The 143310-nt window shown below is 31.9% G+C and overlaps 16 protein-coding genes, 1 long non-coding RNA gene, 1 other non-coding gene and 1 pseudogene across 22 annotated transcripts in view; 6 read left to right on the top strand and 13 right to left on the bottom strand.

Annotated features, from left to right (window-relative positions):
* Positions 1817-3383, bottom strand: LOC105168408 (annotated as a pseudogene).
* Positions 13585-15890, bottom strand: LOC105168407 (flavonoid 3',5'-methyltransferase-like). Of its 2 annotated transcripts, XM_011088474.2 has the most exons (5): positions 15688-15849; positions 15240-15325; positions 15013-15157; positions 14739-14870; positions 13585-14024 (listed from the first exon to the last, which is right to left on the bottom strand). In XM_011088474.2, exons 1-5 carry the CDS (start codon positions 15736-15738, stop codon positions 13734-13736), a joined length of 705 nt encoding a protein of 234 aa, XP_011086776.1. In that variant the 5' UTR covers positions 15739-15849; the 3' UTR covers positions 13585-13733. The 2 variants fall into 2 exon arrangements, with proteins under 2 accessions (XP_011086776.1, XP_020551838.1); XM_020696179.1 differs by lacking the exon at positions 14739-14870 and having other exon boundaries at positions 15688-15890.
* Positions 24351-26647, bottom strand: LOC105168406 (flavonoid 3',5'-methyltransferase-like). The gene is made up of 5 exons (XM_011088473.2): positions 26489-26647; positions 26043-26128; positions 25812-25956; positions 25535-25666; positions 24351-24813 (listed from the first exon to the last, which is right to left on the bottom strand). The coding sequence occupies exons 1-5, from the start codon at positions 26537-26539 to the stop codon at positions 24523-24525; spliced, it is 705 nt and encodes a 234-aa protein (XP_011086775.1). The 5' UTR covers positions 26540-26647; the 3' UTR covers positions 24351-24522.
* LOC105168404 (flavonoid 3',5'-methyltransferase-like) lies at positions 36972-39975 on the bottom strand. The gene is made up of 5 exons (XM_011088471.2): positions 39825-39975; positions 39192-39277; positions 38966-39110; positions 38455-38586; positions 36972-37463 (listed from the first exon to the last, which is right to left on the bottom strand). Exons 1-5 carry the CDS (start codon positions 39873-39875, stop codon positions 37164-37166), a joined length of 714 nt encoding a protein of 237 aa, XP_011086773.1. The 5' UTR covers positions 39876-39975; the 3' UTR covers positions 36972-37163.
* LOC105168403 (probable arabinosyltransferase ARAD1) lies at positions 46870-52172 on the bottom strand. The gene is made up of 4 exons (XM_011088470.2): positions 51495-52172; positions 48033-48326; positions 47858-47953; positions 46870-47403 (listed from the first exon to the last, which is right to left on the bottom strand). Exons 1-4 carry the CDS (start codon positions 51981-51983, stop codon positions 46987-46989), a joined length of 1296 nt encoding a protein of 431 aa, XP_011086772.1. The 5' UTR covers positions 51984-52172; the 3' UTR covers positions 46870-46986.
* LOC105168402 (protein YLS3-like) lies at positions 57774-60131 on the top strand. Its single transcript, XM_011088469.2, has 2 exons — positions 57774-58180; positions 59680-60131. The coding sequence occupies exons 1-2, from the start codon at positions 57838-57840 to the stop codon at positions 59928-59930; spliced, it is 594 nt and encodes a 197-aa protein (XP_011086771.1). The 5' UTR covers positions 57774-57837; the 3' UTR covers positions 59931-60131.
* Positions 62265-65458, top strand: LOC105168400 (60S ribosomal protein L17-2-like). The gene is made up of 7 exons (XM_011088468.2): positions 62265-62399; positions 62496-62532; positions 62648-62688; positions 64539-64769; positions 64857-64959; positions 65050-65117; positions 65209-65458. Exons 1-7 carry the CDS (start codon positions 62397-62399, stop codon positions 65248-65250), a joined length of 525 nt encoding a protein of 174 aa, XP_011086770.1. The 5' UTR covers positions 62265-62396; the 3' UTR covers positions 65251-65458.
* Positions 67458-69634, top strand: LOC105168399 (probable signal peptidase complex subunit 1). 3 transcript variants are annotated; one of them, XM_011088465.2, is made up of 2 exons: positions 67458-67591; positions 68971-69634. In XM_011088465.2, the coding sequence occupies exon 2, from the start codon at positions 69011-69013 to the stop codon at positions 69293-69295; it is 285 nt and encodes a 94-aa protein (XP_011086767.1). In that variant the 5' UTR covers positions 67458-67591; positions 68971-69010; the 3' UTR covers positions 69296-69634. The 3 variants fall into 3 exon arrangements, with proteins under 3 accessions (XP_011086767.1, XP_011086768.1, XP_011086769.1); XM_011088466.2 differs by having other exon boundaries at positions 67512-67591; positions 68974-69634; XM_011088467.2 differs by lacking the exon at positions 67458-67591 and adding an exon at positions 67630-67726.
* LOC105168398 (F-box/kelch-repeat protein At1g67480-like) lies at positions 79116-83473 on the top strand. Its single transcript, XM_011088462.2, has 4 exons — positions 79116-79342; positions 80456-80521; positions 80621-81529; positions 82507-83473. Exons 3-4 carry the CDS (start codon positions 80967-80969, stop codon positions 83132-83134), a joined length of 1191 nt encoding a protein of 396 aa, XP_011086764.1. The 5' UTR covers positions 79116-79342; positions 80456-80521; positions 80621-80966; the 3' UTR covers positions 83135-83473.
* LOC105168397 (nuclear pore complex protein NUP54) lies at positions 85381-89556 on the top strand. Its single transcript, XM_011088461.2, has 9 exons — positions 85381-85838; positions 85932-85985; positions 86716-86775; positions 86888-86998; positions 87962-88027; positions 88159-88245; positions 88646-88747; positions 88821-88967; positions 89237-89556. The coding sequence occupies exons 1-9, from the start codon at positions 85491-85493 to the stop codon at positions 89345-89347; spliced, it is 1086 nt and encodes a 361-aa protein (XP_011086763.1). The 5' UTR covers positions 85381-85490; the 3' UTR covers positions 89348-89556.
* LOC105168395 (alpha-glucosidase 2) lies at positions 90830-101363 on the bottom strand. Its single transcript, XM_011088460.2, has 22 exons — positions 100916-101363; positions 100731-100804; positions 100027-100278; positions 99239-99407; positions 98808-98894; positions 98596-98664; positions 98399-98495; positions 97226-97308; positions 96226-96333; positions 95433-95554; positions 95163-95270; positions 95005-95078; positions 94131-94256; positions 93863-93930; positions 92927-93073; positions 92800-92850; positions 92558-92614; positions 91961-92110; positions 91755-91846; positions 91543-91652; positions 91402-91465; positions 90830-91312 (listed from the first exon to the last, which is right to left on the bottom strand). Exons 1-22 carry the CDS (start codon positions 101204-101206, stop codon positions 91168-91170), a joined length of 2544 nt encoding a protein of 847 aa, XP_011086762.1. The 5' UTR covers positions 101207-101363; the 3' UTR covers positions 90830-91167.
* On the bottom strand, positions 106446-107032 carry LOC110012470. Its single transcript, XR_002287697.1, has 2 exons — positions 106887-107032; positions 106446-106724 (listed from the first exon to the last, which is right to left on the bottom strand). It is a non-coding gene; the product is annotated as an uncharacterized LOC110012470 (long non-coding RNA).
* LOC105168675 (40S ribosomal protein SA-like) lies at positions 107076-109170 on the bottom strand. The gene is made up of 4 exons (XM_020696037.1): positions 108977-109170; positions 107535-107797; positions 107192-107429; positions 107076-107089 (listed from the first exon to the last, which is right to left on the bottom strand). The coding sequence occupies exons 1-4, from the start codon at positions 109107-109109 to the stop codon at positions 107076-107078; spliced, it is 648 nt and encodes a 215-aa protein (XP_020551696.1). The 5' UTR covers positions 109110-109170.
* LOC105168394 (40S ribosomal protein SA-like) lies at positions 113806-117150 on the bottom strand. Its single transcript, XM_011088459.2, has 5 exons — positions 116949-117150; positions 115215-115477; positions 114905-115102; positions 114402-114603; positions 113806-114238 (listed from the first exon to the last, which is right to left on the bottom strand). Exons 1-5 carry the CDS (start codon positions 117079-117081, stop codon positions 114135-114137), a joined length of 900 nt encoding a protein of 299 aa, XP_011086761.1. The 5' UTR covers positions 117082-117150; the 3' UTR covers positions 113806-114134.
* TRNAL-UAA lies at positions 118997-119079 on the bottom strand. Its single transcript has one exon. It is a non-coding gene; the product is annotated as a tRNA-Leu (tRNA).
* On the top strand, positions 131050-137046 carry LOC105168393 (U-box domain-containing protein 45). Its single transcript, XM_011088458.2, has 6 exons — positions 131050-131254; positions 131959-132055; positions 132458-132643; positions 133045-133152; positions 133292-134469; positions 135429-137046. Exons 2-6 carry the CDS (start codon positions 132005-132007, stop codon positions 136213-136215), a joined length of 2310 nt encoding a protein of 769 aa, XP_011086760.1. The 5' UTR covers positions 131050-131254; positions 131959-132004; the 3' UTR covers positions 136216-137046.
* Positions 137140-138859, bottom strand: LOC105168674 (AAA-ATPase At3g50940-like). Its single transcript, XM_020695959.1, has 2 exons — positions 137684-138859; positions 137140-137611 (listed from the first exon to the last, which is right to left on the bottom strand). The coding sequence occupies exons 1-2, from the start codon at positions 138701-138703 to the stop codon at positions 137162-137164; spliced, it is 1470 nt and encodes a 489-aa protein (XP_020551618.1). The 5' UTR covers positions 138704-138859; the 3' UTR covers positions 137140-137161.
* On the bottom strand, positions 139121-141032 carry LOC105168392. Its single transcript, XM_011088457.2, has 2 exons — positions 140806-141032; positions 139121-140505 (listed from the first exon to the last, which is right to left on the bottom strand). Exons 1-2 carry the CDS (start codon positions 140875-140877, stop codon positions 139486-139488), a joined length of 1092 nt encoding a protein of 363 aa, XP_011086759.1. The 5' UTR covers positions 140878-141032; the 3' UTR covers positions 139121-139485.
* Positions 141528-143310, bottom strand: part of LOC105168391 — a 5585-nt gene continuing 3802 nt past the window's right edge. For both annotated transcript variants that reach the window (XM_011088456.2, XM_011088455.2), the window contains exons 5-9: positions 143198-143310; positions 142864-143037; positions 142393-142575; positions 142173-142286; positions 141528-142055 (exon numbers count right to left, since the gene is read on the bottom strand). The exon at positions 143198-143310 is cut by the window's right edge and continues 112 nt beyond it. In XM_011088456.2, coding sequence (XP_011086758.1) covers positions 141726-142055; positions 142173-142286; positions 142393-142575; positions 142864-143037; positions 143198-143310 — 914 coding nt within the window. In that variant the 3' untranslated portion in view covers positions 141528-141725. The remainder of the gene's footprint in view (positions 142056-142172; positions 142287-142392; positions 142576-142863; positions 143038-143197) is intronic.

The raw sequence follows: 143310 nt of genomic DNA, 5'->3' as shown, positions 1-143310 counted from the left end.
CATTGAATCCGTGGATACTAAATTTAAAAGTGATTTGTATCCAATAAATCCGTATAAAAGATTTATAACCCTTGGATCGCAGTTTGAAAACAAGAATCATAGAATATAGTCTTTATTTAGAAACTGTAACATTTTAATCAAAATTCGTAGAAAATTATTTGTCTATATTTTCCACTCTCATAATTATTTTTTACAAACTCGAAATTTGTATTCACATTATTTCTAATAATTAACATTTTAATTTATTAATATAATATGCTACTAACATTTTACGTTTGTTTTAAATCAATGTATAAAGCGAATTTTTGTTTATTTAATTAGTTTTTCATGTGGATAATATTTAGATTAAAATACACTTTGCCCTATGAACTATTCCCATGTAACATTTATCCTCTTAAATTAATAAATGTAACATTTACCACCATAATTGGACAAAAAATGCCCACCGTGCTTTAAATACTTATATTATTTTTAATATATATTTTAGTATTTTGCATATTAAATTATTACCAAAGTATTTTCTAATAAGGGAAGAATTTAAATTACACGTGGAGTATAAATTATATTATAATTAAAAGATACTTTTTTTCCAATTGAGAAAATTTTAATTAAACTTAAACTACTAAATTATTAGAAAAAGAAATTCTTTGAAATATATATATATATATATATATATATATATATATATATATATATATATATATATATATATATATATATATATATATATATATATATATATATATATATATATATATATATATATATATATATATATTTCAAAGATATAAATATCATAAATCCCTATTAATTTTTTAAATGAAGTATTTAAATTATATTATATCGTATTTGAATCAATAGATTTTAAAATTAATTTCAAAATTCATCAAATATGTTTGGGTCTATTCCTCTAGCAGGGACCCCTACCCTTTCCTGTTTCTGAAAGAGCATATGATGCCGCCTTTTCAACCAGGAAAGCCAATCATTTTGAAATATGTTTCATATAAATTTCCAGTCCATTTAATTAATATGAAGTTATTTTCCAAATTCAAATCCTTCCATCCAAATCATGTATTTAAAGACGGTATGAATATTTATTTATTTTTATATGAATTATTATACTTTATTTAAAGTATAATATTAATTTATTAATTAAAACAATATAACGTTAAAAAATTAAAAAGACATGTACTTGAGCTAGGAGTAGTTCATATTTTCCCCCAACAGAAGTTGAAAAAAGTGATATTTTTCTTATTAGCCTTTATTGAAACAGAAAACCCTAAAATCCTTTTTTTGACATTCACAAAAATATGTGCTTAATTATAAATATGTGATTATCAAAATCTATTTTGAATTAATATCTTTAATAAAGTAGGCATTTATTGATTTATGATAAATTAAATAAATAATAAATAAAATAAAATAAGATAATTGAAAATAAAAATAAACAAATAAGATGTTAGTGGATAGATGAGAATGAAAAGAAAGAGAGAGAGGGAGAAAACTAATTCGGTGTTATGTTTTTAAATAAGGATAATTTTATTCATATTTATATTTATATTATATATAAAGGGAGAGCATCTTTTTTATGTTTTTCTTTTCTTGGCATGCTTTTATATATTTATTTATTTATTTTTAATTTTCATCTAGCTTTCCACACCCATTATCTTTTGATAATTATTTTTTTTTAATTTTCTTTCATCTCTTTTATGTTACCATTTATTTACAAATTTAGTATTAACTTGTTGTTTTGTATATAGTTTATTAAATGATAAATATTTTATTTTAAAAAATATTTATAAAATTTACACACACATAGAATTTGCCACAAATTATTAGCATTGAAAAGACACCACTAGGCCGTGGAGCTTTAGCATTATTATGTTGAAAAGAGTGATGTCTCATTTGAGACGCTTGCACAAAGTGAGTCCGTCTCCAATGGAGAGATGAGCTAATTCGATGCGACCATCATTTGCCAGAAACGAGTTCAACTTCATGATATGCCCTCTGCACTCCTTCAAGTAGTCTTGCATCTCATCATCTTCAGACGCTGCCACTGTGCCGAACCACAGGGTGTTGTCGTAGGCTATGATTCCTCCGACCTTAACGAGCTTCAACAACAACTCATGGTAGTTGATGTAGTTCTCCTTATCAGCATCCACAAATGCAACGTCGAATGTTCCTTCCTCTCCCTAATCATTTCATCATCGAACAATCAACATGCCTCATTACAATGTCTAATTACAAAAATACCCCTTAAATATCTGGCAATGTTACAAAAAAAAGAATTCTAGAATATAAATACAAATCCATGCACCAACAACACTACTCATAATATGATCATATAGAATATATTTAGAATTTGGATTAAGAAATACAGCCGGACCTTTTTTTTTTAATTTCTTTTTTTTATTATGTATGTATGTATGTATACCTTGGCGAGGAAATCGTTCATGACTTTCATTGCATCGGATTGAATGAACTGAATTTTGTGAGCCATGTTTGCCTTTTGGATGAATGGCAGACCAGTCTCGTATGCTTCCCTATCTGGATCAATTCCTATTATCTGAAAATTCATATAATAAAATCATAAAATTTTGAATTCATAAAGCATAAACATACATTGCATATTTCGTTATGATTTTCATTTTATTACAATTATGTTCTATATATATATATATATATTGAAAAAGGAGTATTGGTTACGTACTTTGCCATCATCAGGGAGAGCAAGAGCAGTGCAGAGAAGTGAGTAACCCGTAAACACTCCGACTTCAATTGTCTTCTTTGCGTTCATAATTTTCAAGAGCATAGACAAAAATTGACCCTCGCTGGCACAGATATCAAGCTCCTGATTATCAATTCAAAACATTAATTCGAAGAGAGAGAGAGAGAGAGAGATAGTAGATCATAAATTCATATCATGGTACCAAAATTGATACTTGTCTACAGTAGCATTCCGGAGTTCTTTGAGTTGTTCGTGCTCTCTCGGATAAACACTTGTCTCCAACAAGTACTGCAATACACACACCCAAAAAATAAAAAAAAAATAATTCCGTATGTCCTAACTGTAATTGAAGTAAAAGTCAACCTCTAACCCAATTCTGTAAATTCTACATCCATTTATGGAAACATATGAAGTTGTAATTAGAAATTAGTTCCTAAATTCCAATTTGAATCTCCGCATAATTACATGATGAGAATGAGAATCAAAGCAGAGAAATGAACCTTAGCGAGAGCATCGCTCTGAAGGATGGTGCCGTAGAACTTGTCTTTCATTGTGGACGTAAGGGAACCAAATGAAAAAGGGAATTAAATCAGAGTATTTGATGATTTGAAGGAACAAACAAAGCAAAGTGTGGATGATTTTTGAATATGCGAATGTGAGCAATTTATAAGGGTACGTTACGGCTATACGGCAGCAACGCGTGAAAGCTGCAACCTGGGAAACGTCACACGACTCACCAACCCTCCATTTCATTAATTCCTTACTTACATTTATTTTTATTTTTGTTTTATTTCTTTTTGGAGAATTTTTATTTTAGTTTGAGGGTGTTTGGCAATTCTTTTTTAAACAATACAACTTTTAAAATTTAAAAATAAAATATTAAACGCCTATAAACTCTTTTAAAAATAATGAGGAGTTCTCGAGTTATTTAAAAAATCTCAACAAGTTAGTTCAACTTTTTTGAGCTAATTACAAATTTGTTATAATTAATAACATATTATTATGTTTGTAATTTTATAACATTTACTATGAAATAAAATCTAATATTTTATATAATGATAGAACTTATATGATTTTATAAATATACGATTTTTTTAAATAAATTTTACAAATTATCTTGTTTGGCGCGATATTTTCACGGGAAAAATAGTTTATTAGCTTTGATTTTTTCTTCCGTTGAAAAATTTTCTTAGCACTTCCGAGCGGCCGTCACAATGACTATAGCTAAAATGGTTTTAAAAAAAAATCGTCCTAAAATCTGTTGCTAAAGGGCTGTTTCTTTTGCAGCATTGTACCAAAGATGTGGGTATATATATATTTTAAATAAAATGAAAAATAATTTACTTAAGGTGGCTGATAAAAATTGTAAATGTCCCATCAATCTGATTTTTGTACCTTCACGAAATTGCCTTTCTGTAAGTTTCGCCTCAAGATTTGGTTTGTTCATGATTTTACCTATGATCGATGTAAAACTCTCGAGTTCAAGAGAGCAAATAACATCTCCATTGTAAACCTTTCATAAAAGTCGACAAAAAGTAGAGGAAAACACAGGCCCATATATACAAAGCCTAAGGAAGAGAATATGCTAACAAACCATATTTAAAACTAAGTGAAAGTATAATAAACTGTGCAACTGACTCAATGGCATAACTAACCCAACTGTACAAAAATGATAAATAGAAAACACGTGTGAACAGTGATCGCTAGCGAACTCCAAGACGGCGATCTGCATATGCGACCCGACCAAGCCTCTGCGCTGGTTGTGCAGAAGCGACCTCACTGGGCAGACGCGATGCAACCTTGCTCTGTTCACATATTGATCAAAGTTTTTAATTATAATAAATATTTTGATCAAGTTCATAAAAATAATAGTTAATAGTCGTTCCATAATTCTGATTAATTAATATTTACCATGTTTTTTTGCTTTTAATCATGATAGTCATACAAAATAGTTATATTGCTTTACTGATCAAAGATATACGAAAACCCTACATACCAACTACTTGATATGTGTCTTTTTGTGTGTATATATTTCTCTTGTTATGTCCCGAGGGACGGAGCCGGCTAGGTTAGCAGAAAGATGGTTATCGGTTCAAGAACGTAAGGTGCCCCTGCTTTTTCAGGGTAAGAAGGGGTAGAGAAAATGCCTCGAGCCAATGTTCAAGCACCAGGCGCTAAAAAGATATGATTTTAATACATATATTCAACATCTATTATTATTATATTTTTTACAAGTCATAAAATAAATAATAAATCAAAAGGATGTCAAGTCAAACCCATGACTTAAGCGCAAGTGAAATAAATTTTCAGAAAATAATATAACATACATGTATTATTTTTCTTAGTAAGAGTCAGAAATTTACAAAAACATACATACGAAAATACTCCCTTTTTTTCACTCTTTTTCACCAGAAATTAGTAAACAACTTCTTCTCTAACTTGAACTCATCAATAGCGACGAGTAACAACATATGAAAATGCATGTGTGTAACTCTTCAACAAATAGAGACGGATAGACACTTAGGATCTTTCAAAGTTTGGTGGGGCAAATATGAACGTGTTTTATTGGTGATGTCATGTCTAACCAATTCAAAAGGTCACTTCAGGCAGAACAGATCACTTGGGGAAGAAGCAGTTTTATGATTTTACGTTTTTATTAGTTTTACTCATTAATTACTACTTTTTCGTTTTAGCGTTTTCTTCTTCGTACTTATAGAAACGTGTCAGCTTCAGAATTTGAGCTCCAGCAGTTATTGGGTTAAAGATTAATTAGGCTTATTTCAAAATTTTGTTTTGAATGATTGTTCGGCCTACCTAGAGCTTTATAAATAGTGTTGTAGCTCCCATTTGTAAAATTGATTTTTGAGCAATACGATTCTCAAGTTTTTTAACTCTCTGATTCTGCAAATGGCAATCTTTTCTCTTGCTTCCGTTTCTTTGCATGGACTACATTCAATTTACATATGTAGATAGTGTAGTTATTTACTTACTGACTTGCAGGTCACTCTCTGCTAATATTTTTCCGGTATAGATCTCTACCCACCGATAATTAGGTCCAAACATTGCATTTCAATCAGATAGGGTCAGTATGCAGTTTTTCCTTAACCCATCAATAAAAATAAAAATTACCTTATAGAGTTGTGTATATATGTACTCATTGAGGATTGGGTTATGTGCTTGTTTATATGTTAAAAAAGAATTTACTTTTAAGTGTGATATTGTTTTTCGTGATTTTCTTGTCTCCTTTTTGTTGAGTGAAAAGTGAACAGAGAAAAGGAGAATGAAAGGTGAGAGTGTGGGTGGTGGGGCTTTCAATTATGGAGTTGGTAAAATGGTGGGAAAAGGAGGAAGGGGACAAGGGGATCCGAGAGGTTGGTACTCTTAACCAAGCTCTCATGTGCAAAAGACTCTGTGAGGTGATTCGATGTGACAGGACCTCTATATGGGTGGATTGGTTATTCCATCGGTGACTCCGAGAGGATTCTATTTGGACGTTACCGGAGCATAGAGGGCCATGGGGATGGAGAAAACTTTTATGCCTATGATCGTGGATTCGATCAATGGTGGAGTATCGTATTGGTGATGGTAGAGGGTTTTACTTATGGAAGGATTCGTGGCACCACCTAGGCCCACTTATGGACAGATTCCCACGCGGACCTATTAGTTTGGGATTGGATGCACCAATCATGCTGACCTCCATTATTCATGAGGGACAATGGCATTGGCCATTGATTACGGATATGGAGTACATGGAGATTATACATACCTTGCAAAGGATTTACGGGGGTGACGACCGCATTGTATGGAGGTGTACTAGTGGGAAGCCCACGACCCACGATATTTATCGACTTATGAGCCCACCGGGACCGAAAGTAGGCTGGACTTCACTACTTTCGGGTTCTCTGTAGATACCGCAGCATATGTTTATATTGTGGCTTGCAATTCTAGAGAAATTATCCACTACGGATAAACCTTGGTTATCCCACCTTGGGAATTGTGTGTTCTGTCATGAAAATATGATGGAATCACACAACCACCTATTCTTCGGGTGTAGGTATAGTAGAGATTGCCTTTTTTTTGTACGGCAAATGGTTCGGTTCCCTTGGCCTAATAGCGATTGGACAAGGGATATTGACTGGGGTGCGAGGAAGTGGCGTGGGAAGCACATCATCAACATATCCTATCGTGCATTACTTGGAGCGTGCGTTTATCATTTATGGAGGAAGCGAAATTTGAGGAGATTTGAACACGAGGAAAGACACCCGAGGATTGTGGCTGACTTAATTGTGGAGGATGTCCAAATACGTATACTAAATGTTAAGTTAACTAGTTCGGTCAGTACATGCGCATTGTATAGACTTTGATATATCCCTTAGCCTGTTGAGGACATCATATGATAGGGATATCTGTTGTACTATATATTTTCTTTTATTAATGAAAATTATATTTTTTCCAAAAAAAGAAAAATGGTGGAAGAAGACGGTGTGTTTGAGGATTTTCAGGGGTTGCATGAGGGTTTTCGCTTTCTTTGATTTTTCTAATGGTAGATTTTCTTACGTCATGACACGTCGTTCTTATGTGCATATAGTAAATAATATTTTATACTTTAAAATATATTATGAATAAATATATATATATATATATACACATAACCAATACATCATAATTCTAAAAAAGAAAAAAAAGAAAGCAACAAAGAGAAAAAAAAGAATTGATGTAGTGGTTATAAAATGACACGAAGTTACTTTTGTAAAAAAATATATAATTATGATTAATTTTTTAAATAATATAGTTAGGGGTATAATTCATATTTAAAAATCGGTGTTTACGGTATTACTAATCGTCGTTTGTGAGTATAGAGGATCTTTACTTTATGAGAATTTTAAAAACGTAATATGAATACTTTATTTAACTAGAGTTTTAATTTGATCTCAAATTGAAAAAAATTGAAATATTTATCTTATTTCCCTATTCCACCCACCGGTATTGTTATTGACATTACACAAGTATCGCAGTATTCATGATTGGCACATACTTTAGACATTTACCTTAACACTTTCGTTTGAAGTAGGGCCACCTTATTGTCCTGCAGATATTGTCGTCTCTTGCTTCTCTATTCAAACATGAGAAAGATACGTGTCGGCACCAACAAATTGGGATGGAAAATACAGTTGAAGAACACAGCTTGATAGAAAATAGGAATTAGACGTAGCAGAAAACACTGAGATGGAATGGTTGTTTGTTGTTGGTGTTGGGTGTTCGATTTCTTTGGGAGCAGATTTACTTCTACATTATTTACTCTTTTGATGTGTCCTTTTTTCTTCATACGTTTCAACAAACTGAGCTAATTCATATTTAATTTTTCCACCAAACAAAAGTTGATTTTTTTGTTATTTACCTTATAAAATCCTAAAATTCTTTTTGACATTTGAAGAACCTTTAGGGTTAAATATACTTTGCACTAGGGGTGGGCATTCGGGTCGGGTTAATCGAGTCCCGACCCGATCGGGTTCGGGTAGAATAAGGCGGGTTGTTCGGATTTTTACGGCGGGTTCGGATAATCCGAAACCCGCCTATTGTTAGTCAGATCGGGTTCGGATTTTAAAACCCAACCCGATTACCCGATCGGGTACCCGACGTCAAAAGGGGGGAAATTAATAGGGTTTCTGTCTTCTGCATTTCGGTTCATTTCTTCCTCTCTCAGCTCCTGCGTTTCATTTCTTCCTCTCTGCTCCAGCGTTTCATTTTATTTCTTCTTCTCTCTCACCGTCGTCGTCGCCGTCGCAACTCGCACGAGCCTCTCTCTCACTGTCGCCGTCGCCTATCCTGTTGCCGTCGGCCCACCCTTTCAATTGCTTCTCTGTAATCTGTATGTACAATTGCTTCTTTGTAATTGCTTCGCCGTCGCCGTCGCAACTCGCACGAGACTCTCTCTCACCGTCGCCGTCGCCACCGCCTGTCCTATTGCCGTCGGCCCACCCTTTCAATTGCTTCTCTGTAATCTGTATGTACAATTGCTTCTCTGTAATTGCTTCTCTGTAAATTTGTAATTGCTTCTCTGTAATTGCTTCTCTGTATATGTACAATTGCTTCTCTTTCAATTGCTTCTACACGTGTTAACTAATTCTGATAGGAGTTTCTTATATTTAACTGCAACGAGCTGATATGAATATGTTTGGTGTGGGGGTTGAGTGAGCAGCTGCTGCGTTGTTGAGGAAAAAAATAGGAGATTGAGGTGTCTAGATTGAGGAAAGACAACACATTTGTTGGGGGTGACTGTATAAGTGGAATGCTTTCTTATAAGCAGTTTATCCACTAGTGTGGATGGTGTTATGACACGAGCTTGCTATTTTTTCAACTCCACTGTTGATGCCCATTCTTGCGATTTAAATACGGCTTAACTGGCATATACTTGACGATAGACTCTGACATTTAATCACATTAAATTTAATCACATTTAATAAACATGAGCTCTCACATTTAATCACATCAAATTTAATCACATTTAATAAACATGAGCTCTCACATTTAATCACATCAAATTTCCCTTCATATAAGCTTTTCGCCCTAAAAATTTGTTTCATAATTTGAACAATGAAAACTCATGCATAATCAATGTGCTTCATATTAAAATTGATTCTCATGAATTGTTAGGGTTAATGTCCTCAATTTGTTTTTTATTATTTTTTGTCCTCAATTTGTTTTCTATTTTTAATGATTATGTAAATGTATTTTAATTTGAAATATTACCTTAATATTATTATTGTTGTGGATGTTTTACCTTAAATATTACCTTAATATACTTTTCGTCCATTGATTACGGGATCTTATGTAACTTATATGTGGATGTTTTAATCTTGCAGATGTCAAATTCTCAATCTCAATCTTCACCTACTGTAGACTTATCAGATGCTCAAGATCAAGGCATAAATATGAACATGGTTCATAATCAGGTCAGTGGTGATCATGTTGACTTTGATGTTGATAAGGGTATGGATATGTCAGAGGATGAGGACGATATTCCACTTGATTCTAAGAAAAGAAAAAAGAGGGTAGTGACTTCTAGATCACCTTGGTGGGACCATTTTCATAAATTTTACTGTGAAAAAGATAAAGTGCAAAAGGCTAGATGCAAATATTGTACTAGGGAAATCAAAGCCGATCCAAAAGTACATGGAACTAGGCCTCTAAAGAACCACTTTGAATCTTGCAAGAATAAACCTCATGATGTTTCCACCAATCAGACGAGATTGTCTTTTCAATAATTCGTTTAGGCGAAAAAGAGGCCCCTCTTGTCAATTGAAGATTTGATCAAGAGAAAATTAGAGAGGCTTTGTCATATATGGGTTGTAGATGAGCTCCCATTTAAAACAGTTGAGAATTCTGGATTTAGACATTTCATATCGGTGGCTTGTCCAATGTTTGCTATTCCATCAAGAAGGACAATAACAAAAGACATTTTCCATATGTATGTCAATGAAAGAGCAAAATTGAAGTCATTTATTAAGAATCATGCTCAAAGGGTTTGCATTACAACAGACACTTGGACATCTATTCAGAAAGTCAATTACATGTGTCTCACTGCTCATTTTATTGATGATGATTGGAACTTACATAAGAGAATTTTAAATTTTTGTCCAATTATCGGACACAAAAGTGAAGAAGTTAGTAGAGGTGTTGAGAAATGTTTGCTTGAATGGGGTATTGATAAGATTTTTACAATTACTGTTGATAATGCATCTTCTAATGATGGAGCTATGGTTTATTTGAAAAAGAAACTTGAAAACTGGGGTCAAAATATTTTAGGTGGAAAATATGTGCACATGAGGTGTATAGCACATATAATCAACCTTGTGGTTCAGGATGGTTTGAAAGGGAAGGATGAGCATGAGGCAATATCTCGTATTAGAGGGGCAGTTAGGTACGTGAAAAACTCTCCGGCTAGGTACAAAAAATTTCAAGAATGCGCTGAATTTATTGAAACAAAGAAGTTATTGTCTCTTGATGTACCTACCAGATGGAATTCCACCTATTTGATGTTAGAAGCTGCGACATGTCTTAAAAGGGCATTTGATGCTTATGAAGATATTGATCTTGCTTATAAGAATGATCTTTCAAAGAAACCATTTGATGGGGTTCCTATTGAATCTGATTCGGATAGGGCAAAGATGCTATTGAAGTTTTTGAAGCATTTTTACAATCTCACATTGTGCATTTTCGGTTCTTCATATGTCACATCTAATATTGTGTTTTATGAAGTATGTGAAGTTGATTTGCTTCTCCGACGATGGTTGCATAGTGATGATATTGAATTAAGTGATATGGCAAGAAAAATAAAAGAAAAATTTGACAAATATTGGGGATCAATTGAAAAGATGAATATGGTTTTGTATTATGGTGTGATACTTGATCCACGTCACAAATTGGGGTTTGTAGAATTTTCCTTTGATAAATTATATGGTGGTATTGGACAAAGTGATGTAATGAAAGAGAGGGTACGAGATGGTCTTCATGAGTTGTTCAATGATTACAAGTTAAGATATGGACACGCTCTTCAAGGAACTTTAGAAAGCCCGGGTTCATCGTCTAGTCGTGTTTCTTCATCTTCTTCCTCATCAAAAGAAATGTTTATGCATGATGAAGAGAGCGAGACTCGCAGGTTTTCTTCTTTACAAGAGTACATGATGTACATGACAGGAGGAAAAGATCACGTGAAATCAGAGTTAGAGAAGTATCTCGGTGAGGATGTTGAAGAGTATAGGGAAAAGTTTGATATATTAAAATGGTGGAAAGTGAACACTCAGAGGTTTTCGATTCTTTCAAAGATGGCTCGAGATATATTGGCAGTTCCTGTTTCGACTGTTGCTTCAGAGGCCGCATTTAGCACCGGTGAACATGTTCTTGATGCATTTAGGAGCTCACTATCTCCTAAAATTGTTCAAGCTATTATTTGTGCTCAAGATTGGATCCGTAAAGATTCCAAGCCAATAAGCATAGAAGAAGATTTAAGTGAAATTGAAATGTTTGAGCAAGGTACTTTTTATTTTCTCTTTTGCTTTGTTTTATATTAAATTCTATATATTTTTATTTATATTAATCTCAATTCTTTTTTTTTTTTATTTTCTTGTAGAGTTGACAAAATTGGGAGTCGCTTCGACCATAATTGATATTTGACTGGACTACTTTGGACTTTGGAATATTTTGGATGTGGTACTTCACAATTCACATTATTGTAAATTGATTATTAGAATGTAATGACTTGATGGATTATTTTGTTCATGTTGATATTTGCAAAAATTGAATGTCTCTTGTGACTCTTTTCCATTGCAATTTATTTTATGAATAAAATTTGATTACTTCATAATAATAAAAAAAAAAATTAAACTCGGGCAAAACTACCCGAACCCGACTGTCGGGTACCCGACTAGCCGGGTACCCGCCCTACTCGGGTTCGGCCGACGTGTCGGGTACCCGACCCGACGCCCACCCCTACTTTGCACCCCTGAATTATGCGTGTAGTCGCATTTACAGTCTGACAACATAATTTGACATTGTTAGAACAAAAATGCACATCTCACTTACCCGCTATACTTTTTATTTTACTCTCTAAAATATGTTTTATTAAAAAATCTCCTCCAAAACAACTTATAGTGATTCGAAATTTTACTCAAATTTTTTATATTAAAAATAATATTTAAAGTTTATAACTCTTTTATAAATTGTGTATACAAAAAAACAAAAAGAAATATAAGCTTAATATATGCAACTATACTTGACAAAGTATATAATTTATGTTTAAAAGTACATGCATGCAAATATGTGTAAATAGATAATGCATATAATATTATATAAAAAGCATGTGATATTCAATTAGGTTTATTCAATTACATGTTTACATAATAAAAATATATTGTATCATTACTAAAAAATTAAAGAATATTATATATTGATTATATTATAGGGTTGCATATTTTACAATGCATGTCTTCATATATGTTTGGTGTAATATTTCAAAATTGTATTAATAACTTCTTTTTTAAAAAAAAGAATATATCAACACAAGTTAAAATTATATAAATATTTTACTAGTTATATGATAAATATAAGGATTGTAAATTTATAAAATTTATACAAATCCTATACTCTATATAAAAATCATAAATTTAGATAGTGTTTATTTTTAAAAAATATAACAATTCAGATAATATTTAGGAGAATTGATTGTAATAAACATATTCGGGGATATAAATGCTAAGGGCATTTTCATCATAAAAAATTAATTCATATTATGACGGGCTATTTTGTTACATTTTATAATTTAAAAGTGTAAATACACTTTATGCATAGTTCAACGGTGAAAAATATATTTAACCCAAACCTTTATAACAAATTGTCAAAAGTTAGATTCCAGAAAAGGTGTACCACATCAAGTTTAGAAATACCAAAAAAGGAATACATTTTGAAGGAAAAAGTATTATTTTAGTCCGCTAAGTATGTCTAATTTTAATTTTAGTCCGATAATTATGTCCATTTTTATTTAGATCCAGTAACTTATGAAATTGATTACTTTTAGTCTTTTGTCAAATTTTCAGACAATTTTACCCCTATGAAACTTTTTAAAGGCAGTTTTAGTTCATATACACTCATAGGGGTAAAATTGTCCAAAAATCTGCCAGAGAACTAAAAGTAAGCAATTTCGTAAGTTACTGGACCTAAACGAAAAAAGACATAGTTATCGGACTAAAATTAAAATTAGATATACTTAGCGAACTAAAATAATATTTTTTCCTATTTTAAAATAATCAACAAAAACTAAGGGGCGTTTAAATGAAATGAGTTAACAATTGACATAATAGTGTAGGAAATAGAGTTTGAGATAAAATAAGGTGATTGAGTTGCACGTAAAAACACAAATACCAGGAATGATATTTTTAGTACAATTTGAAGTAGTTTGCTCTGAATCAAACGTCTAAAGTTGGATAACATATATAGATTAAAATTTGGGTCATTTGAGACGCTTGCACAAAGTAAGTCCATCTCCAATAGAGAGATGAGCTAACTCGATGCGACCATCATTTGCCAGAAAGGAGTTCAACTTCATGATATGCCCTCTGCACCCCTTCAAGTAGTCTTGCATCTCATCATCTTCAGACGCTGCCACTGTGCCCGACCACAGGGTGTTGTCGTAGGCTATGATCCCTCCCACTTTAACCAGCTTCAACAACAACTCATGATAGTTGATGTAGTTCTCCTTATCAGCATCCACAAATGCAAAATCGAATGTTCCTTCCTCTCCCTAATCATTTCATCATCAAACAATCAACATCCCTCATTACAATGTTTAATCATAAAAATAATATTCGCACATTTACAAATTACACCAATACCTCATGCAATCATATTTTAAATACTTATATACCCTTTTGGCCGTCTCAAGAGGAGATTTATAATGTGAAACATAATTGCTGTAAACTGCATGCTGTAAAGTATAATTCTTTAAAATTGAGGAAATAAATTTATTTTAATTATACACCATATATATATATATATGAACAATTATAAATTAAGGAATTAAATAAACAAAGTGTTTCTTCAATGCTTTTCCAATATAGATTGGTTTATAGAAGACAAGACTAAAGTTTAGCAATGATTGAACTAAGGAAAAAGCAAAAGCCATAATATTAAACATGACTACGTGCATAGAATATATATATATATATAGAAGCCCACCAACCCCACCACCTTCCAAAAAATTGACTAATCCCTAAGGGCATAGATATAATTTTTCCATAATTGTATATTATTAATTAAGCTTTCTGCATGACTAATAATACCACATGTTCCTAGGAAAAAGAGTTGCAATAAATGGCCAACCACTAATTAAGGCATATATAGTGCTCATCCACTCATAATCTTGATTATATAGAATATTACAATATGGGATTAATATATATTTGATCCATAATATATATTATTATTATTATATATGTGTTTATGTATATATGTATACCTTGGCGAGGAAATCATTCATGACTTTCATAGCATCGGATTGAATGAACTGAATTTTATGGGTCATGTTTGCTTTCTGGATAAATGGCAGTCCAGTCTCGTATGCTTCCCTATCTGGATCAATTGCTATTATCTGAAAATTCATATAATAAAATTATAAAATTTTGAATTCTTAAAACATATATATATATATATATTGCATAATTCATTATGATTTTCATTTAATTACAATTATGTTCTATATATATGTTGAAAGAAGAGTATTAATTACGTACTTTGCCATCATCAGGGAGAGCAAGAGCCGTAGAGAGAAGTGAGTAACCCGTAAACACTCCAACTTCAATCGTCTTCTTCGCGTTCATAATTTTCAAGAGCATAGACAGAAATTGGCCCTCGTCAGCTGGCACATTCATCAAGCTCCTGATCATCAATGCAAAAACATTAATCAGAAGAGAGAGAGAGAGAGAGAGAGAGAGATGAGAGCATAAGTTGAAGATAGTACCAAAATTGATATTTGTCGACAGTTGCATTTCTGAGTTCTTTGAGTTGTTCATGCTCTCTCGGATAAGCACTTGTCTCCAACAAGTACTGCAATACACAAAAAAAAAAAAAAAAAAGAAAAAAAATTAATTCCATATGTCCTGACCTTGATAAAGGTCAAAGTCAGCCTCCAACCTCTAGTTATGATACCTAATCTATGTAAATTCTATATGCATTATTTACAGAAACATATGAAGTTGTAATAATCCAAATTACTTCCACAAAAACAAAAAGTAAAAACGACCCCTACCTACATTTCAAAATTTTTCGACAAAATCTGAATCTCTGTAGAATCGAAAATACAATTGTATGTACGAGTACATATATACATAACTCACTGAATCAAATATCTTTTTTGGTTTTAATTTTTAAAATATTAAATCCGATCAAAAGTGGAGCAGAGAATGGACCTTAGCGAGAGCATCGCTCTGAAGAATGGTGCCGCAGAACTTGTCTTTCATTGTGGACTTAATGGAACCAAATGAAAGAAGGAATTAAATCAGAGTATTTGATGAGTTGAAGGAACAAACAAAGCAAAGTGTGGATGATTTTTGAATATGTGAATGTGAGCAATTTATAAGGGTACGTTACGGCTAAGGCGGCAGCAACGCGTGAAAGCTGCAACTTGGGAAATGTCACACGACTCACCAACCCTCCATTTCATTAATTCCTTACTTATATATTTTTTTTATTTCTTTTTGGGAATTTTTATTTTAGTTGGAGGGTGTTTGGCGATTCTTTTTTAACAATTCAACTTATAAAATCTAAAAATAAAATATTACAGGTCTATAAACTCTTTTAAAAAATAGCGAGGAGTTCTCGAGTTATTTAAAAAATCTTAACAAGTTAGTTCAATTTTTTTGAGCTAATTACAAATTTGCTATAATTAATAACTTATTATTATGTCTGTAATTTTATAACTTTTACTATGAAACAAAATCTAATATCTTATAAACAAATATTTTATATAATGATAGAACTTATATGATTTTATAAATATACGATTTTTTAAATAAACTTTACAAATTATCTTGTCGGGCACTATATTTTCATGGAAAAAATAGTTTATTAGCTTTGATTTTTTCTTTCATTGGAAAATTTTCTTAGCACTTCCGAGCGGCCGTCACAATGACTATAGCTAAAATGGATTTTTAAAAACAAATCGTCGTAAAATCTGTTGCTAAAGGGTTGTTTCTTTTGCAGCATTCTACCAAAGATGTGGGTATATATTTTTTTAAAAATAAAATGAAAAATGATTCACTTAAGGTGGCTGATAAAAATTGTAAATGTCCCATCAATCTGATTTTTGTACCTTCATGAATCTGCCTTTTTGTAAGTTCCCTCTCAAGCATTGGTTCGATCATGATTTTATCTATGATCGAAATATTGATTAAATTTTTTAATTATAATAAATATTTTGAGCAAGTTCATAAAAATAATAATAAATAGTCGTTTCATAATTTTGATTAATTAATATTTACCGTATTTTTTTACTTTTAGTCATGGTAGTCAAACAAAAAAATTATATTTCTTTTAGTGATAAAAAATATACAGAAACCCTACGTACCAACTATTTGATATGTATCTTTTTGTGTGTATATATTTTAAAAAGATATGATTTTAATACATATATTCAACATATATTATTATTATTATCTTTTCTAGAAGTCATAAAATAAATAATAAATCAAAAAGATGTCAAGTCAAACCCATGACTTATGCACAAGTTGAAATAAATTTTCAGAAAATAATCTAACATACATGTATTATTATTCTTATATAGTAAGAGTCACAAATTTATAAAAACACACGTAAGAAAATACTCCCTTTTTTTTTCACCAGAAATTAGTAAACAATTTCTTCTCTAACTCGATTATGATTAATGATGAAATCATCAATAGCGACGAGTAACAACATATGAAAATGTATGTGTATAAACTCTTCAACAAATAGAGACGAATATTTACTGTCGTCATTACCATATATCATATGCGATAGCAACCAATAACAACATATGAAAATGCTTATGTATACCCTTCAACAAACAGAGACGGACACTTACCATATATCAAATGTCATAATAATTAAATAATTCTGAATATTAAAAAAAAAAACACGCAAGTTTGGCGAAGGGGTTAATTGCATTACATCCACCTGTCGGGGCAGTACGTACTATTAATTACAAAACTTCCCAAAAAATAAAAAAAAACATAACAACACGGTTACATAGTCCTCGAACTCTGTTTCTGAAAAAAGAAATCTTACAGTCTCCCACATAAGGAGCCGAGTTGTCCTATTTTTAAAAATTCAAGGGGTTCGCATTGCATTGGTTTTTGGTTTTTTTTTTCAAGAGAATTTAATATTTATTAATTTTTTTGGAGGAGGATATGTTGCATTTAATTCAGACGATGTGTATAATAATTAAAAAGCACAGAGTTGACAGGTAATGAGAAATCGGGCTATGTTAAGGGCAGAGATAGTTGAAGTTTTTGAATGGGGAATCGATGCGATTTGTTCAAAGTTTGGTGCGAAGTCGCAGTACAGTGCTTGAGGAAAATGTCAACATGCTTTTATTGGTGAAGTCAATGTCTGAAGAATTCAAAATTTAGTTCTGAATGCATATTACTGATTGAGGTTGGTAGTCAGTACAATACAAGAATAAAGTAGTATTTTTTTTATTTTATTATTTAGGTATTATACAGTTATTTTTTATTATGATAGAGGTTTATAATTTTTTAAATAACGAGAAAGTATTTATAATTATATCAAATCTTAAAAAGGTAGTTATAATTCATCTTCCCCTCCCCCACATGAAGTCAAAGGTCAAAATGCAGAATAATGAGGTTGGTCGTCAGTACAATAAAACGATTATATTATCTTGGCCTTTAATTTTTAATAGTGTTTCTTTAAATATTTTACTTTTATTTTTATAATTTTTTAACTTCTTAAGCTCATAACTCTCTCTCTCTCTCTCTCATGCTTTTTAATTTACTTGAAATATGGAGCTTGATGAATGTGCCAGCAGACGGGGGCCAATTTGTGTCTATGCTCTTGAAGATTATGAATGCGAAAAAGACAATTGAAATTGGAGTTTTTACCAGTTATCTGTTCATAATAATTAATTTTTATTTTTTAAATTTATTTTGCACACTCATATGAGTAAGCCGCCACACTCTAGTTTACATAACTGTTCTGTTTAGAAAAACAATGGTTAAGACTGTGGTTGCGTATCACGATCGCTGGTGTGTTTTTTTTTAAAAAAAAAAAAATTCCTTATCAGAATGCTTTTGTACCCAACCCGCATATAAGAAATAATATCATTATGGCTCATGAATTATTACACACTATGAAATAAAAAGTATTCAAAAAGAGCTATACGACAATAAATTTAGACTTAGAAAAAGCTTATGATAAAACGGGGTGGTGATTAAATTCAATTTCCCCACCATTTGGATTAATAGAATAATGAAGTGAATCTCTACGGTCTCTTATAGCCTTAATGTAAACGGACTCATTTCGAGAAATTGGTGAACCAATAGGTTTGTGCACAGACATACTTATTCATAAATTGGAGTGATCTTGGCATTAGGAATCTTAATAAAACTCAAGTGGACTGCTCCTCTGCTTCAAGATTGATGTTGGGGGAGTGCAATAGAATGTGAGACCTTTTGGCACAAAATGCAGCAACTAATGATATCAATCAAATTTATCATACTACTCCACCCCTTTCCACTCATCTTAGAAAATGATATGCATTTTTGAAACTTCTAGAACAATCTATAGTCCTTTTATTAACTCTATTTTATGTTTTTTATATAATCCGATAAGTAAAAACGTATTTTCTTTTTATATAAAATAGATAAAAAGGAGAAATTAATTATCTAAATGAATCAAGACACAAGTGAAAAAAAGCCCCAGCAAATAAATATTCTACCACTTTCTTTTTTCTTTTCTTCTTCAACCCAATTTTCTCTTCTTCATCTTTGTTTCCTTCTTTCCCTTCACTTTTTTCTCCATTAGCCGTCATACCACATCATACTTGTCTACATATAATAAATAATATTTCATATTTTGAAATATATTATGAATAGAAAAAAAATATGTGACAAATTACATATGAAAAAAACAACTTAAGGAATTATTAACACAAAAGGAAAAGGAATTGATGTGGTGGTTATAAAATGACGCGGAGCTACTTTTGTAAAAAGAAAATATAATTATAATTAGTTTTTTAAATAATATAATTAGGAGTATAATTTTTATATTTAAAAACTAGTACTACGATATCACTAATCATCGTTTGTAAATTAGAGGGACTTTGCTTTACGGCAGTCTTACTTTGGTCCTAAATGAAGAAAACTCAAAACATTTATCTTATTTTCCTATTCCACCCCTAGGTGTTGTTATTTGGGTTGTTGTGGCTTTCTGGTTTCCCTGCATTCCATTACATAAGCATCACATATTCATGCATGTTCATAATTGGCACATAATTTGGAAATTTACCTTAACACTTTTGTTTGAAGTAGGGCCACCTTATTGTCCACCAGATCACTACAAAAAAATAGGGTATCAGAGACGAAAATTTCCATCTCTGAAAGTAGGATTTCCGTCTCTAAAGCAAATTAGCGAAGGAAAAATCCATCGCCGAAGTCCGTGGCTGAAAGCCCCGTAGCTAAATTATTAGCGACGGAAATATTCCGTCTCTAATTCTGAGACGGAACATTCCGTCGCTAATTCTATCGACAAACAAGAAGAATGTTTAAGTGTAATCCGTCTCTGATTTCCGTAGGCAATCCGTCTCTGATTCCGTCGATAAATAAAAGAACTTCCATCTCTAATCCGTCTCTAAAGGTAAAGTATTTTTTTGTTAATTTCCGTTTCTGAAATGCAGAAAATGTTCCGTCTCTGATTCGGCCTCTAAACTTTCAAAATTTTCTGTCTCTAATTTTGTTTCGTTTTTTTTGGGCAGATTTTTTAATTTCTGTACCCAAATTAATATTCTGGTCATTATACCATCAAATACATTCCATCAATACCAAAATCTGAATTTTTCAAACAAGAACAACAAATATTAACAAAAAAAAATACTCATAATACAACAACACTAATATAATTGATGTCATCATCCAGATACTACCAAATAATATCAACGTCTGCACTCCCAAGTTAACAAACATAAGTCAAAGTACAACCCAAATCAACATACACTAAGTCATAAACAACCAACAGAAAAAATAAACTAATTATCTTTCCTGGAATGTTATTGCTCCTGCTGTCCAGACCCATCAGCAAATTGATGGTTTGTATATCCCACATCTTGAAGCAATTTTCAAACTAATTCTTGTAGGTCTGCCTCTCTCTTCCGAGCCTCTTCCTCCGTCTTTCGAGCTTCTTCAATAGCAATTTTCTATTTTCTTGTTCTCGTCTTGAAAATTCTTCTTCCATCTTTGTAGCATTAGAGCGCATGTCCTCCACAGCTTTTGTTAACTCATTAATCTTCTCGTCAGATGCTTTAAGAGTAGAACTGAAGTTAAAAATATTTAACCATAAAAGAACTATAATGCAGAAATCTCACCTGCAGATGTTTTTAAGAACTTACCTGCAAGCACCGAATAAATCGTTTGGGATATCCTAAGTCATCACCAATGGTAATTCCATATGTCTTGCAAGTTGATTTCAGCCGACACAAACCTGCCTAAGGGAAATTTGCCGAAAGTCATGAAACTGATCTTAAGTCTTTATTAAAAAAATTGCAGCCTTGAACCCAGATATTTTAAGTTCAACATATATATTTCCAAAAAAGTGTAATATCAATAGTTAATTCATGTGTACATCATATGGTAGCGCAAACGGCAACAATTTTATATTTACCAAGGAATCTAGTCAACTGACTGCATGCATAATAACCTTTTCAATACAACTGCAACCCAAAAATCTATCTTCATATTATTTAAAGTTAGTCAACTTTCATCTATACTACTAACAAAGCATGAGAGACTGTATGGTTTTCTTATATTGTTTTACTGAAAATACATTCTCAGCTTACTTGTAGAGTTACTACATGTAGTATTGCACCATAAATAGGAGCGACCAAGGCATGATGGTTTGATATCTTAGCTGCCACTTAATATTCTATAATAAATGTAACATCGTCACTTTTAATCAATATTTAATAAATTCACAGTTAAAATTTAAAAAATATATTATTAGATTTTAAATGTTCACAGCTATATAATTATAGTAAGCATAAGTGTCCTAACTTGCAAGTATTTACAGACCTCCAAGTAAGTACTTCGTCCTCAATGGGAAATAATATTGCTGGGCTGAAAGGGCATCTAAAACAAGGAAAATGCTTACATATCACTTTTTTTTTTCTGAAAATCTCTGGTGAGACACTAGAAGATGCACCATTCCGAATATCATTTTGATATTTCTGGGCTGCTTGAACCAATTGATTAACCTGCAAGTAGAAGAATTTCATTAGTGATGTTGTTTGGTATAGAATCCACATACTTTACACTATCTACAAACAATATAGTTTAAATATATTAGTTTCTTTATATAATTTAAATATAAATATGTAACATATAATATAATATATATATATAACATATAATCAGTGAGTTTGTAATAAAAAAAATCATACTAAACAGTTTAAAGTTATATAAAATATCAATTATTTAAAATAATGCAATTGAAATATATAAAAATATTTTATAGCTGAGATTAATATATGTTCACAATCTATAGTAAATTTATACATTTATAAATGTTAGTATTATATTGATGTAACTATCATCTTACAGAATTGAACAACATAGGTTAATCGGACCATCAAACTTCAAATCAGACCGTTAGATATGATCATAGTTACAGATTAATACACTTGGTAAAGTTTTAAACTTATTGGTTATACGGATGTCAAGATATCGTACTCAAAACATAAGAATAATCATTCAAGACGGTGTATCGTAGAATCAGGCCATGTGATTTTAAATCAAACCGTCCGATATGATCTAATGGACGTGGTCTTCTATATTTAAATTTGGTGTGAATCGAGTAACCAGATTTTAAGATATCATAATTATTGATTAAATTTTTGATCTCATTATATATAATAAAATAATAATTAAAATTATTCAACCATCACTATTATTATCCAAAATAAAATATATGATATTGATTAGTAATTATAATATATGGTCAATTTTTTATTATAAAATTGATCAAATATTAAATATAAAATGAAATATATAAAAAATTCAAAAATAAAAATATATATAAAAATTAATAAAAAATTTACTTTTAGTTTTATTGTAATTAATTAAAATTAAATAATACATTATAATTATACAAATATATATAGATATTATCATGTCATATAATTACAACTTAATTATTATTTTCATAAATAAAAAAATTCCTATTTACACCATCAGAGACGGAAATTTTCGTGGTTAAATTAATGAAAAAATTAGCTACAGAAATAGAGACGGAAATGACCAAGTCTCAACCATCTCGATTTCTAAGCAATCATTTAATAGTATCAGAGATGGAAATAGAGTCGGAATTTAGCGAAATTATATATCCGTCTCTGAATCCGTCTCTAAAATAAAAATTATTAATAGTTTATCATAAAAAAGAGTTCCATCTCTAAATCCGTCTTTGATAAAGACGGATTTTATTCCGTCTCTAAATTTTGATCTCTGATACCCTGTTTTCTTGTAGTGAGATCTTGTTTCTTGCTTTTCTATTCAATGAAGGTAAACATGTTATAAATTAAAGAAAAAAGAAATACTGTAAAATCAATTGAGAGTGCAGTCAAAAGAATGCCATCCATCTACTCCCAGATTGAAATTCTATCCTAAGAGCATTAAAGCAAACATAATATCTATGTAACATTTTCTATGCACCCGTATCAACATTTGATGTGTGTCCTTTTTTGTTCATATATACATTTCAACAAACTGAGCTAATTAAGTAACTTAAGTTAATTTGGACTACTTCACATTTAATTTTTCCACCAAACAAAAGTTGAAACATGTGATATTTTCTATGCGCCCTTAAACTATGCATGTAATCGCATTTACACCACTATAGTATGAAAGGTAACAAAAATACCCCTGACAACGTAGCTTTTCATTGTTAGGATAAAAATGCGCTTCTCACTTACCCGCTATACTTTTTATTTTACTCTCTAAAATATATTTTATTAAAAAATATCCTCCAAAACAACTTATAGTGATTAAATTTTTACTCAAACTTTTTATTTTAAAAATAATTCTTAAAGTTTATAACTTTTTTATAAATCATGTACACAAAAAAGAAAAAAAATATAAGCTTAATATATGCAAATATATTTGACAAAGTATATAATTTATGTTTAAAAGTACATCCAAATGTGTAAATACATAATGCATATAATATTATAGAAAAAGCATGTGATATAAATAATAAATTTTTATTCAATTACATATTTACATAATAAAAGTATATCATATCATTACTCAAAATTAAAGAATATTATATATTGATTTATTATAGGGTTGCATATTTTATAGTGCATGTCTATATATATGTTTGGTGTAATATTTTAAAATTGTACAATAACTTATTTTAAAAAAAAAGTTCAATATATAACAACACAAGTTAAAATTATATAAATATTTTACCAATTATGTAAAAAAAATATAAGGATTGTAAATTTATAAAAAATTTAAACAGATTCTATACTCTATATAAAAATCATAAATTTATATAGTGTTTATTTAAAAAAATATAACAATTCAGATTATATTTAGGGGAACGATTGTAATAAACATATTTCAAGGATGTAAATGCTAAGGGCATTTTGTCATAAAAAAATAATAAAATAAAATAAAATTGATCCATATCATGAGGGGCCGTTTTTTTATGTTTTATAGCTTAGGGGGTAAATACACTTTATCCATAATTGAAAGGTACAAAATGTATTTAACCCAAAACTTTATAACAAATGGTCAAAAGTTAGATTCCCAAAAAAGGTGTACCACATCAAGTTTAGGAGTACCAAAAATAGAAATATATTTTAAAATAATCAACAAAAACTAACGGGCGTTTAAATGAAATGAGTTGACAGTGTAGGAAATACAGTTGCATGTAAAAATACAAATACCAGGAATGATATATATAGTACAATTTGAAGTAGTTTGCTTTTGAATACAATGTCTAAAGTTGGATAACATATATATAGATTAAAACTTGGGTCATTTGAGACGCTTGCACAAAGTGAGTCCGTCTCCAATGGAGAGATGAGCTAATTCGATGCGACCATCATTTGCCAGAAAGGAGTTCAACTTCATGATATGCCCTCTGCACCCCTTCAAGTAGTCTTGCATCTCATCATCTTCAGACGCTGCCACTGTGCCCGACCACAGGGTGTTGTCGTAAGCTATGATTCCTCCAACCTTAACCAGTTTCAACAACAACTCATGGTAGTTGATGTAGTTCTCCTTGTCAGCATCCACAAATGCAAAGTCGAATGTTCCTTCCTCTCCCTAATCATTTCATCATCAAACAATCAACATCTCTCGTTACAATGTCTAATTACAAAAATACCCCTTAAATATCTAGCAATATTACGAAAATATTCTCACATTTACAAATTACAACGATACCTCATGCGATCATATTTTAAATACTTATATACCCTTTTGACCGTCTCAAGAGGAGATTTATAATGTGAAACATAATTTTTGCAGACTGCATGCAATAAAGTATAATTCTTTAGTATTTTGGAAATAAATTTATATTAATTTTACACCATATTATAAATAAAGGAATTAAATAAAAAATTGTTTCTTCAATGCTTTTCCAATATAGATTGGTTTATAGAAGACAAGACTAAAGTTTAGCAATGACTGAACTAAGGAAAAAGCAAAAGCCATAATATTAAACATGACTACGTGCATAGAATATATACATATATAGAAGCCCACCAACCCCACCACCTTCCAAAATATTGACTAATCCCTAAGGGCATATATATAATTTTTCCATAATTGTATTTTAATAATTAAGCTTTTTGCATGACTAATAATACCACATGTTCCTAGGAAAAAGAGTTGCAATAAATGGCCAACCACTAATTAAGGCATATATAGTGCTCATCCACTCATAATCTTGATTATATAGAATATTACAATATGGGATTAATATATATTTGATCCATAATATATATTATTATTATTATATATGTGTTTATGTATATATGTATACCTTGGCGAGGAAATCATTCATGACTTTCATAGCATCGGATTGAATGAACTGAATTTTATGGGTCATGTTTGCTTTCTGGATAAATGGCAGTCCAGTCTCGTATGCTTCCCTATCTGGATCAATTGCTATTATCTGAAAATTCATACAATAAAATTATAAAATTTTGAATTCTTAAAACATATATATATATATTATATATTGCATAAATCGTTATGATTTTCATTTAATTACAATTATGTTCCATATATATGTTGAAAGAGGAGTATTAATTACATACTTTGCCATCATCAGGGAGAGCAAGAGCAGTAGAGAGAAGTGAGTAACCCGTAAACACTCCAACTTCAATCGTCTTCTTCGCGTTCATAATTTTCAAGAGCATAGAAAGAAATTGGCCCTCGTCGGCTGGCACATTCATCAAGCTCCTGATCATCAATGCAAAAACATTAATTAGAAGAGAGAGAGAACTCTAGAGAGAGAGAGAGATGAGATCATAAGTTGAAGATGGTACCAATATTGATACTTGTCGACAGTAGCATTTCTGAGTTCTTTGAGTTGTTCGTGCTCTCTCGGATAAGCACTTGTCTCCAACAAGTACTGTAATATACCAAAAAGAAAAAAAAAGTAAAAGAATTAATTTCATACGTCCTGACCTTGAGTAAGGTCAAAGTCAGCCTCCAACCTCTAGTTATGATACCTAATTTATGTAAATTCTATATCCATTATTTACAGAAACATACGAAATTGTAATAATCCAAATTACTTCCACAAAAACAAAAAGTAAAAACGACCCCTACCTACATTTCAAAAATTTTCGACAAAATCTGAATCTCGATAAAATCGAAAACACAATTGTATGTACGAGTACGTATATACATAACTCACTCAATTAAATATCTTTTTTCGTTTTAATTTTTAAAATATTAAATCCGATCAAAAGTGGAGCAGAGAATGAACCTTAGCGAGAGCATCGCTCTGAAGAATGGTGCCGTAGAACTTGTCTTTCATTGTTGGGACGTAATGGAACCAAATGAAGAGGGAATTAAATTAGACTATTTGATGAGTTGAAGGAACAAACGAAGCAAAGTGTGGATGATGTTTGAATATGCGAATGTGAGCAATTTATAAGGGTACGTTACGGCTAAGGCAAGGGCAACAACGCGTCGTAGGTGGTGAGAAACAACAATTTGGAAAAAGTCACACCCAACTAACCAACCCCCTAATTCTTATTAATTCTTCATTTAATTAACTTTTATTTAAAAAGTACACTGGTGAGATTTGTTAGTTAGTGGGGAGGTTGTCGTCGTAGGCCGGGTTTGTGTTCGGGTTCGAATTTGGGTTTGGATTCTATACCAGAAATGCATATCCAACTTATTTATCATACACTAGTACTCTCGAATATTAATTATTGTTTCCATGATTCCTACACTCTATTGGTCCTAACTAAATAATTCAATTAAAACATTTGTTATATATGATAAATTTTGACGAATTTAAAAAATATCAAGAACTAAGATTGATGAGATCGGAACATGAGTTCATAACTAATTTAGTGTTTATAGTAGAAATGAAAATGAAAATTTTCCCGTTACATCTCCTCAATTAAAAATAACGAAGAAGTCAAAGATGTATGATTCAATTGGCGAAATTAAGACCTCATGATTTTAAAGGTTATGGGTTTGAACACCATCTTATATGTGGGATATTATATTTACTGAATAGCAGGGATTGTTTCTATTGTAATTGTGATTATTTTACCTACTTTGTTTTCAATATAAAAAAAAAATAGATAGGTAAGTTTCTTCTCCTGGACTACGACTAATGACGGAATCATCAACCGACGTGACGAGCATTTTATGGATGTCGTGTCATAAGATGCTTAAGATGTCTATTACCGTATAACATGTCATATAACAATTAAAATAAACCTGGAACAATTATTCAAGAATCAAATATTTGTTTTACCACCAAACTACGCTTTCTCTGATGAATGGGATAATAATTAAAAAAAAAAAAAGGTAAATTATAGGTATTATCCATGAGATTTATCATAATTATAAATATTTTTTTGTTATTTAAAAAATTACAAATAGCTCCTTAAAAAAATAATAATTATGTAGCCCTTAGACGGTGAGGCCAGAATTACTATTTTACGCTTATTGAATTTTTTTTTTGAAAAAAGTTTGAGAAATGTAAGGAAAAAAATGAAAGTGTGTAAAGTAAATAATCAATAGAGCATATTAGTCCGAAAAAGTATTTCAAATCATAATCAAAAAGGGCATTTTGGTCAGTTCATTATAAAAATTAAATGAAGCCTATCGAAAACTAATGAAATGGATTGATTGTCAAACGACCGTTAAAATTAAAAAGTATTATAACTTTTTAAATAATGAATAAATTAATATTTATAATTATATCAAAACGTGAAAAAAGTTACTGTAATTTACTTTAATAAGAAAAAAAAAGCATAGAAATGACAGCTAATGATAAATGGAGGGATGTACAGAGTAGATATAGTTGAACTACATTTTGTGATGATTAAGGGAGACATGCGATTTGTTCAAAATTATTATTCAAAGTTTGGGGCGTTGTCGCAGTGCAGTGGAGGAAAAGGTCAACACGATTTTGTTTAGCGGAGAAGTCAATGTCGCATGTCCCTTCATTTTCTCTTTTCTGACAAATTCAACATTCACTTGTAAATGCATATATATAAATGCCAAGGTTGGTGGAGTTAATAAACCATGATATTGTTGTCCAAAACTGAAGGTTTTGTCAAAAATATATATATATATATATAATTTTTATAATTATAATTATCGTTTGTTGTTATTTGTAAAATTATAAATATTCTCATGAAATTGTTTGTTATTTAACAAATACACCCTCTTGGCAGCCCTTTATAGAGTGATATTTGTCAGACGTCCATTAATTTCAAAAAACTATTTATAATTTTTAAATAACAAGAAAGTATTTGTAATTATGATAAACCTTAGGAGAGTCTTTGTGATTTTACCTATATCAATTATCAATACAAAAAATATATAACTAACTAACAATTACTAACAAAGTAGATCAATACTCACATATTGATAAAATGAAGATGAAATTTATGTAAAAAAACATCCCATATAACAGTAATATATATATATATATATATAAATACGTAATTTTACTTCAGTTAAAAAAAGACATCACACATTGATTTTGTAAAGCAGCAGATGGCGGATCGGATTCATTTTATTTTAAATCAATATTGCATATATAGAATATTTCGTAACAAATGATGTTATTTTTATATACATGCTATGTACATATTAAATGAAGTAAAAAATATAATATGGTTTAGAATAAAAAAAAAGTCCACTTCAAACAGACGGGGCACCTAAATTGAATCAGACAGAGTACATATATCCTTTTTTTTTTTATTTCAATTTCAGAGAAATAATTGGGTGACTAATATATAAAGAGAAGTGAGAAATTACTTGTTAACAAGAGCAAAAAATATTTATTTTTATTTTTATCATTATTATTATTAGTAGTATTGAATAAATTAGTTGTATCATAATTTTTAATCATAATAATTCTAATAATCAGTATAATAATTATCGATTAGTCTAATAGATAAATGACTATTATTAAAATAAATAAAAATCCATATATTAATTTTTTTTTTAGAAAAACTCACAGTTTTGCAGTTATGACATCTCATTTTTGGCACCAAATCAGGGTTCCTTTGCTTAAGAAAAGAGTTTATCAGTGGAAATAGAAGATACATGCATTTTTATTTTTTTTAATATACACGTTATGTGTATAAAAAATGTTCTTAAGTAAATTAAATTACGTAATTTTTATACCCACAGGCCGTATATATATTTTAATAAATAGAAAACATAATATGATTTTAGATAGAAAATACAACTGCCAAAATACTTTTAACTATACATAATTCTTTCATATCCATATATTTCTATTAATTGATCATTTTCTATTCATACACCTTTATAGTTAATTCATTTAAATAATTTTGACCAGTTATATATTTATCTATTTCTTAAAAATTTAATTAAATTAATATAATAAAAATTACGATAATTCACATGCATCAAGTGTGCTTCAGTTGCTAGTTTTATATTATTTTTTTACTTAATGATATTAATCATTCAATATGAATTAACAACTCCTTTGTAATTATTAATGATTTATATTCATAATATAATGGTTTGCATAAATGATTTACTTAAAGGATAAATTTTAAAAAAAAATCAAGTTATGTTTGACAAATTGGGACACCATAGAATTTTTGAGTTCGAATTTTATTGAATATATTTAGATATTTATCGATTTTAAATTAGTGATGTTGAATTGGTATATATAATTTATTAATTCATAATTAATGTTGATTTCTTGTTAATTAGTTTATATGTGATGTGACATTGGCCGTTTACTTCCTAAAAGAACAAGAAGAAAGGGGAGATTCCTTTTCTATAATTTAATTAATATTTGATAATTGTTTATTAAGAACGAAAAAAAGTATCCAACCTCCACGATGAAATTTATCCTACATAGGTAATTAGAAAATCGCTTTACTTTTGGCTCGATTCTGCACTAAACAAAATAATTTTTTCGTACATTATAAATTATTTACTACTTAAAAATTTATGCTAAATTAATATTATTATCATGATCGAGTAAAATTAATATAAAATTTTAAATTCTGATCATGATTAATTAATATTTATCCTAATTTTAATTATGACCAAAATATTTCCCAAAATTTTAATTTGGGTGATAATTTGGTCTTGCTTGCGGAAACAACACCTAGCAGATGTTTCGCAAGCATGATTAATTAGTATTCACTATGATTTTTTTTTCTTGACTATGATAATTACCCACAATAAAAAAATTATATTTCTTATATTGTCGATGAAATTAATACGGAGAAGATTTATTAATGCATAAATGTATACATAGGAGATGGTTTTTTTTTATATAGATTTTCTTAAAATATTAATAGTTATAAAATTTATATTCTAAGCATTGAAGTCTCTTTCTTTTTTCTTAAATCCATCTGTTTTTTATTGCGTTCAATGACAGAACGTGTATAGCTAACTTCTATACAATTATCACTTACATTAAATTAATTTTTTTTTTTAAATTCGGCATAACAGTTAGTGGAGCTCAGAAGAAAGAATTAGCTGAATATTTTATGAAATTTTATTATTAAAAAAAAAGCAGAATAATTAGGTTTTAATTAACATGTTAATTAGTTTAAGAGCAAGTGGGCTTCACCAACTCCCTAATAATTGCTACTAATGATTCTGAACACGTCATCTCTACATACTCTTCATTGACTACCATCATCTCTTTGAAAAACGCGTTTTCCAAATAAGACATCCGGCAGCGACCGAAGTCGGGTTTCAGCCGTACCAATAGATAAAAGCAAACTGCTAATGTTGAGAACTTTGAAATCGTACAATGTATATACGCATACGCGTTGATTTAATCTACGAACTGCTTAATTGTCCTTTATTTACAAAAATACTTAAGGATGTTTTGGTTTGATTTTTTTTTTATAGTCGACTTTACATCCAAAACTAAATAAACAAGGTTATTGTCGACTTCATATGAAAGTAACGTTATTGAAAATTGTAGAAACTTTTGTCACAATTCATTCCATATTCTACTTTATTTAGTATACACAACTTCACGTGTATTGAAGCTTTTTTAAATAAAGTGCATGATGTCATCTTTATATACGTTCTGTGTGTATATTAAAGAGTAGAAGATGGAATAGGATTTACAATAAACCAAATTCGATCCAATCAAAAAGAATTGTGGATCTTGTAGAGATCAAACGACCGCATTTAATCATAACATCACTGGATGAGTTCAAATCGGACCAATTTGCCCAAAACCCGACAAGAATTTTGGGGATCCTGTAGTGTTTAGTGATTTTTCAATTATAGGAGGGTATTTTTATAATTTTATCAGATACAATGCGGGATCCAGATCACACACATACGTATATATATATATATATATATATATATATATATACGTATTGTATTTTTTGTACGTATGTATACATACATATTTATTTGACTTTTTTTTATCTTATTAAATATATTAATTACACATCCAAAATTATTATAAGACAAAAAATGATTAAAATTAAGTTGTTACAAGACAAAAAAAAATTAAAATTCAGTTGAGATTTCATGCTGTCCAGTAGTGGCCAATGACTCCAACTTCAAACCTTAGACATATTCCTACCTATGTTGAAATTGACACTCATTTAAATAAATCCCCGACCTAACTCCAAATTAAATAAATATAATGATAAACTAAAGTATTTAGGCATGGGGTGGTGGGGTCAAATCAATTCTTGTCCCAACTCACTTGCCAAGAAATTCACATGGTTCCACATTTCATGATAGGGGCCCCCCTCTCCTAGTAAGTGATGCTTTACGTCATGGGCTACATAGTTGTAATTAGGTGAAAAATCTCTAATTTAATATTTAGAGTTTGGCAAAAGTTTTATTTAAATAAAATTAGTAATCATGACACAATTAATTAAATGTTATTTATTCTCGTTCATAAATAGTGTTTGAAAATGTTTGGTGAAAATTACATTCGTGATATGATGGAATTCAGGCGGCGTTTGTATTCATGGTTAGAATTAGTTGCATTTATTGTCCCAAATTTTGCAAAAATAGTCTTATATTTTTTTTAAAATAGTTACTATATTTTATATTTTAAATGTTTGTTGAAATTCGGATGAAAACGTGCAAATCACATGGCCGTCTGTTCGAGGGGAAAAAATGATCAATGAGGTTTTGGAGGAAAAAACATCACGAAAACTACAATAAACATTTAACATACCACGTCAAAAATAATTATTTCAATGTGTGGTAGTATTTTTGCAGAACGTCCTAAAATATGAGATTAAAAATACAATTAACTCTTCATGTTAGATGTGATTGTTGTGGAGTAGACCAAGAGAATCATAATAAAAAAATATATATATTTGGTAAATTAGCCGAAGGGGGTAATTTTAGTTTCATATAGGGTGAATAGCAATTTATCCCCCTGTGATATTAAAAATGAGCACATTACACCCCTATGAAAAAAATATAGCAATTTACCTCCCTATACTTTTTAAAATGAAGCAATTTACCTCCTTATATAGAGAGGTAGATTGCTTCATTTTAAAAATCATAGGGGGGTAAATTGTTGTATTTTAAAAAATATAGGGAGGTAAATCGCTATTTATTTTTTCACAAGGGGATAATTTGCTCATTTGCGATATCATAAGGGAGTGGGTTGCATTTTTCCCGTTTCATATATATGATTAATTTTTCTAACTATATAACTTTAATACTTAGGGATTAACTTTGAAGTTGAGTGGTAGTGCACAACTAACTTTCAAGGTGGCTTAATTTTAGAATAATTATTTGAATCACATTTAAGTAATTATATGCATTGATTTGTGTAATAATATTTTTTTAATAGAAAAGCTGAAAATGCACGATTTTAATTAACAAATGTAAGTGCTCTAATTTAAAATTGCTTTAAATACATTTTAGATTCTTGTACTAGGCATGTAATCGCATTTATCTCTTTTAAAATATGAAAGGTAACAAAAAATTTCACTGACAAAATAATTTGGTATTAGCAGTGCCCAAAAGTACCATTTTCACTTACCTCTTATATTTTTCATTTTAATCCTTAGAGTATCTTTTATTTAAGAAAAAATCCCCAAAAGTACATTTAGTGATTTAAAATTTTATTTAAAAAATAATATTTAAAATTTATAGTTGCTTTAATAAATTATGTAATACAAAATATATTTACAAGCTCAATATATGCAAATATCTATTTTTTTTATGTTAAAAATACATGTAAATATGTGTAAAATGCGTAATGCATATAATTTTATCAAAAAGGTATGAAATATAACTTATAAATTTTGATTCAACTACATGTACACATAATTAAGATATATCATCATATCATTACTCAAAAAATTATAGAATACTATATATTTGCATATTTTTACAGTATATATATTCGATGTAATATTTTAAAATTGTATTCATAATTTATTTTCAAAAATAAAGTAAAAAATATTTAGCCCTATAAAATTAGATAGGTGGAGTTAATGCACAAAAATGAATTCATACTTATCCTTATCCCTTTAGATAGTTCAATAAATATATTAAATTTTTTCCTAGTATTTCAAACTTATGAACGTCACAATGTCAGTAGGTCTGATCAGCACTTGAAATATTTCTTTCGTACCTAACTTTTGACTTCATTTATTGGTTTAAAACCTAAGTGCCACAATGTTCATCAGATCAAAATAAATTTAAATAAATAATACTTAGATCAAAGTGGGAAAAAAATTTGAGTGGGGAAGAAAATAAAATGACCACTTTCTAATGTTTGGATAAGACTTAGCATGCAAGACAAAAGAGTTGCTGAAAGAAAGGTGCAAAAGTGTAACTAAAATTGTTTGGTGGCCAAATTGTCAATAATTATAATAATAAATGATTGATTTTTTTTAAAAAAATTGTATGTGGCTTTTCTTGTTGGAAAAGCATTGCCAAATTAAGACCCACCATATGTACACTTTGGTGGATAATGATCAGTTTATGAGGAAAAGGTTTTGAAATTATTCAAAAACCCTAACTTGATAAGATGAACTCTAGATGAGTAGGTGATTGATGTGGTCTGCAATGTAATTGATATTCTTGTGTGTGGTATTTGTTTATTTTGAATTATGAGTTAGATGAATTTATTTTTGAAAATGGATCTTTTTTAGGGAGACGAGAGTGAAAATCGTATTTTTGGTCTCATAAGTTTCGTCTAGTATATATCTTTTAGTTAATTACTTACGATATTTTTTAAAATAGTCTTATAATTTGCAAAAAGTCTTTTTTCAGCTTTCTTGTCAAATCCCATTAGGAGATTGAAGGAAAAAACCACATTGCAAATCACATTGTTGTTGTGTATAGTACTTAAGTCATGAAACAAAAAAAAAAAGAAATTTTTTCGATCAAAGAAGAGGCTTTAAGATTTGTAAATCACTTAAACTCGTTGTTTAAATTAACATGGGACATATGTCATATTGATTATGGAGAATAAATAGTAATGATCAACATGTCAATGTGGCTTGACTTTAGTGGAAATTAGGTGTGCCTTAAATTTTAGGAATATAATGACATTGGATCTGATACCTATAGCTTTAATTTACTTATTTTATTTAAAGTTTAGTCTAATTAAATGGGACATCCATTTTTAATAAATTAGTAATTTGGTTAAAGCCTTATCCCCCCCCCCCACCACACCCCTCCATTCCTCTTTTCAAGAAAAATTCGTCCTAGTATAGATATCTGAAAATTGATTAATTTAACCTCATACCGGAAAAGATAATTTAATATCTATATTTTTATATTAGTAAGTGAGGGCAAAACAGATATTACAAATGTCACGAATCACCATCAGTTGCATTCTTTGCTACTGACGCGGAATTTTAATTATTTTATTCAAGAAGATTTTGTGTCTATTAATATTTTTATAAGATACGATCACGTTTAATCTTTTTTGTTATAGGTAAGAACACAAAGAGAATAAGTTTTCGAATATTTTTATTATAAAATTATAATCATAAAAAGAAAAAAGTGAATTCCATTAAAAGATCTGTAGAAATGATGAGATTCCGCAATCTTTATAAATAATTATTTATTAACCCGACATGTTATGTATATATTACATGATATAAAGTAAATATATTTAGGACCCTACACCACTTATCACTCTTTGATCATTATAATAAAAACCTTATCACATAAAAGATATTCTGCTTTGAAATTGAACTTATATATTAATTAATGCTTATCTTCACACGACAAGTGCCCGTATTAGTGTTAAACACACTACAAATATTGAAAATATAGAATGAGAATGAAAATAAATAAGATTAAATTTCAGATTAAACAGCTTTTCCATTGCGTTATTGGATCAAAAGATATGAATTTTAGGGAATGATTTCAAAAAAAAAAAAAAAAAGATTTCAAATGATTTTGTATTAAATGAATTTAAGAATAAATTTTGCACAGTACGTGCCACGAAAATTAAAATTCAGAATAAGAACTTAAGGGTTTGAAATTCTTTTTAATATGAAAATTTTCAGATAAGTTCAGAAGATTTATTATTATGTATTTGAAATCCATTAGAAAAAAATATAATTTTTCGTATAGTTAATTATTATAGTCAAAAAAATATAAATTATGGCAAATACAAACTAATCACGATTTTGTTACACCCATTAGTCGTTGTTTCAGCAAGTGTAGTCAAAGCATCAGTCATGGCTAAAACCGTGATAGATGTTTTGGCTATGACTAAAAACCATGACGAATATTGATTAATCGTTAAAAATTTAAATTTTTGCTTTGATTTTATCTAATTATGGTTAATAATATTGATTTATCATGATTTTTAAGTCGTAATCATTTATCAAATGATTACTGATACTATTTTTTTTAACTTTCACATCCATCAATTTAAATACAACTTTAAGAGTTTCGGTAGGTTCAGATAAAAAATTGATGTATAAATAAATTAAAAATAAAACGAGATGTATAAGAAAAAAATTATGTTTAGCTAGAAAGAATAAATAAAAAAATCGTAAAACTGAATATATATATATATAACCTCTTCAGAATTCAATTTTATTTTATTCTTTTGCATTTGCAATTGGATGAAAAAAGTGAAATATAAAGCTGAAAGACAAAAGTCCACCCATTTATTTTATTTACTATATTATCTACAAACATAATTCCCTTTTTTTTTCTTCTCCCACTAATTAATGATTTCATTTTTGTCTTGTTTGATGCCTATTTAATAAATAAGTATTTATGTTTAATTAGTTTTTATATTTTTTTAGGTAATTCAAAAAATTATTTTATTATAACTTGTTCGTTTTCAAGTACAAAACGAAGAGAAAGGGATAGTCTGCACCTTCCCGCTTCGTTACCATCCTACCAAATAAGGAAACGGAATGTCGTAATCAAGATTTACTTTTCTTTACATTATATCAAACAGCTTCACAAAAAAATGATTATTTTTCAACCCGTGTACAGTAATTTAGTCTCTATAAACATCCATAATAAATATATAGGTATCTGAGATTAACAAAATTCTATTTAATATTTAAATCGATGAAAATTTAAAATTATAGAGAAACATTTATATATTTTAATTCTGGCCTTGCCCTAGCCCATATATTTTGTTGTTTACTTATTTTATACATGCTACTCTTTCTCGTATGTTTTTTATTTCGTATCCAGGTCCAATCAAAATATGAAATATTTGAAATAATTAAAATGCCCTTAAGTAAATTCTATTAATTTGAATTAATATATAGTGATATGAAATATTACAAGATAAATCGATCGAAATTAACCCGCAGAATTAAAACAGTCGTACAACATACGAGCATAAATCCTGAACTTACAATAATATGTGGCAGAAAAAAAAAAAAAAAAGAAAAAGACCATAACTAGTGCCCATAAAGCGCACTTATTTAGCAACATATTTTAGAGTTAAAAAATATTCAACGGCTGTGATTCTATTTGAGGCGCCTGCAGAGTGAGAGTCCATCTCCGACGGAGAGATGAGCCAGTTCAATGCGAGAATCGGCGGCCAAAAATGTATTCAAATTCCTGAGAAATATCCGATTTACCCCTATTCGGTCCTGCCACTCCTGGCTCAAGTTCTCATCATCCAATGCCACCGTACCGGACCAGAGGGTGTTGTCGTAGGCTATGATTCCTCCGACCTTAACCAGCTTCAACAACAATTCATGGTAGTTGATGTAGTTCTCCTTATCAGCATCCACAAATGCAAAATCGAATGTTCCTTCCTCTCCCTAATCATTTCATCATCAAACAATCAACATCCCTCATTACAATGTCTAATTACAAAAATACCCCTTAAATATCTGGCAACAAAAAGGAAAAAAAATCTCGAATTTGCAAATTATATTGATATCTCCTACGAACATATTTTAAATGTTAAAAGAAAAAAAAATAGAAAAGAACAATGCGACATCTAAACTTTTACAGAAAAGGAAAACACGACTTGTTTGATGCAAGAGGAGGTATATATAGTGAGCTATTAGTATTTCCGCGTGGAGGTAAAATAAAATTAACCACAATTTAGTAAATGTATATTCGAATTACATAATTACAAATTACAGAAAGAAAAGATAGTCTTCAAATATTTGGCATAATTATAAATATCACATTGTTATTTGAGAAATTATAAATATTCTTATCAAATAAAAAATAATTATACAACCTGTAGACGTTAAGGTGAAAATTACTACTTTACACTAACTAATTTCTTTTGTTTAAAAAAAAAGTTTGAGAAAATGTAAAGAAAAGAAATTGAGGGTGGATAAATAATCCATAAGCCATATATAGTCCATAAAAACATTTAAAATTATAATTCACAATTCAAAAGGAAATTTTAATCAGTTCAACACAAAAATTGAATAAAAATCAAATGAAAACTAATGAAATTGACTCATTATTATTACAGGGGTACTTATAATTTTTTAAATAATCATGACATACTTGTGATTATATTAAACCCCAACACTGGTGGCTGTAATTTAATCTATTTTTTAAAGGAGATGCGAATTTAAGGCCAAAATTTTTAAATTCGTTGAAATTTTTTTTTTGGGGGGGCACGCTATGGTGACGTGGCTGCAACCACTGGCTAGTGATATAAGTCATGACTAGTCCAAAGTCGTCGGAACAATAATTATGAATCTCTTAATTAAATCATAAAAGTACAAGCACGACTTTAAGTATAGGTAATTAATAAATGTAAGTAACTAAGGGAATTGAACTCACGTTTTCAAGAAACTCCTTCATAGCCGTCATAGCATCCGAACCAATGAACTGGATTTTATGTGCCACGCCTGCTTTTTCAATGTATGGCAGCCCAGTTTCGTACGCTTCTCTGTCTGGATCAATTGCGATTACCTAAGGAAAAAAAGAAAAAATAGATTATTTTTCTATTCTGTAATTCATTATAGCTAAAGAATCAACGTAAATTAATAAAATCTACTATTGTTAAATAAAATTGATGCAAAATTTTAAGTTTTGACCATAATTAATTAACATTGGTCATGATTTTAAATCATGGACAAAAACATATGTCATAGTCTTTAGTCGTAACTAATATTTTGATCTCATTTGCGGAAACAACGACTAATAACCGTTGTGCAACTATACATAATTAATTTGTATTTGCTATAATTTTTTATTTTTAACTGTGATAACTATATAATCATTATGCAAAGTCACGTTCCTGGTGGTGAAAGTGCATTTTTTTATATGTATATTAGAACAACGCACATACTTTGCCATCATTAGGGAGAGCAAGGGCGGTGGCAAGAAGTGAGTAGCCGGTAAACACTCCAACTTCAATTGTTTTCTTGGCGTTCATGAGTTTCAATATCATGGACAGAAGCTGGGCTTCGTCGGCTGGGACATTCATGGCGCTCCTGAATTAAATAAATGTTTTTCATATATAATAAGTAGGTAAAGTGAATAATTGTAATATTGCATTTTGTGTAGGTACGTACCAGTGTTGGTATTTCTCAACACTAGCCTTCCTCAGTTCTTTCAGCTGTTCATGCTCTCTTGGATACGCACTTGTTTCCAGAAGATACTGCAATTTTTCATCATCCTCATCAATATATAATAATGGGAAACTCTACTGTATAAACCATTTATTAAAAATGTAGAGAGAGAGAGAGAGGAGAGAGAAGAAGAAGAAACTGCGGAAGTGATTTTCTTCCGTTCCTCCTTCGATCCCAGCATCATGGCGTTTTGGGTGATTTATAACCCAAATGACCAAACCAAATTAAAAAGAAAAGTGTCCGTTTATGGACCAAAATGTAGACGATGACTGTTTAAGGATTGAAATCAATAAATAGTATTATTTCTTGCAAAATAAGTAACTCTTGTAATATTCCCGGATCAGTACTCTTGCATCTTTCCTCTATATATTGACAAATAACCCCTCACTCTGTGTGTGTGTGTGTGTGTGATATATAGATACACAATATACGCACATTCTGATCAGCCCACATGCTCCCCCCACCACCACCTTCCGGCGCGGCTGTCTCCGCCGCATCCCACCACCGTAATAATAAGAATAAATTTGTTAAATGAAAAGGAAAGTATATATGGGAGGAGTTGGAGAAATGAAGAACCTGAGTGAGGGCTTCGCTTTGGAGAATGGTGCATGAGTATTTCTCTTTCATCTTCCCAATTAATCTGATCAACTCAAAATAAGCTCTTCTTTAATATTAGATCAGATGATGAATATTGTATATTCTTAGCTTCAGCTTAAAGCTTATTTATAGCAGCTTATTCATGCCAGTACTGCCGGCCCTTTTTTTTTTTTTTTTTTTGTTAAATTGCAGAATATTTGCATGCGTAGGTGGGTGGATGGGTTGGTGGGTGGGTGGGGTTGTCTCCTTCTCCCGTCACCACCACAGAACGTCCACCAAAGTTCAATTTTTATGGACCTACTTCACTTTTTATTTTATATTCATTTTTAGCTTCTAAACTGAGATGGATTTTTTCTTTCTTACACCAATGAGGTAGCTGCAATTAAGGTCTTCTTTGCACTTCTGGTTTACGTGGAATTTAATTTTCTATTTTAATTCGTCTTTCATATTTTATTTTTATTTAATATATACATATTATGTGTGTAAAAAAAGTTTTTCAAAAAAAATATATAGTATAATTTTTATGTACGTAATGTATATATAGTAATTAAAGTATAAGATATATGTAACAAAATTTGAAAAAGAAAATTCCAATTGGGGGTTGGTGAGGGTTTTTTCTTTTTCTTCTCTTTTTTGGTAGAAAAGTAGGGAAGTCGTCCAACACTATCGTGAACTGCCGGTTTAAGTCATAGCTGCTATTCTAAAAGTGTGTGTGTTATCAACTTATGAAAGTTCCATTCAGTAGTGGACTAGAATCAATCTTTATGATCAAGTTATGAGTTTTTTGTTATGTAGCGGTTGGCGAGAATTTTTTTTTTTTAGTTAATTAAAATATATATATAGACGGCAACCTTGTCTTGAGTATGACATCACGCCAGAGTCCTCCATCACTGTGATATGTTCAGCTTATACAAGTCACAGCTAATGTTTTGAAAGTAAATCTATTACCACAACTCGATCTATTTAAATGCAAAGTGGACTGAAACCAATCCTAAATATAATCAAGTTATGAGTTTTATTACATGATATGGGATCGGCAAGAGGGTTTCTTTTTCCCCCAATTAAAATGTACATATAAAAGGACAACCTTGTTTTGAGTGCGACCATAGAAATCTTCTTTCACTGTTTCGGTTATATATAACTATTGGAACTGTCTCAAAAGTGAATCTATTATATATTACAGATCAGTCTATTTAAGTGGAAAGTAGACCAAAACCCTATAATCAAGTTATAATTTTACTATTTATTACACCTAAGTTTATATTTAATTCGGTTCAATTTACAACCTAAGGTATAACTCTTTTAACTTAGCATACAATTCCAATGGTGAACTGGTGAGGATGATCACTTGCATATATTGTTTTTTCCCCCTTCAAATTATATATATATATATATGATGAGATATATACAATATTAATTAATTATAAATGTAAGATCCTTTTCTCCAATGTTTGCTTCGTTCACTTTTTCTTTCAATTTTTTTTGTGATGGGGGTATTAAAGAATGGATCCAATTAGTTATTACAAATATATATAGTCGAAGTGTCGAGAAATATATACAGTGCCAACTTTATGCAATCTCTTTATTACGAATTTTAATTGCTAGTGATACTTTTTGTATAATAATTGTCATTAAAAATTTGTGAAATCAATGATAAAACAATTTTTTGTACTTTACATATTTATATTATGTGCATCTTTTTTGTTTATTGCTAATACTCTTTTTTTTTTTCTAGTGACTAATTAATGGTTGCGAACAAAACTAGAACATATTGAAATAAGCTTCAAATGTGTGTCAATAATTATTATGATCCTTCACATTTATTTTACTAGTTTATAATATTTCATACATTAAAACTTCATAAAGTAAAATATTTCCTTCAATCAAATTCATAATCCAAATGAACTGAAGTTTATTTATTTCAATTTGCATACGGCATGCAATTTGATTAGTGTCTCATTTTACAAGGTGCTATCCAGTTTGCCTTCAGTAGCAAGAAAAAAACACACGATTTTATCTTATTAAGAAGTCTAGGTAGCAAAATGAGGCTTTGGGGTTTATTAGCTGCTCAAACTCCTTGTCTGCCACCGATGTAGAATGTTTGCCTATATCCAGTACCTAACAGGCTATGGGCTTGAGACTGGCACATGACCCCCCGTTCCCACAAACGATGTCAAATGATGCAACACGCGAGTCGATCTACTCGAGGTATTATCCACTAAGACCTCCTCAACTTATGAGGCATCTTTTCAAGACAAAACCGTGAGGGTTTAGACAAAGTTAGAGCAGATAATGTCTTACTCAATGAGACACTAATCGAATTCGCACGCGACATCAAATTTAGTTATAATTCCAAACAAGTAATAAAATCTGTAACATATATAAGTCAAAAGGTATCCATGCATTGGGAATGTAGCTCAAATTGTAGTGCGCTCGCTTTGCATGTGAGAGGCACAGGGTTTGATGCCTCGCATCTCCAATCAAATTTAACTAATTCCTTTTATTTACATTTATCGAAAAAAAAAGTTAAAAGATATCCGTGTATTATCATTATATATTATTTTTCTTTCGTAAAACTTAAGTTCACAGATACTACCTCAACTGAGTTTCTTCAACTAGTTTCATATATGAATTCTTTCTCCAGAATCTCCGAACTTTCCTGTCTGTTTCACACTAATCCAACATATATTAATTACACTCTGTTTATTATTACATTAATATTATATGTATAATTAAACATTTGTCATCACTTAATTTATTTTATTAAAATACTTCTTCCCTCCCCAAAAAAAAAACAATATACAAATTGGGTGCATTTTAACATTAATTCATGGCGAATTAATTATTATTTGCTGACCATGTTCAAGAATTCTTATTTTTATTTATTTATTCTTGCAAGATGGCAAAGAAAAGACCAATTCTTCCACTACTCTCTCTATCTATCTATATATATATGATCTAAAATTATTTAACTTTAGTATTTATTGAGCAGGTGTGAGTTGTAAATTAAATTCAGAGATTGATAACTATAAAAAAAAATGAAAAAACAATCACATGGAATTTTTTTTAATTTTCTTTCTTAATCACCACACCCTAAGTTCTAGATGAATGATTAGGTGATCAATAAGTCTTAAACAATTCAAAATTATAGAAGTAAGTCAATGTGAAAAGTCAAGAAGTAAAGATGTGTTTGGTGCATGTATTCCCAAATAATCAACACAATTAGGTAATTTCTCAAATCTGAAAATGTGAAGTTTGATCAGATTAATCACAAAGCGGTTGGATCTTATATATATCAACATCCAATCGAAGATTCGTGATACAACTGCTTGAATAATTTTAATTTTAGTCTCCTAAATTAATCACTAAATTAGTTTCGGCATCTTATATACGTTCCGATCTCACCAATTTTAGTTTGCAATTTTTTTTAAAATGATCAAAGTCAGTCCCCGTTGTTAGTTGATCGTCTAAACTCATCGAGAGACCACATATGACATAAACAAAAAGGTTACCAAAAATGATTTAGTAACTAATTTAGGAGACCAAAATTGAAATTATCCATATCAATAATGACTTTTTATTCTGCTTTTACCGTCATCTTTTCCCTCTATAATTGGATTTATTCGAAAAGGGAAACACATTGGAGGCAAAATTAATTGACATTAAAAAAAAAAAAAACACACAGTTCTATCAAAATCCATAGGATAGATATTCAACGAAGGACTCAGACAACTATATATTAGCTACAATTCTTTCAGCATCCACGGGAAAATTCTTAGGCAGATTAACTAGGTTAAGGCACATAAATGACATTTAGCCGCTCAGAAACTCACAACAATCACATAATTATAAATAACAAAAAGAAGTACATACCATATAAATGGCCTAAATAAGACCAAATCCGAGCAAACTGAAATTTCTCTATCCTTGTATTGCAAAAATGATTAAGAAGAAGTTTCCTTACACCCCTTGTGAATCCACTTGAAAAACTTCCACAATCAATGAGGACATACTTTAACAAGTACCACTTTTTCCTCACTATTTACATACAACATTTCCAATGTGCTCATACCGCAGGCCGCCCTTAATGCACCTTCTCCCACTTTTACAGTACTTCACACTACATTTTTGTCATACTCAATTTTTCTTCAAGGTAGAAAAATTTATTATTGAAAATGTCCGACAATGGATACTTAGTGTTGATTTACTTTCTTCTATTAGTATTTATGCACCTTTTCACTTATGGCGGATCCATTGGCCTGTCGAGGTAACTGCCTAACCTTTGATGTTGTATTGTATTGATATACTATCATTTATTTAATGAAATTTTTACATTTATCGAAAAAAAAATTTCGATACAATAAACTATTGGACGAAAAATTATATTCCGTTGGCCTCCTTCAATAAAAAAGAATAAAAAAAAAAATTGGAATTTTCTACTAAACATGCACATTCATTGAATTCCGTAGAAAGTACATATGTGGAATCTTTGACAATGACTAGAAAGAAAGAGATCATAGTGCACTTCACAAGTGGATCATAATATTAATATTTTTACATTGTTTTTACGAATTCTTCAAATGATGTTGTACATGTGTTTACTTTTTGCGTGTTAGATTCCACTTATTTCAAAAGGTTGGGCCAACAAATCAACCCACTTGACAACTTTTAATAATACTATGAAAAAAATTTCATAAACTACTCGTGAAAAGTATTACTTATTCTTACAAGATTAGCACCACCCCAACATCGATTCTTGCATTTTAATTATTGTTACACCTCAACAAACATTTTGCATGAGTTGTCTACCTAAGTTCATAGTTACCTATTACCCACCAATGAAATTGCAGTCGACGTTTTTAGATATGAATTAGTGGAAGATATGTTTTCAGGTCATGAGATATTTCTATACTTTTACTTTCATCATAACTTAATCTGCAACATGACCTCAGATAAGATGGATAACAAGGGCTAACTTAAATAGCTGAATTCAACGTGTTAAATTGTGTAATTATATGAGTTTGAATTTAAATTTTAATACATGTGTGTGTGTGCGTGTACAAATGTAAATAACTAGACGGCTTTGTTACTTTTGAGCCAAACTTTTAAATTGAAAGTCAGCTTTGATACGCTATTTAGGTGAAGTTTGCTCGTCAATTAACTATTGTTAATGTTTGTGCTTTACATGTAATAATAATAATAATAATTGATTGTTCATCAAAAAAAATAATGCTAACATGGAGTGTGGAATACTCAATCAACAAAGTTACAATCTTAATTATTACATAATAAATTATACGCAATTGTTCTAATTATAATAATAATAAGTTATATGTAATATTAAGGAATTAAAACAAAGAAAAAGTCATAAAGAAAAAAAATATTTGAAAAAGAAACAGACGTGAAGCAATTATTTAGACGCTCTCGTGATTTGGTTGTCACTAATTATTTTCAACGATTGCTTAATTTCAAATGTTAAATAACACTATGTGTGTATGTTGTGTGTGTTTGTATATATGTGTGTGTGTGTAAAGCAATATAGTTTTGTCTTGTTAAGTGTGTAGCATGTAAAGCAATATAGTTTTGTTACATATAATTTGGTCAATATACAAATAATAATGTTAATTTTTTAAGTTTGTTCGAATTAAATTATAATAAAGTTTAACTGAAATTGCGTCCGAACCTAACTATTTTGATTATAAAACGACTTCAACTCAAACAACTCTACTCAAACACAAATTGGATTAATATGCTTTGATATGAATATATAAATTTCAAAATATATCAATTAAGACAATGTAGTTATGTTTAATTTGTTACGAGTAATGACTTAAAATTTATAATAACATGATTATATACAGTATTGTTTGTAAGCTTCTGGAGTTTACCTCTGCCTTAATCAGACATAGTATATTCTAATATTAGTATATTCTGGTGATTTCGGACAGGTAGATATCAATATTGTTAACCAACTCCTATCTTTGTTCACTATTTATGAAACTTGAGATTCAATTGTTTGGTGAAATATTTTATTTTATTTTCCTGATTAATATACTGATTTGATAAATTTCTACTAGTTTCGCACTTGTGGGTGGTTTGTTTAGATACTGCTTTTTCAAATTCGACTTGATAATTATAAACTAATAATGGAGCTTTAGATTACAAGTATATAATTCAATCATCGTTCGATATTATCTTTTTTGACAAGAAGGTAATAACTGAATTATTGAATAACTTATAATAATTCATTTTTGTTTTGGAACTGTGATATTGTGTAACAAATCGTGAAGTTGGTCTGATTGATCGATCGGTCCAACTCAAATCGCATCTTAATTGAGTAATTAGTTGATTGATGGATCATGGACTGGCCTAAGGAGCTACAACAGAAACCAAGGGTGATATGAAGCCCAGAAGAAAGGTGAAGACTTTGCTGCCTTTTCACTGTACTTCAAAATCTTGCTGCTTCAGTTTCCACTTCAAAGCTGTAATAACATTAGCAGTTAACCTTCCTTTAGGCGAGTCCGCGACGAAAATACACAGGCTAAACATAAACATGGCCACTGTTCTCGTATCAAGCTCGCTTATTGCAAGTTAACACTAGTAAAATCAACAAGTTTCAAATACAAAAATTCATGGCTAAAACAGGACACTGCTCGTAGCAAAGGACAGGAGAAGATCCCAGAACTTGATATCTTAGTATCACAACATTCTAGTTTAATGTTATTGTGTTACAAACAGATAGAAATTTACCTGAAAATTTGTACATCCCGCGGTTTAAAAGCTTTACATTCTCTTATCTGCTTGTCTTCAGGAAATTGCAGTTCTCCACGTGTATCCTGAGAAGCACAAGTGTAGATATTCACCAGTGTACATCGGTCGTCTGCTTGAGTATGAACACAAACTCACCAATCCGTGTACTAGAAGTAGACAGATTTCTTGCTGGGATCAAGTTACCAACTATACAACTCATTTGCTAGCAACATTCTGGCTGACACCATATGAACCGAGAAAAGTATATATGCTGTTGACTGTGTAAGTCTTCCTGTTTACTCATGATGATGTATTACATCTTATTATGTTCCAACGGCTGCTCCAAAGAATGAATATGAATGTATAAAATTACAAAAAAGGCCCCAGAAGATTATCTCCACCAATCTGGTATTTTCAGCCTCCTACTCCGGTGTACAGCAAGCTTAACTGCAGGAACTTTCTGCCTCACCTGCCTCCAAATCATATTAACTGCATCTTCGTTCTTTGGAGGATACTGGAATTCAAAGTGGTGAGAAATGCTTTTAATTCGCTCCCACATCTTAACCCATTTCTCTTTTGGAAACCCTCTGAGCAGACTGACCAAGTAGCCTGGTTTCAGTGCCTCGTGAACTGAGAAGAAAATGGAGAACTCCTTGTAGTCTATTTCACTTTCAAAGGGTAGCTCAATTCTGTCACTCACAATAACGGGAACACAGTGGCTGACAATAGCATCAAATAGACGGCAAGATGATGGAGTATCACCCGCCGGATGGAGACAAAACTTTGACGAACGCATTTGTTCAGCAGACTAGTACAAGCAAAAGAAAGATGAAGTGTAAGATGGAAAATTTAGTTTAGCATGGTTGCAAAATATTCACAATATATGCAAGCTGAAGAAACTCTATGGACAGATGTCCTTGAATGCAGCAATGTCAAACATTTCTCTATTTGTTTGTCATGATTTCACAGAATCTCAATCTAAATAGCCACCATAAAGTTTCTCTATTAAGGAGCAAAGATAATATAAAGCAAAAGTGAGATATAGCTTAGATCACTGATAACAATGTGCAAATAAAACTAAAATCGAAAATGGACTTGAAAATGGTTATGTCTCACACTGAAGAAGAAAAAATCTAGAGTCTAGTTGCACAATTATCATATTGTTATTAAATACAAACTGCACCTTCATGTCCTCTTTCACTAATAACAGAATTGTCCTGTCACAAACTTTGTTGCGGCAAAGTAAATGCCAAAAGACTTACCGCTTTGAAGCCTTCTTCTGAAGCATAAGCCTCCTCATATATGACATCCTTCGTTCCATTTAACATCTTATGTAGTTGTGCACGAATTTTTCCCTCCTGCCATATTAGCATGTCAGAAACATGTGTTTCACAATACTAAACATAAGGACATGAATGTTCTTTTTGATCTGCATACATCTTTCCTCTTAGTCCTCCCACGGAAGAAGAGAAGTGTATCACGCGACTCATATGGATCTTCAGGTTCACCACTGATATATGATTCTACCATGTGAACATAAGGGGCAACGACATCCTTTGCCAGTCTAGAAATGTTCATTATGCGGCCAAAATCAGCAACAATGAATATAGAAGCATTAATTTCATCACGATAATGTCTGAAAGCATTTGGATGATGCACGGGGATTACATGGTCTCTTCCGCCAGACCTTTTCCAATAAGCTGAGGCTTTTAATATATTTACCATCTCGAGCTACAGTTTAAAAAAAAAAAATGGTTATCAGCAGGATGAGAAGGCTCAAGGTTTGAACCATTAAGATAATAATTTTACCCCTAGTTCTATCCCTCGGTCAGTAATCAAATGAAACGCAGATGAGAGAGGGGCTGAAGCAACAAGAAGTCAGGAATTACTAATAGATGCACTTCAATTAGCCAGGAGCTACTTAATCATTCATGGACTCCATGCCCAGTTCCAGTTTTACCAATCTCACAGCAGAGACAAAGAAACCACAGCAAGAAAGGTCGCTGCATGCAGATCTACAGCGGATAAACATGGGTGGTTGTCAGGTGCAAACATGCAAATCTAGGACAAAGGCTCCAGCAGCAAGAATGTTAAAGCCCCTAAGGCAACACCAGGTAATAAGTAATCTGGTCCATCACTTAGGCAACTGGACAAGACAATGAGAATGCTTTTAAAATAATAAAAACAAAGTAAAACACATATAAAATAACAATTGTTATTTTCAATTGTGATCGCCCGAAAGCATTTATTCTTTACTCTACCCTTTCTCTATCGTTTAACTTATGCCACAAGTGTGAAGTTTTCATTTACTTAGCAAACTATTTAGAGAAAAACAACGGTTTGAGCAATAGAAATATTAAAATAATATATTTATGATGAACAATCATTTAAAATATGATAAACATAAAATTATTTAAAAAAAAAAAGGAAAAACATTGCATCTGCAAGAGCAGGCTAGGTGCCAGGCCAACTGTTGTAGCATAGGCACCCAGATGACTGCCCATCACAACTGTGGTTTAGATTAGTATGAGATGCTGAAAGTCATTGCTTAATGAGTTTAAAGACGGAGAGAAGTAGTGCACAAAAAACACCACTCCACTTTGTGCTCAATTTTCTCTTTTTCAACAAGCTCCTTAGCTTTGCATGCACCTTAGACAATAATCCTAAAAATTACTTTTTACATGCATGTCATGTTTCCGTTAAGGAGTTGAAAAATAGAGAATATGGTTGCAAAGGATTCACCTAATTCACAAAATAAACAACAACAAAGTAATAAAAGTACATTAACTGATCCAAGAGAAACTCAAGCAAGGTGTTAGCTAAGCTCCCATGCAAACCAAGTTAGTCACAACTGTGACAGACCAAATTAATCCGTTAAACCTCTGAATTCTTAAAATGGTTAAAATGCATAAATTAAATTGCAAATAAGACCAGAAAGAAATTATGCACCTACTGCAACATCAAATATCCAGGTTACTTTTTCAAAGAAAACAAATGAATATATTTCCAGCATGTGAATCAAGTATCTGACCTTCAAGCATATTGGGAATTAAATTCTTCATATTTGTAAAAGGAAGAAAGCAAGCAGCTAAGCTCACTTCATAGAAGACACTTCGGCCATCCACAGGCACCTCCAACAGGAAAAAAAAGTGAAAAGTAAATGAACTCAACGACAATGAAATAACTTATTTCTTCAATTCTCTAGTACCTAGTTCTCAAACAAGAGGAGGAAAGACTTCAGTAGCATCTCATTTACAGTAAGAACCGCTGTTTAGCTAACTTATTAGAAATTAAAAGTAAACCCAAGATATCTAAAAGGATAAATTGCTATTCGGTGGCCATTTTTGCACGTGGTATAATCATTTTCATAACTATTATATCTAGGTTAGTCAATATTCTTTTGCACCCATGAAGGCGATGATGCAGAGATAGCATAATACAAAATTGAAAAAATGTTGGATGAAGAATCCAGTCCAAGAGCTGAGGTATAACCATTTGCCTCTTCCATATTTTGTTGAAATCACTGTCTTCTCCTTAATTGCCAAATTGATGGAGAAATATGCTTTGGAAGTGTTTTAGAAAAATCTTTTAGATAAGGTCTTTTGGGGAAAAAAATACAGTCTTCTTAAATTAGTCAAATTTAACTAAGGGTTAACATGTATGTGTCAAAGGACATGGATATGTAAAATCACCTACTAATATAATTGGACAATTACTATGAGATAGTACAATTATTTTTGTCCGCCTAAATAGTCATTTGGGCCACTATTACACCAATAAAGTGAAGAGAACCAGTAGACATTATTCGGGAAAACAAATCACTCATTTAGCCATCATGAAATTAAGAGAGTAAATTTAGGCCATTATTATTCTTTAGATATTCAGTGAACACCTTTTGACCTATTAGGAGCAAATGTGTGTTTCTCTGTTTTGAAGAATTCATAAAACAATGTGCTTGATAGATCTAAAAATTCAGGCGCCCCAGCTCCAGATTAAGTTAATTGGCACAATAAATTGCGATCCTAGAAGTAACGTTTTGGGTGCCAATATCATCACCTGTGAAGTAAACTTTCTAAATGTCCCACGTTAATATGATTAATTGTAAAGAAATTTACGAACTTGCTCTAATGCCAATCTCAATTGGAGCCCCCAAACTAAAAGTAAAGGGAGAAAAGAAACAAGAAGAAAATCAACTCCAGAAATTGTTCCTGATAAGCTAATCAAAGTAAGATTAAGTGATTAACCATTAAGAACAAAGTAAATACTTAGGCCTCCTGTTATGTTTTGAAATATTGTGTTAACTCAATTTGAACTATTACGAACAAACTGTGCGTTTCTCTGTTTTGAAAAATTCATAAGCAACGCGCCTGATAGGTCCAATTTTCAGGCACCTGAGCTCTAAATTGAGTTAATTTGGAACAAGAAATTTTGAGATCCTTCAGGTTCCAAATATCATCACCTATGAAATAAACTTTATAATATGTCCCCCATTAATATGATTGCTTGAACTGAAACTTAAGAACTGCTATAATGTCAATCTCAATTGGAGCCACCAAACTAAAAAGGGGAGAAAGAAGAAATTCAACTGTCGAAATCATTGCTGATATGCCAACCAAGATAGATAAACCACTGATTGTTTGTTTCTGTGTTTCAAGAATATTCATAAATACTGACAAATAAACATTATAACATGTCCCACGTCAGTATGATCAATTAAAGACAAATGCTTCATCAATAATCTGAATTCCAGCTACTAGACTAAGATAAAAGAGGAAAAAATCAACTGAGAGAATAATTACCAATAAGCTATAAATTGACCTTTAAACTAAATTATTCAAATAACAACAAAACAACAGCACGAAAAATATTTCTTTTTTATTTTAAAAAAAAAAAACGCACCTGCAACTTCTCGTCAACAGTATTCGACTCCGCCATATTCCGAACATGAACATTGAAACTAAGCGACGAAAAGAACGGAACAAAAAACACGTCAGCGGAATCCGGATCGGAGACCCGAACCGCCTCCCTGGTCAACCCGAACTCATCACTCCCCTCGTACAAAAGCGAAGCCATCATCCAGTACTCCACACTGTGCTGCTTCCGGAGCCCATCATTCCACCTCCAGGCCGGAATATTCTCCGCAGTCACCAGAGCATTATCAGGAAAATTGGGGTCCATTAATCCGACATTGAAGCGTGGCGGCAAATCGTACATGTAAACCCGGAGCGGAGGTGATCCGCTGCGGCAGGAGGCGACGTTGTTGAGCTGGGGGATGAAGGAGAGGAACTGGGACTTGTAGTCGAGGGTTCCGGCAAGGAGCAAGGAGCCGAAGAGTAGAGGAATGCATAGCGATAGACAAACGAGGGTCCTGTTTAACGATTTTTGCATCGAATTAGCAAGAATTTAGGGTGGGTTGAAAGAAGAGTGAAATGGGTAAGAAGGAGAAGATTGGGATGGAATCTAAGAGAGAGGAGTGAGAATTGGGCAACTGGAAGGAGAAGATTGGATCCGCAAATGAAAGCGGAGTAGGTGTTTTTTTGTGTTTTGTTGCTAAATTTAGGAATTTTAGATATATATAGCTTTTGGGTTGGGTATGAATATGAATGCTATTGGATTTCCATAGTTTTTTCGGTTAAATTTTTAGTATATTTTATCAATATATTCTTCAAATTCAGATCATATTCTAAAAGTAATTTAATAAAATAAAATTATAAAGCTTATAAAATGATAATACTGATAAATTCATAATTAATTAGAATAAATTTATTAAAAATAAATTAGAAACTCTTTTTTTTTAAACGCGTTTATAACATCATGATTTCTTATTTTTGAGTTTAAAAAGAAATTTTTCTCAAAAAAATTATTAAATACTCTATCATGTCTTATAAATTATTCAAGATTTTTTTAAAATAATTACACTTATCACCTCCAAAGTATTTTCAGTATCATAAGCACCCTTCTAAATTTAAAACGCACCAAAAATTGAGCTAACTTAACACTGTTGGACTAATGCCGATATGGTGTTTATGATTGTTGGAAATATTGATTTCAACTTTTTCTATATATATATATATATACATATGTTTAAGATGTTATATTCACTTGCACCAAGCAAAATGACATGCAAAACAAGCCCAAATTCCCTAGGCCTAATCCAACTATTTGCATGCTGGGTGTGGAGGTCTGCATCAACTAGGCCCGAAATTAATAACAGTCAATTTTTCGTATTTTTATTTTAAATAAATAAAGGGGATAAATTACTGTATTTTAAAAAATATATAAAAATATTTTATTTTTATTTTCTATATATGAATAATTTACTGATTTATGATACGATAATAGGGTTAGTTGCATTTTTCCCCTTGGATTCTTCTAGCAAGTCCTAACAGGTAGATCATATTTCTGCAACATTGGGTCGCCATGTTTGTTCTCTAAAGCACCAGCTGTACAGCCTGTAGTCGCCTTTGTTGTGGAAGGATATGGTATGCTGGGAACGTGCACCCATCCCCACGCCATTTCCGCAACTAACAATTGTGTATTATTTTTTTAGGAAAATTATGATTACCTCTTTTACAGTTTTGTTAAATTTTATCTTTTAAATTTGCAAATACCTCTCTCATTTTAATATTTATCTGACAACAAGTTCATTTCGTTAGCTTCTATTAAATTTTTTTATTTAGTTTTTATAGTAATTTGGCCAAAATTATATGTATTATTTATAAATACTTTTTTTACTCACTCATATATTTTTTTTAATTTTTCTTTTTTTTTTTTTGTTTTTTTAGATCAATATGGACAAGATAGTAATTTCCATCTCATTATCTAAGGGGTACAACATTATCTTTTCATTTGAGGAGGTATTTGTAAATTTTTAAAATATGAGGGTGTATTTGTAATTATACCAAATCAAGCCTAAGAAGAAATCGTTGTAATCTGCCCCTTAATTTTTTTAAGCAAATTTCTACATTATTTCCTCAAGTTTTAATGGAATCTAATTAGAGTGGACAAAAATATTCCACTAATAAGGAGTAAAACTGAAAAAACTCAAGTACTTAAATAATTTGTCAATTATTGAAAAATAAAATGTAATAATGTAATTGATATGAGTAAATAAAATACAAATATTAATAAAACAACTATTAATTATTAAGGGAAAAAATAAATGTAATAAATATATTTTAAGCATAGGTTTGAAAGGCAAAATATGCATGAAAAAGAATTGATATGAATCTCAGTTAACATACTTTGTCTTTATTTTAAAAACTTGATTTTTCTATTTCACATTGATTCTCAAACTTGATTGTAATATTTTTATTATTCTGTGCTACCATCGCTATTAACATTTATTAGTCAAATTAAAATGCATTGTAAAAATTCAAAGAATATTTTCGACTTGCATTTATTAACTTTATTTATTTTTTAAAAATGATTAGTACTTGATTTATTAATATTTTAATTTTTGTTTAGTTATGAAAATAATTTTATTGGAGTACATAATATTTTTTTAATTGTTGCCAAATTATTAAAGTCTATGAGTTTTTTTTCAATTGTATCACTCATTAATGGAATATTCAATCCATTTTAATTAGATCCCATTAAAACTTATCAGCTGAGAACCACAGTAAGAATTTTTTTTAAATGAGGAACTATTACGGTACACTTGAGAGATGAAAGATTAAAATAGGACGGGAATATAAATGACAGATCAATTAAGAGATTCAGCCACTTTTTTTGGCTAAATTACAAAAGAGAAAAAATTATGTTTTGTGCAAAACTTGATGAAAACTCCCCCGTGTTAATGAAATAGGCCAATAAAAAAAAATTATTTTTTGAAATGATGCACACTCTCTCCCACCGTTTGTTATACTTAACAATGTTAAAATTTTAAATTATTTATATGTTATATTTTTGTTTTAACAGTCATTGATCTTCAAAGATAAAAAAATGTGTATATATATACATATAAAGACAACAACGAACGAACAATTATCACTATCCAACCTCTGGTGACCTCGTTGTCGCTCAGCGGAAAAGGGGGAGATGTCGTCTCTCCCGATTTGGGCGACTCCAGAAGAAATGGGTGTCGCCGTCATCCAAGTTGGGCAACGATGATGCACAATCCCCATGGTTCTTGTGGTGGCCAATAGTAGTAACCGACGGCAAAAGAAGGAAGAACCCCAAAAAATTATCAGAATAGCAAAAAATATATATACATATTATTTTTTATTTTTAAAAGATATTAATTTTTTATTTTACATACATGAATTTTAGTATAAAAATTATTTATAGTAAATAATATAAATCATATAACTTAAAAATACGATATACTTGGTACTTTAATATTTAATTAAAATATTTTGTAAATAAATATAATTTATTAAAAAATATTTAAACAAAATCATATTTAAATTAATATAAATATATTACCTAACACTAACTCACAAGCTCCCACTTTTTCATCTTTTATTCTTTTGGTGATGAAGTTTAATAGAGGCCAAAATTGAGTATTTTGGTCATTTTTCACCACATTTATTGCTAAAAGATGAGAATAAAACATTTATATTCGTATAACTACTGCGTCAATGTACTCTCCATCTATTATTGATGAAAGGGTTTTTTTCACAGAATTTACAGTAATTAAAGGATGCTTTTTGCCTATTTCAGTACATGAGAATTTTCAATAAATTTCGCATAAACACATGAGGATTTTTATGTTTACCCTTTAATTTATCAATACCAGACATGCACTCTTCTCACTTTAGCTGGGAGCGTATGCAATCCTGTTCTGATGATTTTGAGAGAAAAGTTTAATTCAACCCAATAAAACTTGGGTTCTCACAAGTCTAGGTGAGTGTTTGGCTAAGTTTGTTTGAAAAAATTTAGAAGCTCATACATGTGTAAGATTCATTTGGCGTAATTTTAGAGTGAATGGTATTTAATATGTATAATAATATTTAACGTGTCGGATGAGGTGAATGAGCCTTAAACTTGCTGATATTGACATGGATTAAGTGTCGCCTCATTAGTAGGGGGAAAGAAACTAGGCTGATTGGGCCAATGGTCTTTCAATCTGTTAATAATGAATGGACTAGCAAGATTTGAACCTATTGGTGTTGGGAAAATTGGGCCTGTCTTCTAACATAATTTATGCTGGATTTAATTCTTAAACTTGAAAATAAATGTCTAGCGCATCATCAACTAGGCCACTTAATTTTTCATAATAGTCAAATTCCTTAAACTATTTAAAGAGTCATACCTTTTTCATTTGGCATATTGAGGTAGAATACCTTTATAGGGAGTTCATATTTTTCAAGAATTTATGCGAGTTTTGAGAAATACATTTCATACTTCTACGAGTATTTTAGAGTTTTGGCAGCGAAATTAAAAATTGGTTTTTAATCTCGTAAATGATCGTACACTTGGAATGAGATAATATTGAGAGGTAATGAAGTTTTTATCCAATCATCAATATCTACAAATAGGAAAACAATTATGATTTTAGGACAACTATAAGTATCGGAACTCTCTGTTAACTCTGATTTTTCTAATTTTATTTAATTCATCTCATGACTATAAGCATTGTGGTAAATTATTATATAGATATTTTATATTTGATGATAATTATAAACAGAAAATCACACAATATCAACAATAAGATATTTTCCAGTGGATTGGACTTTATATTTTAAATTATATTGCATTTTCTATTTCAATCTATATATATGCACACCATATGTGTAAAGTTTTTTTCTTAAATAAAGTAAATTATATCATCTTTATACATACAAAGTGTATATATTAAATGAAATATATATTAAATAGGATAAAAATTGAGATAAAATATAGGAATAATTACACTCCCCTCCCCGAGATTCGATATAGTTACATGTAGACCCATGTGGTTTGAAAAATTACATTTAATATTTTTTAGATTTGCTTTTGTCTAATAAATAACTCTCTATATTAGTTAAAATTTATCGAATTTGCTGATATTACTAAAATATATTTATTCTTGATTTATTTATTACTTACTTATTGCAGGTCAAACAAAATTTTTTATAATCAAAATATCCTTATACGTCTTCACTCATTAATGTATATAATAGGTATATTTTCACTGTTACAAGGGTAATTTAGTCAAAAAAAAAAAAACAATTGACCTGCAATAGATAAGTAATAATTTAATCAAGGATAAATATTAATTTTGTATCATGTTTTCTTATTAATATCAACAAATTCGATAAATTTTGACTAATACAGAAATTTGTTGTTAAACAAAAATAAAATTTAAAAATACTAAATAGAACTTTTCAAATCATAAAAAATTTATATGTAATTACAATAATCACCTTAAGAGGAGAATTTAAATTGAAACTAGGAATTACATATCTCATCCTTCCTTGGAAGATGGAATTGCATTTTCCAAAGCGTAGTACATTTCGCATTGAATGCACATCCTAATATCAACATGCATTAATTTTGCTTCACAAATCTCCGATTTTGCTGTTCTGTATACATTTATTATTTTGTATATTAGATGAATTTTGATAAATGTTAGAGTTAGAATTTAAAATCACTTTAAAACGAAAAAGTGTAAATTATACCAACCTCCTTTAATATAATAATAATTTCTTTAAAATTATATACACTTTTTGATATGTAATATAATTATATAGCTCATGATAATTTTCGTATTTAATTATCCTTACTAAAATTTTAAATTTTTTCCAAAAAATTGATAAAATATATATATAGAAGCATAATGTTGGGCAAACATTATTACAAAAACAAATTATAAAAATATGATGTTGAATAAAAAATTTAAAAAATTATGTAAAATTATTATTTAGAGTCTAAAAATGTATTCTTGGCAAATCAATACAAAATTTAGATGAAATATTAATGGAAGCTAATTGATCAATTATTAGACGGATATTATTATCTTGATATGCATGCTGCAGTTATAATTTCATTACCCATAATATATATATAATGATATAAATCATAATATAACAAAATTTAAAATAGAAAATTCAATCTACGAGTATCCTTTGCATGGGGACTACAAACCTTACCAACTTTCCCCACTTTGATCATTAATTAAAACTAAGTATGGAACACAATAAATATACCCCAACAAAAACATACCCTATAAATATCCCTCCAAACCTTCTCAATATATCTACAACACTACCAATTAAAAAAGAAAAAATCAGAGAAAAATTCAAGAAAAGAAAGAAAAATGGAAACAATTAGAAAAAACCCTGTTTCCATGATCTTCATCATGCTGGCTATAACCGGATTTCTGTCGGCGGTGGCGGCGAACTTGGAGGAGGACGAGAAGGAATGCGCGGAGCAGCTGACGAACCTGGCGGCGTGCATTCCGTTCGTGAGCGGGACGGCCAAACAGCCGACGAAGGAGTGCTGTGACGACACCAAGAAAGTGAAAACTGCACAGCCCAAGTGTTTGTGTGTGCTGATCAAAGAGAGCAGTGACCCCTCCATGGGCCTTCCCATCAACACCACTTTGGCTCTCCAGATGCCCGCAGCTTGCAATATTGATGCCAAAGTCTCCGACTGCCCATGTAAATATCTTGTGCTTATAACTTTAATTTTATATTTTTATTTTGGTAAAATTCAGATTACCTTGCCAACAGCTACCATCATTTTTATATTTTGTCATTTAAATTCTTTAATTTTAATTTTTCATGTCAACCATAAGAGTTTGCATGTATGTTGGATGTGATCATTTTCAAATACAAAATTCCACAAGAAAGTGATATGAGGTGGTATCTTGAAAAACTCATGTAGTTGGCATGCTAAATTAAAACAAAATAAAAAAGTTTAGATGATAAAATACAAAAGCAACCATAGTTCGGATTGCGAAATATCTTTTACCCTTTTGATTTAAGTTAAGACTTTGTCGTGTTCTATTTTGTTTCATCAAATTTTTCTTTTTACTATTTAACTGCAAAAATATATATTAATTACAAAATATTAAGTGATAATTCTAAAATTATTAGTAGAGGTACATATATTAGGTGAAAGTGATCATTTTGATCTTATCAAAATATAATTAATTTAGTAATAAAAAAATATGCATAAAGTTGTCATTATATATAAGAGAAAATTATTTCTTTCGTTCTTTAACTTTATCTCCTATTAGTTTTTGTCCTATAAGTATGCCTTTTGTTTATTTAGTCTTATAAGTTACAAAAATGATGACAAACAGTCCGAACATAGTTCTCTACATGATTTTTCGACGAAATTTTGAAAATAAGCTTGAAATTGCCACATAGCAGGAATTTGTTGAATTTTCAACAATTTAGACACGTGACTATCAATGGTGACTGGCCATGTTATCTTTCTGGTCAAAAATTAAAATTTCAATGACCGGAGAACTATTGTTTGTTATTTTTATAACTTACAGGACTAAATAAACAAAATGCATACTTATAGGACTAAAAGTAATAGGGGATAAAATTAAAGGACGAAAAAATAATTTTGTCTTATGGATAATCAGTGACAACACAAATTAATACAGGTGACAACACAAGTTAATACAGGTGACAACAAATAGGTCATTATTATATATGTATCATTAATTATTTTTAGGGACAATTTTACATATTATTCTTTTGTCATTGATCTTTGCTAGCGGCAACTTTTACAAATAATTATTATTATTAAAATTGTGAAATTTATTTTTTTGATAAAATAAAAATTCTTATCACTTATTATATATAATTAATGACAATATTAAAGTTGTCCGTTATTTTCCTATCGCTAATCCTATATTTTTTATTTTTTTTAATGTTGTACGTTACTTTTACTATATATATATATGCAGGGAAGTCTCATCGAATTTAGTCATATATCTACGATTCAATTACACAGTAAATGAAATCAGTACTTATATCATCGGTTTGCAGTTCGACGTAATCAATTATATAATAAAGGTATATATTAACAACAATTAAAAAAAGAACACCAAAAAGATCAAAATTTATTTCAGTTGCTAACTGATTACCTCTACATAAATATGTATTAATAAAATTGCATAACTTTTTCTTTTTTTTTTCAGCATTACTGAATCTCCCGGCAGATTCACCCGACGCAAAGATCTTCAAAGTGGGCAACGCAGATTCAAGCACAGGCGCATCTGCAGACTCTCCTTCTGGCTCTACTGCCTCTGCAAAATCTCCACCTTCTTCCACAATCACAAGTTCCGATAATACGAAGACAACACCAACAAGCGCTAGCAACGGGCAGAAAGTCGTTACCAGCGTCTTGCTCGTAATGGGGCTGGCGTCTATTTCATTAGTTTTCGTTTAATTTTGAACTGTGCGTTGTGTTTTTCGTCTTCAAAATAATAAAATTGGGGAGCTTAAAAATGTGAGGCGAGCTACTATATACGTAACGTGCCATAAATGGCAATTTTTAGCATATAAGTTATTGATTGGTCTGCGATTTTTGCCTCTGTTCCTGTTATATTACTATTAATGAATAAAACTTGATTGTTCTTTTTCTTTTTTATTTTTCGTAATAAAATTATTGAAATAACAACTTGATTACGAGCCTAAAATAAATGAGCTTATTTTGAAACTACGACGCTATAGATGTCTCTAACATTTATAAGATATTGTATTTATTTCAAAAATAAAATTTAGAATATTTTGACAAAATAAAATTATGTAGGAAGCTTGTAACAAGATTATAACTAAAAAAAAATTCAATATATTAAATAATTATGAACTCTTTACATTTTCTGAAAAAGTCGATGCAGGTCCAAATATATATTACTTTATAGGGTGCTAGCGAAAACCCAAATGATTATTTACTTTTTTATTATAAAAAATATATATAAATAAAATTTATTTTAATTGATCAAGAAAAATATAAGGTCTACGACTTTTAATTCTTTTTTTTTTAAATTAATGGGGAGTCGTGGATCGAACCACGACTTCGGTCAATTTATTTATTTTATTTTGTAAAATTATTATTATTATTATTTGTTATAATAATTAATTATAAATTTAAATATTTATAATTAGTATTTAGTAAATTCGTTCAAGTCTTACACTAATTTTGTTATTAAAAAAATATTTATATATATATATATATACATATTCTATAATAATAAAGTAAATAAGCCAAAACCCAAATGACGTGTATTTAGATTCACTTTGTTCTTGTCAATTTGTTATAAACAAAGACATTGATCTTTTCTTTTCTTTTTCTTTTTCCTGATATAAGTATTAATGCATACTTAAATTAAAATCTCGATTAATAATTTAATATAGATTAATTATAGTGAGCTCTTTTGAGATTTGATATAAATACAAATATTCACTCGATATTTGGAAAATTATCAACACTCCCTAATTTGAGCGGTAGCTCAACTTGTTGAACTGATCAAACTGCCTTTATGGACTATAAATTATAATTTTACCATATTTTCTAAATTTTTTGTGGACTTAGTGGTAATTTTTCAAAATTTTTCATCTACCTTGTCTGGTTCTTTTATAATTTTCTAAATTTTTTTAATAAAAATAATAAAAAAATATGTCAAGGGTGAAATTGAGAATTTCAGATATGCATCGAGAATCATATAATTCCATCAAATATGAGGAGGTATTGATAATTTTTAAAATAATTAAAAATATTTATAATTATGTCAAATTTTAACATACTACTAATAAGTTACGAATCATTAACTTTGTCATTTTCTTTTAAAAAGAACTTATCATATTATTTTGAAATCTTTGAAAAAAATAACAATTATAAATCGATTGCCAAAATAAAAATTAAAAGAACTATCACAACATGGTGGTATGGCGGTTGAGTGCTCAATCTCCACTTGAATGGCAAGTGTTGGAATTTCGATAAGAATGTTAAATTTGTCACTTTATGTGAGTGTATTATGGGTTGATGGTTGCCAACCCTTAATTTCTGATCCAATGAAAATTGAGTTTGACTTTCTACTAGCATGTTGGTGGGGGTAGGGACGTAAAATTATTCACTTTATATCAGCGTATTATGGAATAATGGTGACTAGCCCATAATGCTAAAATTGGATTTGACTTACTCACACTTCTATAAGTTGGGGTTACGATGAAATTAGACAAATTTTTAACGAACTTTGATGAAAGAAATATTCCGTATAAAAAAAATAGATTTATTTTAGTTGGGATAATCTTAACAAAGTTAGTCACTATCTAACCTTTTTTATTTAGGAGCAATCAGGTCGTGATTGATTGTACGTTTTTTCATCTCATCTCAATGAAAAAATTAAGATGGAATAAGTCTGGTTGGGATGAATTTTTTTATTTAGTATGTGATTGGATGTGAGATAAAAATATAATGATAATAATTGATACAATGCATAAAAGATATTAAATAAGAAAAATAAATAATTATAAGTGAGGTGAATGATTTTGTGAGAGGAGTGAGATGTGTTTGAGATAATTTTTGATTGAAATGAGAAAATTATTCAGCAATCAAATACCACCTGACTTAACCGGAACGAGACGTATCTCACAAGCAAGCTGCAAGCATTTTCTTCTTTCTCGCTCTCTCTCTAGACTAATGGGCCACAGGCCCAAAACTATAGTAAGACAAAATTAAGGAGCCCAAAAACGGGTAGCCCAGCCCATTACTCTTCACTTGGGTCTTTAGGGTTTCATTTTTATGGGAGATTTATAAAACCCGGCGCAACAAGTAGTCTGCAGCTTTGCTGCTCAAAGTAAAACCCTAACGCCAGAGTATTTTCTCCACTGCGCAGCAGAAGCAGCAACGACAATGGTATGTCCTCCGGTTCTCTTTCTATCTGATCAATTTGTGCGGCATGTTCTTTCTTTTTTTTTTTTCAGATTTAATTTATGTTGATCTATTTATCAGGTAAAGTACTCGAGAGAGCCTGACAATCCCACCAAATGTAAGTTACTGCTACGTTTTCTATTTTTCATTTTTTCTGTTGTTATAGTGATAATTAATTTTTAATTTTGCGTAGAATTGGTTTGTTCATTCTGGTCAAATTTGAACTTTTGCAGCTTGCAAGGCTAGGGGATCCGATCTCAGAGTTCATTTCAAGGTGCGAACAGTTTTTTTGTGGTTACTTTCCACTAGTTTTCTGCAACTGTTTTTGTTTGATACCTAATATTTCTGAGTTTTGTTTGTAGCAGATGGTTTTTATTTTTCCCCTTTTATTGATTTGACTGTCGAATTGTCTGGATGGATTTGCCTGTAGTTTCTGTGAAATTTTATTGTCTTTTTTGTTTGTGACATTAATAGTATGTTTGGGTTTGTGTGCCTTAAATTTTACATGAATAAAGTTGCTGCGGTTGAATGGTTACAGGTTCAATTGGTTGTAGTGTCCTGAAAAAAATTCGTGATGTTTAACCTTCATTTGGGAGATTATGTAGTGTAACCTGATGAAAAAAGCAGGGATCTGTTGCCTTTTGTGAACGGGTCTCTCGTAAACTTCAGGGATAAAAATCTGTAATGTTATTGGGTGAACCTATTGAAATATTGGATGATTGATGGTTCAGTAAACAATGCTACAGTTTTGCTTTTTTCAGTTATAGAAATGTCTGTCCCATGGATTTTGATTGGTAGAAGTGGAGGTTGTGATTTGGATGTTAGATATGTTTCATGTGCCTTTTATGATATCTTTGAGGTACCATAATGAGCTAATTGCAAGGTTAAAGAGAAAAAATCTGTTCTAAAGGTTTGCTTTGCAGGTTTATGTTAGTGTAACCTGATGAAAAAAGCAGGGATCTGTTGCCATTTGTGAACGGGTCTCTCGTAAACTTCAGGGATAAAAATCTGTAATGTTATTGGGTGAACCTATTGACATATTGGATGATTGATGGTTCAGTAAACAATGCTACATTTTTGCTTTTTTCAGTTACAGAAATGTTTGTCCCATGGATTTTTGGTTGGTAGAAGTGGAGGTTGTGATTTGGATGTTAGATATGTTTCATGTGCCTTTTTATGATATCTTTGAGGTACCATAATGAGCTAAGTCCAAGGTTAAAGAGAAAAAATCTTTTCTAAAGCTTTGTTTTGTGGGTTTATGTTAGTGTAACCTGGTGAAAAAAGCAGGGATCTGTTGCCATTTGTGAACGGGTCTCTTGTAAACTTCAGGGATAAAAATCCGTAATGTTATTGGGTGAACCTATTGACATATTGGATGATTGATGGTTCAGTAAACAATGCTACATTTTTGCTTTTTTCAGTTATAGAAATGTTTGTCCCATGGATTTTTGATTGGTAGAAGTGGAGGTTGTGATTTGGATGTTACTTGTGTTTCATGTGCCTTTTTATGATACCTTTGAGGTAGCATAATGAGCTAAGTGCAGGGTTAAAGAGAAAATCTGATGTAAAGCTTTACTTTGGGGGTTTATGTTGGTATAACCTGATGAAAAAAGCAGGGATCTGTTGCCATTTGTGAACGGGTCTCTCGTAAACTTCAGGGATAAAAATCCGCAATGTTATTGGGTGAACCTCTTGAGTTATTGCAATGATTGATGGTTCAGTAAACAATGCTACATTTCTGCATATTTCAGTTGATTTTATTGTGTATCCGATCAAAGTTGTGCTATGCCTGGAGACTGATTTAAATAGTACTCGTATATATCTTTCTCCTGCTGGGATTTGCAGTTTAGATATGGTGGAAAACTGGGATGGATTGGTAGCATTATATTGTGTGTTAATGTGAGATGTACTGCCTTCATGACCTATTAAATGCCTTCCATTATTCATAAATGTATGGTCTTCATTAAGAGTTCCTTATCAACCACAGATATTCTCCCTTCCCGTTTGCTGCGACTTTTTTGTTTAACCCTATCAGCTTATACTGGCTGTCTTATCACATAAAGAGTATATGGATTTGTGCAGTAATCTACAGATCATAATAACTTCTTTCCAACCTTTATACAGAACACCAGGGAGACAGCACATGCTATTAGGAAGCTTCCCCTAGGCAAGGCCAAGAGGTATTTAGAGGATGTGCTTGTTCACAAGCAGGCCATACCTTTCACCCGCTTCTGTGGAGGTGTAGGCCGAACTGCTCAGGCAAAAAACAGGCACTCGAATGGACAGGGACGCTGGCCTGTGAAGTCTGCTAAATTCATCTTGGATCTGCTTAAGAATGCTGAAAGTAATGCTGAGGTAAAACCATTCATCTCTTCTCCCAGCTTCTTTTTGAACTCATCATTTGCATTTAAATTCAGTAGGTGATGATGATCTTTGTGGCAGGTGAAAGGCTTGGATGTGGATGCTCTCTACATTTCTCACATTCAGGTTAACCAGGCGCAGAAGCAAAGACGCCGAACATACCGTGCTCACGGAAGAATAAACCGTACGTAGACCTATTGTTTCTTCTATCCTTAACCATTTTGTTCTGAATCTTGTGGACTTCAATTTGCTAACATGAAGATGTCGTTAACAGCATACATGTCATCTCCCTGCCATATTGAGTTGATTCTATCCGAAAAGGAAGAGCCAGTCAAGAAGGAGGTAACCATATTTTTCTTTTTGTTGGTCAAATTGGCATATTCCTTACTTTTTCGACGAATAATCAGTACCTGTCCACTCTTTGGTTGTGCAGCCTGAATCCCAATTGGCAACAAGCAAACCCAGGAAGGCTTGAGCTTTGTACCGAGTGGTCTATCATATAGTTGAACAAGTTTTGAGAAAACTCCACCGTTTCTGTCCTTTCCTTTTGGAGATGAATTTTGCTATTTATTTTTCTATTTTAGAGGATTATTGGATTGACCAAATTTTATGCCATGTTTTGATGATATTATTTTTCTATGATCTTTAAGTGTTGCTAGAATTTGCAACCGTGCTTGCGTGGATATTGATGCACTGTTTGAGATTATGCCTTGGGCTGGGTTGGGGGTATTCATTTCAGATATAGGTTGAATTGCTTTTTCTTTAAATCATTAAGTGGAAAATATAAACTTTTTATCGCAGGGGTGAAGTGATCGTAAAATTTTACATACGACCAAATCCCGTTAAATGAAATCCAACTGTTTATTATTTGTGTAATAAGCTGCGGATCATGAAATTAAAGTAAGTGTTAAAAATTAATCAGATGACTCGACATTAGATAAATATTTGTTTGAATTCAATTTTTTAAATTTAACAAACCAAGTTTGAATAGAACAGTTTGATAAGATTTTAAGTTTGATATGAGCTATATTTTATCAGTGCAAAGACCATAAATTACGTTTAAAAATATCAAATTATTTGAGATGGATTCATCTTTTGTTCAAATAAAGCTTATATTGAGTTCAATTAGATTAATGATTAAATTCAGTTCATAATTTTTTAAATTCGATAATAATTATCAAACCCCTCAACTTATATATAAATTGCCAAATTATTTTAAGTTAAATATTCAATTTTGCGGTGGATTTGAAGGTAGGATTTTCAAATTTAAAATAAAGTTTGATTTTGTCTGAATAACTCTACGTTAAATCGGATTTCAAATCCTTTAAAATACTTTTTTCTAATCACTTCCATCAAAATGTGGCCTAAAATCATATGGAAGAAGCAACTCGATGAAGCAAACAACAACTTGCAAGGATTTTAGTTTGTCAAAATTCAAATTGATATAAGATGGACAATTGAAAATATCTCCTATGATTCTTCTTACTTTTGCTCATATTGAGGTTTTGTTCCCCTTCTTGCTGACTTATTTTAATATATTAAATATCTATTAGTATGTTATTTTTTAACCATGTAACAAATCGGGTCACGAGGGGTATGTATTATTAGCAACAATAAGACACTCATTGTATGTACTTAAATTTATTCTATATAAAATATAAAAAGAAAATATATTTATATTTTTGTTAAAATCATTTTTGATTAATTTTATGGAAAATATGATTAAAGAAGTTTGAATGATAAAGTTGGAAAGAAAGAAAGAGAAAATTATATATTGGAGAAAAAAATAAAAAAGAGAATAACAAAACTTTCATAGCAGTTTTCCTTTTTGAAATGGGGTTAATTTAGTCAATTCATTAAGGCATCGTTTACTTTGTTATATGAGGTATTTTGGTGACAAGATAAAAAAAAAAATCTATATTAATTATATTAGTTGACTTAGACTATTGGGCAGGGTTAGGTTATTCAATCCAAACAACAATAAAATTAGGGCTCATAATGCAAAGTAATGACCTTATTTGGATGTATTATTATTTTATTGGGATAATTACATTCTTATTTGCTGAGATTTGGTATAATTACACTCAAACCCATATGATTTGAAAAATTACATCTAGCACCCATAATATTTGTTTTCATCTAACAAATAAGTCTATTCGTTAGTCAAAATTCACTAAATTTGTTGCTATTAACAAAAGAATTGAATGAAAATTGATATTTACCATCGATTAGTTTATTATTGATTTATTGTAGGTCAAATATTTTTTTTCGTAATAAATTACTCTTATAACGGTGAAATCTATTTCCTCACATGTATCAATGCGTGAAGACATATGAGGATAATTTGATCACAAAAAAATTTATTTGACCTGTAACAGGTCAATTGGGGGTAAAAATCTATCTTTTTCAATTTTTTTGTTAACATCAGCAAATTCAGTGAATTTTAGATGGAAGCAAATTTCAGGAGTGTTAGATGAAATTTCTCAAATCATAGGGGGTTTAACGTATAATTATACCAAATCTCAAAGGGAGGGGGTGTAAATCCTATTTTATTTATACAACCTCAGTAATGGAAAGTAAATGGGCCTGAATGTGTACCAAAAGTGGTTCAGTAAATTGATGTAAGTTTGGACTGGCCCATAATAATTGGGCTTGGATCTAACATGTCTGAAGGCCCAAACATTTGCTTTTGGTATTTGAGATATGGGTCTTGAACTGGCTCATCACACTATATATCTAACGGTTACCGATTACCCGCACGCCCTAAAACCTCGATCCTTTCAGACAGAATCGTCTATACAGTCGTCCCTTTAACGGTGAGTGGAATTCCTTTCTCTCCATACCCCTATTTCCTTAATTGAGTACATCTTCAATTCTGCATTTTTACCTTGTTTGATGTGTGATTGTAAATGACTGAGTTATTCGGTATCCTCTGTGAAGCGTTGTTTATGGTATGGACGTTGATGTTTGTGTAAAAATTGTGTTTTCTTTCTCGAGATTTAGTGTTTGGAGGAATTTAGTCGGATAATGGATGGCTTCTTTTGAAATGATGTAGATCAGATGTATTTGGGTTTGAATTTGACCGAGTACGGTGTTGTGATTTTGTGTGCGGGTGTGTGTTTGGACATGTAAATTAAGATGGGTGTGGCCTCCGTTAGAAGCCTGCTGGTTCAAATGTACGTAGAACATGTTCCATTTGTTTGGAATTCGCGTATGCGTGTGTGTTCTCGTGTGTTTGGAAATTTTTTAATCAGCTTTGTTATGGACTTCTTTTCTTAAAGTTCTGTAGTTTTCAGATTGTTTGTCCAGCAAAGATCTATTCGAGGTCACGTTTATTGTTTGCTTGCTTGTGTCTAAATTCTAATGGACGAATTCACGTTACATCTTAAGTGCTGTTGAAGCAATTCAGAGGACCAATTAAAGTTAAGTTCACGAATTTCTTTTACATTGAAAGGTGGGAGCAAGGATGATCTGGTATTGTAACTGGAATTGTTTCTATAGGGCTGTTAAATCATGTCCATCCGGGAGAACATCACTACAATTTACTTGTTCTTCAAAGTCTTTTGGTTGATTCTGGGTCTTGAAAGTTGGAATGGAAATGCTTTCACCTGATTTAGGTCTATGTTGCACAAGACTTTTAGGTTTCTGCTATCTTTCATTGCCTGTTTTCTGGCGTCAATCTATTATTTACTTGTCCGAGTTATAGGTCCTCCCTAGATAATATATCCTATGCAGTTTGGCTCTTTAAATTCATACTGTTTTATTCTTATTTCAACAAGTGTATAAGATGAATGCATATTAGATAATTAACAAATCCTTGTTGTTGGTGGAGGGAGTTATATTATTGAAAAAGAAAATGCAATAAGTGGACACTTAAGTTTTTCTACATAGGCAGCTCCACCTTCACTTCACCTTTGCCCCCTGAAGCACTGCTGGCATATTCAATGATGTTCTTTCGTTTAGTAACAGTATCATGAATTTTGTGACAACTGCAAATTGAGATTGGTATACTTATTTTACAATAATACTAAGTATGGTTTCAAATGTTATGATCCTTTCAATTGTTGGCTTATTTTTTACAACTGATTATTGTATTTATATCAGGTTCTTGTCTATCTTATATGTGGTAGGCCTATTCTTTAACTCTGATTGTTCTAATAATTTAACAACTCTTGTATATTTGATGTGTTCTCAGTAGGTTGAAAGTAAGTCATCTCACATTGATTGGTTTGAAGATGGATTGGCAAGGGCAGAAGCTAGCCGAGCAGCTGATGCAGCTGATGTTGGTAGCTTTTGCAGTAGTTGCATTTATTGCAGGCTATGTTTTGGGGTCATTTCAGACCATGTTGCTTATTTACGCAGCTGGAGTTGTATTAACTTCTCTTATTACCATTCCCAACTGGCCGTTCTTCAATCGTCATCCTCTGAGTTGGTTAGACCCAAGTGAAGCTGAAAAGCATCCCAAACCACAGCCTGCCAGTTCGGGCCCGAAAAAGAAGGCATCTAAGAAGGTCAATTGAATAGTCCACATCAGTTTTCATACTTGTTCACAAGTTTCTCACTCAAGGATGTATAAGATACATACATTTCTTAGTCGATTGGGGGTTAATGACACTGACTGCGCTGGCTTCTATTGATAGTTTACAATTTGATCGGACTCTAGCTCCATATGGTTTTCTGATAGCTAGTACTATACAATAGACTCTTTTTACTGTGGGACACTCTTAACTGCGCCATCTGGCACATCCTTATGAAATCATAACACCTATAAAAATGTCTCTGCATGCAACTGAACTTCATCTTTGAAGACATGTATCACTTCATATATCACAGACCTATAAATATCATTTAAAGTATCAGATTTCCATGTCTCTATCCAGGTGACGGGTTGACATCATGAAACTGAATGTGATACCGTTACTATGATATATACGTTAATTGTTGTACAGGTGATTGATCCAATGCTTTTCTTTTTTTTTCTCTGAAACATGATTGAAATTTGAGATAGAAATGTTTTGCATGTCGCTGAGCATATATATGCCTTGCAAAACTTTCCAGTTGGAAGGGGATTGTGTTCATTGTTGGTTTAACAGCCAACTTGATGCTTTCTTCATACTTACAACATATATTTGTTCGCATTTTTTCTTGATTTTGTTCGTCATATTTGCTTTTGTCATTAATTTCTTAGTTAACAATGCTTTATATATTTGTGATTTCTTGCGAATTGTAGGTTGAGAATTTTATTGACTGTATGAAGAAAACTAATCCTCTTATTTGCGTGTAAACATGCTACTAATTTCTTGTACTTTTTAAATATATTACTTGGGATACATAGATGCTCAAGTTTTTAAGATCCATCCAAGATTAGTGAATAAATATATTTTGTCTGATAATATTGTTAAGTCTTATTTTATATTTCCTGATTAGATATTCAAATTATTTATGTAGATATATAATGAATCAATTTAAGAAAAATAAGCATATAAAACAAATTAATTTAAATAATGAATTAGATTAGTTTGTAACGAAATGATTAAAAAGTTTATTCTATCAAAATGAAATACACAAAATAAGGATTATCGCACTAAAATTAAAAAAAAGTTGAAGTACTTTTGTTTCTATTTGAATATATTAAATTCAAGTAAAATTTTCTATTTATAAAAACACATCTCAATCATACATGAAGAGAAATAAATGAATATTTACTGTTTCTTTCTTTCTTTCTTTTCTTTTTTTTTGGTTTCATATATTCAATTATAATGCATTTTCGTTTCTTTATGGATTTTTTTTTATACCTAATTGACTAAGAAATTATCATGAAAAAGTAAAAAAAAAATTGCTTCTAATCTACCCTACAACAAGAAAAGAACGAAATATTAGTACACTATTAATAAACTTACAAGTTTAACTTTTAATTTTGTCCTAGTAAATTTTAAATTTATTTGTGTACAAATTAGACCAATCATAAAATAGTTTAATTAATTATATTTTATATTAGTTTTTGTGTATGATCAACGTGAGAAAATAAATGTTACAAAATTATACAAAATCAATTATATAACTTATTTAATTTAGTGATATCTGTCTTAAATAGTAATGACATAAGAGATTATTGAACGAGCATGATGTGGCAAGACACGTTGAAGCTATTTGATGTGTCATCAACCATGTACGATGGTGTGGATTAATCGTTAGCAACGTAGGATTGTGATATGGCGATGAGTCATTTGCCACGTCGGAGCAAATCGAGGAGTAAGCAACCACCCTATATCTCTCACAACATTTTTAAATTTCAAATTGGCACTTTAATTATCCATTTTTGCTAGTGTTTTATTACGTATTTTGCTTTATAGACACATTCAAGTGTATAATTAAATAATTAATGTAGGATATAAGCTACGATAAAAAGAACACACAAAGTTATACTATGTTTGCGTTATATAATTATTTTAGAGGGATAAAAAATCTATCTTTAAGAAATTATTTATGAATTAACCCCTTGTCAACTTCTCTACTTGAATATTTATTTATTTGAATAATTGATTTGATAAATCCTTCACCAATATTTTTTTCATATTAAGGGGAGTTTAGGACACATTCATTGACTTATTGCAACACCAAAAGTCACATTTGTTTGCTAGCCTTTACAAGACAGCAAAATTCCAATTTGGATCCGATTTAATTAGATATGAATTAATTATATATACAATATATTTTTATCGTATAATTACTGTATAATATATTTATCGTATAATTAGTGTATGATCACTTACATCACAAGTGTGTATTGTACTTATTTTATGTGACTGATTTGATTCGATCAAACTTGATTTAGATAAGAATGTTGTTTAATTTAAATTATTGAGAATTTTCTGTATGTAGAACGCTTAATTGTGGGACTTAAATTTATTATTTGGCGTCTAGAGTTTAATTATATTGTGAAGGGACATAGATACATAGTTGACAATTCAATTAACTTAATCTTAATATTTGTTGTTGAAATTAAAAGTATATTAAAAATAAAAACAAAAAAAATCAACAGATATTTGTAGAGTGGAGACAGTGATATATACTTTTTTTTTTTAAATGGTTACATCAACATCTTAATTTTTTTTTAATTTTCTTAAATAACCCTTCTTTCATTTTGTGTTAGAAAATAAATAAATTAATATTATATTAATATAATTTTTATATATAAAAAAATTACAAACTTTATTAATAAAAATATCTATCGTTGACTTCGATGCAATAATTTGTCAGCGATTTTATAGTCTTTTCTCTGACACATATGTATGGTTTTATCAACGAGAAGGGAAAAAAATTAGATGAAAAAAAAAATATATATATATATAGACAATAGAGTAAATAAGAATAATATATATATATTTTTATCTTTAAATTGGATGAAAATAAAATTGGACTCTGGATGGATGTCATATACATTGGATTTTACTTTTATTCCATGTCTATCCCCTAACAAATCACCGAACTATCTATCTCTTATACATTTATTTTTACTTCTATTTCTCTTATACTTCCACTTTTCGCTCCAATCAAATATATTCTTAATGTAAGTTTATTGCAATTTGAGTTCATTGATGAATGGTTGTACTTATTTTATTTATTGCTATTGATGTAATAATATAATTACCGATTATATAAAAAAATATTTTATAAAAATGACTTAAAATCAAACATAAAAATTGCTAGTAATATATATATATATATATATACTATTTATTAAAGATGAAACTCCTAAACTATCCTTAGTACTCTTAACGTTTATTTCTATCTAGCATATAAATTTATCCATTAATCAAATAAATTCATCCATTAATCATATTATTCTCTTATTGTAGATAAAAAAAATTCTTTTCTGACGAAAATATCCTTGTTAGGATGAAGATATACTCACTTATTACTTATTACTCATGTATTTCAGATAAAAGAAAATTTTTATTTGATGAAATTTTTATCTGACGAAAGTGTCTTTATAAGGGTGAAGATATATACCTACTCAAATATGTATTAACTCGTAAAGATAGTTTGACAAAAAAAAATTTATTTGACCTGCGTCACATCAGTAATAAGTCAACCGGAGTAAATATAAATTTTTATTCATTTTTTTTTGTCAATATCAATTAATTCAATAAATTTTGACTAACATGAAACTTTATATATTAGATAAAAAAATATTAAATGTATTAAATATAATTTGTCAATCCATCGTAATTTTATTTATAATTACATCAAATCTAAAAAAAAAAACGACAACATACTTATCCATATTATTTGAGAACCGGTCATTTAAGGGGGGGTTGGTTTTTCATTTTGTCCAAGAGTCATTTTTGAAAGATGTATTAAATGCATTTCATAATAATGATATAGCTATTATTAGCCCATTGACTTTTGTTGGTTACAATTTAATAATGTTGTGATCATCTAACTTTCTTTTTTTATAAAAAAAAAAATTGTAGAAAATTTATAATAATAAATCTATTAAATTTATTTTGATAATTTCTTATTATGAGATATGAATTTTTGAAATTCCACTTTGAGTTTTTTTTTGCTGGATTTCAGATCTAGGGAATTTAATTGATTTTTTTTCTTTTTTATCATGATTGATTTTGTGAAATAAGTTGCTGGCAAAATGCTTCAAATTTTAATTCCAAGAAAAAAATACAAATAATTCCTGTGATATTGTAAATGAGTATATTATCTTCCGATTTAAAAAAAAAAAGCTATTTATCTTTCTTTTTTTTTTTAGAATGCAACAATTTTACTCCTTAGATAGGAAGATAAATTGTTTTATTTTAAAAAGTATAGGGGGATAAATTATTATTTTTTTATAAAAAAATAATTTATTTATTTACGGTATGACATATGATAAATTGCATTAAATCCTTTTAATTTTTGTAAAACACAGATTATTGCGTCTACACAATGTAAAAGTGATTAGGGTGTGTTTGGCCAGCGAATGGAGCTCTTAGAATCACTTTTTACAGCTACATCTAAAATCACTTTTAGTCGATTATGATTTTGAAGGCGTATTTCGAAGCTTCTAAACTACACAAATTTTTGTTTGTAATTAATATAAGATGTGTGTTAGTATCATCAATCCTTCCAATACAGACTTGTAATAGACAAATGACCTCATTCACACAAAACGATGACAAATAATGCAACATTCGACATGATCAATGCTCGTAATCGTCCCTTCGGCCCGAGCCTCATGGATTTATTTTTAAAAAGACGTCTCGCTAGGAAGATGAGGTACTGGAGTTTATAACCACACAAATTACTCATTTGCAATCGATATGAGACTCTTGTCAGTATTATCAACCCCCAGATGAGAGGGTTTCGAACAACGCATGATTTCAATTTCATTCCCTTAAAACGCTAATTAGTGTGGGCTAACATGCAATCAGAATCTTGTGGCTCAAAGTACTGTCTATTTTTATCAAAGTCGTATAGATTGATTTTTAAAAAGATAATTTATTAAAAAATTATTAGAACTTATAAACATTACAAATTTTTTATTTACAATTAATATAAAAAGCGTGACAATAATATAATATTATTTTCTTTCCACAAACAAATAAATTTATTAGAAAGTCAAGACAGACGGTTCTTCAACTCAAAAAGCAAAAGCTATGATATTAAATTTATATCTTGATGTGGTAGATTCAATACCACAATTTGGAAGACAATTATACCCCTACCACTTTAACATACTCCCCAACATCCATGCCTTTTTCCATGGTTAGTGCCCCATTTGCAATGTCGGGGTAAATTATGTTTTTGATCTCATATGATATAAAATATTATATTTTTAGCTTTATAATTTAAGAATTTAGTATATTTAGTCTCATAAATTAAAAAATTAATAACATTTGAGATCAAGAATGCTGTAATTTTTTATTTTATGGGACCAAATATGATATAAGTTTTTATTTTATGAGACAAAAAATATTATAATTTTTTATTCTATAAAATTAAATATGCTAAATCGGTAAATTAAAGGACAAAAAATCAATACAATTTATTATACGCGACTTATATAATATTTTTTTTTCTCGATTTGAGACTGGACTGAATTTCTGACCATTGATCTCAACACGTCTGGTGGGACAAGGTCGACAGATATTGGTCACAAGATAATTGGGATCATGTGGTGATATGCTACAATTATTACATCGCAAAACTCGAGATATGCTTTTATTTATATATTCAACAAAACCTCATCCTTCCAATCTTTTTTTTTTATATACTTGAAGCCTTCAAGTTTCTTGGGTGGGATCAATCCTGTAACTCGAGGAAAAATTCTAACACAACTTAGATTTTATCGAATTTAAATTTTAATTATTTAGTAGGTATAATATAGTTATTATATGATTAGTATATAATTAAAAAAATTAATCACATGATATACTTAATTTATTTGTTTTATAATTAATTTGATTCGATCAAATTTAATTTGGATAATAATTTTCCACAACTCTATCCAGGTGTTTTTCTTTTTTTAATATATTTCAAGTTGGTTTAGACTTTATTCGATTCCAAAGTATTTGAATGAAATGGAAGCAATAAATAAATTGGTAAGTAATTAAAAAAACTCGTTTTCTAGACTTTTGCATAGAAATCACAATGGGGCGAGTTTGATCAGACCCTAGACTTGCCCGCTTTATACCCGCTCCGAACCTAACTTCGCACCTAACACATCTTACCCGCAAATTCCGATTAAATTTTTTGGTTTTCTTCAATGACTCATAGTATTCTAACAAAAATAAAATTATTATTTGTAAATATCTAAAAAATAATTATTATATTAAAAATATAAGTTATTTTGTAAATATATGTATTAAATAAAAGATAAAAATTTTAAACAAAACAAAATACTTGTAAATATTTTCTTAAACATGCCCATGAATGACAAGTTTTGGACAAAACCCAACCTAACCGAATCCATTAAATAAAAACCCAAATCCCGACATAGTGCACCCGAACTCGCCTCATTGTCATCCCTACTTGGACATCATACTTATCACCATTACCATTATACAGTTTGAATTTTCCAGAATCATATTTGGAGCCATGCAAAATTAAGAGGATATTTTCTTTTCTATTTTATTTGGAGCCACACACAGTACACACATTATGTGCTCATCATCAATTCATTGAGGCAAAGAACTTTTTGATGTGTTGTAGATTTGAAGTTGGAACAAAAATATTACTTGATAAGGTAAGAGATCCACCACTCAGAGTAGCTTGTTTTTGTGGACGCCGAGGATTGACCAAGAATCAACATCCCTCCCTCTTCAATTTTGACAACTTCAACATTTCAAATCACAACTCTCCTTCCATCTCTTGTCCAATCATACTTGACTTATTGGGGCGTGATCAAGACCTCAACCAATCTCAATTTAGCCTCAACAAGTTAAAATATTTCAATTTTTCTTCCATATATTTAGTATTTAGGAGTAAAATGATCATTACATAAACATATAATAGGAAAAAGACTTACATAATATACTAACTGCATACTACAATAATATCAATGGTGAAACTTGAATATTAATTGAGTCATTTATAAATAATTGAATATTAAAATAATATTAATGATAAAATTCGAGTAATAAATATTTTTTTTACTCCTTTAAAAATATCTAGAATATTCGTGGTTCTAAAGAATAGATGAAGCCAGAACTAGTAGCTTTGCAAGGCAAGAGAGAGATTTCAACTTATGTATATTTATAAAATAAATTGTTAATTAGAAAAACAAAATTTTGAAGATTCTTCAAAATTCTTAGGGGATGTTTGTATGGGTTTTTTAAAATAATTATATTATCAATTTATTGCTGAAAATAGTGGTGTCATTTTACAACCTCTACTTTTAAACTGTTTAATTTAAGTCAAAAGTTATAAGCAATTTTTTTATCAATTTTTGCAATTTATGAGTAACTTCACAAATATTAAGTTGTTTTTTTTCAAATACTTCACCTCAATTAAAAAAAAAAAAAAATCAGTTGTAACTTTTATTACTGAATAATTTATAATTGATTTTTATGACAAAAGTAGAAAATATATATTAGGGACAACGGAGGGTTGTGGTTAGTTGATGGTAAGAATTTGGACCACATGCATGAAATATGATGATAACAAGAAAGATTCTTCTTACCAATTTGATTCATCCAAGCCCAGGTCTAATTACTGTTCTATTTAATTAATTTGTCCCACCAATTTGGATGAGATGAATTATTTACTAGTCCAATCACTATAATTGGCCTAAGTAAACTGACTATAATTAACTTTGAATTTTTTTTGTTATATATATAATTCTTATTTCAATTTGTCATATCACCTAATTATCTCATAACATAAATTAAACATGACCTTAAAGAATATGGATATAATTCACTCATTATTATTCTTTTTAAAGAATTGGATTAATTATACTTTTTTTTTCTAAGGTTTGATGTAATTACATATAGACTCTTGTGGTTTGAGAAATTATATCTAGCATCCCTGTTGGTTGCTCCCGCCTAACAAATATCCCCCATAATTAAAATTTATTGAATTTGTTGATATTAATAAAAAATTGAGTAAAAAATTATATTACCCTTGATTGACTTAAAATCTATAATGCACGAACACTTCGAAAAATTATCCGATATAGTATCGGACACGTGTTGGACATGGACACACATCGGACACGACATTAGCGTGTTCGAAAATTAAAAAAAGAAAAGACAAAAAGGACACGATGTCGGGCAACCCCTGTTGGCGTGTCTGACACGTTTCGATTTTTTTTATATAATTCTTTAACAAATTTTGGCTTGTCTTTAAGAAAAAAATAAATTTTAGGCTTAATAAAAAAAATGAATTAATTCACCCCTCTTGAACTAAAAATATTATGAGAAAATTATTAAAAATTCGAGAGATGTTTATGATAATTTAACTAATTTAAATTATTAAAAAAATTTCATTGAGTTATTCTTAAAATAAATTTTGATTAATTATGTATATTCTTGAAGCCACGTTCGATTAAAAATATAGATGTAAGACAAGCTTATTTTATATTTTATCTTAATATCTTTCATATTGCATATATTAATTTTATAAAAAATTAAGAATATATAATAAAAATATATATTATATATAGCCATGCCAATGCCATGTTTTGTCTTAAATTTTTCACATTTTCCGTGTCATCGTGTTCATGTTGTATCGTGTCCATGTCCATGCATCATAGCTTCAAACTGATTTATTACAGGTCAAGCAATTTTTTCGGACTAAATTATCTTTATAACGGCGACGACATACCTTCTCGAATGTATTAACGCGTGAAGAAGTATGAGGCTAATTTGGTCATAAAAAAATTTATTTGACCTGGTACAAGTCAGTAATAAGTCAATTGGGGGTAAATATAAAATATTTTTAATTTTTTTTATTAATATCAACATACTCAATAAATTTTGACTATTTGAGAACTTATTTATTAAATAGAAGTAAACTTCAATAGTGTTACATATAATTTCTTAAATTATAAGAAATCTATATATAACTGCATTAAATTTGGAGAAAGGAGGGTGTAGTTTTCCCTAAAGAATTTGAACAACATTTAAAAGGAGAACCGAACAGAGTCTTGGTTGGTGCCGACAGTGAACCCCCGAGGCTCACCGTCTTACAGTGTTGGAAATTTGAGTCCTGATTGGATTTACCTCTCTAAAATATTTGTCACGAATCTAGAAAACAAAGTGAAAGGGAAGTCAGCCCACCCAAAACACACACCCACATACATATTATAATAACTAGCAATATATAATAGCTATAATACATCATTTTTTTTAAAAATATTTGGTATGTTTAAATTTGCACATAAACTCCCTTAGTCTGATAGATTATATCTAATATTTTATTTATTTATTTTTATTTAATAATTTTTTTTTAATTTACTAAAATTTATCAATTTTTATTGATACTAAGAGTAAAAATTTAAAATTTATTCTTAATGACTTATTGTAGGTTAAATAACAAATATTTTCTGATTAAATTGCATCTTCATATGCACCAATGCATACGATGAAGTACATCTTCACTCTTATAAAAAATAATTTGGTAAAAAAAAATTACTTGACCTGTAATAAATTAATAATAATTCAATCGACTAAATTCGATGAATTGAAATAAACATAAATTTGAAAGTAATTTTTAAATGTAAATATAGGACGAGTAGTGATAAAATTACGCCTATATATAATATATAAAACACCAAGACACGTACACCCTGATCCCCTCCTTTGGTTGCACACGATTCCAATATATACCCACTCCCACCAATTTTTTTCTCACATACAGCCCTTCATTTCATATACATACAAATATATACATATACTCAGTCAGCCAATTTTTTCTCCATTGCTTGTTCTTACCCTCATCGCAATATTTCCGCACGGATTCTTCTCAGCCCTTATCCAGTTTCTCCATTCCTCTATTTATTCATCTCTTTCAACGGTTATATTCTTCAGTTGTAGCTAGCTTTGTCTTCTTGAATTCCGTTTCCGCAGGTACACTTCCCTTTTCTTCCATGTTTGGATTCAGTTTATGTTTGTGTTTGTTGTGGCATGAGATCTGTTTGCAATTTGCCTGTGTTGCTTTGAGTTTCTGGATGAAGTCATTGATTCACCCTTTTATTATTATTTTTTTTCTGTGAGCTGAGTTTTGGCTGTGAAATGCTTCGGTATTCCGTGGTTTTGGTTTGGATTTGGAAACGCTGTTGTGTATTTACGTGTATTTAGTGATTCAATGAAGTCTAATTGCTTTAAAGCATGATTCTTCAAGTTTTCGATTTTGTGCTATGGAAGTGAATGATAGATCTGAGTTATATGTATGAGTTGTTGCCAGTATTTACTTTTAATTTTTCAGAGTTATGAATTAGATTTTGCTGAGCGACTGAAAGATATTAGATATTTGTTGCAATTTCTCCTGTTTGTATTTCACTTTCAAATTTGTTTGTTCCTTTTTAAGTCGGTTTTTAACTTTTAAGTGCTCAAAATGACGTATTTCCAGCTCCTCATCTTGGAGTGCTCATAAGATAGCCTTTCTTTCTTTATTTCTTTCTTCTTTTTTTTTTTTTTTTTTTTTTTTTGTTTTTTTTTTTTTTTTTTTTTTTTTTTTTTTTTTTTTTTGTTGTGTGGGGTGTGCGGTGGCAGGGTAGGTCAGGTTGGTGGGTAGGTGAGCTCAATGGTTGCATCTTTAAAAGCTTGGCATAAACATTTTCCTGTTCAACTGGAGTCATTTTTCTTTGTTAATGCATCACATATCAGGTTACTCACCACTTGACTTTACTCTAATAAACTCTTTGTTAGAATGAGTTGAATTATTTGATATGCTGTAAAGATGATTTTCTCCGACCAGTCATATTCAAGTAGATCCCTGTTTCTAGTTCCAGTAATTTCTTCGTCAGATGTCCATTCTTAATAGATTCTGATCCCAAGATTAGCAGTTGAATTGCTTTCTCCTGCTTTTCTGGATCTGGAAGATATGGATTCATATCAGCTGCAGCATATTTTTACTAGAATATCAAACCCATGCTATGGTCACATATCCAGTTTTATGCATCCTGGAGCTGCTTTCATATATTTGCTTTTATTTATCCCCAGTTATATTACTTGTTGCAGACAATTGTAATGCGAAGAAATGGACGTCAAGGGAGGTTAAAACTTGTTAGGTTATGGCCTTGACAGGTAATCTTCCATTTCCTCAATCTGTCTGGTATTTGGATGATTTTTTTTTTCTTTTTGTTTCTTCAAGTATTAAGTTATATGAGTTTCTGAAAATTGTAGGTACTTGGGCAATGTGTGAGGGTAAAAATATCTCAGGAAAATCAGTATTCGGTATAAGCCAGGTCAAGGCAGAGAAGCTGAGCTATAGTAGGATCAGTGAAAGTGGCATGGAATTTGAATCTGATTGGACGAAGCATAGAATATTATCGTCCTTCACAGCTCAAGAGATCCGTTTTGCAACATCTTTTATGCCTTGGTCTTGTAGAATTCCCATTAGTGAAGGATTTCATGAATTTCTTTAATTAGCCGTCCAGAGTCTTTTCGTTGCATTGGTGCTTGTCTAGAGAGACAGTTTTTGTTAATGATGATTGTGGTATCAAACTCCTATAGTCTGTGAACTTAAAGAATGCCGGGTCCTTTTTCTGTTAAGAGAATCAAGGAATTGGATATGTGTTTCTCCGACTCGGTCCAGCATGACACTCCAGCTGCTAAAAGTGGTCCAATCTTATTCTCTAAAGTTGCTGATGCTGAAAATGGCTCGATCCTAGCTTCTAAGGTTGCCGATGATTGGAATAGTCCCATATTGCCTGGACTGCCTGATGATGTATCGAAACACTGCCTCGCTCTCGTTCCCCGCTCTAATTTTCCTGCCATGGGTGCTGTATCCAAGCGGTGGAGATCCTTTATCAAAAGCAAAGAGTTAATCACGATCCGAAGACTTGCTGGGGTGCTTGAAGAATGGCTTTACGTTCTAATTGTGGATGCTGAAGGAAAACAAAGCCACTGGGAGGTTCTCGATTGTTTTGGACATAAACACCACGAGCTCCTCCCAATGCCTGGACCTCTTAAAGCAGGTTTTGGCATTGTTGTTCTCAATGGGAAGCTTCTGGTAATTGCTGGATATTCTGTCGTTGATGGAACTGGTTCTGTCTCTTCTGATGTTTACCAATATGATTCTTGCCTCAACAGGTTTAGTTTCTATCATTTTGCCCTATTGCACATTAGCTCGCTACTTGTTTGAATTGAGTTGGATAATATCTGCTTTCTGTGGCCCGCTGATGATGCTAGAACAAGTTATGAATAAGTTTGTCCTACTGGCAATAGGTATGAATAAGTTTGTAAAACATCAAATCTAGATACTTGTACCCTGTTGAAGTGAGGAACCATGGCATATATGTTTGAAATGCATTCCATTTTGAAAGAGCTGAAAAAGACCATCCCATTAAAAAGTTTCTATACATCTGGCCTTTCTAAACACATTTCTTTAGACCAACACGATGTTTTTCCTTTTTCGGATGGTAAATATTTCTAAGACATGGAGGGCTAATCAAATCCATGTTTGAATTGAGATGCTGATGAAAGTTTCTTCCCATCGGAATGACATAGATTCATATCTGAAAGAGGTTTAATGAGTTCTACCAAATTTACTATTTCTCCCTCTGTGCTTGTGCCGCTAGGGTAAGAAAAGTTTGCTGGTTGTTTCGCCTCCTAATGGATATATTAACTGCTATTCGACAATTAAGCCTCTGTTTGAGCCAGTTAGATATGCCCTTTTTTATATAGGAAGTAACCTAACCCTTGAAGTGTTTATCGGAATACCACTTGATTGACATTGATGAAGTTCATTTCGGAACTAATGTTCGTCATGGAGTCAGCTAATCTTCTCTAAAGCTTGGTCATTTGTAAATTTGTTATGGTCATTACTATTTGAATTAACATGTAGAAGTTGTATATGGTCTAGAAAAAATCAGCATTGAATTAAGTACTGATAGTATTGTGTCATCTGATCACCTCTGTTGGCTTAATTTATGAAATATCATCATACATATACCTCTCATAAATGTCAGCCATTATTGAATAATGAGGAAAGCAAAAACTTGTACCAAACATGACAGTTGGAAAATACATGTTTATGGTTACTCTAACAAACATACCCTCTATTGCAGCTGGGGCAAATTAGCTAGCATGAACGTAGCACGTTACGACTTTGCCTGTGCTGAAGTAAACGGCAAGGTCTATGTCGTTGGAGGATGTGGGATCGATGGAGTATCTCTCTCGTGTGCTGAGATGTACGACCCTGATACCGACAAGTGGACTCTAATAGAGGATCTGAGGCGCCCAAGGTGGGGCTGTTTTGCCTGTGGCTTTGAAGGGAAGCTCTACGTCATGGGCGGAAGATCGAGTTTCACGATTGGAAACTCACGGTTTGTCGATGTGTATAGCCCCGAGGATCACGCTTGGTGCCAGATGAAAAACGGCTGTGTTATGGTTACGGCTCACGCTGTGCTCGGGAAGAAGCTCTGTTGCATGGAGTGGAAAAATGAGCGCAAATTAGCAATATACAACCCAGCTGAGAATTCCTGGAAGATGGTCCCGGTTCCAGTGACTGGAAGCTCAAGCATTGGGTTCCGGTTCGGCATATTGGACGGAAAACTTTTGCTGTTCCCGGTGCAGGAGGACCCTGGTTACCACACGCTGTCATACAACCCGGATGCAGCCCCGGGCTCCGAATGGCAGACTTCTGAAATAAAGCCGTCGGGATTGTGCCTCTGCAGTGTCACAATCAAGGCATGAATTCATTCAAACACTACTTTTACATTCATTTGATTTTCCTAGTTGGCTTATGTTTTATGCAACTAGGTCGTAGTTCCTTTGTGTCTGCTCCTACAGTTCATGGAACAACATCATTAGGCATTTTAATCCAATATCTGTAAGAACTGTATTCAACTGTCTTCTGCCTCTGGGTGTTAGGACTCTGTACTCGCTTCCAATTTCTTGGGAATTTGTCTTCAAATTCTTACATGGTAGGAGTATCACACAGTGTTTGGATCTTAGATTCAATTTCTTTTCACTTTTTTTAGTAAATTTTAACAGCACTCATATATGTTATATGGATTTTAAAATTTATTTTATGCATAACAGTGGATTATGATTTTATTCGTACATGATAGTTAAAGAATTTTATTTGCTATTAATTTTTCTTGAATTCGAAGTAGAGAAAATGCTCAAGTATTATAGTTAAACAAAGAAAAAGTTGCTATTTATATTGTATTTACTAAAATATAGAACCAAGACATTATAAATTATATGAATAAAAATTGTGATTAATAAAAAAATGTCAATTATATATATATATGTTAATATTCGACTAGTATAAATATATATATATATATATATATATATATATATACTACTTTAATGTGAAAGTTCAGGTAATAATGCATATTTTTTCATTTTGTAAAAAAGATGATCTATTAAATTGTTATGGAGTGAATCTGATGTGAACTATTTATGAATGTAATTTAAAAAGATTTAGATATAGAAGTTGTCAAGAAACAGCTACTTAGTTGATTCTAAAGATATCATGCCTTTTCTTTTTCTTTTTTCAATTTTATAGATATAAAAATCTTATTATGTTAAATATCCTATCCTAATTTATTATAAGATGTAAAAATAATCTTAAAAGTTTTAGCATCTTATTTTATTCAAAATATGTTAGGAACTTATTTTTAAAATAATCTAAAATTTTACAATCTCCTAAAATATTTTATTAAAATACAGAATTTTATAAATACTTTATTGAATCTGATTAAATTTTTTATCCTTAAAACTTACCAAACCTGGCCACGTATACCCATAGAAACAATCACAATCTTATAAATATTTCATATTTAGTTCTCCCCATATTCTGATAATTACTAGATTTAAATGAAAGTTTCATCATATTTTTACAACTTATAAAATATTAAGATCTTATTTCTTAAAAAAAATATTGAATGTTTAAATAAAATGAGACTAGCTGTTATCATGGTATGCCGTTCCTTGTGTGCATATAATAAATAATTTTTTATACTTTAAAATATATTATAAATAAGAGTAAAATACACAAATTGATACATCACATTAAAAAAAAAAACAACAAATAAATTTTAAAAAAAGCTAATTTATCAATTAATGAAAAACTTAGTAAGTTGAATAAATTAATTATCTCATCAGTTGAAGGATATTTTTATGCTCTTAAAAAGAATGGTACAACGGCATCAAAACATTCACTATGTCTATAATATATTTTCCCTTTATAATAGTATAGATAAATTATGGAGCTTATAAGATCATTTAGTAATGATAAATTTATAATTTAATTCGAATGATTGCTAAGATCTTATAAATAAGTTAGTAACTATTTTTTTTGAGAGCTTATAGACTCCGAACATCTTATTTTTTTAAATTTATAAGCTATTTTTTTTAAAAAAATTACTAAATACCCTGTAATATTTTATAAACTCTCAAACATCTTATAAAATATATTAAAAAATTTATAAACTCACCTAAACACCCTTTTAATAATCACGTGGCTTATTTACATATATATAGTAAGTGTAATTAGTCCTATATATAAATAAATAGAAGTTAGGAATCTTAATTTTAAATCTGAATTATGTTAAAAAATAAATAAATCCGAGTTTTAACAACGAGCACATATCATAGATCTGATCCAACCAAATAACTTTATACTTAGTTTTCAGTCAACATAAAAAAATAGAATTCAAGAATCCTTTTTTTTAAAATGTGGGATTTATTTAAGAAGTTTAAAAAAAAGTTACATGTATTCTATAATTACAATTTAAATCGATAGCGGTTCATATGAAAAAGTTTAAATAAATGCTCGTTGACATATATTATATCTACATTCTTTAAGGGATGTATTTATAATTTTATAAAAATAAAAATTTTATCTCAAAGCCAAAGAAGAAGAAAAAAAAAAGGGTAAATCTTTGAACCTAATAAGCGTCTAAACATAAAAGAGAAAGATTAGGAAAAATTTAAAGGCAAATTTTAGGAAAGCGGGGCGGAAATTGGCGGCAACAGCATTAGTACAGAGTCCATCAAAAATCCCAATCGCGAATCTAGGGTTCGGCCACCGGCCAAAATGTTCGGAGCTCAGCCCTCGTCAGCTGCATTCGCCACCCCTTCCTCCACCCCCGCCTTCGGCACGCCTTCAACTCCAGCATTCGGCAGCTCACTATTTTCGACACCGTTTTCGCAACTATCCCAACCCCAACAGCAGCAGCAAACCCCGTCGCTGTTTCAGACACCTCAACCTCAACAACAGCAAAGTCCGTTCGGTTTTACGACGCCGTTCAATGCCGCATCGCAAGCGCAACCGACTCCGTTTAACAATGCGCTGCCGGCGACGAATTTTGTGAACTCGCAGTTGACTACTCAGATGGCGCCAGTTGCTCCACTCCCGTTTTCTCTGGCGGATCGTGATATTCAAGTGAAGATTTTTTTCCGTTGGGATTTTTGTTGTATTGTTTTAAGCATTTGAACTCCAAGTTTAGTTTATTTTGCTCTCTTTGTGTTGTTGTAGGCGATTGTGGATGCGTACAAGGAGGAGCCTGGGAACCCTAAGTATGCATTCAAGGTTTGATTTTTCAACATTGTATTCTTCTGCAATACTGGAATATATCTGAATTTACTTGTTTGAAGTTAAAAAGTTTCTAGCATTGATTGATTTTGTGTTTAGTTTAGCTCTCATGTATATTAAGTTGGGGTTTTTGAATGCATTTGGTTGATCTAAGCAATGTTCTCTTTATGCTTGATTTGAATTCTTTATCAAGCTTGAAAATGTGTGCCTGGCTTGGTTTAGTTAGACAAAAACAGATTTGAATAAACTTTTAATTATTGGGCAGTGACTCAAGCTTGGGGTTGTTTGATAATTTTTCATATATTAATCATTCTAGCTAATTGGTTTTAGCTCAGAAACTCCCAAAGTAGTGCTTGAAGATGTTAGCAAATAAAGCTCATTGAGCTGAATCTCAAGTACTGGGATTTGTTTTCTGATTCTTGTCATGAATGAAGCTCCGTCTCCAAAATTCACTTTTGGAAGACTGCATCTGATTGTATTGTGTGAAATTGCAATGGATGAGCTGATGAGAAATTAATTAAATTAGTAGCATTCGTTTAGTTTTATGGAAAAACTTATGGCCCGGAAGTAGGAAATATTACAAGTGCTTTTGCAAGTGTGCTGCTGATTTCTGTACATATTACGAATCCATTAACCAATCTGTATCTGGCTATTAAGATAACTTCAGTTCATGAGAGTCATATTGTTTTGATTTGATGTTCATTTAGAGCATTTGTTGGTTTTGCAGCATCTACTGTTTAGTGTCACTGAACCTCAGTACAGGATAAAGCCTGCTGGTGTATCTGATGTGAGTTTACTGTGGTCATTTTGATTGGCATCATCAGTATCTCAACTATTTCAATTATAAATTACTTGTGGAGACTACTTTGTAAGTCTTGTAAAATAGTTTAGACTGCCAGATTATGTGGGCAGAGGCAATAGCAAAGCTAGAAGGCATGGAGAGTTCCAAACGAGAGCGTTTGTGGCCTCATCTTGTGCAGGGATTTAAAGATCTTTCCCAGCGTCTCAAGGTACATAAGTGTTGCTAGTTCGTTCTTTGTCTTATTCTGAAAGGAAGTATAGCAGGTTGGGCACTATCACTTTTTATTTTTTGGAGGAGATTCGTGTTTCATTCAACTGTATATGCAAAAATCTTGTAATATTTCTCTAACTTTTGTGTGTGTTTAGAAGGAACTTGCACTTATATCTGGGCATTATGTGTTCATTGGATATACTATACATGCAGTCTTGGTAGATATTTCCATTGGTGATCAGATTCTTCATCGTTGCATGAGATTGTCACTCATCTCAATTATATGATGGAATTTTTAGACTCAATTGATAATAATATTTGTCAAAAAATTAAGTGTAGATGAAAGAACAGTAGTATAAGTATGGATTTTGTAATGAATAGATATGTGTATACTATAACGAATTCAAGTGGAGAAAGGTTTGTGACAGTTTGTATTTTTATGGTTAAGAAAAAATGTTTTGAGCTTTGATAAATCCTCAGCGTACGAGATTAAGATTTTATTATGCATTTATACTAGGAACCTTTTTGTTATAGGGAAGCTTAATGAATCGCGTACTGGCCTAATAAGCAAAAAGGATTAAGATACTAGAATACAATCACCACTTAAGGTGAGTTTTTCGTATATAACCTGCCCATCTTTATGCTTCATCTTATATCTATTTTCTTGTGAATCAATGATTCTGTTGACTAGAGCCTGCTTTCTGATGAAAACTATTTTCGTTGTAGATGACTGCTGTTTCTAGTTAAAGTTGTAGAGTTTGTTATATGGAATAACGTATGTTGAATTGCATGACTGCTAGCTTGCTTCTGGGCATGTCTTTGCATGGATTCCGCGACCTGACAAGTCATTGAATGCAAATTCTGCCCATTTCATTCCCTCACACACTATTTTCATTCTCTTTTGAACAATCATGATGTGCTTATAATTTGTGATAAGTTTCCCATGATCTCAATTATACAGCTCCAAGATGAAGTCATACTCTCAGATTCTGAGAGACTGAAGATGACACAGAGCAATGTAAAGATGGTCAGATATCACTCTCTCTCTCTCTCTCTCTCTCCCTATATATATATATATCTGTGTGTGTGTGTGCTCGCAGGCGCGTGTACATATGTATCTGATTCAACTGATACCTTTTTGGCGCTTTATTAGTGCAGCTCCAAAGACATTTTCAAGCTGACACCCTTCCCTGGATCCAAAGGATGCAACAGAAAGAGCAAGGGCTTCAAAGACGTCTTTTAAGGGTGGGTGTCTCATGTAGCTGTCTTTATTTGATTATAGTTTAAATTTACAGTTTATATATATAAGGGCCTGTGACAATTACAATGACGAGTAGGAGTTCACTGACATTCTGTTTGATTTAAAAAGTTTGAAGCCTTGAACTTCAATTAGAAACACTATTAAAATCTAAGTGGATTCCTCATGAACTCTAATTTTGAGACTCAATTCTGAAGATTGACATAAGGCAGCGTAGAGTAGGTTAAGGGAAGCAACACCTGCTACTGATTTGCTGGTATTATACAGTCATTGCTGATTGCATCAATTTTTTCTCTAGGATGAACAGCTATCTTGGAGTAGCTTGCTCTAACAATTTACTTTCATGTCATTCTCCTGATATTCATTATTGCATGTGATAACATACAGATAATGAGAATAATAGAGGCATTGGAGGGTAAAGGCAGTCGTCTTCCTCTTATGAAAGGAGAGGTAGAATTAGCAGAGAAGTTGGCTGCAATAACCAGACAGGTTGATGTTTAACCATTTTGTCTCTTCTGAAATGTGTCGAAGGATATGACTGACAGATATTCCCAATTTGCAGTTAAAAGGATCTGGAGCGGAACTTTCTAGACGGGTACAGAATCTTCTCACATTGTCACGCCTTCAAGCAGATGGGCTAAATGGTGGCTCGGTTTATCTGCCAGGATCAACCAAAATTCATGAACAAAGTCTGGCTGACATGCAGGAGGTGTGGTAAAACTGATTTTATATATTTGTGATTCGTCTGATTTCCATCAGGCAGTAGTGATAATGATGATAATAACAGCAAAAACATGCTGACAAACAGCTATGATAAAGGAGATGCTGGGAAGGCTTTTCTGCCCTGTTTTCTCCTTTTAAGCGTCGTTTTGTTGTTGCTGTCATCAATTATACAACTTCTATTTACTCTGGATTGTTTCCAAATGACTGAATAGTAACGATCATTATTGATTCTCTTTTGTCTTGTTTGCTCAATAGGTCTTGCAACGGCAAACAGAGGCTATTGCTAGACTCGGAAATGTGCTGAAGCGAGACATGCGAGATATGGAAATCATAATGGCTGAAGATACAGAAATGAGTGAAGGCTAGAAAGAGGCACTTGCAAATTACAATCTCACAAACAGTCATCTCCCCCTCATCCTTTTCCTTGTATTTTCCCCTCTATCTCTTTGTCGTCTCTTCTTTCCATTATAACTAAATAGGTCGAAAGTATTTGTTGCATGTTGACCAGAAAATTATACATGTGTGTGAACTACATTAAGACAAATTCCATATGGAAATATCTCATCATCTCTTCCGAACCTCTCTCTCTTTTGGTTGATTACTTACAGGACATTGGTATTTGTTTTAAGGAGAATGGATGAATCCAAAGACTGTTTTGTTCATTGGGGGCACCATTTTAGTTAGTGGTTGGTTATTTCAACTAGTTGCGCCCAACTAATTTATTGATTTGTTTGTCATGTTTTTATTCGTACAGAATTTAGGTATGATTCCTTTCCGTCGGGCGTGACAGTGTCGTTTTTGGGTAAAGACGATCCCTTTTTTGCACATTGTATTGTTTATCTAATAAAAAATATCATCGTAATTTTAGTTTAGAACTCGGTGTTTCTCAATCGTATTTGGGTTGGTGCTCAATATCAATGACACAAAATATATAAACCCTCATATTTGTAGTAAATATCATTTATATTATCAAGAAATAGTAGTACCAATAAGGCATAAAGCCTAGCGAAAATTATGCCTGCATGTCTCAAGTTTGATTTAATAGATTTTCAAAATATCCGGTTCGGTGAATAAAAAAATAAATCAATAGCACAAATAATCGGAAAAAGTATTTAAAGAAGTAAAATTATTAAATACATAAGTATTTATGATATACAACATACAATAATGTAACGCAATATAGTATATATTAAATATAACATAATATAAACTAATGTAATGAAATGTATATAATAGGCGTGATAATTACACTCCCATTTTGAAATTTGGTGTAATTACACGTAAATTTTCTGTGGTTTGAAAAATCTATATTTACCCCTAATTGACTTCTTACTGATTTATTACAAGTCAAATAAATCTTTTTATAACCAAATTACCCCAAACGTGCTCACGGGTTAATGCATATGATGAGTCTAGTCAGAAAAAAAAATTATTTTAACCTATAATAAATCAGTAATAAAATCAATCGAAAGTAAACATAAATTTTTATTCAATTTTTTTTGTTACTATCAACAAATTCAGTGAATTTTAACTAACGAAGGAACTTATTTGTTAGATATAAGCAAACTTCAAAAATATTAAATGTAATTTTCCAAACCATAAGAAATTTAAGTTCACAGAAGAGCAGAGTGTAATTTCCCTATATAATAATAGACAAAGAGTAAATAAAGCATGGATCTTTATACGTAGTTATCATTGACAAAATATCCTTAAAATCCCCAAATTAATCTGTGCATGTGAAAGGCAAATGATAAACTCCAACCAATTCTCGAAGGTGTGTTTTATGATATCTCCAAATTCACCAAAATTACAAATTGCCATACTAAAATTACAAACCTGAATTCTAGAAGTCCAAAACCATATCTCTATTGAGGATAATCCAAAATTAGTTTTTTCAATCGTTCTTTGAGATAAACATAACCCAACAACAGTCTAGAAATGTGCTGCCAACAGTCAATCACATGGTATAAAGTTAAATCTTGAACTATATGTATGTTGTGGACACTGTAAATCAACTAATTTAGCAAAGATCAGATCACATCTGTAGTTAGATAGCTCCACCCTTTTCCCTTTCGCCCCAAAAATTGTTACTACAGCTACATACTATATATCTAAAGCCAGTCATGTTTTTACCTTGCATAGATGAAATTTAGAAGCTGTATTTGCTGTAACTTCAGGCAGAACTCCTAACATTCAGCGTAGGCTTCAGCCATGATCAACACTATAAGTGATGTCCAACCAGTGAACAACCGTGCGCCTTTTCCCTTCCCTTTCTTTTGGTCATACTGTTCCCACAAGTAGCCGGTCTCTTTATAGTTCCTGACCACATTTCTGGCACAACGACAGGTGATTACCATGAGGGATATTAAGTACATGCAAACATGTAAGAAGAATTGATCCAGCTGAAAGGAAATAAATACCGGATCAAATTGTTTCTCAAATCATTGTAAATGGTTTTGGCCCTGTCTCTGTACGGCCCATCCACTACAACAATCAAGTAAATCACTATATGTTGAATAAAAATTAGTATCAGATGGAAAGTGTTCTTTAGTGATATTTACCTTTAGAATAATAGTTAAGCGCGGAAAGAATCATATAGTTCATATTCATCCAAATTGGGCCCCTCCAATAAGGTGGGTCGTGCTCAGTGTTGCGTTGCATGTATAGTGAGCTGGCAAACGCCCCAAGAGTTGTCAGTATGCTTTACTTTAGATGTACAGGAATGTGCACAATGCCTCTGCAAGAAGCCTTAAAATAGAGCTATTTCTTTTACCTTGTTTTGGCTAGAGATCTTAGTCCAAAGTTGGTCCACAGAGTACTTGTGTTTGAGATGAGATCAAGCTGTTTTTCCAACATCCATGAATCCTACGTCATTTAGAATGCATATAGAAGATGTAAGACAGTGACAAATAAATAAAGCAAATATACCAGTTAAACTAAGAAATCATTGCATTAGCAGAAGATCCTGGATCAACTTACAGGCGGTATAAGCCTGCTCATAAATGGAAAAAGGCTGACGTAACCAATATGAGGAACCAGTCTCAGCACAGGTTTCTCTAGAACTTCTCGAACAAGTTCACGATTCGGGTGATTGCCAGCTGCTTCTGCCAGCCGCCAACTTAGACGAACCTAAGAGGAAGAGAAATGTCACTGTTAGTATGGAATGAATTCAATTTTTCTGATTCTCTTGCTTCTTTATCTCCTTTTCCCTATGAAGAATTAGTCAACCTCCATGAAGATTGCATCATTGACAATTAGCTCAAGTGTTTCATAATTCAGTGCTACTTCCTTAGTAGCACAAGAGAAATTGAACTTAAAGCATCAGGACATCATAGCAGAAGTTAATACCAGAAGAATTAAAAGGTCTAGGATTTTATGGAAGAAATGTTATTAGATGAGCTTGAATCTGATTCATCTGTTCACAGGTTTTCTAGACAGGGTAAAGTTCACATATGTTTTCAATCAGTAAATATTCTGGTTCTCGTAATCAACACATGGCTAGTTGCATGAATAAACTGTAGAAAAGGTGAGACTAGCCACTGAAAACTGGAATCTAGGCAGATGAAGAGTGCATACCTTCTCTGTATGATTCCCATAATCAAAATAAGCTCCATTGTTCTGATCAAAATGCATCTGAAAAGAAAAAAGATAGAAAAGATTGAATGAAAGATCAATTAGTTGCTTGCTTAGAAAAAAGCCAGAATGCACTTATTTCTGACACAACAATGATGCACATACAGAAGATCTAAAATCGACAAGTCGAATGCCTTAGAGAAAAAAGATGTTGGAAAATACAAATGGGGATAATAAGAAATTACCTGATTCAAAAGCTCAAAATCTGAGAGTAAATTTGCTGTCAAGCCATACTCCTGCACAATTTGTATAACCTTAAAAATCGATAAAACCCTTATTTGGTAAGTTATTTGCTTTATTTTTTGGTTATACCTTTCCAATGTCACTGTCATCAAGAATGTCTGAAATGGAACTCATGCAATCTGCAGCAAGATGCATCCAACATCTAAGATCCAAGTGACGTTCATCTTCACTAGGGTGTGATGCACGTGGATAATCATCCAAGCCAGAAGACAGCGACTGGAGATGCCAAAACACTCTAATGGTAAGTCTGACAAACAATCCAATTATAACATTTTTTTATTTGTATTGAAAGCTACGAGTGTCAAATGCCACCTGGAGCATAATCTGTGGGACTTTAGTAGTGCTGAACTCTGATATAGAGCAATGCAGCAAAAGCACACCAGTATTAAAAGATGTGGAAACCAAATCTCATCCTCACTCGGAATATTCATGTAATTTTTAAGGCATTCTTGTTGCTGCTGCATATTAAATTTTGCCTGAGATATGTCATGTTTTAAGCTATCCAGCATTCAGAACTTCAGGGAAAATTAAACGGTTTACTCATGAGGGAGGGCAGAAAAGTAAGCATGTACCTTTCATTTGACACTCCCCCCCTCAATTTATCATTGTTCGATACACAACAGTTTCACAAGCTCAAGTAATGGGTCTTCTTGTTTCTACCTTTCCTTATATAAATCCACTCATTCATACAACTCTAGCCGTCGTGAATTTAACAGCCACCCACATTCAGCCAGTGTTCAAGGAGCTGTTGCCATTCCTCCGTATACACACAGCAGAGATTTCAGTAGTTATATTCAAACTGATATAGTCCATTGAACCACTAATACTTATCACTCGTAAGTAACTATTACAAAACCAACAGAAACCAAATTTTTGGGAGACCGTGAAACTATCAAGAACAGAAAGGAAAACAAAGATTTTTTAATATAAGACTCCGGGTGGAAAATAACCTCAAAAAACAAATGAACTAATCCCAGCAAGCATGAAAATGCAGAAGAAGGAGACCTTTGGATTCAGTTCACGTGTGGTTACATTGTCTCTTCCGTGCCAATAGTAGGTGTTTGCATCTTTTCCTGTTTATTGGAACATCAAAATTCCAGTTAGGGAAAACCAATTTAATTTGCTCTCTGACCAAAATTGGATTTCTAGGTTTTGTTACAGTAACACATGATTTTCACCAAATGATGTGGTCCGCATGCTGGTGTACAGTTTATAAGATAGCCATTAGCACATAATCAATCTGTAGTGTTTGTAACATTCCTATCATGCTAACCTGATTGAGTAGTATTAAACCACTTAAACCATGCATCAAGACGCACAAATGCTTGTCGTAAGAAGGTGGAGATGTCATTTTTCTCTGAAGCAGTAAACTTGTTTTTCTTAATGCCACAAACCAAATCTGCAAAAAACAAATCTTTATCACTTAACCATAATTGCAACATACAATTTTCCCATTCAAATTAAGTGAATATGTGAAGCGAGCCAAATAATTTTCTGATATGCAACTTATTTCCAATAAGCTACAAAAAAATAAAAAGAATAACTGAATATATAATTTATTTGATGGTTAGATGCTAAGTTTCATTTTGAAATGTGCCAATTATAAATGATTGTGAACACCAGCATGACACATAATATAAGCCTTCCGGCAGTCAGGTATTTGGGCAGAACCCAAGAGAATATGGTACCTCATTGCTCAGTTATAGAAAGTTGATTTATTTTTAGTTGCTCATTTATTCAGCAATGCTTACACAACAAAAGAGATGCTCAGACAATAAGATGGACCACAATGCCATTTCATAGCTAATTAGCTATATTGTGTTACTTCAGAAGCCTGCAAACCACATATGTCCAGTCTCAAATTCCTTTTTTCCTTTCAGTGAGGAGTGGGTGAGTGGAGGAAAGCTACAATAGATTCTAAGAGTTCCTTGACAGAGCCACTCTAATGATAAAATATCATTTTAATGGGCCTCAGACTCTTTACCAATACAAATCAAAACTAATGATATGTTTTCAAATATTATAGTAGATCATACAGCAGGAAGACGCATCGGAATGAGAATCAAGATAGGATAGTAGTATAATCATTACTCTTGACGTCAAACATAAAATTTAACCAAAAGATGGGCATTGCATGAAAACTAAACCTCGTAAAACCAAAAATAATGTCGGGGGATTTCCATTTGTTGGATGCTGAAGCACAAATTCCGATGGTACCTTACTGCAGATAGACCAAAACAATTAACTGATTTTCAAAAAAAAAATCATAGTAGCAGTACTACTACAGGAATCTACACACTGTCACCTTAAAGCTTCAGCACCTAAAATTTGCTCACGTGGAATCCATCCATCGGCGTTCATTAGATCTAACCAATGCCCAATGATATCCAAAGAAATGTGGACGTCCCAACGCCTTTTCATGTAAAGATAAAATTAGATTTATGGTCATCAGAAAAAAGTAAATTGCCTTAATAAGTATAATAAGTGAAGCTATCAGCAGTAACAAAAGGTTCTGCTGGAAGAAGGCAAAACCGAAGAAAAAGGAAAAAAGATTGCATGCCTACAGGCAACCCACCAGATCAGTAGCTGGTGGAAACCTTCATCCCAGAGAAACCCCCTAGGAAAAAAGGGGCGGCTTGGCACTGCAGTGTATAGCTCAGCTGGCCAATATGAAATATAATTCGTACCAGGTAATCGCTGCATATGAGTTAATAAACCACCGCAACTTCATCAGGTATCCAATGAACACAAAACAACTGTGATTTTCAATATCATACTAACATAAGAAGACTTGGAAAAAGTCTCCAAAGCTGAAGCAACAATACGTTATCACTAATTTAAACAAGAACTACTTCATAGATAATGCAGATTGCATCATCAGCATAAAGAGCAACCCCTAATTTTCAAGATTTGAGCTCCTCCACTTGTGGTCTTTTCCATGAGCACCATCTCAAAACTTCGTAAAATTTACTCACCATTTAAACTTGGAGCCTGATAATGATGATTAATAGTCCCACTCATTTTTTTCTATCAATAGGGCATCAGTTGCTGAAACATTTTGAATTTAATTATAAATTATTCAATAAACCACAAATACCTTTTTTTTTTTTTTTTACAAAAGAGCAATTAAAACCATTTCAATAATGTAAAATTTATTGGTTCTGATTACTGTAGGAAAATGATTCCACAAATGTCAACCAAGTCAACAGCCAAGTAGGCTGTTTAGCCCAATTACAAACTACCATTTAGATTCAAAATCCCAAATCTCAGACATAATTCACCATTGTGAAACAGGAGAGGCCAGTTCATATCGTGTCACAAGGTTTTGATAGAACTGGCATAAGAACACTCCTCGCCAGAAGACTTACTTTAGAGGATGGTGGCAGTGAAATTTTAGATTGGCCATAGAAGTAGCCAATCCCTCCCAACAAATTCCCGAGAGCTGCTTTACCCACCGTAATGGCATCAGAATTAAGCTGAAAGAACCACATATGTTTCAGTTCATGGAAATGAATCCTAAAGAAACCCCAAGAAGAGAAGTATAATAGATAGCCAAAAATGGGCACCAAGATGAGATAAGTAGAACAGTTAACACACAAAGTGGTACTAAGCCAAGAAGATAGCTGACGCACAATCATGCAATGATTCTGAAACCTATATTTATTTGCACAATCTAGCTTCATATAGTTCAATCGTAACAATCATATGCAACGCAGTGAATCTCTGTAAAAATAGATGAATTACCAATAAATTCTGCAATTACATATTTGATATTTGTGACCCATGACAAAGTAAAATTTATTTCCATAAAATATCATCTAAAATACTGAATTTATTTACAGATTAATATACCACTAAAACCAAATGTAATATTACAAAACAGATGGTAATCACTCGTCTGGTGAATCAACTCCTTCCACTGTTATAATATATTTTCCAAAATATTCCTTTGGTCATAATCTCAAAGACCTGGGGAACTTGACGGTGGTAGAACACAGTTGACAAGATGATATAAAGATCAAGTTTCATATTGAACTGGTCCTATTTACCATATTCCAAGTCATTAACATAGACAAAGTACAGATACCATCTACTGAAAAGTCAAGGGAGTTTTATCTGAAGCAAACAACATTTTGTTTGTCATGAGAGGAGACTGTGAAGTATTTAGAGATACTCTCAGCGCATCACTTACATTAAGCATGAGCTCAAAGTTGCAGCAAACATGAAAAGTATGTGTGATCCTTCTTACAAATTATACCAAATTATGACTTGTAATAACCTCTAACTTAAGATCTAAATTTCAGAAGTAATAAGTCTCTGAATTCAAGGTGATCCATGAAAAGGAAAAGAGGCAACCGTAATAGATACCTCATCAGAAATATTAAAGCATCTTTCGAATTTATCATCAAATTGCTTCTGCTTCTGCTCTAGACGACCAGTCAGTGACTCCCCTGCAATGATTGACAACCTTCTATATGTGAAATGAGGGAAGATGGTTGGCTGACAATTTAAAATTAACTTGTACAAAAGAAAAAGAAAGTAAGTCAATAATTTTGAAGAAGACATATTGAGTAAAATTATTTAAGGAGACCCTAAGTTGCTGCTTTCTTTTACTACAATCACAAGCCCCAATAGCATCCGGTACTTTATAAGTTGTATGAAATTTAAATTAATTACTGAATCTAAAGACACGTTGAAAAGGAGAGCAGCATGAAGCCAGCATTTCTTTATTCTGGTTTTGTTTAGTTTTTAATATAAAAAGTCTATAATTTAATAGTATAAGAGCGGTGTGCTCCAACTGCATATAAAATTCCATGATTTGCATAATTAGCAAACCTAATCTCAGCAGACAAAATTATCAATAAAATAGGAAAACCCTGAGAAACCCCCAGACCCTTTTTGATCAACAACCTCATCTAAGCTCCAATCTCCAACGAGCCCATTTTCAAAATAATTTGGGTTGCCTACTGCATTGCATGTTGCCAATACTTGCAGTACAGTAAACTCAGGCACCAATAAGATCAAAACTTTAGAAATGTGATTGTGAAATTCTAAGTCATGGACTTGGGAAAAAAAGGTGTCCTTTGGATGAGCTACACAAACATAATTTCTAACTGCTGCAAGCCAATATCAGATGTTCCAAATATGTTCACGTAAATATGCCATTCGAAATCAACTATTAGGTAATGAAAAAGGAGTATTAGCATAAAAATTCATTCATGTCAGAATTCAGCAATTTATATATTATTATTAATTTATTATCCCGCTCTTGCTCACCAACTATGACTCCTAAGATCTCTAACAGTTTTAGCGTTTCAGTATACAGTTGCCCACTATGATGCGTTATATGAAATTTGACTTTAGGAATGTGTGGCTTAATTTGAATCTGAGGAAGAAAATTTTCTTGGTAAACATGCATATTGATTCAGCGATACAAATTCAGACAAGAACCTGCATCTGCATAAAATTATTGACCTTGGATGAGATAAATATATATATATATATATATATATTTATTATATAAAACAGATGAAGAAGTACCCAAAAGGCTTCTGACACCATCTTCAGTTCTTGAACTAGAGCCACTTGATCTTGATACAAAAGCAATATCTGCTTTGAAAGGAATCATTGCTGAGATCTGAACCCAAGTAAAGAAAGGCTCAGCAAAATATAAAAACAAGTAATTTAATTTGCTCAATTAGCCAGACAAGATAATGAACAATTCATCGATTCCAGACCTGGAAAACCAGAATATTTGGAGCATCATCAGATGTATCTGAAAGCTGTAACCGACCCACTGTCCTAGCCTAAACAAAAAGAATGGAAGTTGAATTAAAATTAAATGGAACAAGTATGATTGTACAGCATGCTAGTGAAAGTCATCAGCTAAACTTCTAAAACAACAGCAGTCATAGTTTAACACAGAACTCAAGAATTAAATCCTACACACCTGAACTCCAAGATTGGTCTGGACAAGTTCGGATAAATTGTGAATGTGATTTGTCTTGAAACCAGCATAGTGGAACTCAAAGCCATCCTACAAAAGTCACTTATTTTATTTGTGGTGAATGAATATTATAATGCATGCTAAATAAACATTAAATCGTTGAAACAAAAAGGTGATGCTTTTATGCTGGATAAAGGGACTAGTATGACTGTATGAGCCAACTGATGACAAAGCAACAGAATCAGAAAACATACATTACAGAGCAACTGGTTTATATGCTTTTGATATCATGCATTGAAAAAACGAACTTGTCAAAATCTTTGCTATGCAGATTGCATACAATAAAATATGGTGCACAGGTCAAAGAAACGTTATACCGCACTGCATGCAGAAATATCAGCACATATATTGCATATTTTTAAATGACAGGATACCTTTGATTCTAAATGAAGCTGCCAACTACCAATATCATTCCTTGAACCAAACGCCAGAATGTAGACATCAGGAATATCTGAGCGACCACTACCCAGATACAGAGCATTCCCACCTTCCTCAGCAACATAGAAGAACAGGTGCACAGTATCTTCCATTTCCTCTTTAAGTCTACAATAGTAGGGTACAAATGTTAGGCATTGGTGATAAATTTACTATGGGAGGCAAGGAGTTGTCTGCACAGCATACACAAATCTTAAGTAATGAAATGAACTGTATATAAAATTTTAGTCGGTTTTATGAAAGAACAGCAGTTTATGGTATTAATTGTTAGAAACTAAAGCTAAACATATAGAACTTTCCAACAAACACAGGATACTGATTGGATGGCATCATTATTGCAACAGCTGGCAAGCAGTGGGATTAGCAGCGTTGTCCCAACCCTATATGGAATCCAAGAATAGCAACAATAACCAATGCTCTATTGTCTAATTGTTCATGAACTGGTTGGCAGAAGTAAGCATCAATTAACTCTTCTTTTCTCATTATAATTTTTATATGGTGAACCATTCTGCTATTCTATTCCATCTTCAATATGCCCTTCCTCTACTGCCCTTCAATTCCTCAACCTTCACTCGTAACAAAATATCATGCCATTCAACTTTACATATAGTTGTCCATGGTCGTATTTGCGAAATCTAGGCAATATGTCTTTTCGTACTGATATTAAAAGGAAAGAAAGGCTACACCTATATTAAGTTTAAGCATCACAGAAGGTCTGGATATTTACACTTCACTTTGTGCTTCAATTCGAACTGCCCAGTCCCCTCCATAACTGCTCTCTTTCTCCATAGATTTCAGAAAACTTGTTGTCAATTTCAAGTTCTGGTCGACCAGCACTTGACGCCCATAATCCCGTCCATTGTGATGTGTCCAACCATATGTCTTAAGCTCATCCGAATCTTGGCATACATGTCTCATGAAATATCTGCCATCCTTGACACCAATCCACATCAAACCTGCAAGCAGAGATTGCGGAGTCCTGGCAATGACCTCATGTTACGCATATTTGTATTAACCACTTCATCACAGCATGCAACAACAGAAATAAAAAACTACTTAGATAGAGCCCAAGAATGAATTGATAAGAATATGTAAACACTTCGAATATCTGTTAATCGAACCTTACATGTAGAAAAAGACCACTTTAAAGTTTAAAATGAAGCATCAGAATACTTCAGCCAAACCTTACACATAAATGAGCAGCTAATGTCAAAGATACTAAATTGCTCTCAAAAACTGACTATGAATGCTTCTGCAATCACTAACAAAATGCAGAAACAAATGATGAATCATTTTTATTCCTAAAGCTACTAAATATTACAAACCATTTAACTCTAAATGTACCAGTAAAAGAACAGAAAGAAAAATACTAAATGCCACCATTGGCTACGACGATCAAGCTGCAGGACAATGCAACATAAAAGAATTTACCTCGCACGAATTCCAAAATAAACATGAGGCCTATACGTTCCCCAGTATAAACTCTCCTTGTGCTCCCCTTCAAACTGCACGTAAAAGTTTCATGAAATTCCCACACAATGAACAATAACAAAAAGAACTCCAAGTTGTACAACTAAAATCATCAACAAATACAATAAAGTTTTTGTCTTCATCACCATAGAAAGATCCATGAGCTTTGGAGCTGGTAATGGAGTAACGACTCTGGGTCTCATACTCTTATTAACAGAGTTCGACGAGTAATTCTTCATGAACAATCCAATTATGAAGAGAAGAATTCCAGAAAAGAACAAACTCTTGAGGGTGAAACTCATTATTCGATTGGCATTACGGTCCCTGCCACCGGGTATTCGGGTGTTTGGGTTCGAACTTCCGTCAGTATGTAGCTGATCGCCATCCGGAGGGCTTTTGGGCTTGCCCCGAGGGTTTCTCCGGGAGATTCGGGTCATATTCGGGCTCGGGCTTTAGTTCGGAGCTTTGATCGAAAATTCTCAGGTTTCTGACATAAATTGAGGAAAAGCCGTCGCGGGAGAGTGGGGAGTGAGTGTGAGGGTAGGAGTAGACAAGTGTTTATGCGGTTCGTTTCCTACAGTTTATTACAATGACAAGCAAAAGTTGCTTTTCCAACTTAAAAAGAGACACCTTAAGTGGTTCTTTTCAATATCTCTTGTTTTTATAGTGGGAACAAATCATAAAAAACAATATTATTTTAATTATAGTAAAATATTAAAAGTGTTTGAAAATAAAAATTACAAAAAATAAAATTTTTGTTTTGTATTTTCAAAAGGTCATTCTTAATTCTATATTATTTTAAATTGTAGGATCAGATTTATATTCTGTGAAAATTTGAACCATGAATTTTAGAAACTTATTATGTCACGTAGGTTTCGAAAAAAAATAATTTTAAAATATTGTGCTTTTTTGTATAAAAAAAACTACTATAAAACATTAAAGTTCGAATATATTTCTATCCTATCACATCCTTTTTTATCATAAAATTATTTAAAAAAAATACAAATCCTACATTTTCATTATGTCACATCTTCTCGTGAGAAAACTTATCACATAACATATCAGTTGGGAGTTTCCACCAATGATGAGCTAAAATAAGTGAAATTCTAACTCAACTATTACAAAGAACAATGGGTTATAAAAAACCTAATATAATACAAATCAATATTACAAAATAAATAATACAAAATATAATTACAAAACTAAGTCAACAAATAAAAAAACAAAACAGAAAAGAGAGATTAATGGCTCAGTGAGCCAGATCCATGAAGGGGGAAGCCCAAACCAGCCAAACGTCTGCAACCACTACGGTTGCTTTGGCTAATACCCACAAAGGACCACTCACTTAGATTTCACTAAGAAATCAGTTCACAAAGAACTTTTAATCAAGAATAGGGAGAAGGAGCTTTTCCTATCCGGTTGTTTTTTACTAGAAAATCACCGGAGATATATATAGGTGAGGAACATTAATTTAGAGAGAGAGGAAGACGGCGGTGGAGAAAACCTAGAGAAGAAGGAGGGAGAGACAAGATGGTGACATAAGAGATATTAGGGTTTTCATTCTGGAGAGAGAGAGAGTGAGAGACTCATTTAATTAGGCAAAGAATCGGGCAATGGGTATGGATATGGGCCAAGCTTTCCAGTAATGGATTGGGACGAATTTTGGGCTGGGCCTACCAAATAGGTCCTAGACCACTTTTTCTCAACATTCTCCATCTTGGATCGGGACCCAAAGAGGGAATCTAATCCAAGGCCAGATTTTGCTTTCATCGTTTTCAAATCACCGGAATAGCACCTGCAAAACAGAAGAGAGACACTTGCACAAATATGGGTTAGAAAGTGAAAAGAATACTAAACAGAATTAATAAACCATATATACTTCTTATTTAGTGATCATATTTGCATCCTCTTTATTTTTATCATCTTTTTTGGACTTTTTACAATCTTTAATAGAATCTCTTTTTCTCCACAATTATAACATCTTCTATTCCAAGATTTTTCATCCCTAATTATAGATTTTGATCTGATGTGACTCCTATGTTTATATTCAATATTTCTATTTTGGTTCCTCCTCTAACATGGTTCACTTCATTTTGGGCCTGATTAGCAGTACTGGTTTTAAGGCCTATTTTTTTTACTTTTAAAATCATTAATTACAGTATCTTAATTTACATTATCCCTACCATATTTTATAGCAACTTTTACATCACCATAGGCTTCAGGAATAGCATTTAATAGCACAATAAGAGAACAATCATCTATGTTCTTGTCTCCAATTAGTTTAATGTCCTGAATAAATTTTGTAAAATCATCCAAATTTTCCTCAATGTTTTCAAATAAATCTAGCTTATAACAGAAAAACTTTTCAAGCAAGAACAGTTTAATAGGTAAAGAAGTTTCGGTATATAATTTTTCTAACTTATTTCACAAATCTTTAGCAGTTTCTTATTTTTCAACTTTTCTTAAAACTGTATCAGAAAGATTCAAAATTATAGAGGAATAAATATATTCATCATTTTCTATTTTCTTTTCTTTAGAAACATTTTTAGAATATTTTTTTATTAATAGCTTTGAAAATCTTTTGTTGAATTAAAATCCCTTTAATCTTTTGTTGTCAAATAGATAAATCAAATTTTCATCAAATTGTTGCAAAATATAACCAGCCATAACAATATAAAAATATTAGCAACAAATGCAGAAAGATACAACTGAGACAAAATATCAAATGATACAAAATAATATCAACAAGGAACCTCAGCTTAACTTCAACTAGATACCCAACAGCCTCAAAGGCTCAGCCAAGTGAAAGATAAGCAAGGTAATAGGTCAGGGTTTAGGAATAATCACAAAATCAGTAAACAATATCGAACTAAGCAGCAATATCTAAAGCACTTAGCAAAAAACTAATTTACGATATCAAAAAAACACTAAGCAGAAAGATAACATAATAAGCAGAAATATTCCAAGTACTTAGCAAAACACCACAAAGCAGATTAAATAAGATTCATTAAGCAGTACTTTTTATGCACTAAGCACTAAATAACTTTTGCACACAACAAAAAGTATTCGCACACATCTAAAGTTTTCAGATTTTTTAGAAACTAATCAACACTGAACTATTTTTCGCTCAAAGCTATATTTCATATAAAGCGATTAATATCATTTTTTCAGCACTAAGCAGAAACAAAATGCAGCGATATCAAAATTATGCACACAACAGGTCGCACACAGCGAGTATCACAAAGCCAAAAGAATCAAGTTTTCAAAAAATAATACACACAGTAGTTTAAGAATTCGCACACTGTGAGAAAGAAAAAACAGACCCTCAGAGATAAGCACAAAGTAGAAATTGCAGAAATCGCACAAAGTGAAAAAGAGAATTATTTCGCAATAATGAAAAATATAGGAACGATCTTACCGGTGTCGGAGACAGAACCTGAAGGCTCTGATACCACTATTGGGAGTTTTCCACCAGTGATGAGCGAAAATAAGTTAAACCGTAACTCAACTATTACAAAGAATAGTGGGTTATGAAAAACCCTAAAATAATACAAATCGATATTACAGAATAAATAATGCAAAATATAGTTACAACACTAAATCAGTAAATGAAGAACAAAATAGAAAAGAAAGATTAACGGCTCAGGGAGCCATATCCATGAAGGGGGAAGCCCAAACCCGCCAAACGCCGGCAACCACTACGGTTGCTTTGGCCAATACCACAAAGGCTTTGTCCACAAAGGACCACTCACTTAGATTTCATCAAGAAATTAGTTCACAAAGAACTTTCAATCAACAATAGGGAGAAGGAGCCTTTTTTTATCTTGTTCTTCTTTATTAGAAAACCACCAAAGATATATATAGGTGAGGATCATTGATATAGGAGAGAGGAAGGCGGCGGTGGAGAAAACCGAGAGAAAAAGGAGGGAGAGATGAGACAGTGACATAAGAAATATTAGGGTTTTCATTCTGTAAAGAGAGAGAGTGAGAGACCCATTTAATTAGGCAAAGAACCATGTCGGAGGAGGAGTGTGGTGGGTAATGGGTATGGGCCAAGTCTTCCAAAAATAGATTGGGACGGATTTGGACTGGGCCTATCAAATAGGTCCTTGGGCCACATTTTATCAACAATATCAATCACAAATATATTTTCATTGCAAATCCCAAATAAAAGCTTTTTAAGAAAAATAAGTAAGATACTTGTGAGCGTATACTTATAAAATATTTCAAAGAGTTTATAATCTTTACAAAGTTGTTTGGTAATTTTATTATGTAAAGAGCATATAAGATCTCAAATAAGATGCTTAAGATTTTATATTCTCTTTAAAAAATAAAATAACTTCAATCCATCCTTCTGTGTAAAATTTTTTTAACTCTTTAATTTAAATATCTAATAGACCAGAGCACTCACACCAAGTTAATATTCTACTTGTACTCTTTTATCCCATTCAAACAATTATATCTATTTATATAATTTTAAATTAATAATAATTTGATTATTCTTCTGGCTATTATAATAGTATGACGAGCTTAGTATCCCAAACACTCTAACATTCTATTAACTCTAACATTTTATTTATCCAAACATATTATAAATAAAATTCGACATTTTTAGGTTTTTAAAACGTTTTAGAAGATGTAGAAACTTATAAGATGTTTCAAATAAGTTCAACCCATCTCGAAGTTCCATTAGACAAAGTACGAAGTTTCCAACTTATTTTAAGATAGGGTGAATTACATTTTACTATCCGAACTATGATTATTTTTATATTTTGGCATCTAAATTTTTTTTTTGTGTCAACTTACCATTCAACTTACAAAATTTTGCGCTTTATCATTTATAATTATTTTTCAACTAATTTTTTTATCGGAAAAACATCACATCCAGTGTAAATGAGATATTTAACGATTATATGAAATGATATTTTTCGCATATGCACAACATGTAATGTTTTTCCAATAGAAAAATCAACAAAAGAACAATCATATATGGCAAAGTACAAATGATAAGTTGATCCCAAAAAGAAAATTTCAATTGCAAGCAAAATATAATTTAACCTTTAAAATATCATTTCATATTAATTATAAAATTATCACTATTAATATTTTATAAACTCTATAATTTTATTTTACACGACACTTCAAATGCTTTTTATATATTATAAATTTTAATTTTACCGGACACTTCAAATGCTTTTTATATATTATAAATTTTAAAAAAGTATGATAAGATGAATGCTTTTTATATATTATAAATTTTAAAAAAGTATGATAAGATGTATGAACGTATAAAATATTTTAAATAAGACTATGCCAGACACCATCTAAGTTGCCTCTTATTTGGAACATAAGAACGTTTATGTGTTATTTATAATTTTATATACTTGGGTATACTTCTAAGATAATTCCACGTTACAGCCCATTATTTCTGGATCCCTTGCTTCGTATATATATATATATATATATATATACATACATTTCATCTTATCAATGCACACTGTACCAAGTGCATGTAAATCACAATTTATGAATAATATATTATCTACTTATTACGAATTAAAAAGATTAAGTTCTAAATTATTTGTGAAAACTTATTTTTTTATATTCTAAATTTTAAATTATTTGCAGTTATTTCCTTAAACAGAATTGTTTGAAAGCATCAGCAAAACTTTTAGGCCGAAAAAAAAAAAATCCCTCTATTTAAATTAGTCATAGAACTCTGATCTTAGCCAAAGCCCTATAAAACTCTACTACAAAAATTCAACATTGCCAACAAAAAGAGCAAATGAATTTCAAGAAGAAAGTTTTAGGGAGGGGATCATGAGAAGTAAATGGTTTGAGCAAATCTCATTTACTCCCAGCCACTTGGAGCAACAGCGGGCGCTATATCTACAGCAGGAGCTACCATCGGTGGAGCAGCAGTTGTATCTCACCCATCAGCGGCCACACCTGCACCTACAATTGTATCAACACCTTTCAGTTGACATATAAACTAGGATCCTGATCGTTGGGAGCAGACTTGAGTGAGAAAACAAAACATGCAGCATCTGCTACAAGATAAAAGCATGCCAGTAATCTCACCCCACCAGTTTCGTTATAAATGAAGTATATACTCACCTGCATCAGCAGTCCAACCACTTGCAACCGGTGGAATTGGAGCAGCCATATCAGGTGTCCATTGTGCTTCTGGGATTTGACCACTCGACCAATCAGCACCAATTGCAGCAGCAGAATAATCGGCATAGTCTGGGAGAGCTGGAACTCAAACAATATACACCAAACACTTGTAATCAACCAACAATTTCTCTAGTAAGGCAAATCTGTGAACATAACAAAGTCAGAAAAACATGAATTGAAAAATATGTTTGTAAGATAATAATGATCACAACCCAATGCCTCCGCAAGAAAAACGACGCATTTACAATAAGAAAGCTTTAAGAAACTATTCCGGAGACATCTCACCATGACATCCCATTTGTGTCCAGGAGCAATGACTCCACGCATCTGCAGCACCATCCTAGCCAAGAGCCAGAACAGGCAGCCGATGCTGTGCTTCCCCTTGTTATTGGCTGGAATGCCAATATCCACATAGCGCATTGGAGAATCAGTATCACAAAAGGCAATTGTGGGGATGTTAGACAAAGCGGCTTCTTTAATAGGCTGCACATAAAATTGGAGTATCAGAATCCTGATAAAAGATGATTCTGAATCTATCAACAATTTAACATTTGAAAGTGCAACACACTAACAGTCAAAGGTAATGACCTGGTGATCAGTTCTTGGGTCTGTAAGAATGAGCAACCTTGGCTCGTTGAAAGAAGTCTGAAGCTGGTTGGTGAATGTTCCAGGGGTGTGACGTCCTGCAATGGCGTTAGCGCCAGTGTATTGTGCAAACTTCAGGACAGCTCTCTGACCGTAGGGTCTGGCAGACTGGACAATTATGTCCTGGGGATTCTCAATAGCAACAATAACCCTAGCGGCCATCTGAAGCTTTTCCCATGTTTTCCCCAGGTTGATGATATAAATTCCTGAATGAATAAAACATCAAAGAAAATACACAAAACATGAGCCAACAAATAATGGATATAAGTAATGTCAACAGCACAAAAGCCAAGCATACAACACAATGATGTCGTAACAATACAAAAGTAATTACATTCAAAAAACTTCTTCACTATTAATTTAAGTATATGCAACTAAAGAGAAACCCTGGATACCATTCAAATCATGGTTCAAAGTATGGCCAATATTCAATAATGTTGGCCGATATATATTGCAATCGGCTGATAATATCCACTAATGCCCATTATTCTCCGAGTATATATGTATCGCCAATAATACCCGATAATATTGGATAATCCCGCCAATACAATGATATTATCAGCCGTATTGGGATATCATTGGTGATAATATCGGATAGCAACATATAATCGTGAATGCCATATGAATTAATGAAATTTAGACTTCCTTTTTGAAAATTCTTTGTAATATAATTTACTTAATGTAATATTACATGTATAATGAATATTTTCATATTACTTTTGCTAATGAGCTATTTTTTTCTACAACTTCAATTTTGAGAATAATGTTTAACTTCTACTATACACTAATGATTAGTAATTTATGTTAATTACATTTGATTTTGTAACTTTATTAATTTTTAGAGTTGTTCAACATCCTAATCCCAGTATGCAGCATCCAATGTGGAACACTGCCTACTCATATCAACACCAATACCGGTGCATTGACTATGATTGAAAGAAGAAACACTTGTCAACACATTAATGCCAATCAACCCCACTCCTGGCAGACAATTCCAAAAACTCACCCCCTATAACCTATTTTAAAGAAATAATAGTAGAAAAGGTAAACATAACCAAAACTTTATTAAACAACAGAGTTGTGTCTCCCCAGCCTATAAAATTCAACAGCAAGCTGAATCTACTTAAATTTTATAAACAAGTTAACAAAACTCCAAATGTAGCAGATGCTGAAAAAATGAAGATATACAGAAACCTAACTTTTTAATAGCTTTAAGTCCCACTAAAGAACACCAAATTACCTCAGAAACATAACAGAGCACGATCAGCTTTCACATCGTTGCAACAACAAGCAAACTAACACGAAATATAAATAAACAGACGATCTCATCACTCAACGTCAAACGAAAACCATTACACAGATTAAACTGCGATAGGTATAATTACCATCATTTTGGCGCTTGAAGACGTAGCGTTCCATCTGAAAATCGCAGTTCTTGGTTCCGAGGTGAACTTCAGAGGCCAGCATCATCCTACTGTCGGACTCCTTCGTCGACAACACCCTTTGAGCAGTCGCCATGGTTAAACGACTCTCTCGTGTCCTCCTCTGCTAGGTTTCGCCACTACTGCTCTACCGAGTGCGCTGCAAATGGGAGAATATAAATACTGCATAAACTCTAAATGACGGAAGCTATGCATTTACTGGGTCGGGTTTTGTTTGGATTATGTTGGATCCACATTTGAATGGATCCTATCGCCAATTTGGTTGGGCGCAATTCGGGCCAAGACCCATTCAAATCAAAAATACACTTTTTGGGGCTTCAGAGAGACGAATCCATGTAATTTGAAATCTAAACTTGACGACTTTTTAATTCGATATTTATACTTTTTTATAATTGGTAAAATACACGCGCTTCGCATGTGGAGCGTAGTATTTTTTTTAATATAATATTTTTTTATTTTACTTTATTCTTAGACATCGTGTTAACATAATCCGTAGATATATATTTTTTATGGAATTAACTCGTGTTTTATAATAATTATTTTTAACTCAAATAATATTTATCTATGTCGGTAAGTAAAATTGAAGACAGAAAAGAAATAAACAAATAAAAATTTAGATATCGAAACTTGATTATTAAAATAAACTCATACTCAATATTTATACGGTCGACACTTTTCTAGTTCTTAGCCGAGCAACAACAGCCAAAAGCTCCACCTCGGTCTCCCCATCAAAGTCATGCAATACGCTTGGCCACCGACACTAGAATAAAAAAGACTACTGGCTAAATTTCTTATAGCTATTGACTAAAAATCGTTATAAATAATTTTTATTGGCCACAGTTAAATAAAATTGATGCAAAAACATAGATTTTCTACCAAGAAAATGTTATTTGTCATGGTGAGAACCATAATAAAAATATTTGCCGTAACTTTTAGCCATGACAATATTTTAGCCACCCTCGCAGATACCACGGCTAACAATCGTTACATGGTCATGGTCAATAACTATTTGCTACAAATTTTTTATTTTTAATCATGACCATTAATTATGATTAAATATTATTTTTTTTGTAGTACAAGGGTGTGAGGCAAAGGATGGAGGAGGCTTACGACCTAATGGATATAGATGAGGTTGAAACCCGGGCACTATCCTTGAGATGGGTTGGAGAACAAGCACCGCATAGAAGACCTATAAAAGAAAATCGACGGGGGGAGGAGAGGTTAGTGCCTGAGAGGTAGAGGTGGGCAACCAGATCAAGGAACCCTCCAAATTATGTATTGGAAGAATCCACCAGTAGTGAGCCCCAAAAACCAAAGCCCTAATCAACTATTACAGAGAATCGTGGATTACGAAAATACCTATAAAACCAAATGTTACAGAAATAACAAGATACAGATTTAAGAATAACAGAATATATATATATATATATATGAATATTTGGCTCGGGGCCAGAGCCGATATAAAGAGATCAGAAAGATAGTTGGCTCGGGGCCAGAGCCGATAGAGGGTAGCCACATCTAGGGGTGTAAACTCGAGCTCGACGAGCTCCTACAGTTAGAGCTCAGAACTTTCCACCTAGGAAATTTAATTCACGAAGAACCTTTAATCGGGAGCAAGAGAGAAGGAGAAGAAGATTTTTGTTTTGATTATACTATTTACCAGAAACCATCGGGGGGGTTTATACGAAAACCCTTGTACAAACCAATGTTACAGAAATAACAAGATACAAATCTAAGACTAACAGAATATATATAAATATTTATAGATCTACAGAAATAGTGACAGATATAAAGAGATCAAAAAGATAATTGGCTCAGGAGCCAGATCCCGCCCACAGCTACCAAGGCCGGTAACCACTTCACAAGTTACTAATACCCAAAACACGTCACCAAGGCTCAGTCCACAGAGGACCACATAGACCCACTCAGAACTTCCCACTTAAACTTAGGTCACGAAGAACCTTTAATCGAGTGCAAGAGAGAAAGAGAAGAGATTTTTGTTCTGATTATACTATTTTCTAGAAGTTGCTGTTGGGGGGGGGGGGTTTATATAGAAGGAAGCAATTGAAGAAGATGAGAGAGAAGAACGATGGAAGGGGAAACCAAGACGAGGAAAAGAGAGAAGTGAAAGAAACGAGGAGACAGAGAAATAGGGTTAGGATTTCTTCACCTACTGAAAGCGAGGTTTAAATATAAAAAGAGTCGAGCCGGATCAGTGGGCCTGACGAATGAATTGGTCTGAGCCAAAATGAGTGGGCCAAGGCAGTGGTTTAGGCTTAGCCTTCTAGTGTGAATGATCAGCGGTGGTTTGGGCTGGATCTACCAACAAATGGGTCATGGGCCACAATTTTTATAACATTATGCTTTTGGCAGTGGCAGCTCCAAGACAAAACCCTTTTGCTACCAGTATCTTGATTGGTAAACTATCAATAGGCATCAAGGTCTCAAACTTGGGTAGGTAGAATGGAACTGGAGACCTACAAGATCATCTTGGTTGCCCCATTCCAAGGTAGACATGTTAGACTTGAGTAAGGGAGGAAACTATAAGTTTTTTTCATATTGCAGTGGCGGGGAAGGCCATTGCATGGTTTAACCAATTGCTTATAGATTCCGTTTTCGATTTTGAATAACCAGCCCAAAGATTCTTGAACCACTTCTCCATCAACAATAAGTATCACAAGATTATCTCTTACCTTTTTACGATGGTCAAAAAAGAGCAAAAGAGTTTAAGGGAGTGTCGTCACTGTTGGAATAAGATACTGACAAGTCAATCTTTTGGTGTCCTTCTATTTTGTGAATAATCTTAGATCGCGAAGTGTACTAACTAGTCCTTGGACTTGAGGTTCCATAATAACCTTGTGCATAGGACGACAATGACTTGATCATGCTAAATGCAGTCTCGGATTTCATCCTGGATTACTATACAATCATGTTTTAGACATAGTTAAAACATGCATGAAGATTGTTGCGTTCCAAGATAGGATCTGTTGTTTATTTTGAAATGATAGCAAACCTCTTATGTTCTCTTCAATATGCGTTCCATAAAGCCCACAACCTTGGGGTTGATCTAACAATAGATAAAGATGGAAGCATGAGACGAGTAGAAACATAGATATCGAAGTCGAAGATGAAAACCGGTAACAAATTTCATGCTCTGATTTGGTTGAGAGGTTGGCGCGAAAGAACGGTATCTGCATGGTACGCATAGCTTACAGGTTTACGCTAAATTCACTAATACTAATGTCATAGACCGCCACTAGACAACCACCTATGTGCAGTGGGTACCCTCCAATTAAGGAGTTAACCAACAGTGATTAAGTTAAAGATCGGATCAGATTTGATCTCAAGCAAATAAGATGTCAATTAAATTGTATGTGAGATACAAATCCAAATCTAGCCGAAAGTAAACTTAAGGGGCACAGGCAAATTCCTGAAGATATTGGAGATTAATTCCAAAAAAAAAAAAATTAAGGAGTTAAATTAATCTACATGTTCAAATAATTGGATTATTTTTAGTGATTAGGGCCAAATAATCAATTACTGAATTAAGTTGGATATATAATAAATTAATGGGATGAATTAAACCTCGGCCCATAATGAGCTATTAATGTGTTAGATCTAGACCACTTAAAAGACCAGAAGCCCACAAATTTAGAGACTCTATAACTAGGAGGGACAAGGAGGCCGAAAAATACACAACAGACACTGAGAAATGCACAATTTCGGGCTCCGTAGTTTGTTGTCTCTTGAATTAGTTCAATGCAAAAGTTCTTCAAGAACCCTAACCTTTTCTTCCAATCTCTACATAGGAGATCGAGATTCAATCTTATCTCAGTTCTAGTAAATTGACTTGAGGGATCTCGTCACGGTATGGTGGATATCGTTATTAGAACATTAAGCGTGGAAAGTAGGGTGGACACTTGCAAGCACCAGGGAGCGTCATCAGTTTCTTTTTGATAGAAATCTTTTATTCAATTTGATTTTGAATTTTTACCATATACCAAATCATACCAAATACTAAAATATTATATATATCCTTTTATTTAATTTTTATGTTTTCTTTGTTACTTTACTTGTTAAAAATAAAATAAATAAATGAGTATATAATTATAATGATTAACTATTTTTTATTTTTAATTAAAAAAAACCAATATACTATATTATCAAATAAGGTAGAAAAAAAAATTAGTACCCACCAACACTGAATTAAAATCTATTTATTAATGACATACAAAACTTTATAATTATCGCATGCCAAATGAAAACATTATTTTCAGAGACTCCTCCAATTGCATAATATTATTAAAATTCATATTTGATTGATAACAAAAAAGAAAAATAATGAATCCATTAAAAACCATATAAGACCTATGATCTAATTGAACTCGATAAAAGACAACCCTCGTTGAACATGTAATTATATACAATTTTTCATCACCTCAATTATATAATTAACGAAAAGGACTTTTAATTAGATAATAAAAAATTAAACATGAAAACCCTATTAAAACCCATATAAAACTACTAATCTAACCAGACCCAAATAACAAACTTTTTAGACCCAACCTACGAGTTGCAAACCGTACGTACCGACATCGCACAATAATATTGTAATTATCTGACAAGTTAATACACAGTACATGTCATTATTAGTTATATTGTGACAAAATTTAAACTATGATCATTTCAAAATATAAAAGTGGAGTGATAATTAAGAAAAATACAAAGCAAGGGAAGGAAGCAACAAAAATACTGAATATATGCTAACACAATTACACCAACACTTCTGCCATTAACTTTGCATGTTTTCTGAGATCAACACGAGATGGAGGGGCAGAAAGTTTCACAACTCATCAGATTCATTCTATATATCAATTGAACCACTAAATCAGAAGTATTCAGCAAAACTACCATATCCGCAGAGCAAGTTTTAGGCGACAAAAACTCTATTTAAATTAACGTTGGAACTCAGATCTTAGCCAAAGCACTACAAAACTCTACTACAAAAATTCAACATTGCCAACCAAAAAAGCAGATGAATTTCAAGAACAAAGTTTTAGGGAGTGGATCATCAGAAGTAAAAGGTTTGAACAAATCTCATTTACTCCCAGCCACTTGGAGCAACAGCAGGTGCTACATCTACAGCAGGAGTTGCCATCGGCGGAGCAGCAGCTGTATCCCACCCATCAGCGGCTACAGCTACACCTAATCGTATCGACATCTATCAGTTGATATAAAGAAACTAGGATCGTAATCACTGGGGAGCAGACTTTCAGTGAGAGGAGAAAACATGCAGCATCTGCTACAAGATAAAAGCATGCCAATATCTCATCCCACCATTTTAGTTAAAAATGAAGTATCTACTAACCTGCATCAGCAGTCCAACCACTTGCAACCGCTGGAATTGGAGCAGCCATATCAGGAGTCCATTGGGCATCTGGGATTTGACCACTCGACCAATCAGCACCAATTGCAGCAGCAGAATAATCGGCATAGTCCGGGAGAGCTGGAACTTCTTCTTCTTGTTGTTCTTTGGACTCCTCAGGCTCCCTGTAGAAAAATAGATCAACCTGCCAGATAAAAAATAAAATTTAGACATCACAGGAAGCAACAAGTTCAATTTATTTCTTGCACTTCATGTTAATTTCTTTTAAACAAGTGGCTGATTATTGCAAGCAACTGGAAACACAATATACAACAAACACTATAATCAACCTCCCCCCTGGAAGAACAACAACTTTCTAATAAGGCAATCTGTGTGTATCATAACAAAGTCAGAAAAACATGATTTGAAAAACCTGTTGCCACCGCAAGAAGCACAATGCTATTACAATAAGAAAGCTTTAAGAAACTATTCTTGAGACATTTTACCATGACATCCCATTTGTGTCCAGGAGCAATGACTCCACGCATCTGCAGCACCATCCTAGCCAAGAGCCAGAACAGGCAGCCAATGCTGTGCTTCCCCTTGTTATTGGCTGGAATGCCAATATCAACATAGCGCATTGGAGAATCAGTATCGCAAAAGGCAATGGTGGGGATGTTAGACAGAGCGGCTTCTTTAATAGGCTGCATACAAAATTGGAGTATCAGAATGCTGATAAAGAGACAATACTGAATCTATCAACAGTATAGCATTTGAAAGTGCAACACACTAACAACCACAGTCAAAAGTAATGACCTGGTGATCAGTTCTCGGGTCAGTAAGAATGAGCAGTCTTGGCTCACTGAAAGAAGTCTGAAGCTGATTGGTGAATGTTCCAGGGGTGTGACGTCCTGCAATCGCATGAGCGCCAGTGTACTGCGCAAACTTCAGGACAGCTCTTTGACCATAGGGTCTGGCAGACTGGACAATTATGTCCTGGGGATTCTCAATAGCAACAATAACCCTAGCAGCCATCTGAAGCTTTTCCCATGTTTTCCCAAGGTTGATGATGTAAATTCCTGAATGAGTAATAAGATAATAGAAAATACACAAAAGATCAAATACATGGACCCAAGTAATGTCAACAACACAAAAGCCAAGCATACAACACAATGATGTTACAACAATATGAAAGTAATTACATGCAAAAGACTTCATCTCTATACTAATTTAAGTATATGCAATTAAAAGAGAAACCAAAGATACCATTGATTTCATGGTTCAATGTGGCAATATCCACTAATATCGGCCAATACATATGGCAATTGACTGATAAAATCCCCTAATACCTATTATTGTCCAACTATATTTTACATATATATATATAATGTCCGATGATAATGGATAATATCACTGATACAATGATATTTAAGGTGATAATATCAGATAACATCATAAAATCACTTTTAGACTTCCTTTTTGAAAATTCTTCTCAAATATAATTTACTTAATGTACTATTACATGTATAATTTCATATTACTTTTGCTAATGAACTACTTTTTCTACAACTTTAAATTGGAGAATAATGTCAAGTTTTTAACATATACTAATGAGCAGTAACTTGTTTTAATTGCATTTGATTTTGTAATTTTATTAAAATTTAGAGTGTTCTAGCATTCTATAATGCATTTTATAGACAGATAATATCCCAGTATGCTGCACCTAATGTGGAAAATTGCCTAGAACCGCTACATTGAACTACAATTGAAAGAAGAAACATTGTCAACAAATTAATGCCAATCAAGCCCACTCCTGGGTCTAGCAGACAATTCCAAAAATTTACCCCCTTAGCCCACTTTAAAGAAAAAATAACAGAAATCATAGACATATTTATGTCTCCCCAACCAATAAAATTCAACAGGGTTGTGTCTTCCCAACGTATCAAATTCGACATCAAGTTAAATCTACTTTTTCATAGCTTTAACTCCCATTAAACAAAAAAATTTTAACCAAGAAAAACACCAGAGCACGATCAGTTTTACATCATTTCAACAATAAGCAAACGAAGAATTTTTTTTTAAAGAAAAAAAAAGACAATCTCATGATATTGCTTCTTTTTGGTCTTCTTGTGAATATTTTCTTCCTGGTTCTTATTTAGATTTTTGAATAATGCATTAAGATAGTACAATAGTCCATATTTTTTTCTTAAATTCAGATGTTTTAGAAAGAAAAAAAAATAATTGAGTTAGATCGAGCTCGAGCTCAGATTTTTGGCCGAGCTCGGCTGGTTTGTACCCCTAATTGTTATGTCTTCCCGACCTATAAACTTCAACAGTGTTGTGCCTCCCCAACTCAACAGCAAGCTAAATCTACTTTTTCACAGCTTTAAGTCCCATTAGAGAACACCAAATTCCTCAGAAACATAACAGAGCACGATCAGTTTTCACATGTTTCAACAATACGCAAACTGTCACCTAAAAACAGACTATCTCATCAATAACGTCTAACGAACACCATTACGCAGATTAAACTGCAACAGGTAGAATTACCATCATTGCGGCGCTTGAAGACGTAGCGCTCCATCTGAAAATCGCAGTTCTTGGTTCCGAGGTGAACTTCGGAGGCCAACATCATCCGTATGTCGGACTCCTTCGTCGACAATACCCTTTGAGCAGTCGCCATGGTTAAACGATTCTCTCGTCTCCTCTCTGCTAGGTTTGCTGTTGCCCCAGTGCTTAAGAGTGCGCTGCAAAGACGGGAGAAATTTATATAAACCCTAGACGACGAGCTGTGTATTGAATGGGCCGGGTTGTGTTTGGATCATGTTGGAGCATATGAATCCATATTGAAATGGATCTTATCACTAAATCTTTTGGTCCAATTTGATGGATCCGGCCATGACCCATTTAGATGAAAAATCCATTTTATTTGGGCCAATATTCTTTGAAATCTAATTTGGCAACTTATTATATATCAATACTTTTTTATGAGTGAATGATTACAATTACATCATTAATTTTGACTATCAATAATTAATATACTAACTAATAACTTTAATTATAATAAATCAAGAATCCACGTATTGATGATTTTCGAATCCATAACCAGGAGATCACAAGCCTTCAGCTTCGACTACTGAATTAGGCTGATATTATATGGTATTAGATGTTACTCTACAATAACTTTTTTAAACGTATGAGATTGAACAAACTTGTAAAATATGACTAAAACCAATTTTATAATTAATAAGATTAAACAATTGGTGATGTTTGTGAAGATAGAAGACGTAATTTTTTAATCTCTTAGTGTTTTTTTTTTATAAGAGTTTATAAATTTATAGCATTTTATTTTTTAATCTTATATAAAAATTGACTAGATATTTTTGGACATATTTTAGAGCTCCCAAACAATTTATAAGCTCACCCCAAACACCTTCTGAGCCACATCTCCAGAAGTTAATCTTCACAATATAATAATTAATGATTTTTTCAGAAAGTACTTCTCATGTTTTCAAAAAAAAAAAAAAAAATCAACTTTTCGCCCAATATATTCCAGAGTCAAATAAAGATCATATAACAATAAGAAGTTTGGATGCCCAAAGCACAAAATATGTACCATTTTGGGTCTATAAAATTGGGCCATATTTGAGCATATCAAAAAGTGCTAGAAGCAAAATTCCACAATGATCAACTCTGAAGAAAAGGCGCACTCGTTAAATAAGTTGAAAATTTTTAATTTTTTTAAAGCAGTTTATAAGCTCTTAACATCTTATTTTTTAAACAATTTATAAAACACTTTACTATATCTTATAAGCTACTTTTACAACGTCTTAAATAAGCTCGCATAAACACCCTCTTAACTAAAGTTCATTTAAATTACATAATTTTTCTTATTCACTCATATATTAGTACAACTGGAGAAATGGACAAGTCATGTTAATCTTAGTAACATGTTCATAACTGTTGAAATTAATGTCCCCCCACAATGATTGAGCTTCAACTAAAAATATGCTTATAATTGCAATATACCAATTCTAAAGTTGGTATGAAACAAAGTTTCATGGACCACATCCAATTCATCCTACTCACAACTTACATAGAGATATGTTGATAGTAAATATTTTTGTATTGATGAGTAGTTTGTCTTGTTTTCCTCCAATAAGTAGAAGGGGAATTTTTTTTTTTTAACTCGAACAAAAAATATTTTTAAATCGAACAGTATAATTGTAAAATTTTCATAAATATTTAAAGTCTAAACAATAGTACTGTTAAATAACAAGTTGGGGAGACTAGGGCTTAAGTTTATAAAATTGGAGGCAATCTCCATGCTAAGTTCACATCTGTAAATGTTTGTTGGAAAAATAGATCCCATGTTTCCATTTCATTCCATCATCATGTAAATTAGCGTTCGAAGCATTCTAACAGATTTTTAGTGTCATTTTCAATAGAGAGTTTCGAAATACTTACTTTTTGGTTTGTAGTTTCTCAAAATTTGTTCACAACAAATTTAATTAAAGATCGACTCTTTTGCACACTACTATATTTCTACCAATAAATAGTAAATAAGAAGTAAAAAAGTAAATATATACCAGTTGAACTGCTGGCTATGGGGTTCGAACCCATGCGCACTTATGTGCAGAAGATCTTAAGTCTTCCCCCTTAACCTCTCGGGCAAACCAGCTGATGCTTAACAACCTCTGATGACAGCATAATAATCAATACTTATTTTATTACAATATCCTTCTCAAAAAACTATATTTTCATCTGTAGTTTTCAGTTTTTGAAATTATAATCAAAATAAAAATATGTTTACTTATTCTCAATGGAAATATATCATTAACACACAATCTCATTAATAATCTATATATATTCTCATTTCATACGAGAATTTATATAAAATTAAAAATAAAAACATAAAAAAGAGAAAAAGAAAGAATGGACCAAACACAATATATCAAAATCAAAAGTGGTATAGGTAGTATCTTTACTTTTAAGAAATTATTGGAGGAGGGCATGTGATGCATGTGAATTGGACACAAATGTTGTACATCTACATAAATTTCTTCAAATTCAACTTGCAACATATCTTTTAACTTAAATCATATTTTTGTTACAAATTAACCGTTCTTTTTTTTAAAAAAAAAAATTGAACAAATAAACGTTAACAATAATTTTTTGTACAAAAAGAAACATATCACAAGACACTATCCTTTAATTAATTATTTAATTTTGCCCAAAATCTTGAATTAGGAGCGTTTTGCACCAACAACAAAAAATTAAATCCAGTGAATTTGTACTATTTATAAAAGTTCTGAATTTTAATAAATAACTTTGGTCCACAGAATGTGATTTAATTAACATGCCGTCAAATATGGTATTTTCTCATAGATAGCCACCTATTTAATCAATTTCATCAGTAATTTTTCATTCGTACGTATTCTAAAATTAATTAATCGTATCAATTTTGATCGGATGTTTATATGATTTTCATCCTCTTTACTTGATCGAATAAATGGTGGGGGCGGGGGTTTACATAATGGTATTGGGAATTTACATAAAGGCGCCCACATTTCTCATTAACCTCATAAGTGGCCAAAATCCAAGCCTATTAATTAATCAGGTCATTCGGTTCAACACAAGTCCGATCATAATTTATATATGTATGGACTCATGATGACTGTTGATCGTACCCGAATCAATGATTACTTGAAATCATACAGCTCAAGAACATCTATAATTACTAGCCATCCGTATCTCAGATACAATTTTTGACACCTTGAATACTCTTACAACATCTATACGTACACCTTTACTAACTTAATCACCAGATAACAATAATCGGGAGGCCTCACCAATATTGTTCCCACGTTTTCCTTTCTTGCAAGACACACCACGCATCGAACCTCCAACTTCAGAGTATTCCACAAACATATCATATTTTAGACAAAATTATCAAATCTAAATACACTACAAAATATAATTATTTTGAAATATACGCGCACACACCAACGAGCGTGACGCAATCATAAATATATTTTTCCTTTTTTTTAAAAAAAAAAGGAGAGAGAGAGAAGGAATCATGGAAATAAGGTGCATGCAAGGAGGGAACCTACTTCGGAGGGCGTCACATGCATCAAATGAATGTGCATCGGCAATGAATGGCTACGGATAAACCGTCGTCAAACCGTCCCCACCGCTATAAATTGGTGTAGACCAACACCAACCTGAGTTCTTCGGCCGGTGCCTGTGGCCCATCCTTAATTAATTACAACTACGCATTCGAACTCGGAACATTGTACGGACAGCTCCGACCTCAAATTTTATTTTTTTTTCTCCAGAGGAGCAATAATTGTATTATTATATCGAGATATTAAGTAATAATTATTTTAATGTATCCATTTTGTATATATATATATATAGTATTTAATGACATAATAAATATAAATAAACACTGAAGTGAAAATACAATATTGACGATAAAACTAAATGACGACATAATTGTGTGTATTACGCGACAAGAATTTTTATTTCGTCGCTATAGTGATTTTCACGATTTAGCAGTGATAATATTTGCATACAAATTGTCACTAGCAATAATTACTAATAAAAAAATATTAATATAAATAATTAGTGATTTACGTATTATGATAAATATACTGATAGTGAATATGATTGTTGTTGTATTAAGTTGTCGTGGTAGACACATCGCAAATATTTGTAGTGACAATTTGTACATACATAATTTCGATCACGAGAAATTTATATATTGAGGCAGAATCAAAAAATTGATGTTGATATACATGTAATGACAACTTTTCAGTTCGTCACTTAAAAGAAGTACATATTCATACGTCTAATGAGATTATGCTGTATTTTTTATTTTATTTATTTCATTCATACGTTTCTGACTTATTTTTAAAATAAATTTAGCATCTTATAAGTTTTAAAAACATCTTATAAAATGTATAAGTTTATAAAAATCTTTTAAATAAACTTAGGCAAAAAACTTCTATATAAGTTCATAACATCTTTTTATTTAAATTATATGAGCTTCGTTTATTTAAAAATATTATCAAATATTTTTTTAATATTTTATAATATTATAAAATATTTTAAAAAGTTTATAAAATCAGTGTTCACCCAATCACATTTGGACAATGAGAGAATGAAAATGAAAAGGGGCCCATTTATAATTATGCCATGTTTGGAAATTACCTTTACCCTACTAATTAAATGCCATCATGGTTAATAATAATATTTGGCAGTAGACAATCATCCCAATATTACCTATGACATGACTGCTTTTTAACTATGTCTTAACCTTTTGAGCCTTTTGACCTCTCACAATCTAATAATTACTAATTAATATGTTTCACAATCAATCAATTCATTAGAGGACAAAAACAATTAAAACTTGCTACTAGGAGCAATTAGTACAACTAAAATTCAAATGAACATAAGATTTTAGAAAGATTGTATGGCATCTAGCTAGACTCTGAGCATTCGGTCTGATCAGATTTAAATTAATTATACAGTTGTGTTTTTGTTCGTGAGACTTGCCCTTAATATTCACATTATAAAATTTACTTTTAACAAATAAATAAATATGTAACGCACTTATCATGTGATTGGTGTACACTTCAAAAAAAGTGGTCAATCACATAACAAATGTATAATACCTGATGTGTGATTGATTCGATTCGATCAGATTTAATTTTGTAAGAAATTTTCGTGTGTAGTATTTTCTGGTCATACTTTGTGTAACTCAATATCTGAAGAGTGAAAATGTAACGTGTTTGATTTCATCGTAGATGGGCTCAAAAGTACCATAAATTACCCACTAATACAGTAAGCTAAACAGACTGAGATTAAAAGAATTAAGTTTATAAGCTTTTCAAAATATTTTATAAGTTGTTGGGAGCAGTGTTTGATAATTTTTTAAAAAATGAAAACTGGATCTTATAAGATCATTCGCAAAAAGTAAGGAGTTTCGGTCTTATTTCTAAGGTATTAACAAACTTCTCAATTTCGATCATATTAATTATAAAATTATCATTATTAATATTTTATATGCTCCATATAATATTATATTATCCAAACATTTTTTTAGTGCTTATTTTTTTAAATAAAAAAAAAAGAAATTTGATGTTTTAAAAGTTTCAAAAGCACATCATGAGACGTATGAGTTTATAATTGATGTGCAAATATTGTCGCTATCAATAATTAGTAACAAAATTTTATGTATAAAATTATCAATATTGAAAATCAGTGACATGAATACAGTAACAATTTAGTACTCGTTATCACATTTATGTCGTCTCTGAATTATTGTTATTAATAATTACAACTTACACAAAATATTCGTCGCTAATAAATTTTAGAAATTATTATGATTTAATATCTTTTATAATAATTTTAAATTACCTCGTAAAATTTTATTACTAATATTATCTTTTCTTGTAGTTTCTTAAATGCATCCTTTATTAATGTATGATCTATATATAATTCAGTATATATATCTCAAATGTTTGTCGTTGACATGGTGCAAAGTAACATGGGCACACCACCTGACCTAAATAAAAAAAAAAATTAAATAATTTAATGAAATCATTGTCACAAAAAATTAAATATATATGTATCCAAAGTTTAAGATACAATATTTGATTTTTAAAATAATTATAAGTTGTCTATGCACATAACTGTTTGACTAGAATTTGAAGGGCTTTTGGAATCTGCAACAAGCAACATGAACTGCCGCCCAAAACCAAGGAAAAATATCCCATTAATTAAATAGAAAGGGTTAATTACACTTAATCACCCTTTAAAAATATAAAATTATAATTTTTTTTAATAAAATTTTTAAAATTACACTTACACCCCCATTAAAAAATACTGACGCCAGCAAAAAGAATTTATGTAAACTTCCATTTTGACCTATCATTTAGCATATATAATAATATTTTTATACTTAAAACGGGGTACGTAAATATAATATATATAAAATCAATAGCGTGAAAATATAATAATATATTGTTCTTGAATTGTTGTCATCAGATAAAATGTAGTCATTGATGAACTAAAAAAATTAGTGATATTGTCAATAATTTGAACGGATTGCTAAACGAAGCGTAAAATTAGAGGTTTATGTAATTCTTTGGCTGTCGTCAGTATTTTTTGTCCAAGGTATAATTAAATTGATACAACTATAACAGAGAACTCTGACTAGGGGTGTAAGTGAAATTTAAAAAAAAAAAAAAAAGAGAGTGTAATTTCATATTTTTAGAGGGATTTAAATATAATTAAACATTTGAGTTTATTTAATATCTTAACCTATCTTTTAAGTTTGGCATGCTCTGCATGTGGGGGACAGAATAAATATCAGTCTCAACTTAACTTATCATAAAATTAATTATTTTGTGAGGTAAATTATATTATAGTATTAAATGGTAATTAATTATCACCATGTTTTTTTTTTTTATTTTTGAATTCATCACCACCGTTAAGCAGAGACATAAATTACGTATTAAGTGATAATAATTTTTATTTTTATTATAATAATAAATATTTTTATAATTTTATCAGTATCAAGAATTTTACACAAAATATAACAAACAGTAATTAGTAAAAGAAATATATTGTACAAAAGCCGGAACATGCTCTTGGGATCATAAATTGCTTATAGAAATACTTACAAATTACTCACCAACACAGTCCTTATATTAACAGAAAAAATAAAATTCATAAAAATAATTTAATTGAAAATAATTCGTTCTTACCAACTAATCGGACGCTCCATTCATATGGTTTGCCTATTGTGAGAAATATTATGATACATATAATTACCAAAAAAGATTCCTTAATCATTTGTAAGAACATACATATATGGATGTATGCAGCCAACTCAAACCCTTGCAACCGACAAGGAAGCCTATAAGCACCCACGTTGTCTTACCAAAAAACCCACACTCGTTGATTGATTCATCAGATAAAATTTTATTTTACTAACTATAATTTGATAAATATAGCACGAATATATTGGGTGCCAATTACATCACAACTGACGATTTGTAACGATGTTGTACTAAATTTTAAAATACGATTTACATCCTTAAATATTTGTGTCGATGCATCCACTTATTTATTTCAAATGGTCAACGTCATCTTTTAACCTCTAATATACTGTTATATTTATTCTCCACTTTCACTCATGTTAATCACTTGATTCGATATTAATCATATAATGATTTTTGTTTAGAAAAAATATGTCGTATCTATCTGATTATACGCGCACAAGTACTGCGTATCATAGTGACTAATACAATTAAAAGTAGAGCAAGTGATGAATATGAATAAAAATAAAAGATAAACATGATAATATAATGACGATTAAAAGAACGACGTGGACCACAAGTTGTGAATTGTGAGCGAGAAGTTGCTTTTTGTATTAGTATAGATATATTAGTTACGATTATAAATTTAATTACACTTAGGTCAATTGATTTTGTTTTTAAAATTAAATATAGTTTAATTAATATTTAGGTGGCGTCATGAGTCTCCTCTTTACCTAATAATTGTGATGAGTCATCAGATATTCATAGTAACAGAATTTGGAATTTGACCTTTCATGATGTGATGGATTATTTTTTTTAATGAGTTATTAATAAAAAAAACCAAATTAATTAACTCCAATAATATGAGAGGGACTATTGAATTGATTAGGTAAATTACAATTTATTATTATAGATATTTTCTTATTATTTAAAATTATATAAATATATTTTTTTAAATAAAAAATAATTGTGCAGGCTATACACGATGAGGTGGAAAGTATTACTTTATATTTGCGTATCTTTTAAGAACAAAATGTTTGAAAAATACAAAAAGAAAAAAATTGAGTATGTGAAAAGTAATAATTCATAGGACAAATTAATTCAAAATAAATTAAAAAATTAATATATGAATAATTATGAATTCATAATTAATATTTTAACCAGTTTATCACAAAAATTGAATGAAAATTTAATGGGGACCAATAAAAAAATTGATACAGTAGTATCACAAATCGTCGTTTTTAAATAAGAATTATCTTCTCCTTTTATAGGAATAATTACACTCTCCTCTTTTGAAATTCGGTATAATTACAGATACAACTCCTATAGTTTAAAAAATTTATTTAGTACCCTTGAGATTTGCTTCTATATAATAAATAAGTTCATTTATCAGTCAAAATTCACTGAGTTTGTTGATATTAATTAAAAAGTTTGGATAAAAAATTATATTTACCAATGATTGATTTAATATTCATTTATTGCAGGTCAAAAAAAAATTATAACTAAATTACCTTTATACATTTTCACACATTAATGCATTCGAGTAGGTATATCTTCACTGTATAAGGATAGTTTCGTCCAAAAAAAATTATTTGACTTGCAGTAAGTCGTTAATAAATTAATTGAGGTTAAATATTAATTTTTTTGTTAATACATTTCAATTAATTTTGACTAATAGATAAATTTATTTATTAGACAAAAATAAATTTTAAATATATTATATATAATTTTTTAAATCACAAAAATATATCTGTGTAATAATACAAAATTTGAAGGTTAAACTCGGGGAGAATTAGGATGCAATGGGGTAGTGCCATTTGTTCCCTAGCGTGGCGACCGGCCCCAAGCGGTTGTCGGTAATAAGTCAAATCATATGACCTCTAACCCCATCTCTATCATTATTTGAATTTCAGCCCCTCCAAACTTCCTAATTATCATAGTTAACATCGTTTGATATCTAATTAAGTACTAAAACACAAATAATCAGTTGACTTATTGCGCTAAACACTCCAACAACCTTTTTTCCACTTCTATTACAATCTTGATTTCCTTTTATGTAACTCTAAGAAACATGGTTAAATTTGTCAAGAAACTAATGTGCATTGCGTAATGCAACAATTCTGATGATGTCGGGAACACGTGTCGTATCAGTTGTACAAGAGAAATTTGCGACTTAGAAGGCTCAAGGCTTGCTCGCTCTCTTTAGCAGAATCGCTTTTTTAAAGGCAAATCTATAAAGCTCTAGTTAAAGTGAATATTTTTTGCACGAGGAACCTTGATTGCTATCTTTTAGCGTTGCTCTTGGAAAACGAGGTATTGTGCCCGTCTTGAGTTTGAATTTTGTCCATATGAGTATTTATCTACTTATATAATATTTTATAATTTATTGTCATTGTTGCTTTGATTGTTATTGAAATGTCGACATGTTTAAATTTTTTAACAATATTTTAAAGTATTATACTATGAAATCAACCATTTTTATATATAAAAAAAGTATACTTATGTAAAGATATTTATTTGGGCATTTAATTAGTTATCAAAGTGTGATATAACTTGCCACTAATCAATGCTATGTTAGCAAGGTATTATCGGTTCTGATTTATAGGAACTTTACAAGTTTGTTCTAAATAGTCTTCTAACTAAAGAGATGAGACATTGAAATTTACAAAACACTTAAATTCTCTATCTCCAATTAATTAATGTGAAACGTTTGCAAATATTAAAATTAGAATGCATCGAAGAAAAATCCTATTTAGTGGGATACGGACAAACAGAAGTCCTCATACTTGAAATCTCAATCTACAAGAAAACAGACCGCCAAGTCTGCTCTTGTTTCTGTCCTAAAGTACTACAGTACTACTGCTGTTACTGTTGCATCATTTGTATCAAACAAAGTTTGGTGAGATGAGAATTTTAGGACTTTGTGGGAATTGAATCCTGATCAAGATTTTGGTCCCCCAATCACTTCATAATTTTCAAACACTAAAATCCAACACACAAATCACAATTCCTTCATTTCAGGAGTTGAATCTCAATCAACACACCTTCCTCCCTTCTTGTATGTAAGGTGTTAATGAATAATATTCAGCTCAATTTCAATGCTAAACATTACTCGGTTTTGGAAATTTTTTTATTTTGTGTTTTACCTTTCTAACAACATCGTAAATGATTCGATTATACTCGAACCCAACATATTATTGTTCAAACTTGTTTGAATTATCATCGAGTTTAAAAAGTTGTATTTGATTTAATTTAATTATTAATCTAATCGAACACAAACGAACTTCAATTGGATCAAATATGAGTCGAGCCTAAGTACTCATATATTTTTAAGTATATTTTATTAATTTTGTACTAATCCAATCGAGCCAAATCTTATTGAACAAAAAAAATTATTCAGATTTTATTTGTTAAGTTTAATAAATCGAGTTCAAACAAATTTTTATAAGTCAATTCCAATCGAGTACCGAATAATTTGATGTATTTTTTCAACCATAACCTTTCACCATCAACTATTATGCACCATATACATACTTGGCATATATATTTTTTATTATTATAATAATAATAATAAGGATTTACAAGGCATTTTTTTACTAGTCAATTTGACTTCCTACTAAACAAAATAGTATTAGTTGAGTTAGTTATTTGAAACTAATTGAATAACGTAATTTAGATAACATTATAAATACTTGAATTTAAAAATTATAACAATAAAATATTCGACAAATTTAATTATAATTCGGTTTAAGAATATTACAATTTTATAACACGATTACATCACAATCGAGATATTAGTTATGAACACCTAATGACGATTATTATTAAAGTAGGCAAATAACAGTCAATCTAAGTTTAGTCTAATTAGCAAAATGTTGAGGCTAATGACTATAACGGTATGATTTAAAATATTATTATTGTGCAGATATTTCTCCACACTAATAATAGTCGTTCGCTAATTAAATTTTTACCACTTAAATTAGTCATCATTAGCAAATTTAAATTTTATACCACAATAATAAAAAGATCAATAATTAGAAATAAAGGGAAGCTTTGCCCTTTGATCCAACAACTATAAATAACGTAAATAGCGTTGATCTCGTGAATATTTGTCTCATTTAATGTATTGAATAAATACATAATTTAATTTATTGATATTAATATAATTATATAATCGTTGCTTCTATTAAAAAAAAATATCAATTACCAATATCAAATTTTTATAATAAATTACTACTATAACAGATCAATACCCATACATTGACAGAATTGGAATCCAATTTTAGAGCAAGATCTTGTAGGGGTTCTTACCATTTCCAACGTTATAACATTTGGTCCTATCTTTAACCAGATTGGGTTAAAACTACAGTGGGTGGGGCCTCCGGGGAATACGGATCTGGGCAGGGCTGTTCTGCAAATTAAATTAATTGTTGGGGGTGAAAATTTAATAATTAAAAAAATGGTGAAATTCGAAAAGGACCACGTGGACTAGTAGCGAGCACAACCCCCTCTGCAGTAATCCGTACTCCTCGGTTGGAGACATCCGCTGATTCACAAACAAATATCAAAGCCTCATCCTTAAATTACCTAACTGCCCCTCTTAGTTCCCTTTTGCATTTTCCATTTTCCCCCCTCCCATGAAACTTTAGTTTAAGGGTGTGGATTTGAGTTTTTAAACCATTTATCAAATCGGATTTTTAATGCTAATTTTATAAAATAATTTTTTAAATTGTCACTTTTAAAATCAAAATTGAAGATGTGATTCTGTGCAGTTTCGGGCGGTTTTAATATTTATAAAAAAAATAAGATGTTGAAACTAATAAAAATAAAAAAATGAAACAAGTGTTTTTATGTAACAAGCGAGAAAAGCCTACATTATGCACCATACACATCCAACACTCTCCACAACTTCAAATAAATTAAAATATAAGATTATATATATTAATCCAACAAGAAAACACTTAACCCAACAAAGACCAATGATCAATTTTAGAGAGAATAAAGATAAAAAAATAGAAAAAAAAAAGATGAGAGAGAAAAGAGAGAGAGAAAAAATGAATGAAAAATTTAGACAATTATTAAATGGGCTTAATAATTCGATCTTTGATAACATATGAATTTTGGGAGTATATAATTCGAATATGAAACTCTTCTAAAAAATTAATTATTTTTATTGAATTATTATATATAATTTAAAAAAATTAATTATATATTTAACGATGCGGTTCAATTTTTTGAATTCTTTTAAGTTCTAAATTAAAACCACATCAAAAGTGAGGTGCGATTTTACTCTAAATTTAGAATTGTAATTCGAAAAATAAATCACGAAAAACGATTTGATTCAATTTGATTCGGGCGATTTTGGGTGGTTTTAATTTTTGTTTTTATCACCCCTACTCTAATTAATGATTGTTAATTATTTAGTTTTTGAAACTAAAGTGAAATTGTTTTTTAAAATAAAATAAATAATTTTTTTCAAGGATCAATTTAGATGTGAAATAATGATTAAAAAAAATGAGGAATCATTTAATTGGCAAAGTTGATGACCCATGACCTCATTGTTCCAACTTTTATCAATTTGTGGGTATTGATCTACTTACAAATATTTGATATTAATAATTGATATAATTAAATATCGATAATCGAAATTTCATAACATTTTTAACTGATTCACTCAATTTCTTTAAGAATGATATTTAAGACCTAATAACATTTCCATTATGTAAAAAGTCATATATCAATATAAAGTTCCTAAATTTTGAATAATGAATGATTTAAACTTTGAAGAATTGGGTACTAATTTAAACGTAATGTGATTTGAATTGAAAATAATAAGAGCACATGGGACCTCATAATAGTTGCTTTCCTTGAAATATTTGTTTCTTTATGTCTTCCTTCATAATTCATCCAACAACACTAATGATTTGACTACGTGGGACATTACCTATTTTCTTCCAACTATCTTTAAAAATAAATGTGGACTATTTAAAAATACTGAATTTTGTGTTGTTGGGTCCATTTTTCAGTAATTACTTTTGAGAATAAAGTTTATCTGATACATGTTTTGATAAAAACTATATTATATAACTTTTAATTCACTGTAATTATTTTCAATTAATTATGCATTGTTCGTGGAGTTGAAATATCGTGACTATAAGATCATGGGCCAGATAAAATTCATGCATATGAGGTGGTCTTTTTTGTTTTTTTTTTTTTTTTTGAATGAATTGATTACTATTATATCGTGAATTTAAATTATCAACAATCAATAAATGTAAATTATCAATAATAAATATATATAATTAATTAATAACTACTATTATTCAAATTGAGAAAAACTCCTGGTCATGGAATTTCATCTTCGTCAATAAAGATGGACATCATTGGTTGTGTTGATCTGCTTTAGCATGAACTGTTTGTTTGTTATAAAAGTAATTATGTGATGTAAGTGGAATGGATTCACTAAAAAACATAAAAGATAAAGAAAAGAAACAATATTATCCGATTTTGCTTAAAAATTCTTGATTATATTATTTTTATTATCCAAAAAGGAAAAAACTTACTTGTGGAGGGGCAAAATGGACATTTGCTAACGCGTATGGCAGATCTGCTAGGCGACAAACAAGGGGGTCGGCAAATGTCGGCCAGTGAGTCGGGAGACAATCTCGGATTTGGAATTCCAATTTAGCCCCTCATATCGTTTCACTAAATACCCCCACCCCCCTACTTATGAAAACAAATATTAAAAAATGGCCTCATTACTTTTAATTATATTAATTTCCACCCCCACAATATAATATTAATTCTAATATTCCCTCACCATTTACGCCTCCACACTGTAAAATAACCCTCACCCCTCCTTCATTCTCTTCCGTTCCCTCTCATCTCTCCTTCTTTCTCTCACTAAAAATTTGCTGATCTGAATACGGAAACCTGATGTTTTTGGAAAGAGATTTGAGTTTTTGACGTTAATGCGAGTTTGCTCTTTTGATGAAGCCGCCTTGGATCGTTGTTTCAGTTGATTAGGTATGCTTGTTCCGGTGGCAATCTGAGCGCATTTTTGTATGGCTTAATGAGTTACTTATTTATTTTTGGTTTGGAATCCAAGTGTTGTGTATTGAGGGGATTTCTGGTGAGATATATGTGGTTTTGGGAAGTATTTTCTTGTTATATTTCATTGTTTTGAGTCTTTCTAATGGTGATTGATTTGGAGCTGAGGCGATGTGTTTAGCAAAAGAGGAAAAACAAAAAGATTTATCAGCTCAAGGCCTGTTAGTTTTGTTTGGATGTGATGTTGAATTTCTCATTTGACATTTTTACCCCAGTTTTAATGCACATTTTCTTTCCGTTCCGGGAATTTTTAACAATTTTCCATTGGAAGTAATTGTTTTCAGCTATCAATTATAGTTAATTGGTGCAATGTGGTTATTCTTGGTTGTAATTTGCTTAGTTTGAGTTGTTAAGGGGAAGACTTTTCAGTTGTTATTTTCTTTTTTCTATGGATGGCTTTGATGAGTAATTATTGTTGTTATTAATGAGTTCCTTTTATTAAGTTGATGTGACAAGGTTAATGATATGGGTGGTCATCATTGGTTCGCTATTTAGAACAATCAGTTGGTCAAAGAAATGGGTTTATTAGTTTTCTGCTGGGTTAAATTAATAGTTCATTTTGCTAGTAATGATGTTTTTTCTTAAAAAATAAAAAGTTTAACATTTTATCTGTTTTCCAGTTTTCTCAACTTCTGTTGCAAGCACACTATTCTTTCCACGCCAAACATGGATACTTCCGAGATTGAGGAAAATTTACTCTTCATTGGCGAGCCGAAGGTATGGACATGTAAATGCACAGATTTGTTTGTTTCATGGTTATGCTTTCTGAATTTGTTTGTTTGTTTATTGTATTTTAGTAGTTGATTTTATTTTGGCAATGATTCCATCTGCTCTGCATGATACATGATGTTTTAGTGATTTCATTGTCAATCTATAACTTTCTTAAGTTTAAGCCATGGTGGCTCAGTAACTGCATAGTGCTTCAAGCTCGCATTCATTCTTTCCTCAAGTAGCGTGCTATTTTTTGATTTTGGAGTTAATATATACATCTCAGTTTTGCATAAACTATGGACTAATATTGCTGTTTGTTGTCTTCATGGTGGAACGCCATGCTGCAAGAATCTAGTGGTTTTCTCTTAGTACATTGAATGACTAACCAACATATGATTATTGGTGCAGTTACACGGGGAAATGTGCAAGAGCCTATGTGCTATGTATGTTAAAGTGTTGACGATATTTCCCGACCTAGAAGGAGCTCGGCCAAGGAGTACGTCTGGCATTCAGGCACTGTGTGCTCTGCACATAGCACTTGAGAAGACCAAGAATGTTTTACAACACTGTGCCGATTGTAGTAAACTTTATTTGGTATGTATGGTCCTTGCTGTATTTTCTATTTCATTATTTATGCAAATTCTCCTCAGAAAATCGGAACAGTAGCCTGTCCCCTTATATTTCATAATGAAGTCTACATGAGGCGACATTATTTTCATCTTCATAGCTTTCTTGATGGTTTAATTGTTTTGTATGACTTTCAACCTTCTTACTTATTGCCTGGAATTAGTATCATGTAACGTGGTTTGAACAAGTTAACATGCTGCTGGAGACATATTTGAAAGCAGAACTGCTATTATATATGGTCAGAACATAAAATTAAAATATGGGTGTGGCTGCATGGCTAGTGGGAATAATATTTGTGTTTCTCATTGTCCTCCTCTATGCTTGCACTACTTTATATTTGTGACTTTATTACTCTTTTATGTCGTCAGGCAATCACTGGAGACTCTGTTGTTTTGAAATTTGAGAAGGCAAGATGTGCCCTAGAAGATAGCTTAAAGCGAGTTGAAGATATTGTTCCACAAGCCATTGGTGGTCAGGTACTGGATTGTGCTTGTTTCCGTAAATTCTGATTAAACATGGTCTAACTTTTGAATTTATTCTTTTTGATAGAGTTATTTTAGATTACTGTTGCTTCACTAGAAAGTTTTTCTGATTTTGAATAATGATTCTTTCCAGATTGCTGAAATTTTAGTTGAACTCGGAAGGATTGAGTTCTCACTTGATCCAGTGGAGAAGCAAATTGGTGATGAAATCATTGCATTGCTCCAACAGGGGAGAAACTTCAACAGCTGTTCTAATGACAACAATGAGCTTGAATCTTTTCACCAAGCTGCTGGTAAACTGGGTATCACCTCTTCGAGAGCAGCACTTAGAGAGAGAAGGGCATTGAAGAAACTCATAGAAAGAGCCCGGGCTGAGGAAGACAAAAGAAAAGAGTCGATTATTGCTTATCTTCTGCATCTGATGAGAAAGTACTCAAAGTTGTTCAGAAGTGAGTTGTCAGATGACAATGACTCACAGGGTTCAACACCTTGCTCGCCAACTGTCCAAGGATCTTTGGACGATGGTGTTGTGCTTGGACGCAATGGTTGTGCTTTTGATCGGCAACTTTCAAAACTGAGTTCTTTCAATTTCAAGCCACACTTCAGGAGATCAGAGCATATGCCTGTCCCTCCAGAAGAGTTAAGGTGTCCAATATCGTTGCAACTTATGTATGACCCAGTTATTATAGCTTCTGGACAAACATATGAAAGGATTTGCATAGAAAAATGGTTTGGTGATGGGCACAATACTTGTCCGAAAACTCAGCAGCAGCTCCCTCATCTTTCTTTGACTCCCAATTATTGTGTTAAGGGTCTGGTTGCTAGTTGGTGTGAACAGAATGGGGTTCCTATTCCAGATGGACCACCAGAGTCACTCGATCTCAACTACTGGAGACTAGTGTTGTCAGAAAGTGACTCAGCAAATTCAAAATCATTGGAAAGTGTTGGTTCATGCAAGTTCAAGGGCGTTAAGGTGGTACCATTGAATGACAGTGGTATCATCGAGGAGGCTGAAGGAAATGAAGAGGAAGCTGTTTCCTCACAGGAGGATGATTGTGAAGCTCATGCATTTGAAAGATATGAGGACTTTTTGAAAATTTTAGAAGAGGATGACCTGATGAAGAAAATCAAAGTGGTGGAGCAAATAAGGCATTTGCTAAAAGATGATGAAGAAGCCAGGATTTATATGGGGGCTAATGGTTTTGTGGAAGCATTGCTAGGCTTTCTGGAGTCTGCTGTCTCGGCCAGGAACAAGATGGGTCAGGAAGTTGGAGCTATGGCACTCTTTAACCTTGCTGTAAATAATAACAGGTAAGCTAAGATCTATGTTATGAGTTCTAAGTCTCTTAGTAGCTCCATTATAGAGGCACTGCACTTTTGAGAATTCCTTTACGTAGGTTGCCAAAAATAAGAATACCTCTCTTTTCCATAATAGGAATTTAGTTGTGATAGTACATGTTGACGTCTGTCATCTCTTTGCTTTGCTAGATCATGTTTATCTTTAGCTTGCACATACTGTGACACCTTAACTCCCTATTACCATCCTTTGAACATACAAGTGCAAGGATAATAAAATCTCAGTTTCTTAACTAAATTACTTATGCCAACAGTCAATTCCTAATATTTCATTTGGGATAGAGTGAGCATTGTGCTCCTGTAATATCTTTCTCATTATATGAAGAATTCTGTAATTTGTTTGAAGTAAAACTGAAGTTTACTGAAAGCATGGGTTGTTAGTCATTTGGTGTATTTCCAACCTAAATTCATCTCATTGGAAGTATACTACCATAATAGACGTAATCAATGTTGAGGTATAAATAACTCTATAAGTAGATTGTAGGCATTTGGCATACTCTTGGTTGCTTTGGGTTCTTATGTTGTTCTTACAATTTGGAATGTTCCTGATGCAAAATTTTGGTTAAATTATAGCCAATCAGGTTGCATTTGTGGTTTTATATATATTCAGTGGATGCATTCAAGTGTGGTAAGGGAGATATTGCCTTCAAGGCTTGAATTGATAGCTTCCTTAGCATTGCTTACAGTGTATTACGCAAGTGCTGTTAACCCTTTAGTTTGCCCGAAATTTTCTTCCATGCACGACATTCTATGAAAATATTATTACTTGGTGGTGGAATCTGTTGCAGAGAATACACATGTGCATGCACGCACTATAAGCGTGCAAGCTCGCACACGCATGCGTATAGAATTGATTAATTCGCTGGCAGAGTATTCTCCATGCTTAATGTGATAATTTTTTTTGTGTGGTCCAGAAACAAAGAATTGATGTTGGCAGCAGGAGTACTTCCAATATTGGAGAAAATGATTGCTAATACTGATGCTGTTGGAGCAGCAACAGCTCTTTACCTGAATCTTTCTTGTCTTGAGGAGGCGAAGCCCGTTATTGGAAGTAGCGAGGCTGTACCTTTCTTGATCTGGGTCCTTAAGAATGAAAGTGACGAGCAATGTAAGCTTGACGCCCTCCATGCCCTCTATAACATTTCCAGTAGTCCTGCAAATATCCCTCAGCTTCTGACAGCTGGCATAATTGATGCTCTCCAAGCTCTTATTACACATCCGAGCGACCACACGTGGACTGAGAAATGCATTGCTGTGTTAATCTATTTAGCTTCAAGCAAAACCGCAAGAGACCAGATTATAGTGGTTCCCGGTCTCATTAGTGCGCTTGCTACTATTCTGGATGTCGGTGAACCAGTTGAACAAGAACAAGCAGCAGCATGCCTTCTGATATTATGTAATTCAAATGAGACATGCAGCCAAATGGTCCTTCAAGAAGGGGTGATACCTTCCCTGGTCTCAATTTCAGTGAATGGAACAGTGAGAGGGAAACAGAAAGCACAGAAGCTTCTAATGCTGTTCCGTGAGCAGCGGCAGCGAGACCCATCACCTGTTCCTACTAGGCCAAGGCCGGAGAGTACTGAGGTGTCCTTGCCTGCTCAAGATTCAAAGCCTCTATCCAAGTCAGTCTCGAGAAGAAAAGTTGGGAAGGCATTTAGTTTCTGGCGGAAGAACAAGAGCTTCTCCGTATACCAGTGTTAAAAACTGATGCTAGCTTAGTTCTCTGGTTCCTGCTGTAAAGTTCTGCTGTTCTTGTCGTATTTTCTGCTTCATTTTGAGGCTTTGCGTCTTTTCGGTTCTCCTTTGTAGGGATGTAGAAGGGATCTGCCTGGCCGGTGGGTGCTGTGGAACCCTAGGATGATAGTTCACGTATTAGTATAAATTACCGTAGAAGATCAATGCGTTCAAAGGAATTTTTAGCCAAAGTTAGGTGTGAATAGTTTGTTGTAAATCCTGGGGATTCAGCTGTGCAGCTGACAACTATTTTGATATAAGCCACATATATATATCATAAAATTCAGAATTGAGCTCCAGATTTAAGCGTGTCTTCTGCATGAATGAAAGCATGGACAGTTTAGGACAGCACAAAACGACATTTTCCAGTCTGTGTTCCACATTTAGTTTCTGCCTCTTAGGGGTTTCCGGGACAATCATGTTGCTACCAGCCGTATGTACGTGTTTGCATTCTTTGATATATTTGCCTGCTCCAAGTAAATGTAGGAATCTCAACAATGAAATAACAAGAAACAAGACACAGAAAAGCACTAGATACAGATGATGTATTGATTTTTGGGAATATATCTGTATTGATTTTATGGCTTACGCTGTGCTCAATGTAAGGGAGTAATACTCTTTATTTACGTTTTCAGTGTTTTGATCGTAAGGGAGTAGTACTCCTCATTTATGACTTTTTGAGTAAATTTAGGGAGTAGCGCTCCCTGTTGTAATAATTTTAACTCTTACTTTAATATAGTAGGATTGTGGACTCTGAAAAGCTCCCCCACCCCTGGGTGATTTAATCAAAGAAAAAAAAAACTACTGGCAACGAGATATCGACAAGCCTAATCTACCCTAGTCTGGAGAACTCAAGTCTCAAACATAACTATAATCAAGCAACCTCCTTATATGTGTAGTAGGAATTCATTGTTCATCTCCTGCTTCTTGCCTTCCTCTTCCTCCCAATCACTTTCTCCTCACCTCCTCCTCCTCCTCCTTCCACACCATCCCTTTTCCCAACACGTTCACTCCTTTTCTTGCATAAAAACTTGACAACTTTCTCCATGACAGCATCCACATCTTCACTCTTCATCATCTCCTCAGCAACCTCAGCTGGTGTCACCTCCACCTCCTCCATCAGTCTCTCGATCTCATTGAATCTCCAGTGGCTCTTGATCCCAAGATAGTTTGATGCAAGAATCTTGAACCCACTGAACGTGCAATATGACATGTGAATGTGCATGTCCATACGCCCTGGCCTCAGCAATGCAGGATCTAACCTGTCTTTGTGATTTGTTGTTAGCACGATAATCCTCTCGTCAGCACAGCTCGACCACAGCCCATCAATGAAGTTCAGCAATCCGGATAATGTTAGCTGGTTCTGTTGTCATGGTGTGTGTTAGCTTGAGCAAATTAGCTCCTAAATGAAGTAGCATCAAGAACAAAATTTTACCTTCTTGATCATAGGATTTGCACTGTATTCATCTCCATCTTCTCTGTTCTCTAGGTCAATGCTGCAGTCTATATCCTCTATCACGACGATCGATCGGTTCTTGGTTGTTACCAGCAGCCTTCTGAGCTCTGCATTGCTATGCAGGCTTGCAAGCTCCAAGTCGTAAACGTGGAACTTCAGGTAATTAGCCATGGCTGCAACCAAGCTGGATTTGCCTGTTCCAGGAGGTCCATACAGAAGATATCCCCTTTTCCATGCCTTTCCCACTCGTTTGTAGAAATGCCGCCTCCTCACAAACCGGTTCAAGTCTTCTATCAGCTCCTGCTTGAGTGTTGGATCCATTGCCAACGTATCGAAAGTGGATGGATGATCAAGATTGACTGAGCCCCAAGGCCCCCAACTTCCATCCACTTCCCCGTAGTAACCGAGTGCATGGATTCTTACCACTTTCTTCTCTTCCTTTATAGCCTTTGATCTCTCCAGCACAAACGGCAGGTAGGAATCTAGTACCTTGTCCTTGAACTTCTTGTCGAATCTCAGCTCAAATGATCTTCGTTCCACGATTTCATTGGTGAAGTTGTTCTCAGTGTCCAAATTAGTCTTCTGAGTTTCAATGCAGACGAACTTCCATTTGAGCAACATCCCGTCAAAGTTGTCTATGCTTTCCTCGCCCTTGTTGATTGTGACTGAGAGATTCTTTTCTCGAGGCACCTTCGACACTTTGAGCTGCCTGACGGAGGTGTCGATTCTTGTCCTTAGATAGACCTCTGCTGCTTCAAAAATCTCGTTGTTGGAGAAACCATTTGTTTCATCTATGACAATGCACATAGTGGAAGAGAGATTTCCCATCAGGAATCCAAGTTTGGACATGATCTTCTCTTGGAGTCCCTTTGGAACAAGCTGATTGCTGACATTTTGGACTTCACTGATCACGGTCCGAACCAGCACTGCGGATGCTGCAAAAGTTGTGTATGTTGACAGCACAGCTGTTGTTGATGGCATGTCTGAAAAGGAAAACATTGTTCCTTTTCCCTTTTCTTGGGCTTAATAGCAACTGAATAAGGACAGTGAAATCAGGGGATCTTCTGTTTCTTCCCTTGTCTTTGGTTTTATCAAGAATTCATAGGTTTCTGTGTCTTCTAACCATTCTTTAGAGGGGGGATTTTATAGCAGTTGAGTTTCTGACTGGATCTTTCATTGGAAGCTGTCTGAAATTTAGTAGCATAAATTAAGAAAAAGCTTGCTTGACAAGTAGTCCATTGCCAGTCAAAACTATCCATCTTCTTGAGCAAGTTATAGGAGAAGAAGTCTATCTAGAGATTAAGAAAAGTATACACTATTCTTCTTGTTGACTGCTTGACCTATTCTATCTTTTTCTAGATAGTATCTAATGGGACCTTTACATGAATAATGAATATATGACAGGAAAAGAGAATTTACATCGAAATCAAGAATATATATATAGTACCAAATATCGCTTGGCAATGATAACCATCGAGACAGGAACATCACAACAGTACATGTAAGTGTTAGACCTTAAAGGATTCTCTAACTAAACACTCATCCAGCAAGAAAAATAGTCAATGAAATACTATTAGCTAAAGCTCTACTTTACATATAGAACTATTGGATTGATGACTGATTCGGCACAAATTTCTGCAACGTCTATATGTAAACTAGCAAGAGAACTCGAACACTCTGCTCATTCTTTCTGTTCTCGTGCAGAACCTGAGTGCAAAAACGAGCTTCTCGACTCAGTTTGATGCAAGTCTTGCTCTTTAAGTATGCTTCCTTTTTTCTAATTACTTCATGTTCTCAGCAATCCTAGCCTTTTCGTCATTGGCAAAGGCATCAAGGGACTCGGGCAGTGTATTATCATCTTTCCCTTCTCCATCTTCTTTCTTCCCCTTCTTGAGCATTTCCTTGTAGCTCCAGTCTGACTTAGCCATTTGGCCATATGGACTGGACTCATCGCGTGGAGAATCGGACACTGGAGACGAATTTGCAGACTTATATGTTGAGTACATTGGAGAATCTGCAGCACAATGTGGTTCTTCTAGTGACTTTGGTCTGTTTTTCAAAGAATGTAATCTCTTTATCGATTTCCGAATGTCTTCAGGAACCACAATGTTTGAAGGTTCCTTGTGATCCCCTGCTGCATTGGCCTTTTCTTGCACAGATGACGGCAAGGCATTTGAGGGTTCTATGTGATTTCTTGCGGCGTTGGCTTTGGCTTCTAATGAATCAGATTGCTGAGTGGCTGAAGATTTCACAGGGGAATATGCTGTTTTTACCTCTGGTTCTGATCTGCAGCCATGAGTGCCATTGCAGTGAACGTCTACCGTTATCTCCTTAACCCTCGTATTCTTTGATCCCCAATGAGTTAGAATGGACAGCAGAAAATTTAGCCATGAAATGAGGCGAACAAGAACCCAATCAAGAAAAGGGAACTGATGCACCATCAAGGGAAATTTTCTCAAGAAATCATCAAGCTGTTCTGGTAGGACTTCTGCTCTGCAAACAAGCCCGTCAATCTTATCAAACAAACGTTTAGATGGTGGGAAAACAACCTCAACCATGCTTTCAACGTTTAGGATATGATCATCCATGATGGACAGCAGCGCCAGCCAATGATACAGCATGCTGTACACAAATGGGAAGACTGAATTGAGAAACAGAATAGCCCGTCTGGCCGATGATCCTAAAGGTCCATCGAGATCTTGCACTCTTATGATTGCTTTGTGGGCAATGGCTAGAAATGCAGCCCCACAAGTGTGCAGAGGACGGCGTCTTGGCGTTGTCCCTGCAGCTGTTGTCGGTTCCTGAGGAATTCAAGCCAGTGATCAACAGAGCCAACATCTTTTCATGTGGTAAACAAGTCTTAAACCGATCACGAAAATGAACCACAAACACAATGTTGACAGGAAAAACATGAAACAACAAGCTCAGTGATTGGATTTTATATATCGTTCCACAACAAGAAAAACAGATAAAATGACACAAAATCCACAACTTTTTCTCCTTGAAACAGCATGGATGAAGATAAATTCATGCAGAAGAATTCATGTCTATATCATTGTTTGAAGTCATGAAAGAATGAATCTGAGGGGACAAATGCATACCAAATTCAAAAGGGAAACTCCAGATTTCATGACCTTTACAGGTAGCGTGCAGAGGAAGTGAAGAACTCTCATCTTCTTTTTATTTTATTTTCTGTGGAAATATTTTGGAGAACTTAGACAAGATTCAATACACTTCAGCAGGTATTGAATCCTATATACAGGTACAATTCTTGAATTTCGATAAATTAGGAGAACAAATGGCTGTCATTGATCCTGCCCGTTGTGTGTGTAGAGAGACTCAGAAAAATGAGAATGACTGTCATCTTTTTTTGTCTAAGATTAGAACAAAATATCGGGATGCAAACTTTCGCTACTCACGTAAAATATTTTTAAGTGCGGAATTTTTATGATCATATTCATAAAAGTTGGGACGTTGGTCGGATTTCTCCTGTCTTTCTTCACATAATAAAAAAGAAAAAAAGAATACAACTATTTTAATGTTTATTTTGCATAAACAATATATGGTGAAAAACAAACTCTCAAGATCTAATATTTTCATACTGAATTTATCCACCCTAAAATAGCACAACTAATAGTTATAAAATTTATACTAAATTACATGGACACCCTCTTGAAGTTTGATATGTTACAAAACGAATTCTGAATTTCAAAAATTATATTACACTCCCTGTAGTCATATTTAGTACAAGATCACAAGAAGAGTTGAATATAGTGATGAATATGATTGCAGCAACTGCTAATGTAATTTTTCGAGCTAAACATAAAGGGGGTCTAAGTAATTGTTCTTAAAATTTATCCTGTAACATTTTGTACTGTCTAAAATTGTTTGACAACAACGAAGGCAGTCGTCCAAAAACAAACTCAACAACAATGGAGTCCTCGAAATGCTTTCATGTCATGAAGGAAGATCATAAGCTAAACAAATATACATATATATATACACACAAAGGGTGTAGCTACTACTCATCGCCTCTCCATATCTCCCGGAGCAGCTGATACCGGAGAACATTTCTACCACCTTTTTCCTTTGGCATCAAGCTGAGTTTTGCCAGAGCAGAAGAACTCTGGCAGCTATCAGGAATGATTGAAATCAAGGGTGAGTCGAGCTCGTCTAGCTCGTCATCACTAGTGTAGGACTTCTTGAGAGTTGATAGTCGGCTACTTTTGAGCACTTGCCTTCCGACTTCTCCCACACAAGTAAGTAAAGCTGCAGGAGGAGGTGAGTATTTTGTCAAACTTGCTCTGCATGGAAAGGTTGTGATTACGTCTCCTAAAGAATCCGAAATCTCCTAAATCATGAAAACAGAGGCATATTAGTAGGATTGGTGTATCATATAGCAACAGCTATGAAGTAGAGTACTTTGGATGGATGAACAGGTATTTTGGTTATGTACAGAAGTACCAACCTCTGAATCTAGTGCATTGATGATGTTTCTTGGAATGGGGTATGGACAGAATTCGTCAGGGACAAAGTTGTTTAGAACCCTTTTGATTATTGCTGGACCAAACGTTGGGCAAACCTTTGAAAAAGGAAAAGAAGTTACACTGAATCTGAAGCAGAAAATTATTGACATATACATATGGTTGTCGTTTATGGTTAAAGAAGTGGTTTGATGCTCAGTCTACCTCTTTTCTGGTGGAAGCATCAGCAAGCATTCCAAAGGGAAGCATCATGAGATCACTGAGTGCATGGAGTAGACGAAAAGCTTTGAAAGATTTTGATCTCTTGCTATTTCCAAGAACATTATCCTCAGTCGAATCGTCTTCCAGGCCAAAGAGATCTGTAAGCCATCTTGACCAGTTCCCGATCTACAAGACAATTAACGTAATCAGAACATTGAACTATCTGCAGGAAATATCTGTAATCTTTTAGACCTGTCTATGTCCTCTTAGTTCTTTTCACACCATTACGAAGAAACTCATACTGAAGAGACAATCTAGAAACTCGTGCTCATGAAATAGGAAAGCTTTTACGGGGATAAATTTTGATCAAATGCTTAAAAGCATGTACAAATCATAAAAGAATACATGACAAAAGCATTTACGGGGAAGGGAGGTATACGAAATAATATCATGTAACATTTCTCGTGCACTTACGACATTTTTCAATTGCGCACCAGCACCGAAGCTTGATTTACCAGCTGGAACTGGAAGGACATTAGAATCACAAATGGGATCAGAAACAGGATCAGTTGGCATGTCTTTAGCAGATTCACGTAGAATAGCATTGAACATGGCAACGTCGAGCCTATTAACTAACTGCTCCATTACCTGAAAACAAAGCAAAGGAAGTCTTCTTTGAGCTTTTTCATTCTCAAAGTCATAGATATTGGTTTGTTGCTGAGTTTCAGCGAGTCACATATATCAGAATCCAAGTAAAAGATCTTTTGTTGTAAATTCATGTTAGCATGTCTATGAAATCGAGACATACACGAATAACGAGCGCAGACAAGCAGCCGCACTCACGTCCTCCTGCGCGAATTGGACAAAGCCTTTCACATGCATCTTTGAATGCTTTCTTCCATAACTCTATGGAGTAATTTA

This window comes from Sesamum indicum, linkage group LG8 (genome assembly GCF_000512975.1).
Source record: "Sesamum indicum cultivar Zhongzhi No. 13 linkage group LG8, S_indicum_v1.0, whole genome shotgun sequence".
In the NCBI taxonomy this organism is placed as follows: domain Eukaryota; kingdom Viridiplantae; phylum Streptophyta; class Magnoliopsida; order Lamiales; family Pedaliaceae; genus Sesamum; species Sesamum indicum.
This window is presented reverse-complemented; position numbering and strand designations above follow the sequence as displayed.

What these genes read in the sequence shown, in the direction of transcription:
- LOC105168675 (XM_020696037.1), bottom strand. Translation starts at nt 109,109, where the DNA reads ATGGCGACTGCTCAAAGGGTGTTGTCGACGAAGGAGTCCGACAGTAGG. An exon ending in CTTCAAGCGCCAAAATGATG is followed by an intron (nt 107,798 to 108,976) that starts GTAATTATACCT and finishes TTATTCATTCAG; the next exon opens with GAATTTATATCATCAACCTG. An exon ending in ACCCAAGAACTGATCACCAG is followed by an intron (nt 107,430 to 107,534) that starts GTCATTACCTTT and finishes TTTTATGTGCAG; the next exon opens with CCTATTAAAGAAGCCGCTTT.
- LOC105168399 (XM_011088465.2), top strand. Translation starts at nt 69,011, where the DNA reads ATGGATTGGCAAGGGCAGAAGCTAGCCGAGCAGCTGATGCAGCTGATG.
- LOC105168395 (XM_011088460.2), bottom strand. Translation starts at nt 101,206, where the DNA reads ATGACCCGAATCTCCCGGAGAAACCCTCGGGGCAAGCCCAAAAGCCCT. An exon ending in TATTTTGGAATTCGTGCGAG is followed by an intron (nt 100,279 to 100,730) that starts GTAAATTCTTTT and finishes GGTCATTGCCAG; the next exon opens with GACTCCGCAATCTCTGCTTG. An exon ending in TTAGGTGCTGAAGCTTTAAG is followed by an intron (nt 95,079 to 95,162) that starts GTGACAGTGTGT and finishes GTCTATCTGCAG; the next exon opens with TAAGGTACCATCGGAATTTG.
- LOC105168406 (XM_011088473.2), bottom strand. Translation starts at nt 26,539, where the DNA reads ATGAAAGACAAGTTCTACGGCACCATTCTTCAGAGCGATGCTCTCGCT. An exon ending in AGAGCGATGCTCTCGCTAAG is followed by an intron (nt 26,129 to 26,488) that starts GTTCATTCTCTG and finishes GGTATATTACAG; the next exon opens with TACTTGTTGGAGACAAGTGC. An exon ending in TGAATGATTTCCTCGCCAAG is followed by an intron (nt 24,814 to 25,534) that starts GTATACATATAT and finishes TGAAATGATTAG; the next exon opens with GGAGAGGAAGGAACATTCGA.
- LOC105168394 (XM_011088459.2), bottom strand. Translation starts at nt 117,081, where the DNA reads ATGGCGACTGCTCAAAGGGTATTGTCGACGAAGGAGTCCGACATACGG. An exon ending in CTTCAAGCGCCGCAATGATG is followed by an intron (nt 115,478 to 116,948) that starts GTAATTCTACCT and finishes TTACTCATTCAG; the next exon opens with GAATTTACATCATCAACCTT. An exon ending in TGGTTGGACTGCTGATGCAG is followed by an intron (nt 114,239 to 114,401) that starts GTTAGTAGATAC and finishes CGATACGATTAG; the next exon opens with GTGTAGCTGTAGCCGCTGAT.
- LOC105168397 (XM_011088461.2), top strand. Translation starts at nt 85,491, where the DNA reads ATGTTCGGAGCTCAGCCCTCGTCAGCTGCATTCGCCACCCCTTCCTCC. An exon ending in AGCCTGCTGGTGTATCTGAT is followed by an intron (nt 86,776 to 86,887) that starts GTGAGTTTACTG and finishes TTAGACTGCCAG; the next exon opens with ATTATGTGGGCAGAGGCAAT. An exon ending in TGGCTGCAATAACCAGACAG is followed by an intron (nt 88,748 to 88,820) that starts GTTGATGTTTAA and finishes CCCAATTTGCAG; the next exon opens with TTAAAAGGATCTGGAGCGGA.
- LOC105168403 (XM_011088470.2), bottom strand. Translation starts at nt 51,983, where the DNA reads ATGCAAAAATCGTTAAACAGGACCCTCGTTTGTCTATCGCTATGCATT. An exon ending in GGAGGACTAAGAGGAAAGAT is followed by an intron (nt 47,954 to 48,032) that starts GTATGCAGATCA and finishes CTAATATGGCAG; the next exon opens with GAGGGAAAAATTCGTGCACA. An exon ending in CAGAAGAAGGCTTCAAAGCG is followed by an intron (nt 47,404 to 47,857) that starts GTAAGTCTTTTG and finishes TGCTTGTACTAG; the next exon opens with TCTGCTGAACAAATGCGTTC.
- LOC105168392 (XM_011088457.2), bottom strand. Translation starts at nt 140,877, where the DNA reads ATGAGAGTTCTTCACTTCCTCTGCACGCTACCTGTAAAGGTCATGAAA. An exon ending in GAGTTTCCCTTTTGAATTTG is followed by an intron (nt 140,506 to 140,805) that starts GTATGCATTTGT and finishes TGAATTCCTCAG; the next exon opens with GAACCGACAACAGCTGCAGG.
- LOC105168400 (XM_011088468.2), top strand. An exon ending in ATGCTGAAAGTAATGCTGAG is followed by an intron (nt 64,770 to 64,856) that starts GTAAAACCATTC and finishes TCTTTGTGGCAG; the next exon opens with GTGAAAGGCTTGGATGTGGA. An exon ending in TGCTCACGGAAGAATAAACC is followed by an intron (nt 64,960 to 65,049) that starts GTACGTAGACCT and finishes TGTCGTTAACAG; the next exon opens with CATACATGTCATCTCCCTGC.
- LOC105168393 (XM_011088458.2), top strand. Translation starts at nt 132,005, where the DNA reads ATGGATACTTCCGAGATTGAGGAAAATTTACTCTTCATTGGCGAGCCG. An exon ending in ATTGTAGTAAACTTTATTTG is followed by an intron (nt 132,644 to 133,044) that starts GTATGTATGGTC and finishes TTATGTCGTCAG; the next exon opens with GCAATCACTGGAGACTCTGT. An exon ending in CACAAGCCATTGGTGGTCAG is followed by an intron (nt 133,153 to 133,291) that starts GTACTGGATTGT and finishes GATTCTTTCCAG; the next exon opens with ATTGCTGAAATTTTAGTTGA.
- LOC105168404 (XM_011088471.2), bottom strand. Translation starts at nt 39,875, where the DNA reads ATGAAAGAGAAATACTCATGCACCATTCTCCAAAGCGAAGCCCTCACT. An exon ending in CTCTCCCTAATGATGGCAAA is followed by an intron (nt 38,587 to 38,965) that starts GTATGTGCGTTG and finishes TTTTTTCCTTAG; the next exon opens with GTAATCGCAATTGATCCAGA. An exon ending in TGAAGGAGTTTCTTGAAAAC is followed by an intron (nt 37,464 to 38,454) that starts GTGAGTTCAATT and finishes TGAAATGATTAG; the next exon opens with GGAGAGGAAGGAACATTCGA.
- LOC105168402 (XM_011088469.2), top strand. Translation starts at nt 57,838, where the DNA reads ATGGAAACAATTAGAAAAAACCCTGTTTCCATGATCTTCATCATGCTG. An exon ending in CAAAGTCTCCGACTGCCCAT is followed by an intron (nt 58,181 to 59,679) that starts GTAAATATCTTG and finishes TTTTTTTTTCAG; the next exon opens with CATTACTGAATCTCCCGGCA.
- LOC105168407 (XM_011088474.2), bottom strand. Translation starts at nt 15,738, where the DNA reads ATGAAAGACAAGTTCTGCGGCACCATTCTTCAGAGCGATGCTCTCGCT. An exon ending in GTCGACAAATATCAATTTTG is followed by an intron (nt 15,158 to 15,239) that starts GTACTATCTTCA and finishes ATTGATGATCAG; the next exon opens with GAGCTTGATGAATGTGCCAG. An exon ending in TGAATGATTTCCTCGCCAAG is followed by an intron (nt 14,025 to 14,738) that starts GTATACATATAT and finishes TGAAATGATTAG; the next exon opens with GGAGAGGAAGGAACATTCGA.
- LOC105168674 (XM_020695959.1), bottom strand. Translation starts at nt 138,703, where the DNA reads ATGTTTTCCTTTTCAGACATGCCATCAACAACAGCTGTGCTGTCAACA. An exon ending in CAAATCCTATGATCAAGAAG is followed by an intron (nt 137,612 to 137,683) that starts GTAAAATTTTGT and finishes CCATGACAACAG; the next exon opens with AACCAGCTAACATTATCCGG.
- LOC105168398 (XM_011088462.2), top strand. Translation starts at nt 80,967, where the DNA reads ATGCCGGGTCCTTTTTCTGTTAAGAGAATCAAGGAATTGGATATGTGT. An exon ending in TATGATTCTTGCCTCAACAG is followed by an intron (nt 81,530 to 82,506) that starts GTTTAGTTTCTA and finishes CCTCTATTGCAG; the next exon opens with CTGGGGCAAATTAGCTAGCA.